Below are 144,179 nucleotides of genomic sequence, written 5' to 3' on the forward strand. Positions count from 1 at the left end.
ACATCTGAAGCTGATGGCGACACTTAAGCAGAAGGTAACTGTAATTTACCCTTCTTTTTAAATTCAATCCTGCATTAGATTGCTATTATAATTGGTAAATCTAAAGACCAGGTTTTAGTAGTAAGCCACCACTTCCTTATAAAATTGATAGTCGTCAAAGAATTGAACCAAGCCCATTTAACTTGGAATGAATTTGTGGGAAACATTGAACCTCCATCACAAATTGGAACACTTACTATGGAACCTGAGTGACAAACGAAAAATGAAGAAGCTAATATGGTAAGGGAATAGACTATGCAGGAACAAGCCTAGACATTAGTTTCACAAAATCTGACGGCGGCTAAAAAGAGAATAACTTCCCTTATAGTCTCTCTACTTGCTAAACGTAGAAGGTTGTCTAAACTGATTAAAACAAGAAATCCCACAAATTCTAGTGAGTAGCTGGTAGAGGAAAATGTATCTCAGAAGTCTCCTGATGTTTAGGAAACTCATTGAGAAAGTTCACCTCAAATGCATGAGGAAGAAATAACTCAAGTATTGGAGAGGTTGGGAACCTTTTTTCAATTCTGAAAATTTTGACGAAGATGCAGGTTGTTCGGAAATTTTACCCCAACGAATCCCGACACCGACTCTCCTAATTCGAATGCTACTGTTATGTTGCGATATTCAAAAGACCCTGGGGATACTTCTCTCCAAGAACATTAAGGAGATTCTATTGCAACTGTTATGGAACCCTATTCGACTGTTATGGAACCCTGTTCCCCTCCTGAAGGAACAATTTTACAATCCCTTTAGTGTCAAAAGACTAATGATGACCTTACTAACATGCTTCAGTTTGATGAGGGCCCTACAAAACCTATAATCATTACCACAACCGAAGAAGTTGTAATTGAGGCACCTGAGACTGTTGCTGTTATCCCTTCTACTTCAATTGTTTAGACCGAAAAACTTGTTGGAAACAGAAGAAGAAAAATCAACAATGAAATGGAGTTGCTTAAGAAAGAAAATCGAAAATTACAAAGGGAAGTAAGGCAACTCAATAACTGGTTACAAAATAATAAGAGGAACTATAAAAAAAGGCAAGAAACTCGAATGTCTGAAGTCCAAACTGAGAGTTTTGTTGCCTCTGTAGAAACTCATATAGAAGAAACCCTTGCTGTTGCTATAGGAACACAGACTGATTTGAGTATCAGTGTGATGATTGTCGAAGCGACTATTCAAACATAATTGTTTCATTGACAGGACTACTCAGACAAAGCTTGTACCTCCTTACACCCCCTTGATCATGGATGCTACCATTCAGGTGTTAAATAAAAAATTAGAGGAACAACAAGAGACCCTGAGATGATACCATGGATAAGTGGTGCCCTTAAAGGAGCATTAAGAATTGCTACAAAGTTTAAATCATTGTCCATCACCGAGGATGCAACTTATGCTAAATTAAAGGCAGATGAGAAAATGCTAAAAATAGTACAAGGCCAACTTGAGAAATCCCTGCACAAACGAAGGAGGTCTGCTTCATCTATTTTGATGCTTTGTCCTGCAGATGCCCAACCAAGAATTATGCTTTATTTTTATTAGAGCGATACCTTATGCTCAAGGTCAAAGCCATTCGGTCTGGTCAATCTTCAGAATTTAATAATGTTTCTGAGTTTATCAAGTCTTTTCAGCAACAGGATGATCATGCAAAATATTTTCTATGTGAATTATATATGCATAATTTCTTCTTGGAGGAGTAGAGGGATGAAAACCCCAGTCCTTTCATTGGTGATGTACAATTCTAGGCATTCATTTCTTTTGTCGGGAATCAGATAAGATGGTCAAAATATCATGATACATTTAAACAAAAGGGAGAATGGCCTTGACCTCTGGGTCAGGGGGGAACCAACGAGCCCTATACGTACACTCATCAAGCATAAAAAGTTTATGGAACAACCTGGCGTTATCACTGCCCTCGCACCTATTCATAATGATGTTCTCTAGGTTGGACGAAGTATTTTGGAGAAATCAAAGTAGAAGTCCTCCGTGCTGCTAAACAGAGGTGGAAGATGTCCACCAATGAAGTTAAAAACAGGGAACCTTTTAATTTCATATTTTTTCAAGCAGTAACAAGCAGAATGCAAGATTATTCTCATTTGGTTCTGGCAGAAGGTCCTAATTGGCTTGGATGTAGGTATAAATGTCTCATTTTAGACCTCAAGATTGCTCTAATGGATCTCTCTTCCTTTGTCTATGGGTGTGTCCCCTAGCTATATGGCGCTTATGAGTGAGTGCCTTCATACATCTTAGGTTTCTAACTCCCAGAGTTGCCTCATAAAATCCAATGTAACAAATTCCCGTCTCGATGCTTAACACTAATACATTTATAAGGAGCCTTTGCTTCGGCCTCCGATGTGCAGTTTATAAATACATACAGGGGTATATGCAAGCCCCTCCAACTATCCCTCCCGAGTTTACTAGGAACTCAACCCGACCTGTGAATACGTAGTTGGTTAGACACACACACACTCACACACACACATATAGCCAGATGTTATTCCTCCCAATCTTTCAACAAGGCTCAGTCCATCCCATGCAATATATATATATATATATATATAGATATATATCTTAGAGAGAGAGAGAGAGAGCGAGAGATCTCAAGTTGTTCCTCATAAGCTTAGGAATATTTAAAACAAAGCGCAACAACCAATTATTTCCAATTTCATAACTCATACACACAAATCTACTCATTCATTTTTGTTGTGGCCCATTAGACAAAATTGAAGCTCATAACAATCCAAAAAGCTACAAGCCTCTCAGGCCAACAACAAGAAAAAAACAACCTACAGATACATGCAATAATTCCCTTTCATTTACTCAAGAAATATACAGGGAATCAACCTTCCTTAAGCAGACAAAAAATCACACTTCATGACGTATCACATGCATTGAACCCACACATTGAAACCATATAAATACAAGCCTTAGGCCAACATGAAGACTTAAACCATTCCATATCCATGCCTTTAAAACAACAATGTTCGGTCAACCTTAGGAATACCTCATTCCTCAACATTGCAAGCCATGATAAATCAATACATTAAACAATCATAAAACATTCAAAACACAAGAGTCATAAGAAAACACTTATCTTTAAAAGAGATTTCATAATACATACATTGCATATTTAAAGATTTATGCTATATGCTTCATGTAATCTGGCCAGAGTTTATGGGTTTTCGTTATATGTACTCTGTATTTCAATTGTGTATATTTTCAACGTAGACTTCCTCTCTATTTCCTGTTGTGCACCTTGTCATGATGCTAATTCTAAGAGGGAAAGAGAATTAGAATTAGACTTCTGCTCTATTTCGTGTGCTGCACTTATGCATTTAAAACAACTTTTACAATTTATTTTCAGGTTACCTTTTTATTAAAAAATTTATACTAATTTTTACAATTTAATCTTTGAAAAATTATAAAATAATCCAAATTTATTGATTAGTATATAAATAAATAATAAAAATAATGACATATTAACCACATTTACTAATATAATTTGTGTTAATGTACTCTCCACACCGGTATAAAACACCTAAACACTTGCCTACTCTTACCAAATATAAAACACTTGACTACTCTTAGTAAAATAAATCCACATAGAAATATAAAACAGTTCACCATTCTTAGTAAAATAAATCACTCAAGACGGGAATGAAAAGTCACAAAGATGTTTTACCGGAAGGAAATACTGTGAACGAAACGCAAAAGCAAACTTTGTAATTTCGACGATGCCTTCAGTAAGGTAGCGAACTTCACTTCAACCGGAAAGGAAAGGAAAGGAAAGGAAAGGACAGAAGAATTCAGACCATCGTGGAGCACCACGACAATATTCCATTCGGGGTAGTAGAAACGGGGCAGTCTAGGGTTCAGGGTTTTATCTGAGATATAGGAATTTTGAGCAGGCGGAAAAAATGAGCAGAAGTTTGGGGATTCCTGTGAAGCTGCTTCACGAGGCAGCAGGGCATGTGGTGACGGTTGAGTTGAAGAGTGGTGAGCTGTACAGAGGCAATATGATTGAATGCGAAGATAACTGGAATTGCCAGCTTGAGGGCATCACCTACACTGCCAAGGTATATAACTAATAAAATTCCCATTTAAACTCGTTTAGCAGTTTCGATTTTATAAGAGCAGATGTTTAGGGTTTAGGAGCGTTTTTTCTTATTTATATTTTCATGGTTCAAGGGTTTTCTTGTAAAGAAAAAATGCAATATGTGAGAGGTACATTTCTTTTGAATGCACCTTTCATATAATAACTGAAATTGACACTCTTCAGATTTGAAGCAATTGGTGGTAGAAGGCACTCTCAACAGATTTCTAAGCAAAAACTTAGAATTGTCGAAGCCTGTTGCATTTTTTCGTTAACTTTGAAATAGTTTTGATGAACTTGTGCTTTCAGTTGAATCAGTGCATTGTTTAAAGTCTTCTTGCGCATGTTGTTACGCTCTAGATGCTTACTGGTTTATTCTTTTATTATATCAATCTAGTCCATCATTTTGCTGACTTATGATCGAGATTCAAGACGTTGAAATCTTATAATATCTTAATTTGTGAATTTCCTTAAGGAAGCGATTTGGGTTCCGCAAAGTTTCGTTTTGTTTTAATCCTGCTTCGAGAGAGAGGGATATAGAGAGTCATATTTTTAACTTTCCTTTTCCGCGGATATTTTAAACTTTCCTTTTCCGCGGATATTTTAAACTTTCCTACTCTTCAGTTTGAGAGAATTTGTTACTCGCTGCTATTTGTTGTCAGTTATACTTTACTGTCGCATAAACTGTTATAATCCATCAGCAGGGAATAACATGCCATTTAGATGGAAATACTAGATTTTGAGAGATTGTCTAATGCTGCAGATTGGCATTTTTTTATAATCAACAGGCGCACTATTATTGAATGAACGGAAAATTTCTTTAATGTCTCCGTAGATTGATTGGTGAGTGAAGAGAATCTGAAAACTTGGGGTTTGGCTGAAGATTGTTCGTCATGGAAGCTAACGATGCTATGACCTCAGGTGTCGTGTGTCCTAATTCTGTATAAAATCTTTGCAGGGATTATTAGAGAAGGCTTCAATGACAGATCGGATTGTAAACATTGTAGTCCAAAAAATTGGAGCTTATCATTTGAGAATCTTATTTGCATACTTGGCATTGCTGCATCTAATGAGAACATGTATCAGAGGCATCATGTCAAACAGTTATTCCATGACCTTCAATCACAACATCAAGCTTCTTTGATATGTTTCCTTTTACCTTTTATTCTATCTGCAGTTTAGAATAATATTTAAAAAACTGGAACCAGATTCTGGAGTCTGAACTGGTTGAGGGTCTGACCAGACTGGAAGGCTGGTGAACTGATTTACTAAAAAATACATAAAATATGATTTTATTTTAAAGATAAATACGTACATGTCCATGCACGTTAATGTAAATCAAACCGTTAGACACCAAATATGCAACATTTCCAAACCAATGGATACCAAATATCCAACGTTTGCTCATGTCAACAATCTGGTCACAAACTGCTCCAAGCTTTTAGATGAGATGTCATTTGCAGGGGCGTTGTTTTAGGGTTTGCGTGGGTGGGTTTCTTTTTTTCCTCTGATTTTTTGTTTTTTGCTGCGGTGGGCCCTAACTGTTTCAGGTTAAAACCGGTTGAACTGGCTGGTCTGACTGGTTCCGATCCCCAAGCCGGTTCATCCACTGGTTCTTTGGAAATTAAGGTCAAACCACTGGTTTAAGTTCTGGTTCTGCTGGATTTTAAAACACTGCTTTAGAGGCAGCCTCATTTTCCGAGTATTGTTACTGACTTACTAATCTTACAAGTATAAACCCACGTGTGAACCTTGAATTGTCTTAACTGGATTTCAAGGAACTGTTTCTGTGTCTGAAGTCTTGTTTTTCAATCTAAGATTGATACACACAATTGAGCTTCTTTAGTAATGTCAATTCTCAGTCATCTGAATTAGACAAGCTTCTACTGGACTTCAAGGACTGTTAGTACTTCTTGTCCTTTTGACTTGCTAAAGAAGAATTCCATAAGGATGAAGAACAGATATATTAGAGCTTGGCCTGATTCTGAAATCAATCAATTCTCTTCTATAACAGCTTGAATTTACAAAGATTATCATTGATTCATTTTGTTTTGAACTTCCTAAACTGGAATGTTGAAGATGGGTAAGATCTTGTTTTGAATTTAACTCTGAATCAGTTCTATCCAATGGCTGATTGGTTTATTCATTTACAAATGGACCTTCAAATCCACTCAGGATCCTGGTAATCCTTCCCTAAATTTGGGCAAACTGATTTGCAGGAATGGGACCATCTGTTGTCCATTTGTAAGTCTATTGGTCCGACACTTGTCAACCAGTTTTCCAATCATAAAAACATTTTTTCTCCAAAATCTTTATTCCATCTGAAGATGGCTAAATTGTTCATACTGGGCGTACAGGAATGACAACCCCTTTTTCTAAATTGTCTGCTAATGGAATCTATTTTGTCTTCTTAGAGAATATATTGTACTAAGCATGCAAATGTGGTGCCTTGCTTGCAAAACCTCAAGATCTTGGGATACAATGGTTGGGGATATCTTTTTGGACAAATATTCATTGAAATCTGTCCTTGCAAGTTGAGGAGCACCAACATTACTGTTATGATCTGTGATGTAAAAATGTGCTTGGAAATCAGATCCTCCATTAAATGATGCAACCAGAGATATCACAAAACTCCATGAGGCATAATAATGGAACATCAAAACAATTGTATTATTCACCTTTTTTGAGATAGGGGGCCTATCAGTGTTATCAGGATGGGAACCAAGGCTGGAATCAGAACTGGCCAAAGACCTGTCGACTAAACAGTACATAAAATATGCGATTTTAGTAAAAAGAATATTTGTGTACATCAATGTAGATCCAAACCATTAGACAGCAAATATGCAAAGTTTGTTCATGTATATAACATGTAAAAATTAATATGGCAAATGGCATGGAGTGTGATGCATGTCTGAATCAAAATATATAAATATTGAGGTTCTAAATGGTCTCTAGAGTCCTAAAAATATCTTACTACAACAAATAACTACATATCATCAAAATCATCCCTTATACTCTATCTCATCATCATTCTCAGCCTTGACACTTCTTTCTTTGTTTCTTTTTGATTTGTTTTTTTGGTTTTTGGGGCATGATGTTGTTAGTTTTTGTAGCATCAAAAGTGCTCTCTAGTCTCGAAACTTTGTGGCGAGGTTAAAAATAGGAGTTTTCCATAACTCAAAAATCATTTCTAGAAATTCCACCTAGAAGTGTCTCAATTAGATTATTAGCTTACTTAGAAAAAAGGGTTAATTAATCAATATCAATTGAAAAAGGTGTGAATCATCTAGAAACTCACACGGATCGATTCAAATATGATCTCAGCCATTGTTTATGTTTTATTCATGGCCGTTGGAGATTATAAAAGGAGGTCGATGGGTAGATGGAAAACACACACTAGAGATCAATTTCCTTGGGCAGTTTGATTTTTCAGAGAGCAGCAGCAGTGATTGAAAGAGTTTGAGCCAGAGAAGGGAAGCAGTGACAAAGAGGGGTAGGGACAGTGAGTCCAGAGGAAGAGATTCCAGTTCCGGAGAGTAGTTTGCTGAGAGGCAAAAATAGCTACAGAGAAGCTGATGCAGGAGCTGCATGGAAGCCTCTAGAGGCAATTCAATTTTGCTAGAGAGAAGCTGAGTTTCAGTTCCAGAGGCCGGAAAGATTTTTGAGAGTGTCGGAGAGACAGTTTCTCAGTCAGCAGCAGATAGGACGACTTGAGGAGCAGCTGTTTCAGGTGGAGCGTGGAAGGGACTGCGCTAGGGTGACGCAGGCCTGCGTAGAAGTTGTTTGGACGACTCACTTGGACTTGGCAGTCAGAGCCTGGATTGCTTGTGGGGTGAGGAAAATTCATTACTAGATTTTTGCCAGTATTTTTCTCAGTAGGTTTGCTAGATTTCGGCATCCAGTTCTACTGAAAATTTATCACTGTTGCTTAATAATTACAATTCTCAACTGTTGCACCGGTTTCCCCAAGTTGGGTTTTTGTGGGGACTTTTGTCCAAAAATAACTGTGTTACATTTATTGTGTGTGTGTGCCAGTGTTTTCTTAGTTTCCAGTTTATCTTCTGCAAAATTTAATTTGGTGAAAATTGCAGTTGTGAATTATTCGTTGTTTTCCATAACAAATAAATTGATAATTAATTTACAGTTAGAAAAATAATTTGCAGTTGCTGCAATAGTTGAAATTTTCACAAATGGTGCTTTGGTGGGTCTTAGTTTTTAAGGGTGGATTTATATTGGAAATGGTTGGTTCAGCCCTGAATTGACTAATTCAAGATCCAAGCTGGCTGATTTGTTGGAATTGGTCTTGATTTTGGTTTACCAGCCAATTGTCAAATCATTTGGTGAATTGATCTGGACCAGTCAGTTCCAACTTGGTTTGATTTTAATATTTATGATTATACCATGTGCATAAATCCACATGCACAACTACTAGAGGAGAAATGTGGATATGTTGATGTGCGGAGTTTGAAATCTTTGCCTACAACATTTTAGAATCTCACAGGGCTAGGTGAGATAATGGGACTAAAGCCCGGTTGCTTATAGCCCTACCTATTTAAAATAGGTTACAAGATGCAATTATATACACTAAGTAAAATTAACTTTACAAAAAACAAATGTACAAGAATAACACTTTGCAAAATAACTGAAAATAGTTATCATATACACAGCGAAATTAAGAGAATTTAGAGGCAGATTTAAAAATGTACCCTGCTGGCCATATGATCTCGCATGTAAATAGATGACATGCGACAGCCAATAAGCAGGCAACAAGTGTCTTAATATGCTCCGTATTTTATGAAATTATACATGAAAGATAAAGAGATATACACTGAATCACAAGGTGGCCAAAAACACTGATTTATATTAAAAATAAGTGTACATCCAACTGTTTCTTTGAATTTCTGCAAAAATTCTGACCAGAAATAACTTTGCCATACAAGGGCAACTGAATGCCATGGAAGAAGCAAAACAAGAATAAAAATGTGTATCTTGGACCCCTCTGATAAGATTGTTACAGCAATGACATCAACATGATAGTAAAATGCAGATAAAACATAAATGTAAACAACAGAAGACAAACCAAGACAAGAGACACAAGATGTGGCACTAGCGAGGGACAAACCCCAATGTGGGGAGACCCTTTGATCAATTCTTCTATATTCTTCAATAATTCAGCAGAGAAAGAGAGTACAATACCACAAATCTGTGATTTTACAACAACAACATCACAATCATAATCAACAAGGTCAAACAACTCCCAAATGACCTCAAGTCAACCTAGGAGAACTCGGCCTCCAACAACAATAATGAGCAGCCCAAAACAGTCAACAAAATGTAGTCAAACAACAATCAACACTTCAGCAAATCTGTAGTTAACCCTAACCAGTCAACGCTGGTCAAAACTGTGGTCAAACATGCCAACGTTTTTGGCTATCCAGCAATGCGGCTAGCCTAGGAGAGGCTGCCCAACCCAAGAACGCAATCAACTTGCTCTTCGCTGGTCAACACATGCATAATATAGCCCTCTTGCTCCACAGTCAGCCCTAGGTCAACGTTGCCCTAAAACAGAACTGCATCCTTCCTTCTCCACGTGTGAGTGTCTTCCTCCTCCTATGCATACCCAAGAAACTAGGAGAGAGAGGAATGAGATGGTGAGATGAGTGTCCTAATGCCTCAAGGTCTCCTCTTCTTATATGCCACGTTGAGGATAAGCTAGGGCTGTAAAACACTATTTTACTTGCTGTCCGACCTTGAAAAATTGTCAATAAATACAAATAAATTCATATCTCCATGAATACATGTCAGAATCAGATAATCGTTAGATCAATCTTACACCTCTCGATGAGAGGAATTCAAAAAAAATATCAGTGGCCATAAATGAGATGACCCACATGGAGTTTAGCCCTAGTTGCCAATTTTAACACTCCCTCTCAACTAGGGAGAACTCCATCTGCTAATCCATCTGTTTGTTGGTACTATCTCTGCCATCAAATGCATTGCCTTGCACTGCTCTGCTGAACTATGAAGAAGAAGAAATGATCGAGAATGTATGATACCATCCTCTACTGACCCGAAGTCAGTCCCAATGAAGAGAGTGTCTCGTACCACTCGTACTGATTTGAAATCAGTTCCAAAAGAGAGTGAGTTATATCACTCTTACTGACCCGAAGTCAGTTCCAAATAAAGAGTGTCTCATACCACTCTCACTGACCCGAAGTCAGTTCCAATTGATCCTAGATCAATGTCATCCTAGCATAGGGAGTACGGTAGATACACGATGCCTCCATTGGTACTACTATGGTCCCTATTCTCATTTCCCTACTCATTGCCTAGATGAGAGGTACTTCCCATGAGTCCTAGATTGCATGGGTAGGATGTCTCGGCATAATGTTTTAAAACTCCGACTTCGACTCCGACTTGGCCGAGGGTCGACTCCGACTCGGTATTGACTCGGTCGGTTTGATTTCAATGACTCGATCGTTGTAAAAAATACATTAGATATTTTTTTATTATTAAAAAACATAATTTTAAAGATTTTCATTCATGTTTCCAAACACAACATTATAATATAGATAGAAGACAACATATGATCAAAGTAGGTTCATGAATATATCTATTATATCAAAATGGCACCTAGTGCATTGTCTAATACATACATGATGATGATATAGAGATCAAAACAAAAACACATAACCAAGGAGGCTAGAAATGGCCTCTACAACAAAAGTAAACTGTGACCAGTACTATTGGCTAGTGGCTACTGCTAGAGGAGCCAAGATCATCTCGATCAACCACTGGTAGCATATCTACATGCTTCATAGTTTGTAACTCATTTTTAATCTTGTACCCTCATCAATCATCTTAGACCATCTCACCAAGATGGATGTTAATAGATGTATTCATGCGAAGAACTACAAAAGCAATTTGTATGTGACACAGATCAAGATATAGGATCCCTAATGCCAAAACTTTTGCATCCACATCTACATGCAGTCATTACAGACCCATCTACACCCCATAGAATATTTTGTGTCTATTCTCTAGTTTTAGGATCCCTTAGGGCAACTTCAAGTTTGTGCCCATCAACTTTGTAATATGTATAAAGATAAACTGCCATCTTCCAAGAGAGAAATGCACCTATAAACATTCTAACTAGGATCACATGTCTAATCAGCATTTCAATTTCATGTGCACTCTTTGTTACATGGTTCTCAGATAGTATCATTGTTTACTTAGAAATTCACATTGTTCCTTGAGGAATTTTATACAATGAAGGCAACATATGTCTTGCTCCATTCATACAGGAGATTTCATGTTCTTGGCAAAAAGTTCACAACATTAGATCCTATCAAATTGCCAGCGCTAGACTCATCACTTTCTATTTTCAAACACTAAACGATTCATGCCACAGGAAGCTGTGTGAACAAGTAAACAACCTATGAAAACAGTTAGCTAATGTGGAATTCATGTGTCCACCAGCTTTTAACACAAATCTCTTCACCGAAAAGCAAGTAAAAAAAATCGCTAGTTTTTTTTAGTTTTCAGGCCACTGTTACTGAGCCGGCCGAGTAGGCTTAGACTCGGTCGAGCCGGCCGAACCGGTTTGATGGCCGAGTCGACCCGGTGAGCGCTTGACTCGGACCAACTCGGCCGAATCGGTTCCGAGCCGGCCGATTCTTAAAACAATGTCTCAGCAGGAGAAGGATGAACCACTCATCCTGCTTACATGTCGCCACGGGGTATCACAGGGGAAGGCTGAACCATTCACCCTGTACATAGCGCACCATTAGGGGAGGGTGAGTCACCCTATGGTTGCTCGTTGCTCCAAGAAGTACCCCAAGCCCCCCGGAGCTCCCAGAGCTCAATGCATGCATCATACAGGACCCTCATAAGAGGGTCTCTCAACGACTCCTAATCGTTCTCGGAAAGTTAGGAATTTGACCTTTCCTGGGGGCTTTGTCAGAATGTCGGTGACCTACTCATTAGTCCCAATATGATGGAGCCTTATTGCTCCTCGTTGTACCATATCCTGGATAAAGTGGAGCGATCATGAAATTCTCAGATAAATGAATTCCACTCTGGTTGTCGCAGAGGATCACAGTAGTATCCAGCGTATAACCAAACAACTCACTAAAGAGCTTTCGCAACCAGACAACTTCACAGGAGGCCATGCTCGCAGTAATGTACTCGGCCTTAGCGGTGCTCAAAGCCACCGACTTCTGCTTCCTGCTCATCCAGGAAATCGAAGCAAAACCCAAGGAGAAACAACACCCAAAAGTGCTCTTACTACCCACCACACTGCCTGCCCAATCAACATCAGAATAACCAAGCGGCCTCACATCTTCGACAGTGTATCTCAGCCCATGAGTGATTGTGGCCCGAAGATATCTCAGAAGATTCTTGGCACCAATCCAATGTGAGTGATGAGGCTCAACTATATATTGGCTCAATGTGTGGACTGCAAAACATATATTTGGACGGGAGTTCACCAAGAACATCAATGCATTATGAGTTGACGATACTCATAAGCATTTCCCAAAACAGGTCTGGTAGCACTACTGCATAACTTCTTGAAGTTAAGCTCCATCGGGGTAGTCACGGGCTTGCAGTCTACTATACCAAATCTCTCCAATATCTTCACCACATATTTTCCTTGAGATAGGAAAATTTCTCCTGGCTTTTGCCAGACCTCCAGCCCTAGGAAATAGTGCATCAGTCCTAGGTCCTTCATCTCAAATTCGGAAGTCAACTCCCTCTTACATTTGTGAATGAGAGGGTGTGCTCCTGTCAGAAGGAGGTCGTCAATATACAACACCAGTATGAAAGGCTTATCATCTTCAACCTTAAAGTAAAGGTTTGGATCGACTTCACTCCTAGTGAATCCCAACTTCATCAAATAGCTATCGATCCTCTCATACCAAGCTCAAGGTGCCTTCAACTTGCATACGTGAGGTTCCCGATTATGAATCTCAAACCCCTCAGGTTGTTCCACATAGACTTCCTCTTTAATCAAACCGTGCAAGAACGCGGTCTTGACATCCATCTGATGTAGGTTTCATCCTTGCGAAGCAACAAGGGCTATGATCGAGCGAATGGTGGTGTATCGAGCAATAGGTGCAAATATCTCATCATAATCTACACCTTCCTTTTGAGAGAAGCCTTGAGCAACAAAGCGAGCCTTATACCTTTCAACACTCCCATCATCTCCGTGCTTGATTTTGTAAAGCCACTTCAAGGTGACAACTGTTTTGTCTTGGGGTCAGGGAACCACATCCCATGCATCGTTCTTCATGATGGACTCGTATTCTTCATTCATAGCATCCTTCCATACTTGATGCTTCATGGCTTCTTCGAACGATGAAGGCTCATTTTGAATGATGGTGCTCATAATGGTCAAGTATCCCTGATACTTGGTCGGCTTCATACTTTCACGGAAAGTCCCTCTGGTTGCAATATGTCTCTCGGCATCTTCAAGAAGAGGAAGGCTCTTGCAGAGGGGGATCAATAGGATCCATAGGTTCTTCCACATCGGGCATCATCTCATCTTCCTTCTCGAATCTCATCCGACTTCCTGGTGTCAGCTTCTTTATCTGTCCTTAGAATAGGAAGATTGTCAACCTTGCTAAGAGCCATATTTTCATCAAAGGTGACATCATGACTTATCTTGACTTCCCTTTGACCAACCACATAGATTCTATAGCCCTTAGAATTTTCACTATAGCCCACAAAGATTCCCTTCTTACTAGATGCACCCAATTTGCTTCTTTTCTCTTTCGACACATGAAAATATATAGGACTTCCAAAAATTTTAAAATGAGAGATATCAAGTTGCTTACCAGTGAACATTTTTTTGGGAGTCTTGGAATCCAATGCTTGATGAGGGCATCGGTTTTGAACATATATGGCGATATTCGCAGTTTCGACCCATAGAAACTTCAGAAGCCTTTGATCATGGAGCATGGCATGAACGACTTCCACAAACATACGATTCTTCCTTTCTGCCACACCATTCTACTTAGGAGTGTATGGCGTTTTGGTCTCCCTCTTAATGCCAGCTTCTTTGAAAAAGTCATGGAACTCGTTGGATTCATACTCGGTCCCATTATCAGTCCTTAAAATCTTGATCTTCTTCTCGGTTTGATTCTCGATCAAGGCTTTGAAGTGATGGAACCAGGGGAACACTTCATCCTTCTTTTTCAAGAAGTATATCCAAGTCTTGCGAGAATAATCATCTGTAAAAGTGAGATAATATTGATATCCTCCCTAAGAGTTCATGGGCATCATACCAGATATGTCGGAGTGAACCAACTGCAAAATGTCAGAGGTCTTGCTATGGCTTGAGGGGAATGGTCCCCTTTTGATCTTTCCTTCGACACATCCTGGACATACACCTTTATGCTCTATTTTGAACTCGGGCATCGTTGTCACCATCTGTCTCACATCGGGCAGAGCCTTATAATGAAGGTGGGCAAACCTCCGGTGCCATAGTTCAGACTGAAGAGATGTGTCGCAAGACATGACTCCCAACGGACTTCCTCCAACTTGATATAAAGAGTCAACCCGAAACCCAAGAGTAAAAGCATCTTTAAAATTCTTTTTCCATACACGTACCTTGCCATCAATGAAGGCCACCTTGTAGCCTTTGTCTTCCATTGCCGAAATGGACACCGGGTTCTTCTTGAGATCAGGTACATATAAGACTTCTTGCAAATTGATCGTGTTACCTTGATTTAATTGAAGAGTAACATTCCCTACACCCTTTACGGGATAGGTGGAATTGTCTCCAAGAATAATCTCCAAGTTTGTCTCCTTCTCTATCAGATTAGAGAGAGCTTCCTTGTAACCAGTGAAATGCCTTGATGCATCACTATCAATAAGACAATTGCCCAACGAGTCCGGAGGAGAGGTAGTGGAGGGGGCCGATATCAAATAATACTCATCTTGCTTATTGTTAACTACATTTGATTCATACCTGGAGTTCCTTTCTTTCTTGGAGGGTTGACCATTCTTTGATTTCCCACATTCCTCTTTCCTTTGCCATTGAACTTGCCATTCCTTTGATTGTGGTTGGAGTTGCCCCTGGAGTGATTTTGATCATCATCATGAGATGTGTCCTTCCTATTTGGACACTCCCTCACTTAGTGGCCAAATTTATTGCAAGCAAAGCATCTTCCCTTCCTTCCACCCTTCGATCCGGTCTTTCCTTTTAAGTGACCTTTAGACCCAGAATTATTTCTCCTTTTAGCATGAGAGGAGAAAGCTGTGGGGTTGCCTTTGCTTGAAGGCATTTCTTGCTCCTCCATCCTTGTCTTTTCTTTAATGCATCTCGCCATCAATTCTTCAAATCCCGAAATTCGATCATTGTTGAGAAGAGTGGTTTTAAATATATACCATTCGCATGGGAGCCCTCCAAGGGTAGTGATAGTTAGTTCCCTGTCAGAAATGTCTTCTCTAATCGATAGGAGATCATTCTTGATCTCAGTGATCCTTAAGAAGTAGGATTGAATATCCTTGTCCTTGCCCTTCTTAATATCCTTCAGCTTATTTTTGAGGAACAAAACTTGATTTGCATCACTAACTTTAAAGAAGTTTACCAGTCTATCGTATATTTCCTTGGAGGTGTTCAACTCGGAAATGTAGGCCACCAGATGCTTGTCAATAGAGTCTCAGATGATCTTCTTCGCTTTGACTTCTCCCTTAGTGTACTTGTTCCTTGTAGCAACCGATGCATTTGATGGAGGCTCTGTAATTCTACCCCTCACATAGTCCAACACTTCCTGCTCTTCCAATGTCAAATCAAGAGACATCTTCAATCCGTGATAGTCAGAGTTCTCTCGGAGCTTGTCTTTTGCCGGGAAGTGCGATGAGGAACCCATGAGGCCTTTTTGATTTTCCAACTGTCTTTGATGATTGCTCTTTCTCTTGTTTGGGCTTTGTCTTCACCTCAACTCTGATACCATGTTAAAGTATGGTATGTTCTATGCTTAGGAGCAATTTACTTCAAATCTTCTTATTAGCCCAATATCAATTTCCAATATTGCAATCACATCAACATGATATTAAAATGCTGATAGAACATAAATGTAAACAACAGAAGACAAGCTAAGACAAGAGACACAAGATGTGGCACCAGCCAGGGACAAACCCCAATGCGGGGAAACCCTTTGATCAATTCTTCTATATTCTTCAATAATTTAGCAGAGAGAGAGATAGTACAATATCACAAATTTGTGATTTTACAACAACAACAATACAAAGATAATCAACAAGGTCAAAGCTGGTCAAATAGCTTCCAAATGACCTCAAGTCAATCTAGGAAAACTCGGCCTCTAACAACAATAATGAGCAGCCCAAAACAGTCAACAAAATGTAGTCAAACAACAATCAACACTTCAGGAAATTTGGTCAAAACTGTGGTCAAACAAGCCAGCGTTTTGGCTGCCCAACAATGCGGCTAGCCTAGGATAGGCTGCCCAACCCAAGAACGCAGTCAACTTCCTCTTCGCTGGTCAACGCATGCATAATATAGCCCTGCTGCTCCATAGTCAGCCTTAGGTCAACACTACCCTAAAACAGACTTGCGTCCTTCCTTCTCCACGTGTGAGTGTCTTCCTCCTGCGCATACTTAAGAAACTAGGAGAGAGAGGAATGAGATGATGAGATGAGTGTCCTAATGCCTCAAGGTCTCCTCTTCTTATATGCCACGTTGAGGATAAGCTAGGGGTGTAAAACACTATTTTACTTGCTGGCCGACCTTGGCAAATTGTCAAGAAATACGAATAAATTCATATCTCCATGAATACATGTCGGAATCGGATAGATCAATGCTACACCTCTCGATGAGAGGCATCCAAGAAAAATATCAGCTGCCATAAATGAGATGATCCACATGGAGTTTAGCCCTAGTTGCCAATTTTAACATTAAGAGACTGTATCTTGGTGAAAGTAAATTTGGTTTCAGTTTTCAGTGATTCATCTAAGTAGTGCGAAGAGTTTCGAGAAAATTAACAAAGTCAACCAATGTATGAGTGAAGATAGGCTAGGTTCTTTATGAGAACCAAAGACTTGTGCCTTCTTAGCACTCTTGTCTCCTCCCGACAGCTTACAATACAAGTCGAGGAACAAAATTTCCCTTGTTCCTCCATTGTCAGTTCTTGGAGTACCGATCCGAGAATGGGCAAAGGTAGCTTCAGTTGATGAAGGCACAGGTAAGACAGTCATATGCAACTTCCCACTTTTTGTTTGTGCAGGTGAGATTAATGGCTGTTGTACGAGAGAATGCATGGCATGTGATGAAGCAGAAGGATTCTGAGGTACTGCAACAAGTGGTGGATATCATGGTGCTTGAAGGCCAATGAGCAATACCAGAAGCTGGTATCACTGAGTTAGGTTCCCGTCCATCATGAAGTTGTGGTTGTTGTTGAGGAGGCTTAGGAATCTCCATGATGCTTAGATGTGGCTAAGGGGAATTATGTGATACATGTGGGCGGTGTTGATTTTTTGGTAGCTACGATCGATATTCAAATCAACAATTTAAAAAAAATTAATTTATTATTTACAAGTTCATCTAGGCTCCAAACTGTCAGTTCGACCCAACCTTTTAAATGGGTTTGACCCTTGCTCAAAGCCCACATCATTTGGCCACTATACCTAGACCATTCAACCTCCTTTGTTTGGCATCAAATCAGTTCAGATCATTAAGTCAAGAAGTCTTTAGTTCACACGTGCGAAGGAGAGAGAGGAGATTTGAAGTTGACCAATGTTGACCCAAGTCTTATCTGTTTTGTTTGACCAAATCTTTTACTGCTCTATTTGACTAAAATTTTGGAGAATTGACCAAACTTCTTTCTAGTTGTGTTGACTGCAAAGTTGATCAAAATTTTTGAGTTGACTGTAGGCTGTCTGAGGTAGTTTGACCAAACTTTCTAAGGTAGAGTTGATCGCAGTTGATCGAGACTTTCTAAGGTAGAGTTGATCAAGATTTCTGGGCAATGTTTGATCGAAGTTTGGGCAAAGTTGACTAAGAATTTTGGGCAACGCTTTGATTGATTTTTGTGGGCAGTTGGACCAAGTTTGACCTAGCTAGTTTATATGGTCAGATTGACCAAGTTTGATTGAAAAATCAGATTGTACCATTTGTTGAATTGAGCAATAATTTATCCTAGAAAAGATTGTTGAGTTTTCTCCCAAGGTTGGGTTTCCTAGGTGAAATTTTTTTGGTCTTTATTGTTCTATTGTGATCTCTATTGTTCTATTGCATTTATAGTTGAGCTTTCTGAACTGTAATTGCTTAATGATAATGTGGAAAGTGCAAAAATATCATTAGAAGTAATTATCAGTAGCAAAAAATTGTGCTCGTCTTCTTAGCACTAGAAAATCAATGTGGTATCAAAGATCACTTTTGAAGATACCTACTTCTGCAATCTAATCTGTGACCAAATCTTTGACCATGGGTTCATCTACTAAGGCAAATAATAAGTTGGAAGGTGCTACAAATTTTAGGGCATGGAAGATAAGGATTGATCTCATTCTTGAAGAGAATGATGTTATGGATTATGTAAAAGGCAAGGTTAGTGAACCATAGGATATTGAAGGAAAAGCAAGGTACAAGAAGTTTGAAATAACAACGAAGAGGATTCTTGTTGAATCCATTAGAGATCACTTGATTCTATATGTCTTAGGACTGCAAACTTCAAAGCAGATGTATGAGGCCCTAGTAGGATTGTATATCATCAACAACATTGGTCAGAAAATGTGCTTGGGGAACTAATCTTGTGATGTTCATATGACCAAAGATGATATGGTGGCTTCCTACTTCCCGAGGATCTGTCAATTGAGAGATCAACTTCAGGCTATTGGAGAAAGCATTGAAGAAACATAACTTGTGACTACAACTCTCAATTGTCTACCTGATTCATGGGATTCATTTGCATCTAACATTTGTGGTAGAACAAAAATTCCAAAATTGATTAGTTATGGACCTCATGTACTCGATAGGAATCTAGACTAATATCAAAAGGGAAGATTTTGAGACTTCAAGATGGTGAACCTCAGGCATTTGCAATTCATGTAGAGAATGGTTAAGGAAGAAGAAATTTTGGAAGATTTCAGAAAAAGAATATATGTAGAAGACCTGCTCCCAATCATGATTGAAAGGAGAAAGATTTGTTAAATATTCTGTGTTTTTGTTGTCATAAGTTTGGTCACTATAAAGCCAATGTTGCAAGGAAGAATGATAAGAAGAGGAAAGGCAAGCAACATGCTTCAACAACAACCATTGATGATGATGAACATCCAAATCAAAAGAAATTCAAGATTAAAATTGAATAAGTTTTTTTGTTTTTGTTTTTTGCTCTTTCAGGTACTGTTGCAGATCATAGTGACATCTGGTTAGTAGATAGTGGTTTGTCTAGATATATGATAGGTAATCGTGAAAGTCCCACAGAATTGGTAGAGAAGAATTCGACATTGAAAGTGGAACTTGGTGACCATGATAAATATGAAGTCAAGACTCAAAGGTGTTGGATCAACATCTTTCCAGCTAGAGCCAAGAGGAAATGCTTATTTAAATGATGTGTTGTATGTACGAGGTTTGAAAAAGAACCTGATTTCTACTTCATCTTTGGAAGACAAAAGGTATAGAGTTGCTTTTGTTGATGGATAGGTTTTTGTTGTTGGAAACACTGAGAGGGGGGTGAATTAGTATTTCTTTTCAATTGTTATTTTTTCCAGTGAAAACATTTATATTCAGAACACAAGATGAACAACAGGGATAAATGCTTTTATTAATATAATCTTTGCAATAAAAAAGATACAATATATATATATATATATATATATGGTTCCAATCTGTTGCCAAGCACCAACTTGGACTTTTGTGAGGCTCCAACCTCCAGAGCACCAACTCTGTTTTGTCAAGGCACCAACCTTGGACTTAGGAGCACCAACTCCCAGGACACCAATCCTTCCAGTTCTGAGGCACCAACCTCAAGGGCTCCAACCCTCTGCTGTCAAGGCACCAACCTTGGATATAGGAGCACCAACTCCAAGGACACCAATCCTTCCAACTTCTGAGGCACCAACCCCAAGGGCTCCGACCCAATCTTGTCAAGGCATGTTTGATAGTAATGTTCTGCTCCCAAAACTCTTCTTTACTGAATTCTGTCTGTTTACAGCTTCACTGTAGTCTCCATGCTACAACATCAATGGCAACTAGTCTTCATATGAAGAAGTCTTTACAACTCTTCATACTGTCCACACAGAGTCTGCAAAATTTATCTCATGATGATATCAAATAGCCATCATGATCTCCAATAATGTCTCCACACAGCTTCAGTGTGTCTACAATTAATTGCACTAAGCTCTGATTAACCCAGCACTGGTCTGAGCTTTTCAAAGGTGAATCCAATCAACAGAGTTGCTCGTCCTTCGGCTTCCTCCTGTCTTGCTGGACCTTTGGCTTCCTCCTGTCCTGTTGGACCTTCGGCTTCCTCTTTTCCTGCTGGACCTATTGCTTCTTCTTTTCTTCCAGTTCGCCAAATTTAACCACTTTTTTTTCTCTGTTATATAAGCCTGATATGTTGACCTTTGGCTTCCTCCTTGCTCGCTTGAGCTTCGGCTTCCTCAACGCTCGCTCGACCTTCGCTCCTCAACGCTTGCTCGACCTTTTGGCTTCCCTCCTCCGGTCGCTTTAGCTTCCTTTGCGCTTGCTCGTCCATCTACGTTCGCTTGATTCTTCGGCTTCCCGGTCCATGGCTTCCTTTGTCTATTCGAGTGTTCCAGTACTCACAGGACACGTAAATTCAAAAGAGAGGCCGAATTACAAAGAAATGTTGCATATTAAAAAAAATATCAGAGAGGTCCTTTTTTCTTTAATATTTATACAATAGACTCAATCATTATTTACAGAGGATTTCATTGGAGAGGCTGTACCAACAGAGAGGTCCCACATGCCACATCACAATCGCAATCGCAATTGGCGGTTTGACATCCCTTAGAGACTGGCGATACAGCGGATGCGATATTACATTTAGTCATGTTAAATGGTGCATTCGAGTCCGTAATATATATCACAATCGGCAGTCCGGCGGTGTCAATTCTTTTGAACATTGCGATTCAACGGATGCGATATTTCAATAGGTTGTGTTATATTGTTGCAACGTGTCCGCATACATATCGCAATCAGTGGTTCGGGGGTGACAACCCTTTATAACTTGCGCCATGAGAGTTCTGATAGGTGGATGCGATATAACAATAGGGCAGTTTATAATGGTGCAGTGGGTCTGCATATATATCACATCTATATATTATATACTCTTCTGCTCTTTGCTATAACTTGTTCGGGTCCGTGTATTATCACAATCGACACTTTCAATGTGGCAAGGATTTACAAGAGTCTTCTGTTATGGCGGATGCAATAATATATTAAATCATATTGCAATGGTGTAGTCGGGTCCACATACATATCGCTATTGTAGTTTTAATGTGACAAGGCTTTAAACGTTGCGATACATAACTCCCGATATGGCGGACGCGATATACCATTAGGGCGCGATATAATAGGACCATCGGGTCCGCAACTGTATATCGCAGTTGGGGGTTTCAATGTGGTACTTAATAGAACCCGCCGATGTGATTTCTCCGATATATATATATATATATATATATATAACCTTCCCACTCTATAACATTGGTTATATAGAATTTAACCACATGAAATCCTTATATCCGTGCTATTTCTATTATAATGTTTATATAATAGAAATACACAATAATCATGCGTAACTTACCTTTTCCGCCTTTTTACAGCATTTGCACATTTTCCGATGTTTGCCTTTTTCGGATCAATCCTCCATCGTAGATCTTACCATCCCATCCGACGGTTATTACCACCGACCAACAAAGCTGCTCGGTGATCCTGCACTGTAGTTCAAAAACCGCATTTGGTCCAACGCTCGACAACGATATCGGGTGAGCTACTTGCACGAGGATTACCCGCCCGATAAAGTGGTTTCCTCTCTCCTTCCTATTGCCACTTACCGCTTATTCTCAACCCGACAAACCATTTCCGCTTATAAACCCGCCTTTTTCTTTGACTAACGCCCGAGCTATTTAGCGCCTAATGACTGTAGATCTTCTACCATTGACGGCTACGACGGCTCCTCCGATTTCCTCATCCGCTAATACTTAAATTAATCTCTGTCGTTCATTTCTTTGACTTTACGCTGCGCGACTCCGATATATATATATATATATATATATATATATATATATATATATATATATATACTGCTCCGCTCTTATCTGCTCTTGGCTTGTCGCTCCTATGGCTTCCGATACATTGCTCCAATAGCTCTTCTCTGATATTCCTATGATATCTCATGATATGGTTCCTTTGTTAATTGCTCTTCCCCTGGCTTCTCCTCTTGATGCGTGTTTCTCTTTGTTCCTTCTCTTTTGATGACTTCTTCCTCTTTGCGGGACTTCTTGGGCATATAATACATGCGATACTCCCGATATGGCTCCTCTTGCTCTAATAGGTCTTCCTTTGGCTTTGCAATGTCTTTCAATGAACTTCTCTGATACCTTCATACCTTGATGGCTTCTGATATCTTTTCCGATATGCCTCTCTTGCTTTGATATTCTGTAATACTCCTTCGATGTGTTAACTCCTCTGATACTCTGCAATACTCTTAAGCATAAGCGAGAGTTTTGACTCCTTCGTTAACAAACTCTTACTCATGGCTTGGCTTTCTTGATGGCCTTGCTCCTTGGCTTCTTGCTCCTGTTTCTTCATGGATCTTCTCTGCTTCCCTTGGCTTCATATCATCATTTAGTATCCTAAAATATTGCCATATTGACATCAATGACAATCTAGGTCAACACTTGTATGGAAAAAGGGCTCAAGCATAGATTTTGCAGGAGGCTTGTACAAACTCTTGGGACGATCAACTCAAGCATTGGCACACAATGACGCCAATCTATGTGAGTTATGGCATTGTAGATTTGCTCACATTCACTATAAGGCTTTGTCAGTGTTAAGGAATGTGGTTACAAGTCTTCCAAAACTCCAAGTACAACATGAAGGTGTTTGCAAAGGTTTTGCACTCAGTAAGAATGTCAAGGGATCCTTTCCAAGCAGTGACAACAGATCCAAAGGAATCTTGGATCTAATTCATTTAGATGTATGTGGACCAATGGCAACAACTTCTTTGGGTGGTTTCTTGTACTATGTAACATTTATTGATGATTTCTCCCGAAAAACATGGGTCTACTTCATGAAGACAAAAGATGAGGTCTTTAACAAGTTTCAAGAATTCAAGGCTCAGGTAGAGAACTTGACAGGGAAGAAGATCAAGACTCTAAGGTCAGATAATGGAGGAGAATACACTTCCAAGGAACTCATTGCCTTTTGCAAAGAAGTTGGGATTAAGAGGGAGTTGATAGTCCCTTACAACCCTCAACAGAATGGGGTTGCCAAAAGGAAGAATAGGACTATTGTGGAAGCTTCTAAGGCAATGATTCATGATCAAGATTTATCCATGTTCTTATGGGGAGAGGCATCCAAGACAACAATTTATGTTTAAAACAGAAGCCCTCACCAGATTTTGGAATTCAAGACTCCTGGAGAAGTTTTCATAGGTGAGAAACCAGAGGTTGGGCATTTGAGGATCTTTGGTTGTCCTGTCTACATTCATGTACCCAAGGAGAAGAAGATGAAGCTGGAGCCTTCTAGAAAGAAGGGAACATTTGTTGGATACAATGAGTCATCAAAGGCTTACAAAATTTATATTCCAGGACAATGACAAATTGAAGTCAATAAAGATGTTACCTTTGATGAGGATGCAACCTTCAGGAAATCTAAAGATACTGATGATGATGAAGAACATGAAGTTCCCAAGGATGTTGGTTCAAGGCCTTCTAAATGTTGAAATATGTAACTAGGTTCGCTCTTCATAATGACATATGTAATCATGATTTTATGTATTTGATGTAATGAGAAGATAAATTTATTAGTGTTGTTCTTGAGGAATTGGTTTCATGCTCAAGGAAATTTATTTTTAGGTCAAGCTCCTATTGTGAGCTCCTAGGGCTTGTCATTGAGTCTACAAGTCATTAAAGTCATTTTCATGTATGAAAGACCCATTTGGGGCATGTTACATATTGTAAAAGAAAATTATTTGAGTGAAATAGAGTCAAAGGACCCTCCAAGACCAAGTCAAAATGCAAGCAACAAGTCTTCATTCCAAATATGACGAGTCGGCCAAATTTGAAGTGCCTAGAAGCCTATATATATTGCATTCGACCTCATTCAAGGTGACACACTTCACACATAAAAAAGTTCGATGAAATGGTCAAGAAGTAGCATTAAGCCAAGCGAAGAAGAGGAAGTCAAGAAGGAAGAAAGATCGAAGTGATTTTTGGATTTATTTTGGGCTATTCCTATTCACCTGTGCGAGGAGACTAGGGTAGATCCTGTTGCAACAAAACAAAAGTACAGTCATCTTAAGGAGGCCGAAACAAGTCAAGGAAAAGATCTATTTTGCAAGACGAAGTCATAAAGAGACTAGCTCAAGTCAAGCGAAGGAGAAGAAGGTCAAAATTTGCCCTAATCCTATCATACGTGCTAAAGTTGCAGTTAACTACAGGAGGCCGAGAGTTGCAGGAAGAGAGGTCGAAAATTTCAGAATAGTATTCCAGGGCCGAAGGTTAAGGACGAAGGAGAGATTGCAGGAACATCATGAAGAATTTGACTTTGACTTGAGCCAAGATTTTACTTGGTCTTGGAGGAGTTTTTGGTCAAGGGTGTAGGTCTTGGAATTCGTCAATTGAAGATTTTATAAGAAGAAGAATTCTTGTGGGTTTTCCTCTCAGAATTGGAGAGTTTTTGGCCCTGGTTGATCACCTATATTTTGTGTCCTTTGTTTTATTGTTCTTTAAGGTTTGGTAGTTGTTTGATGAAGAAACCACTAATAATAATCAAGAGAAAGAAGAAGCCATTCAATTGAAGTAAAAATGCATCACAAAAAATTATCGAGGAGAGAAATCATTTTATATTGCTACCCCTAGATTTCTCAACATTATATTAGAGCTAAGGTGACAAGGCAAGGAAGGGTAGCTTAAGGAAGGACACCCAAGGGCTGAACCACTAGAAGATCATCAAGAAGGCTCAATCATCAAAAGGGACCTCTCATCTCAAAGGCATCACAAGGACAAGGATTACATCATCATCTTGATGAAGGAAGCTACTAAAGAAGACCTCAAAAACCCTAGTTCGCTCAAAGAAGGACTCTACACATGAAGCATTCTTGGGAACCTTCCTCAACCATCACATCGAGAAGAAGGAGACCTCAAAGACCCTATCGAAGAACTACAATCTGGAGCATCTTGAAGCCTCTCCATCAAAGAAAATCAAGAAGAAAGACATTGTCATCATCATCAAGGATTCAAGGTTAAGTCCCTCTCCTGAGTCAAGGATCATTTTTGAAAGAAGACATCTTCATCAAGAAGACATCTTCCACTTTCAATATAGTCATAATGATCAAGAAGGCAACAGGTTGAATATATTGTCATGAAGGAGTATCTTCACAAGTAAGTACCTGTATGTCCACATTTGAATCTATCAAAATGTCTTTTTGCAAGGAAAGAAACAAGTTGGTTGGGTTATCAAACTTTCTTGAATGGAAGAAGAGGGTTATCAAACTTTCTTGAATGGAAGAAGAGGATAGGTTTGATCCTCATAGAAAATGAAGTCATGGAACATGTTAATGGCTCAATTACTAAACCTCCAAAGGAAGAAGCTCAAGCTCTTGGAAAGTACATGAAAGGGGAAGTAAGGGCTCAAAGGATTCTCATAGAACCCATTAAAGATCCTCTCATACGCTATGTATCAAAGTTGGAGACATCAAAGGAAAGATATTACAAACTTGTAGGATTGTTCTCCGTAAGTACTATAGGAGAAATGATCTCATTAAGACAAGAACTCTACAAGATGAAGATACCGAAAGAAGGAATAACCTCATGCTTTATGAGGGTGTCAAAAATTAGAGACCAACTACAAGAGTTGGGAAATAATGTCTGATAAGGAAATGACCACCATAGTGCTCAATGCACTACCAAAGGAATGAGGCAACTTTACATCAGGCATCTATGGAAAGAAGGAAGCTAACCCATTCAATGAACTTTGGTCATTGTGCAAAACTGAAGAAACCAGGCTAAAGGCAAAAGGTGTTGTAGGATTAAACGAGCAAGCACAAGCATTTGCTGCCATGGCTAAGAGAAAAGGAAAGTTTAGAAAGTTGGAAAGTTTGGTCCTCAGAAAAAAAAGAAGAATAAGTGAAAAATAAAATGCTATCACTGTCATGAATATGGGCACTACAAGTGAGATTGTCTAAAGCTCAAGAAGGACAACAAAAGAGGAAGGGAAGAAGCCCATATCACTGAAGAAGTGGAAGAAGTTGAAAAGAAGAAGTCAAAGATGGAGGAAGCGAAAAATCTCTACTATGATTGAGATAATCTTCTCTACCAAGTTCTTTTCAGTTTTTGTGAAGTATAGCTATCATGATAGGAAACTCTAGAATCATGATAGGATGCATAATTTTAGGAGATGGCATCATAAGAACATATGAAGCAAGAGCACATGACATCATCATAAGAAGCTTGAAAGATCACTGAAGTAGAAGTAGGCAGCTCTTGGTAACCTCATTAATACTTATGGGTAGAAGAAAGTCATCTAGTGTAGAGTTCATCATACATCATTAGAAAGAGCATTTGCAAGATGAGGATAATCAAGATCCTCCATTAGAATCCACACTAGAAGGTTCATTTCTTGGAAGAAATCAGCTATATGTACACTGGAGTTTTGTAAACCCATTCTCCATTTTGTAATGTAAATGATCCTAGTAAGACAAATGTATGTAACAACCTAGGTAAATTTATTTTTCTGATGATGTTTTTTTATCTTAGGAGGTTTTTAGTCTCACCAATTCATGTGTGTTTCTAAACACGGATGATCGACAAAGTTTTTCCCTCTAGCCTCACCCTAAAGCTAGGGTGGATTTTGTCGTTAGGATTTTAAATGAATCTTAGTGTTATTTATTGAGTCTCTGTGAAAGTGATCTGAGAATAATTCTAACTATTTGGTTAGATTATTTTATTACAAGTCACTTAGTCCAGTAGATCATATTTTGTGTTGCAGAAATGGGTAATTATTGAGGGTCTATAACGAACAGGTGTTCCCCCTTCATGGGTTAGAAATGTAATATTTCATGTAAAAAATATTTAGTACATGGTCTCTCATAGTTAGACACCATGGCTAAATATTAGAGGGTTGGAAAAATTAATAATCTTCTCATGACTCAATTAATTAAAATTTTTGGCTAAAATAAATTAAAATGCTAAAGCCAGAAATTTAATTAATGTAGGTCCTAGGAAAAATCAAATTCTCCTGTTGGAAATACTGAGGGGGGGTTGAATCAGTTTTTTTTTTAATTGTTCTTGTTATTACGAAAACACACACACACACACACACACAGATATATCTATCTATCTATATATATATGCAACACATAAATATATAGTTGGAATTAATGTTTTTTTTAACACAAATAGTGCAATAAAATAAATACAATATATGTATATAACTGGTTACAATTAGTTGCCAAGCTCCAACTTGGACTTCAGTGAGGCTCCAACCTCTAGAGCACCAACTCTGTCTTGCAATAGTTCTGCACTTACCAACTCCCAAGGATTTCAATCATGTTCAGTTCTGAGGCTCCAACTTCTTGGGCTTCAACCCAAACCTGGTATAAACTGTTTTGCCGTAGTTCTCTGCTCCTAAGGTTGTTGAGCTTTTGCTTTTCTCTTGTTCTCCTGCTTCTTCGGCCTCTCCTGCCTCTTGCCTGACCTTCGACTTCCACTCTTTCTGATTATCCAATCCATTTCCTTGTTTCTCTTGCTTTTTGTATCCTTGATGCCTCTGACAGTTCGTTTCCGCTTACCACCGCCTCTTTGGCTTCCTCCTCGGTCGCTGTAGTTTCCTCTGCCTCGCTTGATCCTTCGGCTTCCCTCCTTGGTCGCTGTGGCTTCCTCTGCGCTGTGCGAGTTCACCGACTCTCTGGGGACACGTAGATTCATAAGAGAGGTCCAACAATGCACAGAGAAATCATGTTTCACGTTACACTATAACAACACTCATCATTTTTAATCATAATGGACATACACAAGATTTTACAATTTAACAGAGATGTCACATCTCAATCACAGTCTCAATCGCCATGATTCAGCCCACTGAACTATCGTTCAGGCCTTCTGAACTATCGGGTGCGTTTTATATGCATCTTTGGCTGTAAAACCCCGCGTAATGCATAAATTCAAATATACAGGAATATGAGAAAAACAGGCTTAAAACTCTAAAGGGCGGACTTCAAAAAAACATTTTACCCGCATCTATAACTGCTTTGGGTCCGATCTTTATCGCCTCGGGCTTTTCCTTTGTATTTCGGTCTTTACACCGAAACCTGCCAATACATTGAAAAACCTTTATGCGCAGAACGCAAGGTTTACACAGTCAGGTTTATAAAACCCATCGGGTCCGATTATGCAATCACAATTAGCAAACGAGGCTTCCGAGGGTCCTTTATACATCGACCCCATGACATCGCCGATGGCCGACGGGCCGATCCTCTTGCGGATGCAATATAGCATTGAAATGTGTTACAATCAGACCATCGGGTCCGTGACATACATCGCAATCAGCGCTCAGGAGAGTGACATTCCTTTGTGCATTATTGCGATGGGCGGATGTGATATAGCATTAAACCATAGCACAATGTTGCAGCGGGTCCGCATGTATTGCAGTTGTATGATATACATATAGAACAACTGATATACATATAGATATCATAGTCGGGGGTTTTGGGGTGATGGCATGGTAGAACCCGCCGATTTCACTGTCGTCGATATATATATATATATATATATATATATATATATATATGCACCTATATACATAAACTTCTCGACTCCGATAGTGTATTCCACTATAACTAAGTCTTCCGCCTCCACTATAACTAAGTATTCCACTATAACTAAGTGTAAATGCATCCATTGCTCCTCTGATAGCTCCCGATAGTGTAATTGCATGCATATATGTGATTTCTGCTCCCGATGGCTCCCGATAGTGCATTCTGATGGCATGGTAGAACCCGCCGATTTCACTGTCGCCGATATATATATATATATATATATATATATATATATATATATATGTGCCTATATACATAAACTTCTCCACTCCGACAGTGTATTCCACTGTAACTAAGTCTTTCGCCTCCGATAATGTATTTGCCATATAACTAAGTCTTTCTGCCCTCGATAGTGTATATGCAATACAACTAAGTCTTTTTGCCTCCGATAGTGTTAATGCATCCTTTGCTCCTCCGATAGCTCCCGATAGTGTAAATGCATCCATTGCTCCTCCGATAGCTCCCGATAGTGTAATTGCACGCATATATGTGTTTTCTGCTCCCGATGGCTCTTGATAGTGCATTCTGTGGCATATATGTGAATTCAGCTTCGATAGTGTATTCTGATGTATATGTATACTCTGCCTCTGATAGTGTATATTGCGCACATATATATAAACTCTGCCTTTCCACTCTTCTCTATGCTCCGATAGCTCTGTTTGCTCCATTTGCTCCTCTGTTTGCTTCCTTTGGCTCTGTTTGCTTCGTTTGCTCCTCTGTTTGCTCTGTTTGCTTCCTTTGGCTCTGTTTGCTCCCTGTGGCTCCTTGAATATTGCCATATTGACATCAATGACAATTTATGTCAATAGTCTCCCCCTTTGTTATTGATGGCAATATTCTTCTGCTCTCCCCCTTTGACATCAATGGCAAAGGAATGCACACGGACTCCCCCTGTCGAACTGCTCCCCCTGTCCTGCAACCTCTTTATGAATGAACTTGAGTGATGCTAAAGAGATAACCCCCATCTTTTGACGCAGATGTTCAAATGCCTCTCGAGGAAGAGGTTTTGTGAAAATATCAGCTATCTGCTCCTTAGTACTGATATATTCCAAGACGATGTTTTGTTCAGCTACTTGTTCATGAAGGAAATGATACTTGATTGGTCTTTGAGTGCATCACTGGATTTTTGCTGAGACTGATAGCACTTGTGTTGTCACAATAGATGGTAATCGGTTGATCTGTGCCTATGTTGACATCTTTTAGAGCTTTCTTCATCCATAGTATTTGAGTACAACAGTCTGCTGCAGCTATATACTCGGCTTCGGCTGTGGATAATGATATGGATGACTGTTCTTTGCTGAGCCAGGATACTAAATAGTCTCCCAGGAAGAATGCATTTCCACTAGTACTTTTCCGATCATCTACACCTCCGGCCCAATCAACATCGGTGTATGCAGTTACAGTGAGTGTTGAGCTCTTAGTGTACCAAAGACCGAAATCAGAAGTTCCTTTTAGATATCTGAGAATTCGTTTTACAACTAACAAATGGGATTGTTTAGGGGCAGATTGAAACCTTCCCATCATTCCTACTGCCTGCATTATGTCGGGTCTTGTAGCAGTTAAGTACAGAAGGGCTCCAATTATTGACTTGTAATGAGTTGCATCTGCGGGAGGGGAGTCATCGTCTTTGCTCAATTTGTAGTTTGTGGTCATAGGTGTGCTCATGGGTGCACGGTCTTCCATTCCATATCTTTTAAGCATGTCTTTTAGATATTTGGCTTGAGATATACACATTCCTGCTTTGGTTTGAGATACTTGAAGTCCAAGGAAGTGAGATAGCTCTCCTATCATTGACATCTCGAACTCTTTTGACATGTTTTGAGAAAATTCATGGCTCATTTCATCATTATTGCTAGCAAAAATCAGATCATCAACATAAACAAGAGTAACTAGTAACTTACCTTCATCTGTCTTTATGTATAGATTACTTCCAGCCACTCCCTTTTTGAAGCCTTGTTGTTGTAGATAGTGATCCAATCTTGCATACCAAGCTCTAGGAGCTTGTTTCAACCCATATAAAGCCTTCTTCAACTTACAGACTAAGTCCCTTCCTTTTGTTAGACCAAACCCTTCTGGTTGCTCCATGTAGACTTCTTCCTTGAGTTCCCCATTTAGAAATGCTGATTTTACGTCCATTTGATAGATTTTGAATCCTTTTGAGCAAGCAAATGCCAAGAACATCCTGATAGCTTCCATACGAGCTACAGGTGCAAATGTTTCTTCAAAGTCAATTCCTTCAATTTGTGAATAGCCTTTGCAAACAAGCCTTGCCTTGTTTCTGATAACTTGTCCATCTTCATTCATTTTATTTTTGAATACCCACTTGGTTCCTATTATGTTTTTGTCCTTTGGATGAGGTACCAGCTCCCATGTTTCGTTCTTCTCAATTTGGGACATTTCTTCTTCCATGGCCTTTACCCAATGAGGATCCTTACTTGCTTGTGCAAATGTTTCTGGTTCTATCATGGATAGAAGAGCAATAACGTTTCTCTTTGGTGTAATTATCATCCTTCTTCGGGTTTGCATCCCTTCATCTCTATTGCTAATAATCTGCTCTTCTGGATGATATTTCTGGAGAAACTTCATCTTTTAAGGGGTATGAGGTGGTTCTTTTTCCTCTTCTTCTTTTTGATCTATTTCTTCTTCTTTAGGTTCTTCTTCTTCAATGAGAAGATCATCTTCATGTTCTTCAATTTCTTTTTCTGGAAGGTCTTCATCAATCTTTACAGAAATGCTTTCCACTATTTTCTTTAATCGAAAATTGTAGCACTTGTAGGCTTTGCTCCGTGTAGAGTATCCAAGGAATATCCCTTCATCAACCCGAGAATCAAACTTTCCTAGTGAGCCATCATTGATTTTATGAAGCACTTGCTTCCAAAGATCTTGAAGTACTTTACTGAAGCAGGTCTTCCTTTCCATATTTCATAAGGAGTTTTTTCACAATTTGGTCTTAATTGAGTCCGATTCAAGGTATAGATAGCTGTCCCCACTGCTTCTCTCTAGAATTTTGGCTGCAAGTCTGTTGCTAATAAGATTGTTCTTGCCATTTCTTGAACTGTCCGGTTTCTTCTTTCAACTACCCCATTTTGCTGGGGTGTTCTGGCAGCAGAGAATTCCCTTTCTCCTTGGAGTGCCTGACTTCTAGTTGGTCCACACAAATCAGCATGGATGATCTCCAAGGGCTTTGATGTAGAGAGCTCCTTGGTCTTGTGGCTGGTTCTGGTTTGCTTTCCATGTTGACATGGACCACATATTCCTTGATTTGGTTTGAATAGCCTTGGGATGTCTTGTATAGCTCTAACCTTGTTGATATTGATCAGATTTTCAAAGCTTGTATGTCCAAGTTGCTTGTGCTACAACCAACTTTCATCTCTTTGACTCAGATAGCATTTATTTTCTTGAATCTTGTTCAGAATGTAAATGTTGTTTGGTGTTCTAACCCCTTTTGCCAAAAGTTCCCCTGAGGAAGAGTTCCTTATTTCACAGTCTTTGGTGCTGAAGACAACCTTATGTCCTTGATCACAGATTTGGTTGACACTTAGGAGGTTGTGTTTGAGCCCGTCTACTAGCAGAGCATCTTGAGCTTTTCCTTTTCCATTGATAAGAGTAACAGTTCCTTTTCCCGCAATTCTGCCAGATCCATTTCCAAAGGACACATTTCCTTCCTTTTTGCTCAATGAGACAAACTTCCTTTTGTCCCCTGTCATGTGTCTGGAGCACCCACTATCCACAAACCAATGATTTTCATTATTTTGAGCATATAGAGCCAGGCCGCATTTATCCATGTTGGGTTTCTCACTACTCACTTTTCTTCCTTTGAGTGGGCAGTTTTGTTCAAAGTGTCCATTATTGTAGCATAATGAGCAAATCAGATCAAATTTGGTCAAGGGATCAAACAAATTGAAGGTTTTGATTTGTCCCTGCCTTTTGGGGGCATATGGTTTGATTATTTGATCCTTTAGCTTTGGTGTTTCACTTCTGTGAGCCATGCAATGTTTGGCTTGATGACCGAAGTTTTTACAGTGAAAACAATGTCCAAGAAAGATAGTTTTGTACCTGTTGTAGTAGCCACGGTTTGAGTCAATTTCCTTCCTTGGAATTAATTCCACTTCATTCTTTGGATTTGAGTGGGCCTTTGATGGAATAATGGTTTGTATTTGCTGCAGTATCCATGATTCGAATCCACATTCTTCTTTGGTGTTATTCTCTCTTCATTCTTTGGATCTGGGATGTGTCTTTGATGACACACTTTTTCTTCTTTTGGGTTGTTGGAAAGTGCATCGGCATAGCTTTTCACACTGTTCTTAGTGCTTGATGATTCTCCTTTAAAGCCTATTCCAGACTTGTCATGATGAGGTTTTTGACTTTTTAGGATAGTCTCAAGTATTTGAGAGCATTTCCAACCCTTTTTGACTTGCTCCAATTCCTTCCTCAGAGATACTATTTCAACTTCACGTTCTTCGCAAGTCTCTTCTTTTTCTTTTAGCTTTGTTTCCAAGAGATCTTCTCTTCTTCTTGTTTCCTCGTTTTCTACCTTGAGAGAAATGATTTTATTCCGTAATTTCTCATTTTCTTCAATGGCACTTATTAACAGTTCATCTACATTTCCTTCTAGCCCTGAGTCATCTTCATTTGTGAATGCCATGAATAATGTTTCTTGGTTTTCATCATGGTCACTTTCCTCATCTGATTTCCTTTTGATGACTACAAATTCATCCTCATCAGACTCATCTTGCTTAGAGAAGAAGTTCTTCTTATTGAACCCTTTCTTTTTGTGTGCCATTCTTTTAGAATTTCCTTCGTCATCACTATCATGTTTATGAGGACATTTTGCAGTATAATGACCTATTCTTCCACATTTGAAACAGATAAGAGGGTACTTACCTTTTAGCTTAGATCCTCTCTTAAGCTTTCGTACAAATTGAGCCAATTCGGATTCCACATTGGAGTCATCACTACAGTCATTCCTTTCTTTCCCCTTCTTTGATTTTGAAGCCTTGAATGCTGCATCTTTGGAGCTTGGGCCACCTTTCCTCATCTCATAGGCAGTGAGGATTCCATGGAGTTCATCCATCTTGAGAGTATCTAGATCCTTTGCTTCTTCTATGGCGCTTATTTTGGAGTCAAATTTGTTTGGAAGAGATCTTAATACCTTTTGAACAATGGTACTTTCTTCAATCTTTTCGTCCAATCCTTTAAGGGAGTTGACCACTTCAGCTACTTGGAGGAAGTATGATGAAATATCTTCTTCATCTTCCATCTTCAGACTTTCAAATTGCCTTCTATGAGTTTGAAGCTTTGCCTTCTTGACTTTAGAGTCTCCATCGTATAAGCCAACTAGCTTATCCCACATTTCTTTGGCAGAGTTACAATTCATGACTTTTGTGAACTCGGAATCAGTGATTCCACTAGTGATGGAGTTCAAGGCTTTTGCATTTGCAATATAGGCTTTCCTCTCGTCTTGATCTGTTGGAAGAGTGGGAGGAATTTGGTACACATTTTGAACGAAATGCCAGACTTCAGATCCAAGGGACATTAAGTAGTAGGTCATTCTCTTTTTCCAGAAACCAAATTAGTGCCATCAAATAGAGGAGGTCTTCCTGATGCTTCGTGATTTCTCATCATGGCTATGAATCCTTCTTCAGGCTGTTAGGCTAATATGAAGAAGACCGCTCTGATACCAGTTGTTGGAAATACTGAGAGGGGGGTGAATCAATATTTCTTTTTAATTGTTCTTGTTATTACCAAAGCACACACACACACACACACACATATATATAGATATATATGGAACACATAAATATATAGCTGGAATTAATGCTTTTATTAACACAAACAATGCAATAAAATAAATACAATATATGTATATAACTGGTTACAATTAGTTGCCAAGCTCCAACTTGGACTTCAGTGAGGCTCCAACCTCCAGAGCACCAACTTTGTCTTGCAATAGTTTTGCGCTTAGGAGCACCAACTCCCAAGGATTTCCATCCTGTTCAGTTCTGAGGCTCCAAACCAAACCTGGTATAAACTGTTTTGCTGCAGTTCTCTGCTGCCAAGCTTGCTGAGCTTCTTCTTTTCCCTTATTCTCCTGCTTCTCCGGCCTCTCCTGCCTCTTGCCTATCCTTCGGCTTCCACTCTCTCTGATTATCCAATCCATTTCCTTGATTCTCCTGCTTTTTGTATCCTTGATGCCTCTGACAGTTCGTTTCCGCCTTGGTCGGTGTAGTTTCCTTTGCCTCGCTTGATCCTTCGGCTTCCCTCCTCAGTCGCTATGGCTTGCTTTGCACTTTGCGAGTTCATCGACTCTCTGGCGACACGTAGATTCGTAAGAGAGGTCCAACAATGCACAAAGAAATCATGTTTCACGTTACACTGCAACAACACTCATAATTTTTTAATCATAATGGACATACACAGGATTTTACAATTTAATGGAGATGTCACGTCTCAATCGCAGTCTCAATCGCCATGATTCAGCGCATTGAACTATCGTTTAGGGCTTCTGAACTATTGAGTGCATTTTATATGCATCTTTGGCCGTAAAACCCCGCGTAATGCATAAATTCAAATATACAGGAATATGAGAAAAACAGGCTTAAAACTCTAAAGGGCAGACTTCAAAAAAACATTTTATCCGCATCTATAACTGCTTCGGGTCTGGTCTTTATTGCCTTGGGCTTTTCCTTTGTGTTTCGGTCTTTACATCGAAACCCGCCAATACATTGAAAGACCTTTACGCGCGGAACTCAAGGTTTATATAGTCGAGTTTATAAAACCCATCGGGACCGGTTGTGCAATCACAATCGGCAAACGAGGCTTCCAGGGGTCCTTTATACATCGACCCCATGACATTGCTGATGGTCGACGGGCCGATCCTCCTGCGGATGCGATATAGCATTGAATTGTGTTACAATCGGACCATCGGGTGCGTGACATACATCGCAATCGACGCTCGGGACAGTGATAGCCCTTTGTGCATTATTGCGATGGGCGGAGGCGATATAGCATTAAACCATAGCACAATGTTGCAGTGGGTCCGCATGTATTGCAGTTGTATGATATACATATAGATATCGCAGTCGGGGGTTTTGGGGTGATGGCATGGTAGAACCCGTCGATTTCACTGTCGCCGATATATATATATATGCGCTTATATACATAAACATCTCCGCTCCGATAGTGTATTCCCCTATAACTAAGTCTTCTGCCTTCGATAGTGTATTTGCCATATAGCTAAGTCTTTCTACCCCCGATAGTGTATATGCAATACAACTAAGTCTTTCTGCCTCCGATAGTGTTAATGCATCCTTTGCTGCTCAGATAGCTCCTGATAGTGTAAATGCATCCATTGCTCCTCCGATAGCTCCCAATAGTGTAATTGCATGCATATATGTGATTTCTGCTCCCGATGGCTCCTGATAGTGCATTCTGTGGCATATATGTGAATTCAGCCTCCGATAGTGTATTCTTATGTATATGTATACTCTGCCTCTGATAGTGTATATTGCGCACATATACATAAACTCTGCCTTTCCACTCTTCTCTATGCTTCGATAACTCTGTTTGCTTGTTTGCTTCCTTTGCTCCTCTGTTTGCTTCCTTTGGCTCTGTTTGCTCCCTCTGGCTCCTCGAATATTTCCATATTGACATCAATGACAATCTATGTAAACATCTCCAACATTTAAAATTCGTGGGTTTTAAAGTTTTTAATTTTTGGAGGGTCCCCGGCCAAGGGAATATTGAAAATTTCAAGATATTTTGAATCCTTGGGCCATAATAGTTAAGTCAAAGTCAACTTTTTGCGACAATTAACTCAATTTTATTTTTGAGTTAATTAAAATGAAATTAAAAGTGAAATTCGAATTTCCTCAAAAAGGAACTTTATTTCAACGGTGACTATTAAAAGATCATTTGATTTTCATCAATGGTTGAGATTTGCTTTGACAGGGATCAAACCAACTAGTTGTTGGAGAATTTTTCTGTAAATGAGAGGCCTTTCTCCATTATTTGGATAAGATTTATGAATCATGTACTTGCTCTAAGAAAGCTTTTGTAACTTTTTTGGTTAATAAAACGCAAAGACTTTGGGGTTTCAGATCGTGGTGTTCCTCTTTCAAATTTATGTGGTAATATTGTTCTTAGTACTTTGCTGTTTTTATTTGCATTCGCTGGTTAATAGCCTTTGAGGATTGATCTGTGTACATATATCTTGTACAAATTTATAGGTTTTTAGATTATCATTTTGACTTGATAGAAGTAGCAGGTATCTCTATTTCTTGATGATTTTATGATCATTTTTAAATCTCTATTAATCTAACAGTTAGATCTAAGTGTGCAGAAGTTATCATTCAAGATTTGGGCATTTGGGGAAGTCCTCAGCTGGACCAACTAGTTCTCAGTTTGTAGAATCTAAAAGAGCCCACTGTCTTTTTAATTTATGAAGTCATTTTATAGAATATCTTACTTACAAGGTTTTTTTTGGGCTTGTGCCTCTTTAAAATTTCAATTTTATTTCTAAATATTGTGAAAAATTTGTTTAAATCTGTCTAATAGAGGACTTTGATATGCATATTTGCTAGATATATAGAATATTATTGTAGATATGTAAATAGCAAATTTCTAATTCATTGGGGTTCTGGGTATTTCATATTTTTTTATATACATGCTGTGGGGTTTTTTGTCTTTTATTTGTGCAGGGAAAAATATCAAAATTGCAGATGATTTTTGTGGATTCCAGAGATAGATCTAAGGCCCTGGAGGGCATCTCCATTTTGTTTGCAGGTTGAAGAAAAATTGCACGAAGATCATGGGCGAATTTTTTGAGGGCCTTGAGGCCCTGCGCTGGCCATCTCCCACCTCCTTACGACCTCCCATCATTCTCCTTTCAACTTCCCTTTCTTTACCCTCCTTCATCACTAAATTTTCTCCATAAATTGCCCTAAAAAATTTAACAAATTTTAACAAAAAAATTCCGAGTTTGGCATTTGCATTGAAGAATCTTCAAGTGTCTTCAAGCCCCTAGGAGCCGACTGATGCACATCCTTTAAACTCTTACCTCTTTCATTGATCTAATTGAAAGCAAGATTAATACTGGCATAAAATTGTAGTTATTTGAAATTTAGCAGCAAATTAGTTTGCATCTTTCGCTGCATTACATTTAAGAAATATAATTACTTTTAGAAACTTTTGCATGCTATTTTTTGAATATTATTTCACTGTTTTTTTCCAGTGATTTTCAGAGTTTTTAGATCAAATACATCAATAGATCAGAAAGAATTAAACTCCGAAATTTTCTGAATTTAGCAGTAGATTTAATTTACATTTTTATTGTTGTATAATTGCAGAAATAGAAGTCAGCTTCAGTAACTTTTGCAAACAAATTTTTGAAAATTGTTTGACTGTTGTTCAGTAGTTTATTTCTGAGTTTTTTGGATCAAATACATCAATAGATTAGAAAGAATTGAACTCAAAAATTTTCTGAATTGTAGTTATCAATTTGCCATTTAAAATTTTCTGCTGTTATACATAGAAATCTCTAAATATTGCATGGTTACAGGACCGCTGTTTTAGAATATATTGTTGGTTTTAACATTTGATGTAAGAGCAAATTATTACACTGGTATCTCATTAATGTGATATGAGTTTAAAACATTTAGTTTAATTTCTGAAGTTCTTTTGTTTTTTACATGCTTATGCAAGTAGGACTAATCTAATTTTACTTATGCATCTAATGATCTTGATTTAGTATTTCATACAAATGAATTTTTGAATTTAAAGGTCTTTTATTCCAACATTTTACATTTCAGTCCATTGTGCATTTCAGTGATTATTTGTGCAGATTTTACATTTTGCAGCACTGGTATAAGTACTTGCTTTCACATTTAGATCAGCACCATTCTAAGCCTCAAGTTAAGTAACATTTAAGACATATTTCAGAAATAATTTTAGGTCTTTATTTAACTAAAACTAACCAAGTCCCTGCATTTCACATAGTTTTAAATTTTGCATTTGTAGATGAGACAGTTGAGTCTTGTTTTCACATTTAGATCAACACCATTCTAAGCCTCAAGTTAAGTAACATTTAAGACATATTTCAGAAATAATTTTAGGTCCTCATTTAACTAAAATTAACCAAGTCCCTGCATTTCACATAGTTTTAAATTTTGCATTTGTAAATGAGACAGTTGAGTCTTTTTAGCAGTAGTTTCCCATTCTTTACTTGAACCTTATTTTCTTCACAAGATAGTTGACTCCACAAGGCACTGGTATCACTTTCTTCAAATCATTTTGAATCCTTAAAATCTTGCGCAAGCTAAAACAAGTATAGGCACTGGTATCACTTTCTTCAAATCATTTTGAATCCTTAAAATCTTGCGCAAGCTAAAACAAGTATTGGTTGCTTAGTTGTGTCTCCCAGGTTGGTTGGTTTCCAACTATTTATTTTTTTGTTCTTTTGTTCCATAGGGTCTACCCCCCTTAGTCTGCTATTGAGAGATGACTCAAACAAAGTGATTGGGGATCAGTGTGACAACCCCCAATCTGAGCCGTTGTTGCGGTGCCTAGACATTCTGTGCGACAACAAAACCATTCAACCTTGTCCATTTGACATCAAATCAATTCGGATCATCAAGTCAAGAAGTCTTCTGTTCACACGTGTGAGGGAAAGAGAGGAAATCAGACGTTGACCAGTGTTGACCATGTCTTATCTGTTCTGTTTGACCGAACCTTTGACTGCTGTTTGACTGAAATTCTAGAGGGTTGACTAAACTTCTTTCTGGATGAGTTGACTGAATTTATGAGGCATAAAGTTTACTGAAATTTCTGAGTTTGCCACAGGCTGTCTGAGACAGTTTGACCGAACTTTCTAAGGCAAAGTTGATTGCAGTTGACCGAGACTTTCTGAGGTAGAGTTGACTGAGATTTCTGGGTAGTGTTTGACCAAAGTTTGGGCAGATTTGATTGAGAATTTTGGGCAGTAGTTTAATTGCTTTTTGTAGGTAGTTGGACCAAGTTTGACCTAGCTAGTTTATGTGGTCATATTGACCAAGTTTTACTGAAAAATTAAATTGTACCATTTATTGAATTGAACAATTTCTCCTAGAAAATATTGCTGGGTTTTCTCCCAAGGTTGGGTTTCCTAGGAGAAATTTTTCTCGTATCTATTGTTCTACTGTGATCTCTACTGTTCTATTGCATTTATAGTTGAGTTGTTTGAAGTGTCATAGCTTATGATAATCTGGAAAGTGCAAAATATCAATAGAAGTAATTATCAGTAATAGAAAATTGTGCTTGTCTTCTTAGCACTAGAAAATCAATAGGTAGGAGGGTGTCCTCCTAGGTATAAGTGACCAGTCTGAGTCAGCTAAATAAATTCATTGGAATCTCTATCAAAATGAATAGAAAACCCAGTTTTCATGTTTCTATTTTCATGCCAAGTCATATTAGCTCTTCTGCCCTGGCCCTTTTTGTTTCCTCGGGAACCTCTGTTGAAGAAACTCATCTATCCATAAATAACAAATTCAGTCATGACAACATATAGCTTATTTAAATGATAACTAAGTAAATTAAATAGCCACTGGCATAGTTCTTATCTAACACAACATTTTGGGTGCTTGAAATAACGAATAATTAAAAGAAGAGGTAAGAAAGAACAATAAGTCTTGTTCATGCATATGCACTTAGGTTATTGATCGCTGAGTGCACATAAGTGAAGAATATAGCTGTAAGACGATAAGATTTTACAACAAGTGACAACAGATCAACAGTAGCAAAGGTAAGTGGAATTCCAGACCACTATTATAGTTTGCTTCTGAACAATGGACAGGGTGATGGCTATAAGCAGGCTGCTTGGATAAGTATGTTGTTACATTAAGATAAACTTCAGATTTAATATGATATTAGCCAGGGGCATTTTCTTTTTTTCAATTTAAAAATGAGTATATATATAAACATAATACAATATGGCATGATATGGAGTGGGTGTGCACTGTCTATTTTGAGATAGCAAAAAGAAATATAGCCGAGTAAGATGTATTGCAGATAATCTTGATTTTTGAATTAGGAATGAGACATTTTTAGATCCACTTTAAATACTCGATGACTAGTAGCTTGTAGGGAAGTTGTTTTAGGACACATAGTAATGATGCAAGCTGAAGGAAAGTGTTCAATATAAATGGTAGCGTCTTTAAAATCTTTTTAGTCAACTGATGCACTTAAAAAAAAATTGGACGTTTGCTACACACTGGATTTAACAAGGCCTATCAACTTTCTTATCTTTACCAATTTTTTTACCAGCAAATACTTTTTACCCAGGAGCATGGTAACAAGTAGGGCTGAGTGCATAACATCTCACAAGACTAACTTATTGTCGACATAACTTTGTTTCATTCAAGAGAAACCTTGATACAGAGAACACTGAAATGCATGCAAAGGGAAATGTGGCATGAGAGATCCATAAAGCTGTCAACACTGGGTTTGCCAGGTTTTAAATTTGAAATTTGTTAACATAATGTCATGCCTCATAGCTGCGGAGAGATGAAAAACACCGTAACAGAGCTTTTAAAACCATTTATGCTTCAACCCACTAAAAGATTTGGCCATATTAGGCTGGAATCAACTGGTGTTCAATAAGCTTGAACAATGGTGAAAGAATTGATATGTTTGGGCTGCAAACGAAATAGGGGCAAATGTCATCCCAGGCCATACTAATAATCTTTTTACAGTGAGATAATCAGCGGGTGGAGGGAAAAAATGGCATGTAGCAAGAATAGTATGGGCGCTGAGGAGACAAGTCGAGACTCGAAACCTTGTATCCAGCTCAAGCTTGACATTAAAACAAACAAAGTCATGACCATGGACAAGGCTATTACATACACCTTATAAACAAAGAACCATAACAACAAGAACCTATCAACTTCACAGTTTTTTTCTCAAAATAATTTGCAGGGAAAGAAAGCGTGAGCAAGGTGGTCTCAGCTAGTTACAGGGGTGGGACATGGAGGAAAAACAAAGTACAAATGAGGGGATTAACCCATCATGAGATGCAGACAGAGCCATAGTAAGAAACCATCCAACCATTCAACTAAACAGATCAGGAGGAGAGAAAGCAGGTCAGGAAGATCAGAGGCATGGAGTCAGGGGGAGCAGTGATCGCGGGGGGAGTACGTGTGTTGCCATCAATGCCAAAGGGGGAGATTGTTGATATGTGGTTGTCATTGATGTCAAACCAAACAGCACGAGGAGATGCCCTGCCTATGTTGATTAAAATGACATGGTAAATCACGATTCTTCGAGTTTGGATCATCATTGTTAAATTCTCCTCATTGAGCTGATTCCGATGGTATGTGGCACGTCCCGTGAGCCCTCACGGTTTGAGAGATATTCATGTTTGAAGTTGAAGGACCAAATTTATGGACATAAACCCCAAAGGGTGTTGAGGTGGCAACATCTTTTTGGTCAAGGCAACAAGGCTCTTCTCAAAAGATTTAAATAATCTTATTTGTGGCAAAAAGGCATCTTGGAGGGTTTTCAAAATATATCGAAAAAATCTAATATCATTTTTCCTCCCAAGGCAAAATCGTAATTCCCATTAAAATTTAAAATATAAAATGAAAATTACATGTAGTAGATGCATTCATGCATATCCATCGCTATAATATCAAATAACTCTGATTTTCCTGTATGATATCAAAAAGTATCAGTCATACAATATAGTACCTCCTGTAGAGAGTATCACTGTCCCATATAGTATGAGCAAGTTATACATTCAGTTCAAAAATTAAATACATAGTATAAAAAAAGATGAATTATCAGTGTAAGTCACAAGATGATTCTCTATAATCCGCATATAGTCATCTAATTTATCCCATGGTTCTGCAAGCTATTACGTTGACTTTGTAAGATAATCTGTAAATGGACGATGGTAGTACTAATAGTAATCCGCCCCCTTGTGCTCTTTTATCATCCATGTGCCCGAAACCTGCTATGCCCCTTCTTTGGATTGCTGATCAAAAACGATGTTCCTCTCCCTCAAGGTTGCACGAAACGAGGAAACGGGTACGAGTTTCCGAAACGGGAAGCGATATGAAACGCGACCTCACCAAATTTTGGAAACGCGGAAACGCGAATATATATATATATATATATATATATATATATATATATATAGGACATTTAAGAAATATGTGCAATCATAAATCATATATGATACATTCTAATTTATTACATTATGATAAAACTGTCAATTGTCAATGCATAAACTATAAGTATTAAATTTGCATCACATTTACTCATGAATAATCACATAATGAAAATAGAAATATCAAAATCAGCCATGAGAAATTTCTAATTTCTTGTCTCGTGCTTGATTGGGAGTCTCCTCCTACATAGTCGAACGACCTTAATGCTCTTGATTAAATACAAGTTTCATACCCTAGTACCCTACATTCTCTTGATTATTGGGAGTCTCCCCTGCATAGAGGGCTTGGTTCTCTTGATTAAATACAAGTTCCATACCCTAGTACATGATAAAATCCAATGGAAACATTGCAATCCCCCCAATCTTGAAATCCTGAAAAACAGATAAGTCTGCTGGATTTTGAGTGAGATCTAAAATTCTACTTTCTCCATATGAAATCCAATGAGGGCGAAACCACTCTCAAACATCCTGAGTCATTTCATGGCAATGTTAAAAATTTAAGTAAAATGATGAAAATGAAAAATAAAGGAGAATATCACTTTTACTTTAAGAATTTAACATTACCATGAACTGCATATCAACACTAGGGCAAAGGTTCACTTTTATAACTTTAGACAGGCATCTGGAAGCAACTAGAAGTCACTAGGCTAACGTAAGAATAGATTAGAAAACAAATAAAAAAAAAATAAAAAAAATAAAACATAAGTAAATGTTGAAACGTGGGTCGTACGGCCCTGAAATGCATTTCAGGCCGTACTGGCTACGTTTCAGTTTCGTGAAACGTGGTAGTACGGCCTGAAACGCGTTTCAGGGCCGTACAAAATGCGTTTCAGCGTTTCGTACCCGTTTCCGTACGGAAACGCCCATCTGCTCCACGTTTCCTGCAACATAACTCTCCCTGTAAATGTGTGAACATACAATGTCATCAAAATGGCTTCTTATCATTTGTGTCTCCTCCAATAAGTTTTTAAGTGTGTGTGTGTGATAGTGAGTTTTCCAATTGAACCAGCCAATGACAAGTTTTGAGTCTCCAAAAACTTGTAGTTTTGCATAGCCCTTCTCTAGTGCGAACAATATGAGTAATTTCAAACTTAATAACTCAACGAAGTTATTTATACTTGTCCCAAAGCCTATACTCTTTTGAAATAATGATTTTCGCTTCGGTACAGAATGGCTCCTCCTCCATTGCTATTTGCATTTGCAACACCATCGAAGTACGCCCAGGGCTTTGAATGATCAATGTCTTCAACTATTATTGCTCAAGTTGAACCAATGGATGGATCTTCAGGGATAAGATCCATCCAAAAAAATAGGAGTAGGCAAGCTCCTATTTTTTTGGATTGAAAAATTGCTTTTTGAAAATCTTCTTGTTCTTGCCTATCCACGTTGTTTAGCAAATAAGACTTGGCATATTCCATAACTTTTTGGATTTGGGCTCTTAACACCATTCCTGCCATGCTTCATTTATTGATCCTCCTCTCCATCTATACCTGATACCTAGTGATTGATAAACCAAATTCTAGACACACATTGCTATTGGACATGATATGAATAGGTGTGCTACTAAAAAAATAATCTAATATCATAAAAAGGGTTTTTTTTGGAAATTAAAGGGCATTCAGTTTTCAAATTTAAAACCCCTCCAAACATATTTAGATTTTATAAGATCAATTTCTCTCTCTCTAAACCGGGAATTCAAATTTATCATAAGAGCCCTTCCAAAACTATATAAGAGCATTGATCTTTCCTCCAAATTGTATGAACTTAATGATCAATCTTATGTGATATTGCTTTGAAATACCTTTGGCCCCTATCGAGACAACGGAAAAATCAGAAGAGTGGGTTTGGTGACTAGGGTTTGTTTTGGTTTTTAATTGGGCTTGGGGATTCGTTTGGGACTATTTTCTTACAGGTATGATCCGTGCAACAAAGAGTTTAAGGCACCAACTTTGAAGTTCAACAAGTGTTCTGGCTTGTTTTGTATGAACGATGACTTCGACCCTCTTAGGGCGTCAACCCTAACACAATAAATTGTGGAGTGCCAAGTTATGTTGATAACAGGACCAACGAGGAGCTAGAAGATCAAGGCTAAAGGTTCGTTGTTTGTTGCAGAAGCTTGGTCTTGTTAAGGCAACTCTGTTTTGGCATTTCAGATCAACAAAAGGATATGTTGGTATAGGATTTCAGTTTCAAGTTCTGGGTTCAATTCCTGAATATTTGCATATGCTCTTTGATGTCTCTAACCAAGCAAAGGTTTGTGTTTTATTGATGAGTTTGGCTCCTCTCAATTTTGTGAAGGACATCAATTAGAAGACCAAGGTTTGTTGAAGCATCAAACCTTGTATGAATTTGAAGCATTCACTAAAATAACTATTTTGAGGCTCGACTTTACATTTCCTATGGATGTTCAGTTCATTGAATGGGTTTAAACTATTGCGGTTCCATTGGAAGAAAAATTGTTCTTAAGGGATCTTGTGTGGAAGTCTGAATATACATGTCCTTACTTGAAAGAACAACAAAGCAAGTTTTAAGGCCTATTTGAATTTGACTATGTTTGTTTTGATATCTGAGAAGCAGTGTAGACTTGCAAAAGAAACCTTTTAGCGCTCACTTAAATGCATGCAGATCTTTGCTACTAAAGAGGCCAAATATCAAGGAAGACAACGTTTATCACAATTATGGAATGACCGAAGTAGTTTGAGCATAAGACCTGAATAGTGATAATGCAGAGTTAGACATCCATATACTAGTTACTTGCATCTGTCAAAGGAGGTATAACCGACTGTTGACCACTTTGTGTCAACTACCTTAAGCAGTACACATTTTTTCAAAGCATTCCATCATGTTCAAGCAGTTTTACATCTAGATATCATCATCATCTTTCAGCTGTTTGTCAAAATTGTAATCCATATTCTGCAGACATGCATGGCCATTGTAAAAATGATTCTAGTATGTTTATGAAGCCATGTAAAAACATATAGGTAAAACTTTTGATTCTTAGCAAAGAGTTTCACTCCAGGGAGTTTTTTACCCTCCGCCAATTATTCATGTTTTCTAACTCAAATAATTGGAAGAGTTCTCTCCCACACATACCCCAAAGCTAGAGTGGGGCTTGATGGTAAGGTCTTACGTGTAGTCCTAGTGTTATTGAGTCTATTTAAATTCTCATACTAGATCATCTGTCATGTGTTGCAGAATTTGGTTGTGTCTAGAGGTTATATTTTGATTGTAAAATTTCCTCTTACGTATGGGATGCCTATGTAATATTTGATGTAAAAAAGTGTTGTCTAGGAATAGTTTGGGTGGATGATTAATCATAATTAGACATTATTGCCTAAATAATTTTTAGGCCTACTATTGAGGGTGAAAATGTGTTTAATCCCCTCTAGAGTCATTTAATTTATTTTTTGGCAAAAAATGGCAAAATCTTAGCCAGAAAATGGTCAAAAAATTAAAATGAGAGAATAAAATTTCTCTCAAAGTGGAAAAACGAAATTTTGGAGGAGATTGACTTTCTTGAGGAAGATTAAATTTGAATGACTCATTTCCAAGACAGAAAAATCCCACAAAAAATTCCTTGGACTAGAAAAAACTAATTTCTCAAGGAAAATCAAATTTTTGGTCCAAGTGGTTAAATTGAATGAGGGAATTTCGAGAAAAGAAATTGGAAAATATTTTTGAGGCCCTCTATTAAAGGAAAAATATGATTTTTTAAGAAAAATCAAAGTTTGGGACCGTGGTAGTGAATTGAAGGAGGGATTTTTCAAGGAATTTTGTTTGAAATTTTTTTTTTTGGATCAAGATCAAAGCCTTCACGAACAAATTCGAATTTCTTCTTCTAGATTAAGGGATAGGATTTAATCTTGGCATGGATCAAGCATCAACTCGTTGTTATTATCCGAGATCATGTCAAATTTGTGCACTTCCTTGGACCTACCCATTTTCCACTTGGAGGGGGATCTAGATCTCTCATTTTTCTATAAATTGAGCTTTAGGCTCCTTGGTGTAACATATTTGGATGGTGTAATTGGCTTTGGAAGCTCTGTAATACTTGTTCTGATTAATAAACCAAAAGTCTTTGGGGGCAATGCTATGGTGTATTTCTTCATGGTAATTTTGTTCGGATCTGTGCTTAATGTTCTACTAAGATTTTATATTGAGTTTTAGCTGCGTTTGGGATTTATTAGTGTATAATTATTTTGCACTATTGTTTGGGTTGAGGAAACATTGATGATTAGGTAGATCTAGTGGATTTTAGCTGAATCCCTAGACTCACTTTTCCCTGTGCTAATCAACTTCAGTGGATCTAACAAATCTTTCAAGTGTGTGTGTAGAAAATTTTATCTGATCAGATGTCAGGTACCTGGGGAAGTTTTCGCTGAACCAACCAACTACTTAAGCATGAAGGCTAAGAACCTATAGTGGGTTCACTCAAAGGCATGAAGGGGGTTTCTTGCCATTCACTCTAAAAGAGAAAAAAATATTTAAATCAATTTATTCTTTCATCTAATTGTGCAATAAAAGAATAGATATGCTTATTAGAGCTACAAATCATTGTAAATCTTTTGTAGATAAATTGTAAAAATTTCCTATAAACCCTTGTATATATTTTGTGTATATAGCCATTTGGTTTTCATTTTTTGTTTGAATTTGAGTATTTTTTATTTGAAGAGGACGTCTAGCGCTTCTTCTTAAGTTTGTTTTGCAGGTAGATTTGATCGAAGGAAGGAACCGAATCCATGAGGGATCAAGTCGTCACTTAGCTTAGATGGCTAGGGTTTAGGGCTGTCATTTCATTTTTGAGGGCCATCTTCTAATTTAACAATGTTGTAGGAGTTGGAGGCTTTTCTAGGCCTTTCAAAGGTTTTGATTTGCAACCTGGTGGCTTGATTTATCAAACAAAAATTCTCTAAGGAGGCCACAAAGGGTTTGAAGCCATTCTAGGGCATCAAAAGGGGTTGATTTCATCATTTTATGGCTCTATTCCTCAAGTGAATATTTCCCAAGAGAGTTGCTAGCCTTTGAAACTCTAATTTCACTGCATTTTAGAATTTTGGCAAGGGTTTTAGGCATATAGACAAACTTTTCAAGGCTTAGGTCTAATTGCAAGGCTTATTTTCAATTTATGAAGGGTTTCATCTCTAATTTTTGGGCCTCTTTGGAATTTGATCACTTGGAAGGTCATTCTAGACCTAGCCACAAACCTTTTTAGGCCTGTTTCGCTTGGCCGTAGGCCCATTAGGGTCTCTTTGGTTACTTTATGATTTAATGCAAATCCTTTACGTTGTTTTGCAGGCCTAATTCTCATCGTTTACAAGTATTTTGTCACTGGTTAGGGCTTGGGCTTAAGCCATTTTGGATATGATCATTGAGTATTCCTTCTAGAAATAGTCGCAAGGCCTAGAGGTCCAACTTAGGCTAGTCGCAAGGCCTTAAGGGCTTATCTAGCTTAGCCGCAAAGCATTTGAAGGTCTTTTCAATTCTCCATTTGTTTTCAAGGCTAACACTTGTGCTTGCAGGGGTATTGCACCATTAATTTGAAGGAGCCTCTCATTGTTTTTTGGGTTATGGCTTTGCCCTTTTGATTCTGTCTTGGCGTATCAATTTCCAGGGGAAGTTGTTGGCCATTAGAGGCCTTATTCCTCCTAGCTGTGAGCTTTGAGGAGATCAAACGCCTCTATGATTTGAGGCACCATTCTGTGGAGGGTTTTTACGTTAAATTTAAATAACAAGAAGCCCGAAATAATCATAATAAACCACATATAACTCTTAAAAACCTTAACAAAATTTCTAGCCCTCTTTTGCTTTGCTGTAGGCTTTTTTGTGAATGATTTGATTTGGCCGTGGAATTCCTTGAAGTCTGGTGCAAACTGATATCGCTGAAGCATATTTTTCATTGGCTTGAACATTCATTTATGCATTTTGACAGCTTGAGGAGTGGTGCTTGTAGTAGAAGTGATTATCATCTTATGATCTCCTCAAGGTTTTGCAAGGAGCCTCTATCTTCTTCTTCCTCTCATAGTCTAGACACTAACTCTCTTTTCTCTCATTAGAATTGCACTGCATTGGTTAGATCTAGTCTTTAATTGCATCTCTCATTTGTCACTGTTAGCAATCTCATCTCTCATTAGTTATTTGTGTTTCTATCATTCAAATTTCACTTGTTTCTAATTGATGTATTCTGTAAGTGAAGAACACCTAATAAACACTATAACTAAGGCATTTGATATTTTTGTTATCGTTTCATTGTGTAAACTTATTGCTTCATTGGTTCATTATTGGGCTCTTGTAACCTTGTGTTTTAAAGTGGTATTTCATAACCTTTGTTAGAAATGGTTTATATTTATCCAATTGAAGCATATTGCCATTATTATATCTCTTTGAAACTATCTAATATTTTCATCATTTGCATTAGCATTCTAGTTTAGTTTTTGCATTTCTAAAATCTACCTCCAAGCATAAGCTTGGTTGAATAGAAAGATAGAACCACGTTCTTCATCCAATTTGCGAAGCCCGAGCCTTGCTTAACGGTTAAAACAGGTGACTTTGTAGTTCTCTTGTGGGCAATCCCTTGTGGCAACAAAGTCACTTGGGTCATTAAAACTCTTGGGGAGGTATCGTTAATGAGGCCTTAGCCTCCATCCCCAATAGTTCTTTCCATAACCTTGTGTAAGACTTGCTTCAAAACAATTGAGGAGAATGATCACATCTAAACTAGGCATTTAACTAAAAGTAACTAAGATTTTGCATTTCACTTAGATAGGCCTTGCATTCATCATTCATCTTGCACTTTTTTCATTTCTATCATTGGGTTATTGTATCTAGAATTGTGAGCTTGTTCATCTTTCATTCTTGTAATTGTCTACTTTATGCTTTGAATGTCATATTATCATTGATAACCTTAGCTTGAAGTACAAGTCATATTTCTTTGCAAGTTTCTCATCAAGTAATATTGCTCATATTCTAGTTGCTTATAATCTTTTGATTCATTGTACTAACACCTTTCCTTGCAACATTGTTGGTATTGTAACTTGTTACCCTTAAATTGTGCAAGTATCTTAATTTTGGGCATTATATTGAAGGCACTGGTCTCTAAGCATGATCTGAAATGATCACACATTAAACTGAAGTAGAATTGATTAATGCCATCAGTGAACCGAATGCTAACTTAAAGTGCTTTAACCGTGAGAAGTGATCGAAAAGGAATGAATTGATGACAGAATTGAAACATAAGAAATATGTAAACAGAAGTAATAAGTAGCAAAAACACAACAATACCAGACAAAAATATTGATTACGGAGTTCGTCCCTGATGGACTACGTTTTCGGGTCCGCTTTCAAGATGGGCGTCCGCTTTATTAGGATTGAATTCGAGAATGTTGATTACGTAGAAATTTAACCAGACTGATTGTGCATGCAGGCACTTCTGGTCACTGTCACAAGAAAGCTCTCTGAATTAGCTTTCCAACGCCTGTCACGGTTCCCAATTTCAACTCCCGATGCTCCTGTTACACTAAAAACAAAATTACCTATGTCTTCTAGAATCTGCATACAAAACTCTAAAACTACTCTCCCTTCTCTTCAAAGAACCAAACTGCCTTTATAACCCTACAGATGCATTTGAACTCCTTAGTCTGAGTTTAGGAATGCACAAGCTGACTTTTAGGGTTAATTTAGGGTTTTAGTTAATGTCACTTAATGACATTAGGCCTAGGTGTAATTAAATAACAACATTCGAACCAAAAATAACACACAAAACCCACTTTGCACCATAGTTTAGCCCGACACTGTTAGCGGTTAGCTAATCGGGCGGAGGCGTTGGCAGTAGATGTGCACAAATGGAGCTATCCCGCGGTTAGGGCTCCGGCAGTTCCACTGGCTATTTGCCGTGACGGTTGGCGGTTGTGGCTAACCCGATGCTCACATACCACCGTTAACCCTGCCTAACCATGACTGTCCACCAAACGACATAAACAACCTTGACTGCGTGGTGAATACATTGCTATTCACATGTTGACTTTTACTCTGCTGCGGTCAGGGTCCGATTCTAACCCCGACGGTTAACATGGACACTTGCTACCTGAAGGCGCAATCCGTTCACATGATTATGGTCACTGTTGCTGTTCTGAAGCGGTTAGGGAACTGTGAAATGTATTTATAATGCTTTATGTGTTGTAATGTTTATGTATATGTTTTGCAATGACCCGAAAGGGTTTTTGACTTAGGTTTAATGCATTTGATTTTTAGTGCATGGTTTTAGGTTCTAGGTTAATGTGTTAGGGTTTAGGTGTTGTAATGAATGTTTGTCCACCATAGCGTTGTAGTGCTAGGTTTTAGTCATAGGTTTTTAGAATGATGTCTTAGGTCTTAGTCTTTTAGACTTTACATCATTTTGATAAGAAAACCTTTTACAACAAATTGTCACAATGTGACATACAAACCCACATGATGATAACAATGGACCACAATTGACAACCAAACCCCGGCGGAACTGACGACAAACACTGTCACAATCAGGAACCATAAACATCACTGTTGAAGCTGAAGATACTAGACACTGAATGCTGACAATGAAACTGGCGAAGTTGATAAAGCTCAAGACCTCATCGACCATGATCGTTTGAAGACTACTTCGACTTTGAACCACTGAAGACTTCGCTCATGCTAGACTGACAAGATCCTCTTGGATCAATCCTCTCCACTTGAAAGCTTTTGGACCACAAAAGTTTGACTAGACAGATAGCAGGTGAGGGTAGAGCTCCCTCACTCTCCACCTTGCCTCGATGATGTACCAATATATATGATCAACAACCTAAAAGTGATGACCCTGATGATGCTGATCATGGTGCATTTTGAATCTGTGAACTGTTCCATCCATTTGTAGTATGCACAACTTGCGAAGATGGTTAAACAACTTGTTATGAACATGGCAATTGACTTCTTTCCATGAAGTACCATGAATTAGTGATTCATAAACATCTTTGAAAACAGTCTCTACAGGATATTGTTCAATACTATTGACATGTACTAACAATCTATTTTGCGGAATAACAGAAACATTCAAAGACATTCTTGACATCATACCAGCTACTTGACTTGATATACTTTCCTGATTCCTGATTACTAAGTGAACTTGCTGCAATAAACCCATCAAACTGTAATGTGAAAACTGTTGCAACTTAGTTTGATTTTGAAAGTATTGAAGTGGCTGTTGATTTGTTTGAATCACTGTTTCCTCATTCATTAAATGATGTCTCCATTGATTAACACTTTCCCTTAATGCATAAGTTTCCCTTTTATGTACTAGATACTTTGACATTGCTTTAGAAAAGGCTTTGATATGAAAACAAATAGGTTTCCTCTCCACTTGAAAAGAGGCTTCAAAACTATTTGAGACATGAAATGGTGATACAATACAAGAGAAATGTAAAACTGGCTTCCCCCAATACTGACCTGCATCCTTGTAACTTATAACTCCCAAACTTGGACTGAAATGATACATTCTGACATTAGGAAGAGGAGATTTGGACATTAACTGTAACTCATGTTGTATTCCCTGCTTATGAGTAAGATGTTTGGGTTCTTTAAATAGAACTGGAAAAGTTTCTACCTCTTTGACCAAACTATGTTTAAACTGAGACTCACAACCTGAACAAACATCATGTTGATTCTTATGTTGTTCCTTTACACACATGAGTACAAATCTCTTATTTGAACTTATTAATCGCTTCATTTGATTAGCAACAACTAAATTCAAGTGAGTTTTACTTTTATGTGCCTTGACAATAAATTCAACCCCATCTTTCTTAAGGTGATATTTATGCTCTCTCCTATAAAACATTGCATCATGATCATAAAGATAAGGACTTCCTAAGACAACTCCACATATGTCTACTAGAACCACATCTAATTCCACTTCATCAATGTAATTAGCTGTAATGGCAAATTTTAACCGACACTGCTTTGTGACATTTATCTGAGTTGATTTATTCAGCCAACCTAATGGGTATGGTCTTGGATGATTCCGTGTCTCCAAACCCAAGTTCTTAACTAAATATTCAGATATTAAATTTGCTTGTGATCCACTGTCAAACATTGTATCTATCTTTGTGTGCTTAGAAGTTATCCTTATGTGAAATAGTTCAACTCTTTTATCCTCATTTGAAGGATTTATGTTTGATGAAGATGCAGTAGTATTAGAACTTGAACCAGTGTCAGAAGTTTTACCTGTCGAAACTATGGCAGTTATCCTCCTTTCATCACCTGAATCGGAGCCTAGATCTTGTTGGATTGCTGCATTTGCTTTCATTTCATCCTTCTCCTTAAGGAACTTCTTTGGCTTAAGTTCGGGATGAAGTTTCCAACACCTAGATTCATCATGACCGATTCTCTGGCAATGAGAACAAGTAGGTCTTTCCTTCTGAGTTGTCGCTGATTTCTTTCCCTTCGAATTGTTCTTCCTCTTGCTGTCATTGGAATCCTTGATTTCCAACTCTTTGGATGATTGTGGTGAAAACTTGAATGGTCTGCCACCTGATTCAATATGTATGGCTTGAACACACACTTCATCAAAGTCATCAGGATTAAACATCAATAATGTATGCTGCAAATATGAATGTAAACTGCCGATGTACTTTAATAAAGTTTCATGTGTATCCAATGAAATATCAAGTGCCAATGCTTTCTTTCTGAACTCTTGAGTAAACTCCTGAACACTCTGCCCTTTACCTTGCCTCAAGTGCTGCCAATCAATAACAACTTGCTGCATGTATCCTAAAGGATAGAATTGTTTCCTAAGAGCTTTTAAAAACTTAGACCATGAAGAGATGACTTTACCTTTCCACTTTACATCTATTTGAGTTTTACTTTCCCACCAGATTAAAGCTGTTCCCCCCATTCTAAGTGTAGCTAACTGAATTTTCGTTTTATCGTCAGAAATGTTCTGAAACAAAAATACACTTCTAACTGGTTAATCCAATTATCTAGCTTTTTAGGATTCATTTCACCATCATAAATAGGTAACTCAAATTTTACATCAAATTTCAAAAGAGATGTTTTCTTAGGTTTCTTTTCTGTTTCAGAATCTGAACTAGAAGAAGAAGAAAAATATGATGATGGAGATGATGGAGGCAAAGGAGGCTTACCAGCCTTGCCTTTACCCTTGTCCTTTTTTGATGTCTTTGAAGAAGAAGCTGCATCTCTCGCCTTCTTATCTTCGTAGGGTTCTCTCAACATCTGCTGCATGCTCGAGAATGCTCGCTGAAACTGTTTCTCGCTCATCTTAGTTTCAGGGGTTTCACCTGCATCAAATCCTGTCATGGTCGACTTATGAGCGACTCTTTGCTTTCCAATCTCTAGATCAAACTCCTCGAGTGTTCCTTCTCCATGTTGCGACTTTGACCTGGTTAACATTCACTGGGAAAATTCTACAAACACAACCTGCTATGATACCAATTTTTTTTTTTTTTTTTTCTATATTAAGACTAACCTATGTACCCACGGGAGATTTGAACCGGTGACCTATCGCAAGGAGTGCCTTAACAGCGCACCCATTCACCGTCAATCCAAACCCCCGTGGGCTGCTATGATACCAAATTATATGATCAAAAATGATCACACATTAAACTGAAGTAGAATTGATTAATGCCATCAGTGAACCGAATGTTAACTTAAAGTGCTTTAACCGTAAGAGCTAATCGAAAAGGAATGAATTGACGGCAGAATTGAAACATAAGAAATATGTAAACAAAAGTAATAAGCAGCAAAAACACAGCGATACCAGACATAAATATTGATTACGGAGTTCGTCTATGATGGACTACGTATCCGGGTCCGCTTTCAAGATGGGCGTTCGCTTTATTAGGATTGAATCCGAGAAGGTTGATTACACAGAAATTTAACCAGACTGATTATGCATGCAGGCATTTTTGGTCACTGTCACAAGAAAGCTCTTTGAATTAGCTTTCCAACACCTGCCACGGTTCCCAATTCCGACTCCCGATGCTCCTGTTACACTGAAACCAAAACTACCTATGTCCTCCAGAATCTGCATACAAATCTCTAAAACCACTCTCCCTTCTCTTTAAAGAACCAAACTACCTTTATAACCCTCCAGATGCATTCAAACTCCTTAGTATGAGTTTAGGAATGCACAAGCTGACTTTTAGGGTTAATTTAGGGTTTTAGTTAATGTCACTTAATGACATTAGGCCTAGGTGTAATTAAATAACAACATTCGCACCAAAAATAACACACAAAACCCACTTTGCACCATAGTTTAGCCCGAAACTGTTAGCGGTTAGCTAACTGGGTGGAGGCGCTGACAACGGATGTGAACAGATGGAGTTATCCTGTGGTGAGGGCTCCGGCGGTTTCGCTGACTGTTTGCCGTGACGGTTGGCAGTTGCGGCTAAACTGACACTCACATACCACCGTTAAACCTGCCTAACCGTGACTGTCCACCAAACGGCGTAAACAACCTTGACTGTGCGGTGAATACATTGTTGTTCACATGTTGACTTTTACTTCGCTGTGGTCAGGCTCCGATTCTAACCCCGACGGTTAACTCGGACACTTGCTACCCGAAGCTGCGCTCCGTTCACATGATTATGGTCACTGTCGCAGTTCCGATGCGGTTAGGGAACTGTTGAATGCACTTTGTAATGTTTTATGTGTTGTAATGTTTATGTATATGTTTTGCAATGGCTTGAAAGGGTTTTTGACTTAGGTTTAATGCATTTGATTTTTAATGCATGGTTTTAGGTTCTAGGTTAATGTGTTAGGGTTTAGGTGTTGTAATGAATGTTTGTTTGCCATAGTGTTGTGGTGCTAGGTTTTAGTCATAGGTTTTTAGAATGATGTCTTAGGTCTTAGTATTTTAGACTTTACATCATTTTGATAAGAAAACCCTTTTACAACAAATTGTCACAATGTGACATACAAACCCACATGATGGTAACCATGGACCACAATTGACAGCGAAACCCCGACGGAATTGACGACAAACACTGTCACAATCAGGGACCATAAACATCACCGTTGAAGCTGAAGATACTGGACACTGAATGCTGACGATGAAACTGGCGAAGTTGATAAAGCTCAAGACCTCATCGACCATGATCATTTGAAGACCACTTCAACTTTGAACCACTGAAGACTCCGCTCATGCTGGACTGATAAGATCCTCTTGGATCAAAGCACTTTATCTCTCTGAGTGTCATTACAATCTAATCTAATCCATTGTTAGGTCCTTATAATACTAGTGTATTCCCTCATTGTTATTGTCAGTATAGCCCCCTTATTGTTATTGTTGTGCCCATGTAGTCCCCATATTGTTATTATTGTGCCCCATAGAAGCCCACTATGGTTATTGTTGTGCCCTTACATTATTACTGTTATGTCAGCTCTGATTATATTGTGACCCCTTTATAGAAATGAGGTCTTTTCATTTGAATCATCCAAGAATTGTTCATTTATGCAATGTAAAAGAGGTTTCCCCCTTGAAGAGGATAATTTTTAAGTCGTTGATCATCTATTTGTGCATTGGTTGCATAACATTTGGAATCAGAGCTTTGGATTCTAGGGATTCGCTTGTTCAAACAAGTCATCTTGGCATTTTCGCTATAATTTTTTTTCTACAACGCTTCAGACGCTGAAATTTTTTACCACGTGGAGCCGAAATCTCAAAGAACTTCGTGTAAAAATTCCAGATCTTGCTTTGCTATATTTTCAGAGATATGCTCTGAGGAAGTTAGGGTTTTTGCGGGCTCCAAAATTCTGTCTCAAACATGTGACCTAATGAAAATCGTCATAACTTTTGTTTCAGCATCGAATTTGAATTCTGTAAAAAGTTGCTGAAATTGCACGAACTGTAGTTTTTCGTGTAGCAATTTCAGGGCCGAAGCTTGAAACAATGACGCGTGGCATCCCATACAACTTTTCTCTACTAAACTTGTCCATAATTAGGTCATCGTGGGAGAATTGGCATAACTCTTTGTTGAAGAATTCAATCTCAATCAGACTTGTGGGGTTGGAAAGTTGACTCTGAGAGCTACCACAGGAAGAAATTTCAGAACTTAAAGATCCGAAATTATAGAGTTACAATCGTTTCAAGATCGAGCTCCTAAAAGCAAAAATAATGTGTGTATTTTTTTTTTTAATTGCATAACTTTTGTTTGAAGAATAAGTTTGAAGTGATGCAAAGGGCATAGTGAAACATAGATATCATTGTTTGATTTCAAAATGACTTGAAGCAAGAAATGGAAACACCTAGTAAGCACCTAGAGAGCTTCACTATGACACATGAAGAAGAGGAAGAAATGCAACATGATATATCAAAATTACAAGACCAAGTGCAACAAATTTCTCTCTCACAAGGAGTAACAAAAAATGAAATGGAAGCTAAGATATATGGTTCGAGGAATGGTATGGAAGCTAAGATGGATGGTATAGAAGCAAAAATGAAAGGCAACATGGAAAAATTGAAGAATGGTTTAAAAACAAACATGGAAGGCTTGACAAAGTTACTACAAGAAATGCTTCCTAATGGCGAAAGGGTATTAGATGAAACTCATGATGAGAACAAAAGAAATGTTAATCATGATTTCATAGACTAACATTGGATTGAAGACCCACCAAATTCCAAAGATCGATATGAGGAAGTTTGATGGCAAGGATCTGGTAACATGGATTCTACAAATGGAACAATATTTTGATTTTCATAATGTGCAACACACACAAAAGGTACGCATTGCAACTTTATATTTGTGAGGATTTTTGGGGTCGACAGGGTATTTGTTGAGCGATGGAAAATGTATGTATTTGCCATTTATTTCTTTATCTTTTCCTTTGAATCATAACTCCTTTACATTCTAAAATGGTAATATGTTAAAGAATTATGGTAGAATTAAGGAGATTTGTGATTGATACAAAATAACTGATTATTGTCTTTTTCTATATAGAAAATGAAGGAAATGGAAAACCACTATTCGGGAGACACAACGGAAGCAACTGCTGTCTCTTTCCCAGGAAGCTGTATCCAGACAAGGAGATCAAGATCAGAGCGCATAGTCCAGGAGAAGAAAGGGAAAGCACGACATTAGTGCAAGAAGACAAAACGATAAATTGGAAATCAAAGATAGAGTGAATCCCTCAGGATCCTTTGATCCTGAGGGATTGCCGCTTCAAAACTTATCTGTACTCTTGATATATCCGCCTGGCCATTATAAAAAAGGACAACGCTTGTAGCCCGGGGGGAAAAGAATTATCATTTTGTAGAATTTACTGTTGTAATTGCTACTTTGATCATCAACTCTCGTTAATCAAAACAGAGTACGATTGCTTGTAAACATTTTCATATGATCAATATATAAGTCGGTCTCTGTTCCATTCCTTCCTACTGAATTAGCCCGACGGTGCTTTGTTGAAATTTGGTGCCGGAGGACAGGTGGTTCCCTAAGGCTTTGATCTTTGGCCTAGGGAAAAGTGTCCAAAAGAATTTAATTTTTCTCTTAAAGTGACTTTGTAATTTTTTTTATAAAGTTAAATCTAATTTAAAAGTGACTTTAAGTGATAAAGTTACTAAGTCTAATTTTAAAGTAACTTTTATAAAGTCAATGAAAAATTAGAAAGGAAAAGTGACTTTAGAAATAAATGACTAAGTGGGTCTTTATTAAAGTGGGGTGAATTAAAAAATAAAAAGTGAGATTTAAATGAGCATTTAATCTCAGCCTTAGATCTCAATCTATTTCAGCCATTGGATTTAGGGATCACCCAAAAGTCACTTGGGGTTAGATTAAAGGAGGAAAATGAGGAAAAGGTCATTCATTCTTTCATGAGCAGATTGAGAGAAGGAGAGCAAGAGAGCAAGAGAGATTTCTAAGCAGGGAGGAGAAGGAGACAGCAGGTTGGCACACATTCCAAGGCAGCAGTTGAGCAGATTTGTATAGCTGGTTCAGCACACAGTGAAAGGCAGATTTTGACACGATTTTCGAGGAGTGGTTTGCATAAAAATTGAGGAGCAGTTTGTTGATTTTTTCTGCACGCAAAACGAGGGCCGTACAACAACATTTAATGTTGAAAGTGGGCACGAAAATCGAGGAGGCTGTACAGCATTTATTGCTGTCCTGTTTGCTGTAATTTCTAGTTTGCTGTGAGGCATGGAAAAAGAGATAAGTTGTAAATATGCTTGCTGATTTTTTTGCTGAATATTTTTCACCGTAAAAAGGCAATTTTCAGAAATAAAGAAGAGCTCTCAAACTGGTTTTCCCCAAGAGTTGTAGGGGGTTTTTCTAGGGTTACATTGACAAAAAATCTCTGTGTTTAAATGTGTTTTAATGGTTGTTTATTACTGCTGATTTTTATTTCTGCAATTTCCAGCATTTTGTAAAATTTCTAGAATTTGTGTTTTCAGCAATATTTATTTTTTCAGCTTGTTAAATGTATGGTTATGGGAAAGGGCATTTAACTACATGGGAGAAATAAGGTGAAACTGAAAACCGGGGTGGGAAATGAGAAATTTCTACATGCTTCACTAGCGGCTAAGGGCCCGACCCTAGTGGATCCACTTGCTACTTGTACCATTATTTTACAGTTCTAGTCGTGTGATGATTTGATTTACTTTTCATTGCTTTGAATCGCATTGCTTCGTTTCGTGCATGAAATCGTAATTGGATTTCGTTGCCATTTTCTTCCACCATAACAAGATTAATATTCATTACAACTTAAATTGTTATGCTGTTCACTCTGGTTATAAAGCTTCGCTATTCACTTTGGACTCTGTCGTTCATTGCAGATTGCTATTCATTTCCATTAAGTTAGCATTGCTATTCATTTCCATTTAGCATTGTTGTTCATCTCTATTAAGTTAGCATCGCTGTTCATTTCCATTTAGCGTTGCTGTTCATTTCTATTAAGTTAGCATTGCTGTTCATTCATACTAGATAGGTGTTATTTCTTTCCTGCAAGTATTTGGTTTTGCTTTTAAGTATTTTGCAGTAAGCGTGTTTACTACATTTCTGTTAGCAGCATTAGTGATCTAACATTTCTAGTTAATTGCTTTAGTGTGGAGTGTAAGATCAACCACTGTAAAGGACATTGGCTATCGCTGTCTAAGTTCTCAGATTGTGGATCTTGTTTATATTTGATTTCATTTATATCAGTGGGCAGAGGAAAGAGTTATCACTACTGCATCCTTGACGGATAAATTGCCGTAGTTTTTTGAGTGAATGATTTAAGTTTCAGAGCATTAAGTTTCTTTTGATTGCAATTAGATTTTATTTCAAGCATCCGTTTACTCTTGTATTTGGCACTGTACTGCAAATAAGAAAACATTACTCTTGAAATAAATTGCCCGCCTCAGACTGAGTACACTCTTGAAATAAAAAATCATACTTGGATTGATAATTAAAGTAGGATAAATAGGAATTCAAAAGACACCTTTTATACCTCAACAATATTATCGCAAGTTTGTTAAGAATTATGGGAGAATATCAACACCTCTAACAACATTACAGAATAAAGATGCATTTTCTTGGACTCCAGAAGCAATTAAGGCCTTTGAACATCTTAAAGAGGCAATGTGCCAAGCACCAGTCTTAACTACGTCAGACTTCACCAAAACCTTTATTGTGGAATGTGATGCCTCAAGAAATGGAATTGGTGTTGTTTTAATGCAAAAAGGAAGACCCATTGCATTTGAAAGTCGTCCAATCAAAAGAAAGTATTTACACAAAGCTATTTATGAGAAGGAAATGTTGGCAATACTACATGCACTTAAGAAATGACGACCTTACCTAATGGGAAGACACTTCAAGGTAAAAATGGATCATGATAGTCTTAAATACTTTTTAGAACAAATATTATCTTCAAAAGAGTAGCAAAAATGGGTCATAAAAATGTTGGGTTATGACTTTGAAATCATCTACAAAAAAGGGAAGCAAAATGTTGTTGCAGATGCACTCTCAAGAAAGGATGAGGATGTGGAAGCATTGTTTTGTGCCATTTCTATTATCCAATTTGATTGGATAACTGAAGCAAGGGATGAATGGAAGAATGACGAAGAAATGTGGGCACTCATTTAAAAGTTGTAGCAAGATCCCAGTATATCTGATACATTTAGCTGGAAAAATGAATCATTATGGTACAAAGATTACTTATACCTTTGTAAAAATTCCCAACTCAAACAAAAGATTCTTCTAGAATTGCACACCTCTCCCTTAGGAGGGCACTCAGGATTTTTAAAAACTTACCACAGGGTTAAGAAGAATTTTTTGGGATGCTCTGAAATCTGATATTCAAAAGTTTGTGGCAGAGTGTTTGGTTTGCCAACAAAATAAAGTTGAGACAATTAAGACCCTGAGTTTGTTACAACCTTTATCCATTTCAAGTCAACGTTGGGAGGAAGTTTCAATGGATTTTATCACAGTTTTACCCAAGTCTGAAGGAAAGAGTGTCCACTGTCATCATGGTGGTAGTTGATAGAATTACCAAGTATGCACACTTTTGTGCATTATCTCATCCATTTAAAGCCAGTGCAATTGTTACTGCGTTTATGGAAACAATTTAAAAGCTACATGGAAACCCAAAGATTATTGTAAGCGACAAAGATCCAATTTTCACTGGAAATTTGTAGACAATATTATTTTCTTGTTTGGGTACTCAATTAGCTCATAGCTCATCTTATCATCCTCAATCTAATGTGCAAACTGAGATAGTAAACAAATGTTTCGAAGGATATCTTCGTTGCTTTGTATCTGATAAACAAACACAATTTTTTGAGTATCAAATTTGACAATGAAGAAACCTTTGGAACATAAGTTGATGTCACAGTTGGGGGCCTCGGATGTGAAGACCCACTAGTGTAAAGCATCAGATTTATGCCAAAACCCATTGAATATGCATATTAAAGCCTTGGATTGGAGTGCAAAAAATAAGTGAGTTTCCCTTTAAGAGATTTACCTCCATGCCTTGTGCTTGATCCATTTGTTCTACTATGTAGGGTTTTGGGTTGTATTGGCGCTGATTTGTTGGTTTGACATTCTTCCCTTGCACTACATCCTTAAAAGAAGAAGATCCACTACGATTTCTGGTGCCCATAGCTCCACCATGTAGCCTCAGATTCATAATAATGGTAGAGTTTCTTGAGATGCCATAGTCCATCATCTGGGTGGAGCCTTGCAACATATTGCTTTTGAATAACAAACATTGAAACATTGCGAAGATTCCCAAATTATTCTTGATGCACTGTTTCAAAAATTCCACCAATTTTGAATCCCTGGTCCAGAATAGGAAAGATTTCTCATTGATATTTTTTATGTAGATATGAAAAATTTCTTTATCTGATTTTGCTTGTCTTTTGTCCAGACCGCAGTTGGGAGAGTGTGGGGGGGTTCCATTGAGAGAACGTATTTCATTTATGCAAAGACCACATCGTTTCAACTAACCCCAAAAATGACGACACATGGCATATGCGAAAACTCATGATAGAAAGAAAACAAAATACTAGCTTCGACCCATTTGGGCATACCCACCACGAGCACCCCAAAATTTTTAGACCCTTGCCATGAGTCCATTCGTAGGAAGAGTCCGAGGGTTTGAGCTTGTGCGTGTCCACTAAGGCCAAAGGCCCTCTACTATAGGGGGTGGTTGTGCCTCAGAAATCCAATCTCGAAGTGAACATCATCCTACATCAAGGTAAGGAATGGGCTCAACGTTTGTGATCCGTGGCCCGCCTTCCCTGTGTATTATGATCCCCTTATCCGTGGCAACGCCTATCACTAGTTTGTAGAAAGAGAAAACCCTAGAGTAGCCCATGAACTCCCTTGTGCTCCTTCCAATTTTAGATGACTATTTTCCTATCAATTAGTTTCTAGATATCATATAACAAAGGAGCTAATTTTATGTGTTTTTGGTTGATCGATTTTTTGGTTCAGTTTTTTTAATGGTTCCAGTCAAGTTCTGATCGATTCTTGGTTTAGCGGGTTTTCCAGTTCGATCATCGGTTCAGTTTCAATAACTATCCTTTAACTAACCAAGGTGGATAAGGTCAACAATACATAAAATAGAGAGTGGTTATGCCACATATGCAAATATCCATAAATGAGATGAATCTCCAAAGCGGGTATCTTACTGAAAAGGTGGATAGAGCCACTGAAAACCTAATATCTCTTTTAGAAGTGTGCCAACAACTATGTCAAGGGAGATACATTGAACTATTGCTAAATATGCCATCGATCCATGTGCCAAGTGATCGATATACTCAATCAACTCTCCAAGGAAGGAGTAACCTCAACAAAAATGTGATAAATTAGTGTCTCATGTGCCAAAGGGCCTCTACATGTGTGTCAAGAGGGTGAGTACACGTGTGTCGAGAGGGTGAGTGCTCCACTAGGATGATGAGTCTTCCCAAATAAACTAGGAAGCAATTGTGAAATCCTTCAAGAAGGCTAGGTGCTCATGGTTGGTCCTCCCATCAATGCAAATGCATAAAAATATGTAGCAAGTGGGGGGGTGGAGGCGTGCAGGGCGCTCCATATGAGTGTATCTCATGATATCTATGTGTCAACCACATGCCAAATAACATTCAAAGGACTAGGGAACCCATCTCCTAAACCAAAATGTGACACATACATAGATCCATGCTTATTACTAAGGGGGGATGTGCTCTAGGTGTATAACCTTTACAATAGCACAAATAGAGATATAGTTAAAAATCTAGGGAAACTCTAAGCCGTGTGTCTGAATAGACCTAACCTAGGACTCTCTTGTGCCCATCTCAACCAAAAAATGGCCCTAATGAGATGGTTAGAATGAGCCATAAGGGAAAAACTCAACTAGCCTTGAAATGGAACCTAGAAGGATGTGACATGACCAACCACAAGGGTTTAGAGAACCACCTAAGTTTAAAAAGCACTTTTACAAAGTCCTATAAGCATGGTCTAGTAAAACAAATGATGTAGCAGATCTATAAATGCATTGTCACAACGTTGGCTCATCATACCACACTAATAAGTCTCTAGAATCATACATGCACAATTGATCATGGATCATTAGGATTTGACATATCCTCAAAAAAAGGACATCCAATTGGATCAACTTTGCCACTAGATTACCCTCATGCAATTTGAGGGGCAAGAATTGGCTCCGAACTAAGGACGTGCTCTATGTGAGAGTGAATGAGAACTTGATAAGCTGAAACAATCTCACAAAATAGGTTTCAAATCCTAGAGAATGATGAAGACACAAGTTCTTCATCCCCTACCCATATAATATAAAATGAAAGCAGGAAAGTGCATGGATGCCAATTGGGCAAAATATGACATGAGTAGAGGGAAATGCACGGAAATGAAAACATAACTGAAATGCATGAAAAACAATTCTACTGCTCATAATCGAGAGTTTATTCATCCTATTCTAATTTACTTGGATGCCTTATGGCATCTAATGTTATCATGGAAGACAACTTTAAAATTTGCTTATTCACGGGCAACTACAACTGGTCTCCATGCAAGTGACTGAGGTAGAAAGTATTGGTACATAAAACACCTTCAATCTTGTAAGGAACCGACCTTAGGTTGTCGAACTTGTCATTCTTTTCTGTCTTTTCTTTTCTTTTATTCCTGTTAGCACTAATTTTGACACTGCTTAAAAATAAGATCTTTAAAAATCAGCAATAGAAAGCAGCGAACAAATAGGAAAATCTACCTTGAGTGTCACTAGTGAATCTCCCTCTATGTTTGGACTGGTGCTTGTGAATGTCAGGGGAGTGTGTCTAGTCTTTGTACCTGCTATTTTAACTTGTAACTCTGCGATATAACATAGAAAAAACATCAAAGTAATGGCTGTTCAGCCAACTAGTTAGTGTCCAAACAAGTTTGCAAATTCTTAACTATTTTAATATGTAGAATAATCTTCCACAAATCAGCCCTTTGTATGGAAAAGAACAGAGTAAATAGAAAGCATATTTGAATGGTAAATTATCAAAATAAATAGCTGAAACAACTCTTACTAAATTTTGTAAAAGCTAGAAGAGAGAAGAAAGAGTACTGATGGAGATAAGAGAGTAGGGTTGCTTGCTTGCTTAAGACAATTCAAGCTGTATGCTTGGGCTTAACCCATTTGTTTACAATGTTTCCCCCCTTTAATTCATACTAGTGAGGAGAGGGGGTAGGATTCTCCATAATTGACTATCAATGCGCATGGTTGAGTTAACTGAGCTCATACTGGAGAAGAAAATCTACTTAAGTTTCCCTTGCTTGAGTTCTGAGTTGTTGTGAGATAAAAATATCCTTGAACACAATTTTAGCTAATTTGATTTAAGTAAAAAACTTCTTGGAGTATTTCAAGTAAATTCTACCATGGTAAAGATATCTTCTAGTAATTTTAGCAAAGGTGGACTTGGATATTATCATCTCCAAGCAATTCCAGTTAGGCTATTTTCCTCAATCAAATTCTAGTGAATTTGACTTGGTATAATTTTAGGAGTTTGAGCTATTAAGGAAAAGCATGCTTTTATGTCAAGGGAAGGTGGAGTGAAATATGGAGGGGAAGTAGGAAGGGGAAAGAGTGAAAGATGGAGGGAAAATAGGAGTGGAAATAAGAGAGAAATGGGAGGGAAATGCACTAGAAGAGAGAATACATGAGAAGAAAATAAAAGTTGCCTATATTTCCATGTTAGTCTCGTGTGCTTTGCCACATCATTGATGACTCATTTGAAATCTTTCCACTTGTCTGTTCCATCTGCTTCCATGACAACCCTTTATACTGCCACATCATCCTTCTATAAATAGACATGCCAAAAGTAGCAGCCCCCTTCAAAAATAGAAAAATTAGAAAATGCCTGGAATAGATGGGGGGACCCTGCCATATATGGTACTTTTGAAAATATAGGCACTGCTAAAAATAGAAAGAGAATTGCATGTCCACAATATTATACTCATTAAACTTATAATCTGATGGGAAACCCAAATATTCTGTCAGCATTGCCATTCCAATACTGATAAAGTCAACACAGAACCTTATTTCTCCATTATTCTCCCTTTCCACGGCTGTATTTGCAACCCAAGTTGCATGTCCTGTGGGGGCAATGATCTTAGCCTCAAGCATCCTTTGAAACTCTTTCTGAATGAGAGGAGCCAACTTAGGATTTATATGCCTTAACTTTTGCCTGAAAGGCTTAGCATCTTCTGTCATTGGGATTGTATCTTGAATGATATGTTCTTGATATACTTTCAAATCATCACAGGACCAGACAAATAATTGTTTATATTCTGTTATCAAATTTTATATCTCTTTTCTGTTTTTGAGAAATGCTTTTGCTAATCGTTCTAAGCTTTGGACTCTCAGGTGATCCTATTTTGATTTCAGTGTAATCATTAAGCATAATTACTTATTTCTTTTGCTTGTATATATCATTCATGTTGAATATTCTTTCGAATGGAAAAGTCTCTTTGGGATCTTGGTTCTTTCGGACACATTCCTTCAGGATACTCATCTCCTTGTCCTTGCCAATACATATCATAATCAACAAATTCTTGTTGTTGTTCATAAATCTTATAATCTGTGGATAATCGTTGAACACCTCCCAATGTTCAAAATTGGGAGAAAAGATCTAAAGATAATTTCCATTTTAGCTCCTGTAAATTCTTCACAAGGCTTGAAAGTTGCAGCTGCTATTGCTAAGGCATATGTCTGCTCATTGAAGACTCCCAAGTCTATCTCTAAAGATGATTGCACTTGCAACTCCAAATGTTGGAGGAAAACTTTCAAATACTAGATTCTCTATTGGGACAGATTGTAGACTGTTTATTTTATTGATAAGATTTATCACGAGAGAGGGATATCTCGTATTCATAAAGAAGAAATACTAAAGCCCTAAATTGCTCATCCACACTTTTGACTTTGCAAGTGATTTTTGTCACCCTTATTTTGAACATTTCAATGCAAAGATGTGAAGTGTTATTTATTTCTTTCTTCCTCCGAGGGTAACATTTGCTCTGATGCTCAAAAGTTACTATCAAAAATTCTGTAAAGCTCCCGACAACCATGTGCAAAACGATGCTCTGATACCAATTTGATCTGAAGAGGGGGCGCACTAGAAGACTTATTATAACAGCAAGATAAGCTGTGACAAGCTCAACTTCATATACACAATCACTAATGGAATTAACTCAGAGAAATGAATTCACACTTTAAACATACATTAGTTTTATAAAAGTGGGGAACAAATTCAACTCCGAGTTTTATTAATTGAACAGAACTGTACAATTAGATATGTACTGCATCTTCACAACAACAAACTATACCCATTTACAACCTTAGGGCTGAGTATGAAATCTAAGTAAATACAAAACACTTCGCTCCCCTTTTGTTATGTTTTGTAGGGTACAAAATGTATAGAGATTTGAGAGAGGAAGAGAGAGAGAAGATGATGACCAGTCCTGACTGTTGGGCTTTGGGACATGATAATTCGCTGAGATGGCCATCTGTGTCAGTATCCTGTCCCAGTATGTATTGTGTATCTGCAGCAATGCTTGCCATGCAACACGCCAAATTAGTGTGATAGTGTACTAGTGCGATTGAAGTTGTCCACTGCATTGTGCATTCCGTATGATAACAACCAGATCTCTGTGTGCATAATTGGCTGCTTAGTGAACTTCTCTTTAGTGGACTCTATCAGAGTCTTGGCTGATCTTTGACTCCATTTGGGATCGATTTTATTACATACGTAATACTAAATAAATTAATAAAATATAGCTTGTTTAAAATTTAAATAAATAATGTTGTTAGCAATTGATGCACAGCGGTACAATACGAATAATGTTAAATGAACCAATGTGTGTTGTTTTGTCTCTGTTTCTTCTTACTCCATATTGTGTATAGTACAGTTTAAATAGGGTTTTTCTAAAGAGATTGTCATTAGATTGTTTAGTTGTTATCTCGGGTCAAATTAACTTGAGCAAGTTCTTGATGGTGTTGGGTAGAAGTGTTCACTGTCCATGGATGGTTTCAACTCATTTTAATCTCTTTTTTTCTGCTGCTGTCGATGATTGAGGGGTTGTATCCTTTGCAGGATGGAAAAGTATCCCAGTTGGAGCATGTTTTTATTCGAGGCAGCAAAGTCAGGTATTAAATTAAGATATAATCTCTATTGTATTTTCTTATAAAAATTGGATTTTCCTTTGTGTTTATTTGGAGGAAATTCACATCCTTCCATTTGTAAAGGTAGCTGATTGTGACCTTGCTGGTGTGCTTCAGAATTCTTTTGATTGAAAGCCTAAATTCACATGTTTTTCTCAGGTTTATGGTTATACCTGATATGCTTAGGAATGCTCCTATGTTCAGGCGTCTAGATGCAAGGATTAAGGTATGTTTGCCAAACTCTGACTGTGAAAGGCCACTTATAAGTTCCTCCGTGCTAAATGAAATTCTGTATCATCTGGATTAAAAGTACCTTGCTAGGGTTCTTTTCTTCTATTTCAAATATTTTCTTTTTTGAAGTTCTTTAGCTTTTGTGAAATGCAATTAAGCTTAGTTTAACATGACTAGTGATTTAAAATAAACATATCTTTTTTTTTTGAAGTGACTGATGGCGGCAAGAGCTACTTGTTATGTATAATTAATTTACATATCGATCTCATTTTAATGAAACCGGTGTACTCATCGTCAGTGATATGTTTCTTTTGTCAAAATTTTAATTTGAAACAGGGTAGAGGTTCATCACTTGGTGTTGGTCGTGGACGTGCAGTGGCAATGCGAGCTAGGGTAAGTGAAGTTGGCTATAGGACGATTTCTTGCAGTCATAAAAAGCCATGATCGAAATAATGATGAATTTAAAGTTATACGGTTGATCTGTTGGAGATGTAGATAGAAATATCATACAAAGTCTTCTAACCCTTTCTTGCTAATAATGCAGGCTCAGGCCGCTGGACGTGGTGCCCCTCCGGCTGGAAGGGCAGGTGCTGCTCCCGTGAGGAGGTAGTCACAATAGAGCTAAAATATATTTCATAAAGCCCTCAACGAAAGATAGCATCTACAACCTGCTTTGGGCCTCTTTGAAAACACTTGTAATGTAGACATGTCACATGTTTTCAATTTGAAAAATTTTGAGTGGATTTGTTCAGATATCGGCAGTTTCTTGCAAATGTCTCCAGGCTGATTTTTTTTGAGTGCCATCAGGTTACGAGTTATACTGTTATTGATCACATGTAGAATATCTTCACGTCAAATGACCATCTTTTTGAACCAAAATCAAGTATGGCAAATAAACCAATTTATGTAGTCACATTTAGTTGAAAACTATAGTATATGTTGCTCATTGTAAGAAACCTCTTTATCTTCATCAATGGACTAATTACAGGGTGTGTAAATGCACTGGGTAACCGTTTCTTATACATTGATAACTTAGCGTTTTCGTTCTCTGCCCTGTGTTTTTCTGTTTGTAAATAAGTGATTTTAAATTGTCCTCTGATTTCCTTATTATAATTTAGGAACGAAGTGTAGATGTCTTTCATAAGAGTTAATAAAGTAGTATACATTAGGCCTATATGCCTTTTGCATGTCCGTTATCCATGAATGTCCAAAAGAAAGCAGAAGAGGCGGAAATTTGTTTGTCTTCAGTGAGTATGTGAGGTCTTCACTAGTCATACTGGTTAGAAATGTATGATAGAAAATTTTCCATAAGTTATAATTCCACTTCATTGAGGGGAACTTTGTCCATGGGGTTGTCAGTTCATTTTAAGAAGACTCAGGTCATCAGAATTTCAAAAAAACAATTGTATAAAATTGGAACTTTACCTTGTCTAAAAATTAGAACTTGCAAAAATAAAGTTGAGTGTGACCTTTTTTTTATTTCACTATATAACAAAGCTGATTTAATTTTTTTTTAAAGCCATCCACTGAGTTGGTTATTTTTTTAATAAAATTTTGCTTCATATTCTCCAGATTAAAAGGTTAAATTAAAACTCTGTATGTCATGAGCAGGGATTAAGAGCTATCATTTCAAAAGATTATTAATCGTAGGACTACGGGAAGCCAATTTCTCCAATTCATTCAAAAGGTTAAGTTAGAACTCTGCATTTTATTGGCAGGGGTAAAAGAGGCTTCCCGTCTCTGAATTTCTCCAATTCATTCAAAAGTTTAAATTAAACTTTTGTGAGCAGGGGTAAAGAGCAATCATTTCAAGAAATGAGTATTCTTAGAATTATAATTACGATTTCCTCTCTTTGAATGGTTGATCAATAATATCCAGACTTCTATATTAAAAGGAAGTTCAAGTTCACCTTATAAAAGTGGAAGGAAATTTCATTTAAAAGTATATTGAATTATTTATGGATTTTTATTTATTTATTATTATTATAGATATTCTTTCCCTGTATGTGAAAAAGGTAACCTGAATGAAGAATATTTTGAATTATTTATAGATATCCTTTTCCTTTATATGAAAAAAGGAAAAGTTGAATAAAAAAAAGAGAAAGTAAGGATTTAGATTCACATTGTAACGAGGAATGAAATTTCCGTTAAAGAATATTTTGAATTTATTTATCTATTTTTATCGATATTTCTTTCCTTACAAGGAAAAGAATGAATTTCTTCATCTTAAATTTATTAAGATAAATTCCTTGGCCTGGTTAGCTTTACATGAATTCATTCATCTTAAAGTTCTTAAGATAAATTCCTTTGCCTTAGCTTTACATGCTTGGAATATATATATTCTATTCAATACTATGATGATTTAATAAGATTATAACTAATCACTTTAGGGTTATTATAAATGTGTATGGGTGGAAGTAATATGTTTAGAATATACCAATTTTACGTTTTATCAAAGTAATATATCTTTTCATTGTGGTTAGAGGGTTTTGGATGTTGTCGGAGGATTTAGAGAGGTACAAAAGATGTTATTACAGAATTAAAAAAGATAAAGTTTACTTATTTATTTGGGAGTTAAATTTATTTGGCAAGGTATGTTTTACTAAGGTAAGTAAAAAGACATTGAAAAGAGAAGATAATTGATGGGCAACACAAACATTTATTGAATATGTGAGAAATGTACCTTCAATTCATTCTATTCGACATTATTTCATGTGGTGTCTCAATTATATTATTTTATGTAATGAAAGTGTGGTGAATACGAACAACACAACAATGTTATGGCAGCCATGTTGTACATTTAATATATAACTTTCATTATACATTTTGTAGTCCCAAAGAACATCTTTAGAACTGGATCCCAAAGATTGTACTTTTCTACCTATAGAACTAGAGTACGTGTAAAAAATGAGTGTTTTTTAATAGATGACCTTTGAGATAGATCCTTGGCAATTGTATTTTTTAAGACCTAAAACCTTAATGATTAGTAAACTTTAGATAGAAATTTACAAGAATGGACATAACATGGTTACATTTTCTAGCTTGTGAGATGCTAGGTAGAGAACCTAAGAATATTGCAAATCCTCGTGAGATATTGTCAGAGATTCAACAACAAAAAATCACAAAAAACCATTAGCTAGCAACTAGAGTGAAATTTCATAATGGTAGTTGAGAGAATAAATTTGGGTTGATTTCCCAATGCCAATGAAAGAAACCATATCAATGATTTGCCAAATGGTTTCTAGAGCACAAATCAAAATTATTTGTGTTGGACATTGGATAAACTAGTGCGCCCCATGTGTTTCGCGACATGTGCTTAACCGCCTCTCGTGGTTTTGTTAATCCTGGTGATGCCTCTGTTTGCTAACACCTGCAGGTTTTGCTGCAACAATAATCGTGACTCCAACAAGTGGGATTAGAGCCAAAGGGCTCGAGTTTGAATCACACCCGACTCACGTTGTTGAGGAGATTGTTGAACATTGGATAAACCAACTCCCTCCGTGTGTTTCACGACGCATGCTTAACCGCCTTTCATGGATCCGTTAACTCCGGCAATGCGTTCGTTTACTAATACCTACGGATTTTGGTGTAACGACAATCGTGACTACAACAATTTGTATAAATTTAATTTTGATAATGAACAAATCACAAAAACCATTTATGAATCACTAGAACCAATTTTTGCAGAAGAGTTTATCTAAATCACAATTTCTGCGGATTTCTTAATGACAATAAAAGAGCCTTCACAATGATTTGACAAATGCCTTTTAGACAACAAATTAGATTCATTTATAGAGACCTAGATTTGAAGAGTAGACATAGATCATGAGAAGGCCTTGTGTTGAGAATTCAATAGGGCAATGTATATGTTAATTCTCTTAACTTGATAACTGCGTGTGTAGTCTTTTTACTTATTAGCTTCGATCTTTCTTATTTCAAGTGCAATACATCAAACAACTACCAAACAATGATAACAATGACACAATATGTAGGCTACAAGCCAGGGCCAGAACCCCTCCTCTTGAGGGGAAAGCCCATAAAATCTCTTCTTATCTTAGATCTTTCAATTGACGAATACCATGACTTAGACTCAGACAAATACCCTCCAAGATCAAGTTTTCCTCGGCCCTATTGAAATATCTTCGACCTCCCAACAACTACTGCTTCTCTAGGAGATTTCAATCTCCCTCTAACTGCTCTTCCCTTAACCTCGCTTGCCTTGATTTGAGTCTTAGGGCTAGTAGGAAATCCTAAGAGACCTTTGCTTGCCTTCTTGCTCTTTTTTGCTTCAAAATCGAACTTTCGACTTGCCCAGTGCAGAAACCCTAACTTCGCATTCCCAGAAGAAAGCAAAGAGACCCAAAACACTTGGACTTTTCTTGTCCTTCTTCTCCACACTTCCTTTTTTGTCGTATTACTGCTTCCTTCTTCGTATGAGAGATGAGTGAGTGAATGATCCAAATGGAGGACGAGTTCCTCTTATATATAGGCTTCCTTCAAGGGTGGGCGTGGCTCGTCATGTAGGTCAACTTGACAACGTATTTTGGCCGACTTGACCTTGGAGGTAATTTGACATTTTCAAGACAAAAATTATTTTCTTTTACAATTTACAATGTGCCCATAGGGTCTTCCATATATGACAATAACTCTTATACTTAGGAAAAACCCTAGAAGCACTCAATGGGTGCTTGACCTATAAAATAAAAGAACTTGAGCATGAAACCCATGCTCCAATAATAATAATAATTTCTTTTTCATTTTATATGTACAAGAATACATTTCATATTAATGAAGACCAAACCTAGTTACACATTTTTCAACACCTTGAACATGGTAATTGTAGTGCTAACCAGCATTGGAGCTTGTTTAAGACATTTTTTTTGTTTTGTACTAGAGTTGCAAAAGATGTGCCCAACATAGTAACACAAAAATGAAGTTGTAGGTGTGTTTGCACCTGAACATGCACCTTGAAAAGTGGTATAAATATAAATCAAATTGATAAATTTTTAGTTGCAAACTTTGGAAGAATTTTTCTTTACACAATAACTACAGATCCTCCTATCGTTTTGGATTGGTGCATGCTAGTTTCAGCTTGTGCCCTTGGATCGCTGTTCCTTGACCTTCATATCTCCAAATTTAAAACCAACAAACCAATGTGAAATATGTTTTGACAACCCCCAAACTACCAAGAAGCAAGTTAAAACTGGATGACATTGATGGAATTTTTTTTCTTTAAAGCATAGTTGATATGTATGTGAGTCGATGGTGAGAGATAAAACACTTGGAAGAGATTAAAGAATCAAAACACAGGGTGGAGAACGATTTTTTCAAATATGCAATTAACATGTTAGAGGCTAACACGATAGAAAAGCTAAAAACCAAGCATAAGAAATCTTTATTTTGTATTAATCAAGGGGTTGGTTGCACTACAAAGACCAAATGCAAAACCAATCTATTGACAAATCCTTGCTAGATGAGAAAACCTGTTAGAAATGAGAGAGAGAGAGAGAGAGATGTTGTAATGTGCTGTTGCTCTGCTAGGAAAATCACTCCCTTGGATAAAACCTTTCCTCCTTTTTATCATTGCCTTGGTAATACATTCTAGGCAAGATTGAGTTGTCTTCATGCAAGTTCTAGAATAACACTGTGAGTGGAGTGGAGTGAATGGGAGAGGGAGAGGTAGTTTGGATAAATGGGTGGAGATTGAACTCAAAGGAGAAGTGAGGTTGAACTAGTTAAGAATGAGTTATCATGAGTGAAGTGGCGAGAAGTGAAGTGATAAGGTGGGTTATGAGCGAGAAGCTTGCATGAGAGGAAAAATGAGTTATCACAAAAGGGAGGGTGAATGAAGTGCACATGCTTTAGTGAACTTGACATGTGACCCAATTCATTGAGAGAATCTTCGTTAGGTTTATCACCAATTGCTACATTGTCTTCCAACTGATGCATGTACTCAAGTTATCTCAATCTTACTACATGCATGCGTCCCAATAACATTGACACTTGTATGCACCTCAAGATGCCAAATGTCATTCCCTAAGGTGGCCATGTGTCACCAAAGGAATGCTTCCACATGTCACAATCTGGAGCTACCACATGTCACTCATGTCTAGCAATTGCTAAAAATAGAAGATCTCTAAATACCCCATGATATTGTATGCATCAGACTCAAATTTTCTTGAGGAATCCAAAGGTGCATTCAAAATTGACATGCAAGTACCTTGCCTCACACTGCTGAAAGAAATCTATCTGTGTAACCTATCTCTAGAATAGGATAGGAACAATTATATGACCTTGTGCCTGGAACTTCATAATAAAAAAAATCCATGACTCATATACCAATGCCTGAAAACCATCACTAGTCACTAACGAGATGACGTAATCTAGTCTTTAACCCTTTAGTTTTCCTATGACGTAAACCTAGTGGTTAACAATGGCAATCCAACTGGATGGTGTCTCAATGGAGACACTGGCAACCTCAACATCTGCAATCATGAACTATCAACAAAAAGGTATGGGGGAGATGTTGCATGTAAATGTTTGTAAACATTTACATGTGGCCTCAATTTAAAAATAATAAAAGGTTAAAAGTAATTGCATGGATAGGCGCTCTCTAGCTCAATATGGTAAGCGTTGTAGTAATGTCATGTAAACATTTTGACTTGGTCAAAAAGAAAAATAAAATAAAATCATTAATAATGATACTTATCAATAATTTTTGTTGACTTGCTCAAATTAATAAAATAAAATAAATATATTTACTAATAAACCAACCTAGATCCATCTTAACTCTAGATCTACCAAGCGTCAAAAGGTATCAAATATCTTGAGATGCAAACCTCTTTTAAACTGAAAATATATTTGATCCCTCTCGACGCTTGGTAGAGATAATCCAATTAAGACCTAATGGTGATCAACCTTGTTGGATGTGAAATGATTGCCAATGAAGTTAACAACCACTACAATCCTCATTCTCTTGAAGCACTCTCAGATAATTTTTCGAGGTTGATGAGGAACAATATGTTAAGAGAGAGACAATAATATAGTTCTTTCCATTAACATGAAGCAAGACATAAGAAGCGTTCAAAAACAATTGACATCATGTCCCTAAATGCTAGATATAAGGTGACTGACTCACAAAGTATGACTCAACAAATCTCAATGAAGAGGAAACCCATATATTAAAATTGGCAACTAGGGCCAAATTCCACCTCGAGACAACTCATTTGATGGAGATGATGATTACATTAGATTCCTCTTTTTGAGAGGACCAAAATTGATGTAAAGATCATTTAATTTGGACAAGCAGAAGTGTGTTTTTGAATTTATGCCCACACATGTGCCAATTGTTAAGGGCGACCAAATCATCATGTGGGCTCATGAAGCCCAAAGGATGTGACTCTTCACCCTCAACGACTTGTATAAATACAAATACCATCTTACCTCATTTGGCATCATCATCACACACATTTCTTCTCTCTCCTTCTCTCATTGGTTCGTACAACTATTGAGTAAATCTTCTCTCTCACACTTGTGGCAGAAGGACGAATTTTCTGGGCAAATTGTAGGGCCAAATTTTTGGATTGTTGCAGGAGTTTGACCAATGTTGACCGAGAACTTTGACTCATCCTTTGACTATGATTTTTGTGGGAAAATTTTGTTTTTGGTAGGTCGTACAATTTGGCACAAGAATTGAGAATTTTTGGGCACTTTGACTCTCAAGGCTGACCAAGTTTGACCGTAGTTTTCAAGGTTGTTTTGGGCTGAATTTGACCACCTTATCAGGTTGAATTTCACTGGGTTTGACCGAGCTTTAAGAGGATTGTTCAACTGCTACGTTGACCATCTTTGACTTTTTGGCTAGGGTTGAGTTTGACTGCATATTTGTTAGGGTTGTTTTGACTTTGATTTGGCAAGTCACTTTTGACTTTTGTACTCTCTCTCTTTGCTGAACATTTGATATAATAATAAGAAGAATTGATCAAAGGGTTTTCCCCACATTGGGGTTCTCCCCTGGCATCCACCAAATCTGTTGTCCTCTCATCTTGGCTTGTCTTCTGCATTTTATTATATGTTCTATCTACAATTACTGTCAATATGATTTATGATTAATGTGATTGCTATTGGAAAACTAAATTGAAATTGTCACTGGGCTCCTAAAGGAACATTGAAGTAATTGTGCTAAGCATAGAACATACCATTGTTAACTAAAATTAACATCGTATCAGAGCCTAGATGAAGACAAAGCCCAAGCAAGAGAGAGAAAAACAACCACTAAGAAAGGTTTATTGGACAAGTTTCAATGGTTTCTTCATCTTACTTCAAGACAGAGGACAAACTCAATGAAAAATCTGATTATCATGCATGGAAAATGACTTTGGACCTGACTTTGAAGGAGCATGAAGTATTGCAATGTGTGCAGGAAAAGTGGTGGAGCCTTCTTCAAATGCATCAATTGCTGCTAAGATGAAGTATAGAAAAGGTGAGGTAAAAGAAAAGAAAATTTTGAATGATTCTGTTCAAAATCATTTGGTTGCCTATATTTCTGATTTGGTAACATCTAAGGAAATACATGATAAGCTGGTTGGAATGTTCAAAGTGAACAATGCAAATCAAATCCTCTTTCTCAAAAACAAGTTGAAGGACATCAAGATGGATAAAGGGGAGTCCATTCAATCTTACTTCATGAGGATCACACAAATCAAGAATGGCCTTTTATCTATTGGAGAAGTTATTGTTGACATGGCACTCACTTTCATTACACTTGGGGGTCTTTTAAGAGCATGGGATGTGTTTAACACCACCATTCTCAACAATGACATGATTCCTAGTTTTGATGAATTATTGGCTAGATGCACTCAAGAGGAGACAAGAATTATGGAGAGAGACAAGCCTTGAAATGGAAATGAACCCACTACTTACTCTTCTCATACAAAGAAGAAAAATAATGTTGGTCCAAGGAGACATGGTCAAAGGTTCAAGTAGGGATTCAAAGAAGGAAGAAAAGGAAGGTGTTTCAATCGTAACCGGTTCGACTGCTATGCTAGAGAGTGTCCTCACAAGAAGAACTCTCCAAGGGATGATGACAACAACAACAACAAAGACAATGGATATCAAAGGAACAATAGGTTCAACAATTAAGGAAAAAGGAATGCTCCCGCTGCTCAATATGGAAATGGCCAACCTCCCAATGATCAAGAAACTCCAGGTATGAGGAAAGTAATGTTGTATAAAAACAAAAGGAACTTTATCTTATTTCCGCTCTATCTACTGCCTCTCCATTGGATACGTTGGATCATTAGATGATTGATAGTGGAGCCTCAAGGTACTTCACTGGGTACAAGGAGGCCCTCTCAAATTTGGTTGAAAAAGACTAACTTGGAGATAATGCCACCTATCTCGTAAAGGAATATGTACTATCAATCTTCACTTAAATCAAGGTTAAACCATTCATCTACAAGAAGTACTATATGTACGCGATTTGAAGAAGAACCTGGTGTTTATTTCTACAATGGAAGATAAAGGCTTCAAGGTAGCATTCATTGACGGAAAGGTATGTATTTGGAAAAGAAACTCTAAAGATGCATTTACACTCGGATTTAGGGTTGAAGGTCTCTATCAAGTTGGAGGAAGTCCTTTGGGAGCCTTGACTTGCGACGCTTCACTTAAATCTGAGGTATGGCACCGAAGGTTCGCCAACTTACATTACAAAGCCTTACCTGGGGTAAGGAAGATGGTCATAGGTATGCCCAATTTCAACATGAATCATGAAGGAGTTTGTCAGGGTTGTGCAGCTGGGAAACTCACAAGGGGACCATTCTCTTCAAGGGAAAGCCAAATTACTGATATTCTTCAATTGGTCCATTCTGACCTTTCTGGTATGTTTCCTGTAACATCATTGGGAGGATACTTATACTATGAAATTTTTTGGGGTGAATTCTCTTGCAAAACATGGATCTATTTCTTGAAGAAGAAGGATGAAGTGTTCAAATGGTTCCGTTCTTTCAAAGCCTTGGTGGAAAATCAAGTAGGGAAGAAGATCAAAATGTTGAGGATCAACACTGGAACCGAATATGAATCAAATGAATTCAATGACTTTTTTAGAGAGGTCGACATTAAGAGGGAGACAATCATTCCATACACTCTTGAGCAAAATGGAGTCACTGAAAGGAAGAATCGAACAATCATGGAAGCCACCCATGGCATGCTTCATGATCAAGTTCTACTAAATTTCTTATGGGAGAAGCTTTCAACACTCTCGTGTATGTTCAAAATATGAACTTGCATCAAGCATTGGATTTCAAGACACTTGAAGAAGTTTTGACTGGTAAGAAATCTGATGTTTCTCATTTTAGAATATTTTGTTACCCCATGTATTTTCATGTGCCTAAAGAGAAAATAAACAGGTTGGAAGCATCTGGAAAGAAATCTATATTTGTGGGCTATAGTGAAAATTCAAAGGCATAAAGAATCTATGTGCTTGGTCAAGAAGTTGAAATAAGCCATGATGTCACCTTCGATGAAGACACTGCACTTGGGAATGCTAGAGATCTTCCCATTCCAAGGAAGGATAATGATGATGCTGTAGAAAAGTTGGATGAACCTCCGACATATGAGCTTATGCCCAATGTTGAAGGCTCGATGGATCCCATTGATCCACCTCCTAGTGACCCCTCTACCTCAAGGAAAAGACCTTTGTGGCTCAAAGATACTCTCGAAGATGCTGAATGACATATTGCTCCAAGAGGGATATTTCGTGAAAGCAAACATGTATCAAGGGTACCTAGTTGCTATGAGTACTATTGTTCAATTGAAGTGATGTACGTTTGTAGGAGCCGTAAAGCACCAAGTCTGGAAGGATGTGATGAATGAGGAATATGAATCTATCATGAAAAGTGATGTCTGAGATGTGGTGCCTAGACTGAAGGACAAGTCCATAGTCACCTCAAAATGGATATACAAAATTAAACATGGAGCTGATGGGAGCGATGATAAATACAAGACCAGGTTCGTTGCTTGAGGATTCTCTCAAAAGGAAGGAGTGGACTATGATTAGATATTTGCACGGGTTGTTCGATATGCCACTATTCGATCGACTATTTCTCTCGCTGCCTCTCAAGGCTGGAGCCTACATCAAATCGACATTAAGATTGCTTTCTTGCATGGCTCGCTTAAGGAAGAATTCTACTTGGAACAACCTCAAGGGTTCGAAGTACAAGATCAAAGGACACACGTATGTAGGTTGAAGAAAGCCCTCTATGGGTTGAAGCAAGCCCCTAGGGCTTGGTATGAGAGGATTGATAGCTATCTTATGAAGCTGGGATTTTTGAGGAGCGATGCTGATACTAATCTATACTACAAGGTTCAAAATGACATACCTCTCCTATTGGTCCTTTATGTAGATGACCTCTTTCTAATAGGTGCAAACCATCTCATTTATCAATGCAAGAGGGAGTTGGATTCTGAGTTCAAGATGAAGAACCTAGGACTGATGCATTACTTTCTAGGCTTAGAGGTCTGGAAAAAGCCAAGTGAGATTTTCCTTTCTCAAGGAAAGTACATTGTGAAGTTGTTCGAGGGATGTGGGATGGTGGAGTGCAAGTTTGTTTCTAGTATGATGAAACTCAACTTCAAGAAGCTATGTGGAAGTACTGCTGGGCCTGAATTGTAAAACCCTTATGAATATAGAAAACTTGTGGGGGCCCTGATGTTCTTGGTAAACTCCCATTCGAACATATGCTTCACTGTGAATAAATTGAGTCAATTTATGGTAAAGCCTCATCACACACATTGGATTGCTGCTAAGAATCTCTTGAGATATCTCTGCGGCACAATCAACTATGGATTGAGATACGCTGCCGAAAATTTGAGGCTACATGGATATACTGATGTTGGCTGGGCTCACAGTGTCGTGGATCAAAAGAGCGCATCAGGATGTTGCTTCTCATTAGGACCTGCTTCAATTTCATGGATGAGCAGGAAGCAAAAATCGGTTGCCTTAAGCACTATCGAGGCCGAATACATTGCATCTAGTGTGGCATATTGTGAATCTATTTGGTTGAGGAAGCTATTCAGTGAGATATTTGAGCACGTGATGGATACCACCATGATATTCTGCGACAAACAGAGTGGGATTCACCTTTCAGAGAATCCCGTGTTCCACGACCCCTCCAAGCACATTGATATCAGGTACCACTTTATCTGGGATATGGTACAACGGGGAGAAATAAGGCTCCAACACATCAGGACTGATGAGTAGGTCAAATACTTCCTCACGAAGCGCTTAGGGAAGGTCAAATTATTAGCCTTTCGAGAGAGACTTGGAGTCGTGGAAAGACCCTTCCATGAGGGTCTCGCTTGAGTTGGACATTGATCTCTGGGAGCTCCTGGGGGGCTTGGGGTACTTCTTGGAGTTATGAGCGACCGTAGGGTGAGTGGTTCACCTTCCCCTATTGTTGGGATATGTACAGGGTAAGTGGTTCACCTTCCCCTGTGATACCCCATGACGGTTGACATGTGTGTAGGGTGAGTTGTTTACCTTCTCGTACGATTGACATATGCATAGGATGATTGGTTCACCTTCTCTTATGGAATATGAGCAGGATGAGTGGTTCACCTTCCCCTGTGATACCCCATGACGGTTGACATCTGTGTAGGGTGAGTGGTTTACCTTCTCGTATGATTGACATATGCATAGGATGAGTGGTTCACCTTCCCGAATGGAATATGAGAAGGATGAGTGGTTCACCTTCTCCTGTTGATACCCAAACATACATCCTACCCATGTAGTCCGGGAATCATGGGAATTACCTCTCATCTGGCCAATGAGTTTGGAAAAGTGGTTAGGGACTATAGCACTACTGATGGACGCATCGTGTATTGCCATACTCCATATGACTAGGATGCATGGTGTTCAACAACTTGATTTGGGATCAAGTCTGATTTAGGTTCTACCTCTAGACTGACTTTTGTCAATGGAGAGTGGTAAGGTCTTGTGACTCACTCTCGATCGATTCTTCTTCGTTATTCATATCAATGTTCAATAGAGTAGAGATGAGATACAATTCAGAGATGGTGCCTAATGACAGGGTGGCATGATGATTGATGGATTGGTAGAGGGAGTGCTAAATTGGCAACTAGGGCCAAATTCCACCTTGGGACAACTCATTTGATGGAGATGATGATTGCATTAAATTCCTCTTTTCGAGAGGACCAAAATTGAGATAAAGATCATCTAATTAGGACAAGCATAAGTGGGTTTTTGAATGCCCACATATGTGCAAATTGTTTAGGTCAACCACATCATCATGTAGTCTCATGAAGCCCAATGGACGTGATTCTTCACCCTCAACGACTTGTATAAATACAAGTGCCCTCTCACCTCATTTGAAATCATCATCACACTCATTTCTTCTCTCTCCTTCTCTCATTGGTTTGTACAATTATTGGGTAGATCTTCTCTCTTTCACGCATTTGGCAGAAGGAAGACTTTTATGGGCAAATTACAGGGCCAAATTTCATGATTGTTGTAAGAGTTTGACCAACATTGACGGAGCACTTTGACTCATCCTTTGACTGCGATTTTTGTGGGAAAATTTCGTTTTTGGCAGGCCGTATAGTTTGACATAGGAATTGAGAATTTTTGGGCACTTTGACCGCAGGGCTGACTATTGGGTTGACTATAGACCTGACAACAGAGTTGACCAAGTTTGATCACAATTTTAGGACTGTTTTGGTTGAATTTGATTGGGTTTGACTGAGCTTCAAGCTGATTGTTTGACTGTTGTGTTGAACATCTTTGACTTTCTGGTTAGGGCTAAGTTTGACTACAGTTGACTATAGATTTGTTAGGTTTGTTTTGACTTTGATTTGGAAATTCAATTTTGACTTTTGTACTCTCTCACTTTGCTGAACATTTGATATAATAAGAAGGAGAATTGATCAAAGGGTTTTCCTCACATTGGGGTTTTCCTTTGCAACCGCCAAATCTAGTGTCCTCTCGTCTTAGCTTGTCTTCTGCATCTTAATTTATGTTCTATCTACAGTCACTGTCAATATGATTGCTATTGAAAAACTAAATTGAAATTGTCATTGGCTTGCTAAAGGAATATTGAAGTAATTGTGCTAAGAATAGAACATACCATTATTAACTAAAATTAACACCATAAGATGACTCATTAGGACTCCTAAAGCCTCTTCAAACTGCCCATCCTAGTAGATTCAATCAATCATCGACAATGATTATGACTAGATCGTCCATTCAGACTTGACTAGAAAAACGCACCATGACCAAAGTGCAACAACTAGACCTTTTAAAAGGTTTTATTTTATGCAATTAGACTCAAAGTGAACTAACTACAAAAACTCTATTGTAAGGGATCCATGGTAAGAAAGGCTTCTCAAACATAAGTGAACATTTTGCAAAATCACATCTACTATTGATTGTAAATGCAAAAGTGGAAAAATGAGACCACTTAAATTGACGAACAATGCCCAAAAACCTCATTATTGAAATTTCATTCTCTTTATTTATTTATTTATTTCGCTCAAAATAACACTCCATTGTTTCACATTTATGGGCAATATTTCCATCCAAATCAACCAACTAAAAAGGTTTTAGTCCTATCACAACCTTGATGTGATATAGACCCAACCAAAGACTATCAAGCTTGCCATGCTTTTTGGGCCCTTCGTTCCTTTTGTCCCATTGCAATACTAGATCACCAACTTTGAATGTTTTCCCTTTAGCTTTTATTTTTAATGTATCCCTAATACTCTGATAAATGAACATATGCTGCATGCCTCTCTTAATCCAATTGTACTAAATGGTCAATATATCGTTGTAATGCCTCTTTGTTACTGGTGGATTGCTCCAACATCCTATAGACTGGCAACCTCTAGTTTAAGGGCAAGACTACATTCAAACCCTAAACAAGCTCAAAGAGACTCTTACGGGTGGCATGTTTTTTAGTAATACGGTTAACCCAAAGTGGGTACTTCAAACAATTAGCCCAATCTTGTTTGTTATCTCACACAATCTTCCTTATTATTTCGATCAACGTCTTATTGCTGGAATTTGCTAGGTCATTCCCTTGTAGGTAATAATTAGTTGAATGGGACTAAGTAATTCTATATTGAGAGCAAGAGAAAAATGATACCAATTCAATTGATTTAGTGACACGAGTATTATTTGTTATAAATTTCTGGGAACTCCAATCCTTGTGAGTATGTGATCTTCGAAAAATTGACAATATGTGAAGTGGATGAAGATCTCAATGGGACTGCCTCTACCCATCTTGTGAAGTAATCCGTAGCAACCATTATCCCACTTTAACCATTGCTAGATTTCTCCCAGAAATTCCCAATAAAATCCTGTCCCCACTACTGAAATGGGGTCTGTACATTAACTTGCTAAAGAGGTAAAGTAGGTAACCTCTGCTTTCCCTCAAATTTCTGGAAAGCTTTGCAAAATCTCATAAAATTATGTGAGTCCTGGTAGAGAATTGACCGTAATAGTTGGCTTACATGATTTTGTGCGCTTTGGTACATGTAGGGAAGTGACCGCCACACACCTCTGCATGTATTTAAATTAGCAACTATTTAGACTCATATGAGTCCACATGCTTGAGAATTATATCGCCGTAATTCCTCCATCCAAGGCCACCCTGCACTAAAAAATACTTAGCAACTTTCAACTGCAAAGATAACATCTATATCATGTTGAGGTTAGTCGGGAAAACTAAGTTATTCAAATAAAATATAATGTTTGAATACCACTCATGATGAACCAATGATAATGCATTTACTTGATTACTTACCTCTAGGTCTCGTAGGCTGTTCAAGTTACTTTTAGCCATAATCATTGCCAAACCTTGGCCTCAGATCAATTTGGTGGGATTGATTTCGATGTAATAATCTTGGATTTTGGTGATCCATTTGCCTCTAGTTTCAATGAATTCCTTTTGAAAACAGATGTTGTTAACCATAGGATGGATGACATATTCTCAAAACCTTAAAAGGCTATACTCATAAAGGAAATAGTTTGCTCTTTTCCTTCACTGTTTTTCTGTAATAAACAACCATGATAGTAGGATCAAAACCAAATGAAAAAAAACCATGAGGTGTAGACCAATTGGTTATGGGGTTTAGTCCCCACCAAGTCACAAGTTCAAATCTCATGAGGAGGGGTTGAGGATGGGGGCCACCTTTGGGGGAATTAAATTATCCCAAGGGGCATGCAAGTTTGATCGAGCTTTGTACAATCCTGGTGATAGCATCCCATTAGTGGACAGATTGTTCTTCCATCCAATATTGGGGTTGGCCTTGGCCTAGTCTCAGCCTAGTTTGTAAAAAAGAAAAAAAAAGAAAAAAAAAGAAGAAAAAAAGAACGAAAAAAAGCAAATGAAAAAACTGAAAATCCTTACCATAATCTAGGCTAACCAATATAGGCACTTGACACAATGACCGCTCGATATCCTCAAATTCCCCTTTTTCTTCACCATTCCACTTCATGTCATGCTCCTTTTCAAGCATGTCTCAGATGTGTCTTACAATTTGTGCAAAATTGGGAATGAAATGCCACAAAAAGTCAATTTTACCAAAAAATGATTTTATTGCCTTTTTGTTTCTAAAGAGTGGGATCTCCAAAATTCCCTTTATATGATCTGAATCTATTTTCACTCCTTCATTGGAGAACACTTGTCCCAACATTTTTCCTTAAAATTCCCCAAATATATCTTAAGTGAGTAACATGATCTTCCTGGTTTCTTGAAAATTCAATTATGTCATCCTGATATACTATTATAAATTTAAATAAATAATCTGAAAATGAATAATCCATAGCATGCTGAAATGTTGCTGCAACATTTACTAGACCAAATGGCATGTGCCTATATGAAAATGTTCCCCAAAGGATGGTAAAAACAATCTTTTACTTGTCCTCTTTAGCAACTGGTACAATACCTGCTTGTAACTTGAAAAACTATCCAACATGGACATCATACCTGCACTTGGAGAACACGCTCCATGTTAGGTAAAGGATACTTATCTTTAAATGAAGCTAGATTCAAATTATGAAAATCAACACATATGTGAATCTCATTGACGTTTTTCTTACCAGAACTACATTCATTGCCTAGTTGGAATAATGAATGGGAACGATGATTTGTGCCTCCACCAACTTTTGTATTTCCTTTTGAATGATAGGAGCAACCTTTGGGTTCATGTATAATTGTCTCTATATGAAAGGTTTAGCATCATATTTCAAAGGGATTGCATGCTTTATGATATTTGGGTCATATATCCTCAATTCATCATAGGACCAAGCCAAAACATCCTTGTACTCACGCACTAATGTTTCAAGTTTCCTTTTCTCCTATGATCCACACTCTTGGTTAATTTTAATCATGTGTGGAGATTCATTTTAGCCAATATTTATTTCTATCACTTTCTATTCTACACAAGGTTTATTACTTCTCTTATAGGTATAATATCTATCAAACATTTTTTTCTAGAGGAACCAATCCCTTGGAAATCTTGTTTTCTCTCAAAGTAATGTAAGGTATTGTTTCATCTTCCTGCACTTCATTTATTACATGAAAAACAAATTCATTGGAACAACTTAAAAAATTGAAAATCTAATGTTCGTCCTAGAAAACATGCCATGGTCTAATTTATCTAGAATTGCATGTCGGAGAATTACCTCTACTTATACCTAGTGTGTGGTGTTGGTATGCATGGCCTAAAAGTCGCACCAAAGGAAGCCATATGCTTTGCCATTGTGTTCAATTTCTTTGGCAAATAAATGATATTAAATGCATTAAAACATTCGATCTCATCCCACATTGCATTTCTATACTGCTTCAATCTTGGATTCTTATTGCCATATTGATCTCTTACCTAGTTTACCATTAACTCAGAATCCCAAAAATCTTTCAAAAATATGATTCCCCTTTTCGTTGCTTCTTCCAATCCCAATATCAAAGACTTGTAATTTGCAACCTTGATTGTGGAATTAAATTCAAGAAGAAATGAAAAATGAGATTCAATACTTGAAAGAGAGATGGAATACACCCCTACTCTGACACCCTCATTGGTTCAGGCTCCATCAAAATACATGGTACACAAACCTTTTGTAAGCTTTGAATATGTTGATACTATTTGTTCCTGATCATCCATGACCACATAGGTACCCAAATATTCCTTTGAAACTATATAATGGCTCACAATCTAATCGTTTAATCTTCCAAATGGTATAATATCTTCTGCTCAAAAAAAACTTTTTCCATGACTCTAGGAAATATGGGAATATTGGCGTATGACTAGTACATGTGTATACTTCCTATAGGATTTGCAGTTCATTTTTTGGACAACATGCTCTAGTTAACTGGGAATTAATTATTACAACCATCGTTATAATTCTTTTCGGGCATACTTCTAAGTACACTTCCAAATTTTTGATCACCCCATCCTCTTACACTTCATGTGAGTCCATTTATTGCATGTTCATGGAAGGTTTTAGTTATTTTTAGACACAATCCATTCATATCAACTAATGTCATGATATTAGTTGATGCCCCAGAATCAAGGATACAACTATGAAAAATTAAGCTATTACCATTAATGAAATATAAAAAGGTGTGGAATACTCATTTGCCTTAACGATACCCAAATATTCGTGAGGATATTCCTCAATTATTTTAGCAATGTCACCCAAATTTATAAAGCTATTAAATGCTTTCCTTTGACTTGGCATGTGAATTCAAATCTCATTGTGGGACTGAGATTTTTATCTTTTCCAACTCACCCTCTAATGGGAATCTCATGTGATCATGACAAATGGGGTAAGCATTTGCTGAGTCTCTCTATTCATAATTAGCCTTTTCCTGTAATGTTTCCTCTTCCGTGGAACATCTTTGTTATCTTTTCCACCATGCATGCAACTTTAGCCTCAACTTCCTCTTATCTAGCAACACTCATTTTATTCTAATGAGAATCTCATGTGATCATGACAAATGGGGGCAAGCTTTTGCTGAGTCTCTCTATTCATAATTAGCCTTTTCCTGTAAGGCTTCCTCTTCTATGGTACATCTTTGTTATCAATTCCACCATGCATGCAACTTTAGCCTCAAGTTCCTTTTATCTAGCAACACTTATTTGATTTTTAGAAATTGCCTTGCTAGTTGGATTCATGTTTGATCTAGAAGCACCAAATTTATTAACATCTAATTGAAATACACCATTTGGAATTACCCCTTTAATTTCTGCAACTTGGAAAACTTGTTGGCTACCTTCTTGTATCTATGATAACATATTTAATGAATATTCTTGTTACCCTAAAGTTTCTACTTGTTCCGAGGCAAACATGTAAGTCTTTTTGGTAAAGCTACAAACCCCTCCTCATTGTGAGGAATATTATATGCTATGGAATAATGGGTAGACATAGGGTAATCTACAAAATTGTTTTCACTGGAAATTGGTACATGAGCTTTCCATGTGTCTATATTTTATTGATATTGAAATGGCTTCTTATTTTGGTACTACCTTTGATTCACATGTATATCCCATTGAATATGTTGACTCTGCATCCCTTTCTCAAGATTTACCATTTTGTTATGAAAATTATTCATCGGAGCAATAGTTTTTGCCAATACCTTTTCCCTTGTAGGCCTTTTCTTCTCTGAGTCAGAGAGTCTGTTTAGGGTGTCGTTCTTGATTTCTTCACAACTGACGATAAAAAAGGCATGATAAATGGGTTGGGGCATGTAAGCAACATCTAAATTATGTTGCTCCTTTTCCTTGAGTAAGAAACCAAGTGATCCAACACCATTGAATGCCATAAGAAAATAAACCAAGGCAATATCAACAGGCCTCATGCATGTTGAAATTCTATAGTAATTTTTAGAAAATTTATTATTAAATTAGATACTGTTTCATTTTCATATTTACAAAGGGAAACAAATGCATGAAGTTGATAATAATAATCATATTTTTGAGTCCAATTTTCAATGAATTGCCTCTGGAAATATTCCCGTCCATCAACAGAATGGGATAGAAGGGCCTTGTACCAGGTTTGTGCATCTCCTTCCAAAGTTTGCACAAACATTTTTATAGTAACGTATTCGTGTTCTATTTCAAAATCATCGATGAATTTGTGGAACATGTTGAGATGATCCTCGATAGTCACAATATTGCTCCTTGTAAACTTGGGAAACATTTCCTCGTAATCTGATGTAGGAAATGCATGTGGTTTCCTTGGATCTTCTTAAAATCTAAAGGAGCATACATTGTTAATGTGAAACAGACAACTCGACCAACAACCGCCATATTATTACTATAATTAGAAATTAATGGAATTGAAAATGTAGGAAAAGGAGGAATTTATTGACTTAAATGAATCAATCAAGCATGGACTTACCATAATATTGTTTTTGGAAATAGGAAATGGCACTTGTGAACTGGATACTATAACAATACCAACAATGAATGTTGATGGGATCACAAGCATGGGTTTTTCTCTACCTTGTTATAAAATCTTTGGATTATGGAGACCTTCAAATGTAATTTGCGCTCGTTTTTAATAGGTTTTCTCATCAAGCAAGGAGTTGTTAGCAGATTGGTTTTGTGTTTAGTCTATATAGTGCAACCAAACCCTTGATTGTTGTTTCATGGGTATCTTTGGAAACATATATATTTAAGATAATTGTAGTAAGACTTTACTTAACATGGAAACATATATTTTATTAGTCACATTTATGAAATAAGAACTCACCCTCTTAAAACAAAACAAAAGTAAAGTCTACAAAGGTTGAATAGTATTGGTCACAATTAATTGTGGTTTATGATTTATGAAACAAAGGCGATTAACTCAATTTAGAATCTTTCCTTTGAGTTGTTGTTGAGACGCTTGAGGAAATGGCATACAAATTGGAACGTTCAATTTCAAGGTGAATCTAATTCAACTCTACTTAAAAAAAAGGTTGAGGCTTGAGGAAAGGGCACCAAAGATGGAATGTTAAACTCAATAAATTTCCAAGATGAATATAATTTAAATCCACATTAAAGAGAAATATGTTCATGCCAATCTTATAGAATTGTGATATTGGGTAGAGGACTTCTAGACTTATGCCTTAAAACGAAGATTACAATCCTCTATTAGATAATTGGAGAAGAAACACAAATATGTGATGAATAAAATCTATAAATATAACACATAATGAGTGTACCATTATATATAACTAATGAGAATTGCAATTGGATATCTATCTGTCTGTCTCACTGGATGATTGTAGGCTCATTATAGTGTTCAATAATTATATAGTGACCTTCAATTACTTTGTAGAGTCTTAAAATTTTGAACTTTTGTGTTGAAGTGGGAAGAAAAAATGATAATATGTAGAACATGGGAGGTAAAGATGAAATACATATTGTTTTTTTTTTGTGACTAGCGGAATCGGCAACGGTGGTGGTATTGTACTTGCGTTACGCGGGGTCGAATCCCACTGGCTGCCACTATAACCTCTAGGAGGAACCACCCAGCCCACAAGCACGACCCTTGGTTAAGACGATACTCGAACTCGTGACATGCACAGTGGCACAGACGGCTTAGCAGATCGTCTGCTGGTGATCCGAATTGGATCCATAAAGACTGTCAAAGGAACCATGACTGTATCAAGTCGGACAAACATCAAAGAATTCCAAAACAGTGATCAGAAACACCCTAAACCAGTGGCAATGGCAGCCAGCGTGGAACGACGAGGACCATGATCGAGGCCCATGGAGACTGCGCGGGAGGTCGAATTAGCCCCTGGGAGGCCCAGATCGGGAAATGGAGGTGATTTTAGATGCGCGATTAATCGTGCATCGTTGGGCGAAAAAGGCCGAAATGGGGAAGCCCCGAGCGCATGGTTGCATGGGGAGCTGGAGAACCGCAGGATGAAAAGTGAAAAAGCGCTAAAGGACAAGGCGGGACCCACGCTCCGAGAAACCGACGACATTGATCGGGGGCTTTGTTATGAAACCAACTCAAGAAAAGATAGAAAAGATAGATCAACGCCTTAGAATTCAGCCTCTTCGAGGGGGCAACCTCCTTTACATTACATAAATGAACAATTCTTGGATGATTCAAATGACAAAACCTCCTTTCTATATATAGGAGTCTAAGGAGTCACAATATAATCCAGCCGACCTAACAATAATAATATAAAGCCACAAAAATAACAATAGAGGGATTCTATGGGGCACAGTAATAACAATATGGGGGCAATAGGGGCACAACAATATTAATAAGGGGTATAACTACAATAGTAATGGGGTAATCACTAGTATTATAGGGACCCAACATGCCCCTCTCCTTCAAAAAAGTGTTGTCCTCAACGCTTGAGTAGTTCTGGATACTTCTGCATAAAATTCTCATCCTCCCATGTGGAATCTTTAGCGGATAAGTTCTTCCACTTGATAAGATACTCTGAAATTGATCGATTTCGTAGCTGTCGAGTTCTTGTTTCTGTGACTGCTTCCGGTTCCAATATAATTTTTCCTTCCTCGTCAAGTTCTGGCAATATTGTTTGAACTGGGAGCTTGTCGCCTATAACCTTCTTTAAACATGAAACATGGAAAACTGGGTGCAATCGAGAAGCTGCAAGAAGCTCCAATTTGTATACCATAGTACCAATATTTTGCAACACCTTGTACGGACCATAATACTTTGGTGATAATTTATTATCCTTCTTAGCTTGCTTGAGGGACATTTGCTTATATGGTTGTAGCCGTAGGAATACCCAATCACCTACATCAAAAATTCTTTCACTGCGATGTTGATCTGCCTGTTGTTTCATTCTATTCTGTGCCAACACGAGGTTATCCTTTAAGAGTTGGAGGACTTGTTGTTGATGTTCGATGTGATGTTCCACTGCCTGAACCTTAGAATTTTCTCTTAAATATGATGTGATGGATGGTGGTTGATACCCATAAAGTGCCATAAATGGGGTCATTTTTGTTGCTGTATGGAAGGAAGTGCTATACCACCATTTAGTCAGAGGCAACCATTTGACCCATTGTGTCTGTTTATCAAATACAAAGCAACGAAGATATCCTTCCAAACATTTGTTTACTATCTCAGTTTGCCCATCAGATTGAGGATGATAAGATGAGCTATGAGCTAACTGAGTACCAAGACAAGAAAATAATTCTGTCCAAAAATTTCCCGTGAAAATGGGATCTCTGTCACTTACAATAATCTTTGGTTTTCCATGTAGCTTTTGAATTGTTTCCATAAATGCAGTAGAAACTGTATTGGCTTTAAATGGATGTGATAATGCACAAAAGTGTGCATACTTGGTAAGTCTGTCAACTAGCACCATGATGACACTCTTTCCCTCAGACTTGGGTAAACCTGTGATAAAATCCATTGAAACCTCCTCCCAACATTGGCTTGGAATGGATAAAGGTTGTAATAGACCCGGTGTCTTAATTGTTTCAACTTTATTTTGTTGGCAAACCAAACATTCTGCCACAAACTTTTGAATATATGATTTAAGGCCATCCCAAAAAAATTCCTTCTTAACCCTGTGGTAAGTTTTTAAAAATCCTGAGTGCCCTCCTAAGGGAGAAGTGTGCAATTCCATAAGAATCTTTTGTTTTAGCTGGGAATTCTTACAGAGGTATAAGCGATCTTTGTACCATAACGAATCATTTTGCCAGCTAAATGTATAAGACGTACTGGAATCTTGTTGTAACTTTCGAATAAGTGCCCACACTTCTTCGTCATTCTTCCATTCCTCCCTTGCTTCGTTTATCCAATCTGGTTGGATAATAGAAATGGCGCACAACAATGCTTCCACATCCTCATCCTTTATTGAGAGTGCATCTGCCACCACATTTTGCTTCCCTTTCTTGTAGATGATTTCAAAGTCATAACCCAACATCTTTGTGACCCACATTTGTTGCTCTTCAGAGGATAATCTTTCTTCTAAAAAGTATTTAAGGCTATCATGATCCGTTTTTACCTTGAAGTGTCTTCCCATTAGGTAGGGTCGCCATTTCTTAAGTGCATGGAGTATTGCCAACATTTCCTTCTCATAAATAGCTTTGCTTAAAAACTTTCCCTTGATTGGACGACTTTCAAAAGCAATGGGTCTTTCATCTTGCATTGGAACAACACCAATTCCATTTCCTGAAGCATCACATTCCACAATAAAGGTTTTTGTGAAGTCCGGTGTAGCTAAGACTGGTGCTTGGCACATTGCCTCTTTAAGATGTTCAAAGGCCTTTGTTGCTTCCGGAGTCCATGAAAATGCATCTTTCTTCAATAATGTTGTTAGAGGTGCTGCTATTCTCCCATAATTCTTAACAAACTTGCGATAATACCCTGTCAACTCGAGAAATCCTCGCAGATGCTTTATGGATGTGGGGATTTTCCATTCCTTAATGGCTTTAACTTTTCTAGGGTCTACCTTAACTCCTTCATGAGATACAATATGACCTAGATATTCCACCTCCTGGACTCCAAAGAAACATTTGGATCTTTTTGCATATAACTGTTTCTCCTCCAATAGTTGTAGCACCCTGCCAAAATGTTCAACATGATCCTTCCAAGACTTGCTGTAGATTAGTATATCATCAAAAAATACTAACACAAATTTTCTAAGGAATGGTTTGAAAACTGAATTCATCAAACCTTGAAATGTTGAAGGTGCATTGGTAAGGCTAAAAGGCATGACCAAAAATTCATAATGACCCTCATGAGTTCTAAATGCTGTTTTCGGAATGTCTTCAGTCTTCATTCTGATTTGATGATATCCTGAACGAAGATCCAACTTGGTGAATTAAATTGATCCATGCAATTCATCTAGTAATTCATCAATGACAGGAATGGGGAACTTATCTTTAATAGTGAGCTTGTTGAGCTCCCTATAATCCGGACACATGCGCCATGATCCATCCTTCTTGTGCACCAATACTACTGGAGCAGAGAAAGAACTTTGACTCAGTTGAACTATACCAGCCTCTAGCATTTCTGCAACCATACGTTGAATTTCACTCTTTTGGACATAGGAATATCTGTACGGCCTGATGTTTGGAGGAACACTTCCTGGAATCAGATGAATAGCATGATCATGATCACGCATAGGTGGGAGACCTTTGGGAGTCTCAAATACCTTGGAATGATTGTCCAGGAATTTTTGGAGATCTGGAGAAATAGATGATTCTGATGTGGAAACATCTAGCGAACATAATTGTGCAATTACACCTCTTTGCTCCTTTTTTTAGAATCTTTGTCATACCATTAGAGCTGATTATCTTTCCTGGTTTCCCTGCAATACCCCTTAATTCAACTTCCTTTCCTTCCGTAAGAAAATTTGATGAAAATTTCTTGAAGATTAAAAGCTATTGTACCCAAGGATTGTAGCCATTGGACTTCTAGTACAACATCAGCACCTCCCATTGGAATGGAAAGCATTGGGCTAGTCAATACATATTCTCCCATGGATAGCTTGATATTATGGCACTTTCCAGAGCAATTTATTGTTCCTCCATTTGCAATCATCACTTGACACTCTGGTGCTGGATATAGGAAGCAATTCAATTCTTTTGCTACCTTACAATGAATAAAATTGTGGGTGCTTCCTGAATCAATCAACACTATTACCTTTTTCTTCTTGATTTGTCCTTCTATCTTGATGGTTTGAGGAGTGGTAATTCCCGCCAATGCATTACAAGATATGGTTGTATTTATTTTTTCTTCATCTAGGCTTTGTTCCTGGAGTATATCCTCTTCTTTTGACCTTTCTTGCTCCTTTTCTTCTTCCTATTCACAATCTATGTAGAATAATTTCTTCTCAGCACACTTATGACCTTTAGTGTATTTTCTATCACAATTTTAACAAAGCCCTTTTGCTATTTTTTCTTCCAATTGTTGTGGTGTCAACCTTATAGGTTGTGGAAGACTAGGGGCAACAACACTTCCATCTTTATAGTTGTGAGTGGTATGCTTCCTAGTTGCCATAATTTTTCTTTCCATTTTTCTTGCTAACCTGAATGCCTTCTCTAATGAATTAGGTTCCCAAAGGCGAACACCATGTTGGATATTATCCTTTAAAGACCCTATGAAAACATCAATCCTATGCTCCTCTGTAATATCTTTTACCCTTATGTTCAATTTTTGGAATTCCTCAATGTGCTCCATTATTGAACCCTTTTGTTTGAGACTTATCAATTATCTAAAAAAAGTGTTGCTTTTTGTATGCTCATAATGTGCTATCAATTTTTTCGTAAAAATTGCCCAAGTGATAAATTGTTTACGAGAGCAAAGCCATTGATACCATACAAAATGATTTGGTTCCAAATATAAAGTTGCCATACGTACCTTTTGTGAGTTTTGCACATTATTGAGATCGAAGAATTGCTCCATCTGTAATATCCATGTGGCGGGATCCTTGCCATCAAACTTCCTCATATCGATTTTTGGAATATGGTGGGTCTTCGATCCAACATTAAAGTCTGTGGAATCATGATTAACATTTCTTTTGTTCACATCATGAGTTTCCTTGACAACCTTTTCACCATTAGTAAGTATTTCTTGTAGAAAATTTGTCAAATCTGTCTTCAAATCTGCCATGTCTGTTTTCAAATCTGCCATGTCTCTCTTCAAATCTGTCTTTGAATCATCCATATTAGCTTCCGTGCCCTTTATATTAGATTCCATACCATTTATCTTAGATTCCACGCCATTTATCTTAGCTTCTGTTAGCTTTTGTGAGCGTGACATTTGTTGCACTTGTTCTTGTAATTTTGATATATCATGTAGCATTTCTTCCTCTTCTTCATGAGTCATGCTAGAGCTTTCAGGTTCCTTACTAGGTGTTTGCATTTTCTTTCCTCGGGGTGTCAGTTACCAATAATAATGCTTTACTATGCCCTTTGAATTCCTTCAACCAAGCTTACGCAAAAGTTTAAAGAAAAACTACACACCTTTTTTCACTTTGTAGAAGCCTGATATTGAATATGATGTATCTCTGTAAATTCAGATCCTCCAGTTCTGAAATTGCAACCTGCAGTAGCCCTCTGTGTCCTCTTTCCAATGCCACAAGTCTGACCCAAATTGGATTCTCCAAGGAAGAGTTATGTGAAATCGCCCACAGTGACTTGATTATAGACTAGTTCAGTAGAGCGAACTTGCACGACGTGCCACGAGTCACTGTTTCGACCTTTGGATCTGAAAAATGCATACAAGAAACTAAAGTCCGTCCTCTTTCTGTACCTTCTTATGAAATTTCAATCCGATCCCCAGAGAGAAAGTTATGACGATTTTCCCAGGTCACCTGTTTGGAATGTAATTCAGGAGTCTGCAAAAAGACCAACTTCCTCAGATCATATCTCCGTAAATATAGCGCGAAAAGCTAGGTATATCGAAAATGCCACGATGACCTGTTTGGAGCAGTGAAACCCTAGAATCCAAAGCTCTGATACCAAATGTTATGAAACCAGCGCAAGAAAAGATAGAAAAGATAGATCAACGCCTTAGAATTCAACCTCTTCGAGGGGGCAACCTCCTTTACATTACATAAATGAACAATTTTTGGATGACTCAAATGACAAAACCTCCTTTCTATATATAGGAGTCTAAGGAGTCACAATATAATCCAGCCGACCTAACAATAATAAAATAAAGCCACAAAAATAACAATAGAGGGATTATATGGGGCACAATAATAACAATATGGGGGCAATAGGGGCACAAAAATATTAATAAGGAGTATAACTACAATAGTAATGGGGTAATCACTAGTATTATAGGGACCCAACAGGCTCCTCAAACGGTAAGCAGTTTTGGATGGAAGCGGAGTGATCCCACTCAATGATTGACGCATGGCAAGTGGAGGAGAGCGAAAACAACCGTTGATCGCATGCTAATGGTCGAGCAAGTCAACCGCACGAAATGTGCGTATGGCGTCAGATCTGGAGGCCCCAGATCTAACGGCTGAGATCACGCCCGATGGGGGAAGCAGAATTGACGAAGGATTAAGCCGCGTTTGTAAAGATTTAAGGTCCGTTTGATCGCCACGGTGGAGAAAGACCTCATCCACGACGTAACTAAAGGAATGAACCGACGAAGTACGCTCACGCGAGTTAAAGGAGGACATGTGGCCACTCCCTGAGTGTTGATGATGACGCCGAACAGGGAACTCCAAGTGTAGCTATAGAAGGCAAATTGACAGAGGCGGAAGAGGAACCGAACAGGCATGGGAACGAATGGCTTCAAAGCCATGAACAAAGACAGAATACATGGAGAAGTCAGAGAGAATCCCGAGAGGAGGACGAGAGACAGAGGAACCAGAATCCCTAGAGGAGGACAAAACACAGAGAACAGTGAAGCAAAAGTAGAAGACGGAAGACAGAGGGCCAAGCTGACCAGAGGCGACATCGAGCACTAGAGAGCTTGAGAGATTCAAGCCATCCCAAAGAGGATCTATTCGGACTGAGAACCACATTGGGCTCTCTCCATTGTAGACTAGAAGGTCACAGAGCTGGTAGGCAAAAGAAGTCTGTGTACTCAAGTGGCTTGGGGAATCCAAGAACCACCCTGCTAAGCAAATTTCTGTCTCAGGAGACTTATATTTAGTCCCTGCATTGTAATTCACTGCTTAAGACATAATAAAACAAGGCCACCACTGGGAGCTGGACCAGAGATGTAGCCCTGGAGAATAGGGCGAACTTCTTATTAATTGCTTGTGTTCTTGTATTGCTTACTATATTTCTCTGCTGTATTTCCATTTTAAATATCTGTGTATTGGCAATCTGATCGATCCGTTGCTTAAATAACACAAAACACACACCAACACATGAGTCTGTAATACCTTTATTCAAAAAATATTTAACTGAGGTTAATCATAGGGTGATTATCAGATCAAGTGGTATCAGAGCTCTAGGCTGTAAGGTTAGACAAGCTTGTGTTGGTTTAGCTGTTGAATGCTTACTAGATCAAAGCTCAAATTAGGAGAAGGAGAGTTGGTGGAAACTAATCCTGAAATTGGGAGAGTCTATCCTTGGAAGACAATGTCAGAGGAAGGTTCTGTGGGGCCAGACCCTCAATTCATGAAAGTTTGCTAGCTATAAAGTCTATGGTAGAAGAAATGTATAGGGACTTTAGAAAGCATAAGATTGAAGATTCATCAGGGTCTAAATAAGAGAAAGAAGAAGATGAGTCTCACTTCCATGACCACTCCAAAGGAAAAGGGAAAGAGGAAAGCTTTCTCACACCTCCTAATAGCCCTGTGCATATTAATAAGAAAGCATATTTGATCAAGTTAGATGTTAAATTTGATTTGCCTATATATGATGGAGAGATAAATGCTGAAAAGTTGGACAATTGGATTAGACAAATTGATGTGTATTGCAGGGTACAGAACATAGACTCAGACAAGAGTAAGATTCAGCTAGCAAGCCTACGCCTAGGAGGCACTGCCTTGGTTTGGTGGGAAGGTAGAACCAAAACTGATATGAAAAGACATGGTAAGACTATCTCTGTCTGGAGTGAATTTGTTTATGCAATAAAAAATCAGTTCTATCCATTGGCTGTTATAGACATTTTTGTGCCTCATAGCATGGAGCATGAAATGTCAATAATTACGAGGATCCTCAGTCCCTAAACATGTTGTTCTTACCCCTAGAGGAACAAGGTCAGCAAACCACAACACTTCCTATCAGTTCTCCACCTGAAAACACTCAAAAACAGGCTATTTTTGGATCATGTCAGCTGCTCCACTGAGCATCTGCGCTGAATGTCAACTGCTCCTCCTTGTACCTGCGCTGAAAGTCAAAACCAATGAAGGCTACCTGCGCTGGGCGAGATTGGCCAAGTGGCACAGTCATTCTGCAAGGTGTCAACTGCCCAGGAAGCTTCCAAACTGACACTTGGTTCAAGGAATTCGCCCTATGATGAGTAAGAGGTACTTGATCTCCATGTGGAAGCAAGGATCTCCAAGTGGACTCAAGAACTGAAGTTTAACTGAAGAGGGAGAGGACACAAGGCAGCTTTATGTCAGTCTCAAGCTGACTCATCCTTTCTCCTTCTACCCTATATATAGAACTCTCTCATGAGGTCTAGGGGGGCTGGAATTTTGTGCAAAGTAAGGAAGTGCTGTTGGTTTACAGTTAGAGTTATTGGGTGATTGATTTTATAGAGGAGAAGAGGAGATTTCTTGCTGCTGGGGAGGTGCTGCTGGATTGGAGCCATTTATGGTTGTAACCTTCTCAGAACCTTTATCTTCTATCAATAAAGCTTGTGATGTTCTCCTATATACTTGTATTGCAATGATGTATTGTTTTTATCTGTATATTTGATCCATTCTAATCCATGCATCAGTTATGAGTACATGTTTCTTGTAGTTTCCCTCTCTTGTTTTTGCAGGATCTTTGTGTAGCTGGGCCGGCAAAAGGAGCAAGGAGCTGGGAACAAGAGGCAAAGAGAGAAGACAGGATCGACAAAAGCGAAAGACATCGGTTGGTCAATCTTTTCTTCCTTCTCTGTACTTTCATAAAGGAAAAATATCAAAGCTTTACTTTCAGTTGTTGCTAAGGAACTATCACCCTTAGAGTAGGGATAGGGTCATTCCGAGTCGGATACTTTTCCCCACAACATTGGCCTACATGCAACAAGCCATGATGAGTTGGCAAACTCTTTGATAATTGAAAGGGAAAAGTGTGCAAGGGTATACTCAAGAATTCAGAACGAGAGCATTGATGCTGGTATCCAATTACACTCACCAGAGACTCTTTTGAAGTACATTGGGGGTCTACACAGCTACATGAGGCATACCATCCTCATGTTTAATCCCAATAGTATAGATGAGGTATCTGTACAAGCTACTTATCTAGAAGCTAGAGGAGAGAATGGAAATCCAGAAGTTGGGGGACCATCCCAACCCACTGCAAGCAAGAGCAAGGAGAAAAGAAAGTAGAAGTGGAAAGCAAGGAAGGCTAACACTACACAGAAAAGCAAAGCTTCATGCACTCACTGTAAAAAAGATGGGCATGATGATTAGCATTATTGGATTATGTATCCAGAGCTGAGACCTAAGAATTCTAAGGGCAAGAAGAAGACTGCTGCAGCTATTCAGAAAGATTTGGGGTCGACTCAGGAGATGAAACAACTATTGCAGCCACAGGTATAAAAGGTAAGAATTTTGAAGCATCTACTAGTAATTCTGCTCAATCTGTGATTGATGAAGAAAATGAGAGAAAAAGACATGAGATTTTCCATATTCGAGTTATTTCCAAAAATCAAAAGATTGATACTTTGTTTGATAGTGGCTCACAAGTAAATCTAATTTCTGAAGCAATTGTAAGGAAATCGGGATTAGCAACTACACCTGACAAGAAACCATACCCATTAGGATGGTTGAATGATAAAGCACAGCTACAAGTGACTAGACAGTGCAAACTCAAGTTTTCTTTTGGGTCAGCATTTGTAGATGAGGTTGAGTTTGACATAATTCCTTTGGATATATGTGGAATTGTTTTAGGAAGCCCTTACTTGTATGATAGAAAGGCTATTTTCTATAGAGCTGAGAACAAGTATCTACTTGTTAAAGTGGAATCGAATACTTTGTAAGAGCTCACAAGCTCAAGAATAATTATACTCTCATAAACTCAGGACAGATGAAAAGAATGATAAATTCATGCAAACAATTCTTACTGATGGTTGTAAAGGAAAATAAACCTGATAAAACCAATGTATTTGAGGGCTGTAATGCTGAACAACAAGTTGATATAGAAAAGGTTGTTTCAGAGTATGATGTCTTATTTCAAGAACCTAAAGGCCTGCCACCCAAAAAGGGAATAGTACATGATATTATTTTGCAGCAAGATGTTCCATTGCCTAACATTGGAATGTACAGGTTTTCTACTTTAGAGAATGCTGAAATCAAGAAGCAGGTGCATGAGTTGCTCGAGAAAGGATTCATCAGGCCTAGCACATCACCATGTGGGTCACCAATCATTTTGGTGAGAAAGAAAGATGGCTCGTGGAGAATGTGCATTGACTACCGAGCACTGAATAAGATAACAATAAAAAATCGTTATCCCCTTCCTCGCATAGATGATCTTTTAGATCAATTGAAGGACGCTGTTTATTTCACCAAGTTGGATTTGCACAGTGGATACCATCAGGTCAGGGTTGCAGAGCAAGATGCATGGAAGACTGCTTTCAAAACAAAGCAGGGATTGTATGAATGGCTGGTTATGCCTTTTGGCTTGACTAATGCTCTTGCTACTTTCATGAGATTAATGAATGATGTACTCAGACCTTTTCTTGATGATTTTGTTATTGTGTACCTGGATGACATTCTGATTTTTAGTAAAATGTGGGAAGAACATTTAAAGCATGTTAAGCAGACACTAGATGTTTTTAAAAGAGAAAAACTTTATGTTAAACTCTCAAAATGTGAATTTGGCAAAACATCTCTAAACTACTTGGGTCACATAGTAGGGGGAGGTGAATTGGAAATAGATCCCTCTAAAGTGGTAGTCATTGTGAACTGGCCTAAACCCAGGTCTGCTACAAAAGTGAGAAGATTCTTAGGAGCAACACAATATTGGAGGAAGTTCATTTCTAACTTTTACTCAATTGCAACTCCCTTACATGCTTTAACAGGATTGAATAAGGTGTTTCAGTGGGGAGGAAAACATCAGAAAGCCTTTGACACCTCAAAAGAAAATATTAGTACAACACCTGCACTAGCACTGCCAGATCTACAAAGACCATTTGAGATCCAAACTGATGCCAGTGACTATGCCATGGGAGCAGTGTTGACATAGCACGGTAAACCCATATGTTATCATTTCAAGACTTTTAATCCTGCAGTAGTTAACTATCCTACATATGATAAAGAATTGTATGCATTAGTTCAGAGTGTGAAAAAGTGGAAACATTACTTAATGGGAAAAGAGATAGTAATACATACTGATCATCAACCACTTCAATATCTACACTCCCAAACTAAGTTGCAACAATCAAGACACTACAGATGGATGGGTTTTCTACAACAGTTTCATTTAGTCACCAGATATAAAAAGGGCATACACAACAAAGTTGTAGACATGTTATCTAAACCCATTATAAATGCATCTACCATACTCAAGCATAATTTTGTGCTACATGAAGGCTACATTGAACAATATGCTCAGGATATGGACATTAAAGATATATATGCAACTTTGAGTCAAGGAAAAAGAGTAGAAGAATTGGATTATCATGTGAAGGACCGAATATTATATCATTGTGGGAAATTCTGCATTCCACAAACTTAGAGAGTAAAGATAATTAGGGAAGCACACACTTCTCTGATATTAGGTCACTTTGGGGTAAGTAAAATAGTTGCATAGCTGCAAAGATTTTGTTATTGGCCAAAAATGAATGAGAAAGTTTCTAGATATGTAAGAGGGTGTGCTATGTGTGCTAAAAGCAAGCCTAGCAATAGAAAACTAGGCTTGTACACTCCATTGCCAGTTCCTTCTCACCCTTGGGAAAGTGTTTCCATGGATTTTGTTGGAGGACTACCTAAATCTAGGAAAGGTCACGATTATCTATATGTTGTTGTGGATAGGTTCAACAAAATGTGTATCTTAATACCTCGTAATAAACAAATTACAGCTGAACAGACTGCAAAATTATTCTTTGAACATGTATGGGTTCATTTTGGATTACCCACTTCTATTGTATCTCATCGAGACACCCGATTTGTGGGGAAGTTTTGGTAGAGTCTGTGGGAGCTGATGGACACCAAACTAAAGAAAAACACAACTTTTCATCCACAAACAGATGGACAGACAGAAGTAGTAAACAGGACAGTGATCCAGTTGCTGAGAGGATATTGCAGCAAACATCCTAAGCTTTGGGATGAACACTTGTGTTATGTGGAGCATGCTTACAACAGAGCAAAGAACTCTTCTACACAGAGATCTCCTTTTGAGACCTGTTTTGGTTTCACACCAAGGTCTCCTTTGGATTTTGTCTTTGGTAAAGATACCATGGTTGATGGACATAATGATGTGGACAAGGCAACCAGGTTCATTGAACAGATCCAGGAGATCCACCGGGCAGTACAGTAACAACTGGAAAAGAGCCAAGCCAAATACAAGGCTAGGCATGATAAGCATTAGATGGAGCATAGTTTTCAAGTTGGTGACCAAGTCTGGCTGTATATCAGCAATGAAAGAATGCAAGGTGAAGGTAAAAAGCTAAAGCCTATCAGGTATGGACCCTTTAGGATACTTGAGAAGATTGGTGAAAATGCTTTTCGCCTTGATTTACCTGCTTACATGCACATCTACTTAGTCGTAAATGCAGATTGCTTGAGATTGTTTGAACCTTCAATGATTGAGGACCCTGAAGAGAAAAGTCAATTGCCTTCTATTGATGACCTGCTACTTGAATATCTTAATGAATTGTAGGAAGACACAGTGCTGGACAGGAAGGTGAGGACAACGCGCAGGGGAGACATTGAGTACCTCAGGATTGGGCTAAATGGTTCCAAGCCAAGTAGTGTGAAGTGGATTGAGATTGGACAAGTAAGAAAGCAATACCATCACTTATTCAATGCTTGAAAACCAACTTTTGGTGGTCCAAAAGCTTTTTTAGTGGGAAGGTCGTGATCCGAATTGATCCATAAGGACTGTCAAAGGAACCATCACTATATCAGGTCGGATAAACATCAAAGAATTCCTAAACAACGATCAGAAACACCCTGAACCAGTGGCAATGGAAACCAACATGGAACGACGAGGACCTCGTTCAAAGCACACTGACTGAGGCCCACGGAGACTGCGCGAGAGGTCGAATTAGGCACTAGGAGGCCCAGATCGGGAAATGGAGGTGATTTTTGATGAGTGATTAGCACCTAGCGCTAATTGCGCATCGGTGGGCGAAAAAGGCCGAAATGGGGAAGCCTCGAGTGCATGGTCGTGTGGGGAGCTAGAGAACCGTAGGACTAAAAGCAAAAAAGCGCTAAAGGACAAGGCGGGACCCGTGCTCCGAGAAACCGGCGGTATTGATTGGGGGCTCCTCAAAGGTAAGCAATTTTAGATGGAAGCGGAGCGATCCCACTCCACGATAGATGCGTGGCAAGTGGAGGAGAGAGAAAACCGCTGTTGATCGCGCGCTAACGGTCGAGCAAGTAAACCACGCGAAACATGCGTATGGCGTCAGATCTAGAGGCCCCAGATCTAATGGCTGAGATCACACCCGATGGGGGAAGCGGAATTGACGAAGGATTAAGCCGTGTTTTATAAAGATTTAAGGTCTGTTTGACCACCACTGTGGAGAAAGACCTCATCCATGACGTAACTGAAGGAATTAACTGATGAAGCAGGTTGGCGCGAGTTAAAGGAGGACATGTGGCCACTCCCTGAGCGCTGATGATGACGCTGAACAAGGAACTCCAAGTGCAGCTGCAAAAGGCGAATCGACAAAGGCAGAAGAGGAATCGAACAGGCATGGGAACGAATGGCTTAAAAGCCATGAACAGAGACAAAATACAGGGAGAAGTCAGAGAGAATCTCGAGAGGAGGATGAGAGATAGAGGAACCACAATCCCTAGAGGAGGAAGGAACACAGAGAACAAGGAAGCAAAAGCAGAAGACGGAAGACAGAGGGCCAAGCTGACAAGAGGCAACATCGAGCACGAGAGAGCTTGAGAGATTCAAGCCATCCCAAAGAGGATCTGTCCGGACTGAGCACCACATTGGGCTCTCTCCATTGTAGACCAGAGGGTCACAGAGCTGGTAGGCAAAAGAAGTCTGTGTACTCAAGTGGCTTGGGGAATCCAAGAACCACCCTGCCAAGCAAATTTCCGTCTCAGGAGACTTATATTTAGTCCCTGCATTGTAATTCTATGCTTAAGACACAATAAAACAAGGCCACCACTGAGAGCTGGACCGAAGATGTAGCCCTGGAGAATAGGGTGAACTCCTTATTAATTGCTTGTGTTCTTGTATTGCTTACTGTATTTCTTTGCTGTCTTTCCATTTTAAATGTCTGTGTATTGGCAATCTGATCGATCCGTTGCTTAAATAACACAGAACACACACCAGCACATGAGTCTGTAATACCTTTATTCAAAAAATCTTTAACTGAGGTCACTCATAGGGTGATTATCAGATCAACTGGTCATGAGACCAAACCTCATGGGGCTATGAAATACATATTGTTACTTATGTTAAATCACAAAATTTCTCATAGTTTTATAAATAATTTCCCTTCTATATATAACATATTTTATTTTTTAATAAATATTGATAATATTACTATATATTTAAATTAAATTGTTATTTCTTATTACATCTTAAATATAATTAATTATGTTGTACTTTATCATATGGTGCTCTTCCATTTACAAAGTGTGAGGTATGTTCGTTTTTTTTTTTTGGAGAAATATAGTTCCTTAGTAGCTTATGTATTAAGTGTTCCAAGTGAGGACATTGGTAACATGCTAACGATATGTTTTTCCCTCTGCCTCTTTCTCTCTCTCTCTTTTTTTTTTTCTTCTTCCCGTTTTTTGTTTTTTGTTTTTTTTATCTTGTACTTTATCAAGTGGTTCTCTTCCATTTAGAAGGTGCAAGATATGCTCATTATTCTTTTTGTAGAATTACAGTTCCTCACTTCCCCATGTATCATGTGCTCCAAGTGAGGACACTACTACCATGCCAACTCTGCCAATTTCCCTCCTCTTTCCTACTTTTTGGATGAAGGATAATAGTAACCCACGGTGGAAAGGCCAATTATTAACCCAAAATGAATCAAAGACTCCAACTAGCACTACAATTGGTTATATAGACACCTCATTGGATGGGGTAGACCCATTATATCATTCAATAATTTTAATCACCTTACACTATGTAAAATTATCAAGTTGTAAAATTTGAAACTTTTGTATAGATTGGGGAAGTAAACCTAAGAATATGTAGCATGAGGGAGGGTAAGATGAACTACATGGTTTCAATTGCAACATCACAATTTTTTCATATTCTTATAAATAAATTACCCTTTATTTCTATATAAAATGTTTTTAATTTTAATAAATATTGGTAATATTATAATATGTTTTAATTGAAATCCTCAAATTTACCTTTTATTTATATATTAAATATTTTTAATTTTAATAAATATTGGTAATATTATAATATATTAGATATCATTTTGGGATTCAACTCCGTTAAGTAAATCATTCACGTATGACCATTTCCATGAGAGGTAGTCGTAACTGACTAATTTCTCATGATTTTTGAATAGTTCACTTAGCACTCATTGCATCGGGTGATGCTCACAGGGGTGAAGAAATGGGATTGAAACTAGTGAAATGAATCACATAGCGTCAATCATCACTTCCGGGGCTTGCACCCAGTAACCAGGACTTCCCGGGAGGTCACCCATCCCAGATCGCCTCTGGCTCAAGCACGCTTAACTGTGGAGTTTTCCCCACAATCAAGCCCACTTAGCTTGCTACCCCATTTGCAAAACCTTAGCAAGTATTGTGCCTCATGAATGATTCATGTAGAGATCCCTTCACTCTTTTTGAATTTAAGTATGGGGGTTCTACGCAGTGCATTATATTAGATATCATTTTGGGATTCAACTGCGTTAAGTAAGTCATTCACGTATGACCATTTCCATGAGAGGTAGTCGTAACTGACTAATTTCTCATGATTTTTGAATAGTTCACTTAGCACTCATTGCATCGGGTGATGCTCACAGGGGTGAAGAAATGGGATTGATACTAGTGAAATGAATCACATAGCGTCAATCATCACTTCCGGGGCTTGCACCCGGTAACCAGGACTTCCCGGGAGGTCACCCATCCCAGATCGCCTCTGGCTCAAGCGCGCTTAACTGTGGAGTTTTCCCCACAATCAAGCCCACTTAGCTTGCTACCCCATTTGCAAAACCTTAGCAAGTATTGTGTCTCATGAACCATTCATTAGAGATCCCTTCACTCTTTTTGAGTTTAAGTATGGGGGTTTTACGCAGTGCATTATATTAGATATCATTTTGGGATTCAACTGCGTTAAGTAAGTCATTCACGTATGACCATTTCCATGAGAGGTAGTCGTAACTGACTAATTTCTCATGATTTTTGAATAGTTCACTTAGCACTCATTGCATCGGGTGATGCTCACAGGGGTGAAGAAATGGGATTGAAACTAGTGAAATGAATCACATAGCGTCAATCATCACTTCCGGGGCTTGCACCCGGTAACCAGGACTTCCCGGGAGGTCACCCATCCAAGATCGCCTCTGGCTCAAGCGCGCTTAACTGTGGAGTTTTCCCCACAATCAAGCCCACTTAGCTTGCTACCCCATTTGCAAAACCTTAGCAAGTATTGTGCCTCATGAACCATTCATGTAGAGATCCCTTCACTCTTTTTGAATTTAAGTATGGGGGTTTTACGGAGTGCATTATATTAGATATCATTTTGGGATTCAACTGCGTTAAGTAAGTCATTCACGTATGACCATTTCCATGAGAGGTAGTCATAACTGACTAATTTCTCATGATTTTTGAATAGTTCACTTAGCACTCATTGCATCGGGTGATGCTCACAGGGGTGAAGAAATGGGATAGAAACTAGTGGAATGAATCACATAGCGTCAATCATCACTTCTGGGGCTTGCACCCGGTAACCAGGACTTCCCGGGAGGTCACCCATCCCAGATCGCCTCTGGCTCAAGTGCGCTTAACTGTGGAGTTTTCACCACAATCAAGCCCACTTAGCTTGCTACCCCATTTGCAAAACCTTAGCAAGTATTGTGCCTCATGAATCATTCATGTAGAGATCCCTTCAATCTTTTTGAATTTAAGTATGGGGGTTTTACGCAGTGCATTGTATTAGATATCATTTTGGGATTCAACTGCGTTAAGTAAGTCTTTCACATATGACCATTTCCATGAGAGGTAGTCGTAACTGACTAATTTCTCATGATTTTTGAATAGTTCACTTAGCACTCATTGCATCTCACGTATGACCATTTCCATGAGAGGTAGTCATAACTGACTAATTTCTCATGATTTTTGAATAGTTCACTTAGCACTCATTGCATCGAGTGATGCTCACAGGGGTGAAGAAATGGGATTGAAACTAGTGAAATGAATCACATAGCGTCAATCATCACTTCTGGGGCTTGCACCCGGTAACCAGGACTTCCCGGGAGGTCACCCATCCCAGATCGCCTTTGGCTCAAGCGCGCTTAACTGTGGAGTTTTCCCCACAATCAAGCCCACTTAGCTTGCTACCCCATTTGCAAAACCTTAGCAAGTATTGTGCCTCATGAACCATTCATGTAGAGATCCCTTCACTCTTTTTGAATTTAAGTATGGGGGTTTTACGCAGTGCATTATATTAGATATCATTTTGGGATTCAACTGCGTTAAGTAAGTCATTCACGTATGACCATTTCCATGAGAGGTAGTCGTAACTGACTAATTTCTCATGATTTTTGAATAGTTCACTTAGCACTCATTGCATCGGGTGATGCTCACAGGGGTGAAGAAATGGGATTGAAACTAGTGAAATGAATCACATAGCGTCAATCATCACTTCCGGGGCTTGCACCCGATAACCAGGACTTCCCGGGAGGTCACCCATCCCAGATCGCCTCTGGCTCAAGCACGCTTAACTGTGCTGTTTTCCCCACAATTAAGCCCACTTAGCTTGCTACCCCATTTGCAAAACCTTAGCAAGTATTGTGCCTCATGAACCATTCATGTAGAGATCCCTTCAATCTTTTTGAATTTAAGTATGGGGGTTTTACGTAGTGCATTATATTAGATATCATTTTGGGATTTAACTGCGTTAAATAAGTCATTCACGTATGACCATTTCCATGAGATGTAGTCGTAACTGACTAATTTCTCATGATTTTTGAATAGTTCACTTAGCACTCATTGCATCGGGTGATGCTCACAGGGGTGAAGAAATGGGATTGAAACTAGTGAAATGAATCACATAGCGTCAATCATCACTTCCGGGGCTTGCACCCGGTAACCAGGACTTCCTGGGAGGTCACCCATCCCAGATCGCCTCTGGCTCAAGTGCGCTTAACTGTGGAGTTTTCCCCACAATCAAGCCCACTTAGCTTGCTACCCCATTTGCAAAACCTTAGCAAGTATTGTGCCTCATGAACCATTCATGTAGAGATCCCTTCACTCTTTTTGAATTTAAGTATGGGGGTTTAACGCAATGCATTATATTAGATATCATTTTGGGATTCAACTGCGTTAAGTAAGTCTTTCATGTATGACCATTTCCATGAGAGGTAGTCATAACTGACTAATTTCTCATGATTTTTCAATAGTTCACTTAGCACTCATTGCATCGGGTGATGCTCACAGGGATGAAGAAATGGGATTGAAACTAGTGAAATGAATCACATAGCGTCAATCATCACTTCCGGGGCTTGCACCCGGTAACCGGGACTTCCTGGGAGGTCACCCATCCCAGATCGCCTCTGGCTCAAGCGCGCTTAACTGTGGAGTTTTCCCCACAATCAAACCCACTTAGCTTGCTACCCCATTTGCAAAACCTTCGCAAGTATTGTGCCTCATGAACCATTCATATAGAGATCCCTTCACTCTTTTTGAATTTAAGTATGGGGGTTTAACGCAGTGCATTATATTAGATATCATTTTGGGATTCAACTGCGTTAAGTAAGTCATTCACGTATGACCATTTCCATGAGAGGTAGTCGTAACTGACTAATCTCTCATGATCTTTGAATAGTTCACTTAACACTCATTGCATCGGGTGATGCTCACAGGGGTGGAGAAATGGGATTGAAACTAGTGAAATGAATCATATAGCGTCAATCATCACTTCCGGGGCTTGCACCCGGTAACCAGGACATCCCGGGAGGTCACCCATCCCAGATCGCCTATGGCTCAAGCGTGCTTAACTGTGGAGTTTTCCCCACAATCAAGCCCACTTAGCTTGCTACCCCATTTGCAAAACCTTAGCAAGTATTGTGCCTCATGAACCATTCATGTAGAGATCCCTTCACTCTTTTTAAATTTAAGTATGGGGGTTTTTCGAAGTGCATTATATTAGATATCATTTTGGGATTCAACTGCGTTAAGTAAGTCATTCACGTATGACCATTTCCATGAGAGGTAGTCGTAACTGACTAATTTCTCATGATTTTTGAATAGTTCACTTAGCTCGTTGCATCGGGTGATGCTCACAGGGGTCAAGAAATGGGATTGAAACTAGTGAAATGAATCACATAGCGTCAATCATCACTTCCGGGGCTTGCATCCGGTAACCAGGACTTCCCGGGAGGTCACCCATCCCAGATCGCCTCTGGCTCAAGCGCGTTTAACTGTGGAGTTTTCCCCAGAATCAAGCCCACTTATCTTGCTACCCTATTTGCAAAACCTTAGCAAGTATTGTGCCTCATGAACCATTCATGTAGAGATCCCTTCACTCTTTTTGAATTTAAGTATGGGGGTTTTACGCAGTGCATTATATTAGATATCATTTTGGGATTCAACTGCGTTAAGTAAGTCATTCACGTATGACCATTTCCATGAGAGGTAGTCGTAACTGACTAATTTCTCATGATTTTTGAATAGTTCACTTAACACTCATTGCATCGGGTGATGCTCACAGGGGTGAAGAAATGGGATTGAAACTAGTGAAATGAATCACATAGCGTCAATCATCACTTCTGGGGCTTGCACCCGGTAACCAAGACTTCCCAGGAGGTCACCCATCACAGATCGCCTCTGGCTCAAGCGCGCTTAACTGTGGAGTTTTCCCCACAATCAAGCCCACTTAGCTTGCTACCCCATTTGCAAAACCTTAGCAAGTATTGTGCCTCATGAACCATTCATGTAGAGATCCCTTCACTCTTTTTGAATTTAAGTATGGGGGTTTTACGCAGTGCATTATATTAGATATCATTTTGGGATTCAACTGCGTAAAGTAAGTCATTCACGTATGACCATTTCCATGAGATGTAGTCGTAACTGACTAATTTCTCATGATTTTTGAATAGTTCACTTAGCACTCATTGCATCGGGTGATGCTCACAGGGGTGAAGAAATGGGATTGAAACTAGTGAAATGAATCACATAGCGTCAATCATCACTTCCGGGGCTTGCACCCGGTAACCAGGACTTCCCGGGAGGTCACCCATCCCAGATCGCCTCTGGCTCAAGCGTGCTTAACTGTGGAGTTTTCCCCACAATCAAGCCCACTTAACTTGCTACCCCATTTGCAAAACCTTAGCAAGTATTGTGCCTCATGAACCATTCATGTAGAGATCCCTTCACTCTTTTTGAATTTAATAATGGGGGTTTAACGCAATGCATTATATTAGATATCATTTTGGGATTCAACTGCGTTAAGTAAGTCTTTCATGTATGACCATTTCCATGAGAGGTAGTCGTAACGGACTAATTTCTCATGATTTTTGAATAGTTCACTTATCACTCATTGCATCGGGTGATGCTCATAGGGGTGAAGAAATGGGATTGAAACTAGTGAAATGAATCACATAGCGTCAATCATCACTTCCGGGGCTTGCACCCGGTAACCAGGACTTCCCGGGAGGTCACCCATCCCAGATCGCCTCTGGCTCAAGCGCGCTTAACTGTGGAGTTTTCCCCACAATCAAGCCCACTTAGCTTGCTACCCCATTTGCAAAACCTTAGCAAGTATTGTGCCTCATGAACCATTCATGTAGAGATCCCTTCACTCTTTTTGAATTTAAGTATGGGGGTTTAACGCAGTGCATTATATTAGATATTATTTTGGGATTCAACTACGTTAAGTAAGTCATTCACGTATGACCATTTCCATGAGAGGTAGTCGTAACTGACTAATTTCTCATGATTTTTGAATAGTTCACTTAGCACTCTTTGCATCGGGTGATGCTCACAGGGGTGAAGAAATGGGATTGAAACTAGTGAAATGAATCACATAGCGTCAATCATCATTTCCGGGGCTTGCACCCGGTAACCAGGACTTCCCGGGAGGTCACCCATCACAGATCGCCTCTGGCTCAAGCGCGCTTAACTATGGAGTATTCCCCACAATAAAGCCCACTTAGCTTGCTACCCCATTTGCAAAACCTTAGCAAGTATTGTGCCTCATGAACCATTCATGTAGAGATCCCTTCACTCTTTTTGAATTTAAGTATGGGGGTTTTACGTAGTGCATTATATTAGATATCATTTTGGGATTCAACTGCGTTAAGTAAGTCATTCACGTATGACCATTTCCATTAGAGGTAGTCGTAACTGACTAATTTCTCATGATTTTTGAATAGTTCACTTAGCACTCATTGCATCGGGTGATGCTCACAGGGGTGAAGAAATGGGATTGAAACTAGTGAAATGAATCACATAGCGTCAATCATCACTTTCGGGGCTTGCACTCGGTAACCAGGACTTCCCGGGAGGTCACCCATCCCAGATCGCCTCTGGCTCAAGTGTGCTTAACTGTGGAGTTTTCCCCACAATCAAGCCCACTTAGCTTGCTACCCCATTTGCAAAACCTTAGCAAGTATTGTGCCTCATGAACCATTCATGTAGAGATCGCTTCACTCTTTTTGAATTTAAGTATGGGGGTTTAACGCAGTGCATTATATTAGATATCATTTTGGGATTCAACTGCGTTAAGTAATTCATTCACGTATGACCATTTCCATGAGAGGTAGTCGTAACTGACTAATTTCTCATGATTTTTGAATAGTTCACTTAGCACTCATTGCATCGGGTGATGCTCACAGGGGTGAAGAAATGAGATTGAAACTAGTGAAATGAATCACATAGCGTCAATCATCACTTCCGGGGCTTGCACCCGGTAACCAGGACTTCCCAGGAGGTCACCCATCCTAGATCGCCTCTGGCTCAAGCGCGCTTAACTGTGGAGTTTTCCCTAGTTTCATTCCCATTTCTTCACCCCTGTGAGCATCACCCGATGCAATGAGTGCTAAGTGAACTATTCAAAAATCATGAGAAATTAGTCAGTTACGACTACCTCTCATGGAAATGGTCATACGTGAATGAATTACTTAACGCAGTTGAATCCCAAAATGATATCTAATATAATGCACTGCGTTAAACCCCCATACTTAAATTCAAAAAGAGTGAAGGGATCTCTACATGAATGGTTCATGAGGCACAATACTTGCTAAGGTTTTGTAAATGGTGTAGCAAGCTAAGTGGGCTTGATTGTGGGGAAAACTCCATAGTTAAGCGCACTTGAGCCAGAGGCGATCTGGGATGGGTGACCTCCCGGGAAGTCCTCGTTACCGAGTGCAAGCCCCGGAAGTGATGATTGACGCTATGTGATTCATTTCACTAGTTTCAATCCCATTTCTTCACCCCTGTGAGCATCACCCGATGCAATGAGTGCTAAGTGAACTATTGAAAAATCATGAGAAATTAGTCAGTTACGACTACCTCTCATGGAAATGGTCATATGTGAATGACTTACTTAACGCAGTTGAATCCCAAAATGATATCTAATATAATGCACTGCGTAAAACCCCCATATTTAAATTCAAAAAGAGTGAAGGGATCTCTACATGAATGGTTCATGAGGCACAATACTTGCTAAGGTTTTGCAAATGGGGTAGCAAGCTAAGTGGGCTTGATTGTGGGGAAAACTCCACAGTTAAGCGCGCTTGATCCATAGGCGATCTATGATGGGTGACCTACTGGGAAGTCCTGGTTACCGGGTGCAAGCCCCGGAAATGATGATTGACGCTATGTGATTCATTTCACTAGTTTCAATCCCATTTCTTCACCCCTGTGAGCATCACCCGATGCAATGAGTGCTAAGTGAGCTATTCAAAAATCATGAGAAATTAGTCAGTTACGACTACCTCTCATGGAAATGGTCATACGTGAATGACTTACTTAACGCAGTTGAATCCCAAAATGATATCTAATATAATGCACTGCGTAAAACCCCCATACTTAAATTCAAAAAGAGTGAAGGGATCTCTACATGAATGGTTCATGAGGCACAATACTTGCTAAGGTTTTACAAATGGGGTAGCAAGCTAAATGGGCTTGATTGTGGGGAAAGCTCCACAGTTAAGCGCGCTTGAGCCAGAGGCGATCTGGGATGGGTGACCTCCCGGGAAGTCCCGGTTACCGGGTGCAATCCCCGGAAGTGATGATTGACACTATGTGATTCATTTCACTAGTTTCAATCCCATTTCTTCACCCCTGTGAGCATCACCCGATGCAATGAGTGCTAAGTGAACTATTCAAAAATCATGAGAAATTAGTCAGTTACGACTACCTCTCATGGAAATGGTCATACGTGAATGACTTACTTAACGCAGTTGAATCCCAAAATGATATCTAATATAATGCACTGCGTAAAACCCCCATACTTAAATTCAAAAAGAGTGAAGGGATATCTACATGAATGGTTCATGAGGCACAATACTTGCTAAGGTTTTGCAAATGGGGTAGCAAGCTAAGTGGGCTTGATTGTGGGGAAAACTCCACAGTTAAGCGCGCTTGATCCAGAGGCGATCTGGGATGGGTGACCTCCTGGGAAGTCCTGGTTACCGGGTGCAAGCTCGGGAAGTGATGATTGACGCTATGTGATTCATTTCACTAGTTTCAATCCCATTTCTTCACCCCTGTGAGCATCACCTGATGCAATGAGTGCTAAGTGAACTATTCAAAAATCATGAGAAATTAGTCAGTTACGACTACCTCTCATGGAAATGGTCATACGTGAATGACTTACTTAACGCAGTTGAATCCCAAAATGATATCTAATATAATGCACTGCGTAAAACCCCCATATTTAAATTCAAAAAGAGTGAAGGGATCTCTACATGAATGGTTCATGAGGCACAATACTTGCTAAGGTTTTGCAAATGGGGTAGCAAGCTAAGTGGGCTTGATTGTGGGGAAAACTCCACAGTTAAGCGCGCTTGAGCCAGAGGTGATCTGGGATGGGTGACCTCCTGGGAAGTCTTGGTTACCGGGTGCAAGCTCCGGAAGTGATGATTGACGCTATGTGATTCATTTCACTAGTTTCAATCCCATTTCTTCACCCCTGTGAGCATCACCCGATGCAATGAGTGCTAAGTGAACTATTCAAAAATCATGAGAAATTACTCAGTTACGACTAACTCTCATGGAAATGGTCATACGTAAATGAATTAATTAACGCAGTTGAATCCCAAACTGATATCTAATATAATGCACTGCGTAATTCCCCCATACTTAAAAAAAAAATATTATAATATGTTTTAAATGAAATCATCAGATTTTGTATGTTTTAATTGTATCAAGTGGCACTATTTCATTTAAAAATTGCTAGGCATATTCATTATTATTACTAGTAATTTTTTTTTGTGAGGCAATATAGTCCTTCACTTATGTAGGTTTTAACCTTGCACAATTAATTGCTGCAAACATATTCTTAATAAAATAGAAAATATGTAATGACAAACACACACATAAACTCATATATTTTTATGCTAGAAACCCAAAACTGGAAAACCAACAAGATTATATATATATATATATATATATATATATATATATATATGACACGTAAACTCATATATTTTTATGCTAGAAACCTAAAACTAGAAAACCAACAAGATTATATGTATATGTATATATATATATATATATAGTTATATATAGATATTTATATACACACACACACACACACATATATATATAGATATGATAGTTATATATATGTATAGATACATACACACACACACACACACACACACACACACACACACACACATATATATATATATGTGCTTTTGTACAATGTTATAATACAACATATATATCATGCAGTATCCATGATATGCCAATCCATTTACCTTGTATTTGAATACAACCATAGTTCCCTATTCGAAATTGCAAAAGCATGGGGAAAATCATCTTCCATAAAATTGTTTTTAGCAAAACCATATGTCGAAAAATGCAAAAAATAGATGCAAAAAACTACCCCATATTTTTCTTTTTACTTTTTTCTTTCAGGGTTGTTTCCCTTGAACCCTCGTGCATGTGGAATTCTACTCCCTTACGAACCCTTCGAACAGGGGAGGGATGTGACTTCTTGACATGCATCACACATTTTACAACATGTGGATATATTTGTGTAAAGAATATAACACATACCTAAGATTGTCCCACTTATTTTTTTCCTTACATAGAAGGGGTCGCAGTAGTACATGAGCAACAATCTAGGGAAATAATGCCATTGTTTCTCTACACCGAGATAACTTGTCAGTGCTCATGGATTTTGTTAGTGAATCTACAAAATTCTTCAAAGTGCTTCGAATGATAAGATGGGCCTTTTTATAGAAATACTAACTCTGATTGTCATAATATATCCTTACAACTTGTTGTACTAATCCAATACATGAATACAACCTCTATAACCATACTGATTCATTGCTTGCATGAGTGGCTACTATGTATTCAACTTCTGTAGTTAAGAGTGCTGATACAAATTGTCTTTCGCTCATCAAACTGATTGCTCCTCCAAATAGGTTAAACACATGCCCACTTAGTAAATAGGTTAAACACATACCCACTTAGAGAGCTTCTGAAATCTAGATCTCCAACCTAATCTACATCAACAAAGCCATATATGTCCAACACTCTATCAAATCCTGGTATTCCTTGGTAGTACTCCATAGTCAGTAGTGCCACAAAAATACCCAAAAACCCTCTTTACTATTTTCTAGTCCTCTTTCCCTAGTTTTGACATATACTTGCTCAATACCCCCACTACGTGTGCAATGTACAGTCTAGTACAAAACATTGCATACATCAAGTTTCAAACCGCACTAGCATATGGAATGCAGGACATGCCCTCTTCCTCTTTGTTAGGATATTCCGACACATAGGATATAGTTAAGTTCAACTTGGTCTAGTATAGAGTTAGGTTAGAGTTAGGTAAAGTGTGTTTCTTTACCGTTGTACATTTTGTAACTTACAATCCGACGGTTACGATATGTAGTGATCCGACGGTTCACTCTCACCTCGGTATTACCGACACTTGATCCGTGGCTTGACACCCGATTGGTCCATGAGTTCTATTTAAAGCGCATGGAGGGTCATTGTTCGGGTAATCCGTGCATGAGAGAAGCTTATGTAAATTTTCATTCTTTGATTAATAAATTGCCTGTAGTACCCACGTTGGGACAGGCCGTGGACTGTTTCCCTCCTTGCACTTTGAGGGTTTTAACCACGTCAAAAATACTGGTGTATTGATTTGAGATCTGGTTGTGAGCGGTGTCCTTTTGGTGTTCTTTCTGAGGAACTTACCCTGTAAATTCCTACATGGTATCAGAGCTATTTGAGGGCCGCGTCCGTTGGTGATCCAAATCTGAAGCCAGTAGAACTGCATGCGGCTGTCGTTTCCTAGATCTGCTGTTTCTGACTGCTTTCGGGCCGAGAGGACTGCTCTGTTGCGTTCAGAGCATCTGTTCCAGTGAGGAACCCATTTCGTTTCACGCGAAAAGGTTTCCGGTAGCCCTAGCTGTGTCATTTTTCAGATCGGGAGGTATATAGTGTTTTTTTGCAGTTTACTGTTATTTTCTCTCTGCTTATTTCGCTCTCAGTTTATTTAGCCTTTTTTTTAAACCGGATCTATACCTTTCATTTTTGCGTATGCTCTTTGCCCTGCGACTCTGTGCGATCTGGGCAAATCAGAAACAGAAAGGAAGGATTTTTCTCATGCGTATGCTCTTTTCCCTGCACCTTAGTGTGATCTCGGAAAATCAGAAACATTGAGAAAAATATTTAGTTTTTCGGCTAAAGCTAACTTTGAGATTTTTTTTTTAAAAATTTCTAGTTTTTTGGCTAAAGCTAACTTCGAGCTGCAAGGTTCGTTTTTCTTTGCATATTCGTGTTGGGTTTTGTGTTTTGTGTTTTGTGTTTTGTAGGGAAAAAGAGCTTTCTCAAGGCAAGCACGCAAACCAAGGCCCCCCCCCCCTCTCTCTCTCTCAAATTTTTTGTATAGATCAATTGGTTCAAAGCTATTTTAAGAGAGTAGAGGTCTTGGGTTCAAGTCTCCATTTTGTGGGGGCGATTTTTTTTTTCATTCCCGCACATTCGCGCACTTTGCCGGCAACATCAACATTTTTTTTTTCAAAAAGCCATAACTTCTTCATCCGGAAGCCTTTTTCAGAGCCGTTTTTTTTTAAACCGCCTATTTTTTCGAGATCTATCCATTGGAACACTTACTTTCAGCATCTTCAGCTTCAGTTTTTAAAAAAAAATGGAAAGTCCATGCCAAGTCATTCTTGACAGCACTAACTATTTCCAATGGGTAGCCTACATGGAAGATTTACTTAGAAGTAAAGGTCTCTTCAGAATAGCCACAGACCAAGAGAAGAAACCAAAAGATGAAGACAAGGTTGCAAAATGGGAAAATAGACAAGATCAAGCACGTGGTTTGATAGGGATGTCTATTTCTCCTGATCTTAGATTCCACATTGCAGACCTTGAGACTCCTCATGAAGCATTAGAAAAACTTGCTAAAGTTTTTGGGATTAAAAATGAAATTAGAGCCCATCAACTTGAAAATGAGCTGCTTACTTTGGATCCTAATAATTTTTCTTGCATTGAAGATTTCTTGTCCAAATTCAAGACCCTTAGATATCTGTTGGAAGGTGTTAAAGTTAAGAAAGAAGATGGTAACCTTATTTATTCCATCCTTACTAAGTTGGGACCAGCCTACTCTGTATTTGTTTCCACTTTCCATTCTACAAGGGAAGCTTTCATTTGTCAAGGAAAAGACTACAAGGCCCCTTCCTTTGACTCCTTTTGTGATTCCTTAATAAGAGAACAAGAAAAACTCTTACACCTTGGTCTTCTTAATCTTGGAAACTCTTCCACGAAAGCGTTAGCCACCCAGCAGCAACCAAATTCAAAGAATCCTAAGAAGTCATATCCTCAAAAGAATGGTCCTAAACCATCTCAGCCTCAAAATGAAAGATCATTTCAGCAAAATGATAAGACCAATAAAAACAAATGGAAGAAGACTGATAGACATTGTAACTTTTGTAATCGAGATGGCCACTTAGAATCTAAATGCTTTAAGAAGATGGAAGCCTTGGAAGCCGCAATGAAGAAACATAACATCCATGTGGAGCCTACTTCAACTTCAACTTCCGGAATGGCACTTTCTGCATGTCATTGTCAATCATCTCAGTCTGGTTATGCATTAAATGTATCTTCTTCTTCTTCTCATTCTCATGAGTGGCTCATTGATTCTGGAGCCTCTTGTCACATGGCCAAAAACCAAGCCATGTTTTCTTCTTTAAATGATTGTAACACCAAAAATATATATGTTGGTGATGATAGATCTCTTAATGTTGTAGGGACTGGAACTGTTCATCTAGACAATGGTCAGTTTAATGATGTATTATGTGTTCCAACCTTATCCTGCAACCTTCTATCTGTCTATCAGATAACTCATTCAGGTGAAGGTAAAATTGTTGAATTTTCACCTCATGATGTTGTAATCAAGGATCTAAAAGATCCTAAACAGATTCTAGCTACTGGTCTTGCTGATGATTCCAAAAGGTTGTATAAGTTTCACAACTTTGGGTCATCAAATCTTCCCTCAGTATTTATTGCTCATAATGATGAAGTGAGCAAACTTTGGCATGAGCGATTTGGTCACTTAAACTATCGCTCCCTTCAGCATCTATGTAAAGAAAATATGGTAACAGGTCTTCCTATGATATCTTGCAGAGATGGTGTTTGTTCCGGATGTGTACTCAGAAAACATCATCGTGACAGTTTTGACAAACGTGCCTCTTGGCACGCCTCAGCCCCTTTACAGCTTGTGCACAGTGATTTATGTGGTCCTCTTCCTGTTGCTTCATTCTCTGGCTGCAAGTACTTCTTAACTTTCATTGATGATTTCTCCAGACGCACTTGGGTATACTTCTTAAAACTCAAGAGCGAAGTATTTAACACTTTTTTGGCCTTCAAAGCCTTTGTTGAAAAACAATCTGGACATCAAATTCTTAAGCTAAGAACTGATAATGGTGGAGAATATGTTAAAAACACATTCATCAACTTTTGCACCGAAAATGGAATTCAAATGCAACATACTGTTCCATACACTCCACAACAAAATGGTGTAGCTGAAAGGAAAAATCGCACCTTAAAGGAAATGGCTAATTGTATGCTGCAATCTAAAGGACTCAGTCTTAGTTTTTGGGCAGAAGCAATTAATTGTGCAAATTATATAATCACTCGCACTCCTACTAAGGTTCTAGAGAATATCACTCCAGAAGAAGCTTGGAGTTCCATTAAACCAGATGTAAGTCACTTTCGTGTGTTTGGAAGTGAAGCATGGGCCCATATTCCAGATGAAAAGCATAAAGCTTTAGAACCTAAGAGTGAGAAATGTACTTTTGTTGGATATTCTGAAGATGTAAAAGGTTATAGAATTATTCCATTTAAGTCCAAAAATGTTATCATTAGAAGAGATGTAAAGTTTGATGAAAATAAATCGGCCTGCGAGCCTAGTCCGGCGGATGTGCCACCTCTTCCTATCTCTTCTACTTTTGAAAACATTTCTTCTTCAGATGATGAAAGCGAGGATGATAATCCTCCCCCACCTTCTCAGGATCCTCAACTTCCACGATGGGTCCGTGCTACTCGGGATGCAGCAGGTGATCTTGCCGGTGATCCTACAGATCAGCGACGTACACGTTCTCAGTTTGAAAGAGCCTCTTCTTTACTGGCTCAAGCTCCAGTAAATCATGATCCTGACACTTTTGCAGAAGCTTCAGGCCATCCACATTGGGAAGCAGCTATGAATGAAGAATATCATTCATTGATGACAAATGATACATGGGATCTTGTTCCTCTACCAAAGGGACGCAAACTTGTTAGATGTAAATGGGTTTACAGAACCAAGTATGGACCAGATGGGAAAGTTGATAAACATAAAGCTCGTCTCGTTGCTAAGGGCTTTTCACAGGTTGAAGGCATTGACTACACTGAAACCTTCTCCCCTGTTGCCAAAATGAACTCTATCCGCCTTGTTCTTTCCCTTGCTGCCTCTTTAAAATGGGAAGTCCATCAGATGGATGTTAAATCTGCCTTCTTGCATGGGGACTTGCAGGAAGAAATCTATATGGAACAACCCATTGGCTTCATACAAACAGACTCCAGCCTTGTTTTTCGACTTAAGAAATCCCTTTATGGCCTCAAGCAAGCTCCTCGGGCTTGGTATGCCAAAATGGATAGCTTTCTTTTAGAATCTGGCTTTTCTAGGTGTCATTCTGACAATACTGTCTACACCAAGAAAGTGGGCAACTCTCTTATCATCCTTGTTCTTTATGTTGATGATCTTATTCTTATTGGTAGTGATCCCAACCTTATAAACCATGTGAAGTCCAGCCTTAAAAAGAAATTTGAAATGACAGACTCAGGACACTTACACTATTTTCTCGGTATTCAAGTCTTGCAATCCCAGGAGGGTATTTTCCTTTCCCAGTCCAAGTATGCTTGTGATATTCTTCGTAATTTTCACATGGAAGACTGTAAGCCAGCCCCTTCTCCCTTTCAGTCTGGAGTCAAACTTTCAGTCTCTTGTACTTCTCCTGAAGTTGATGCTACCTTATACCGTCAACTTGTCGTAAAACTCTTGTATTTAACCCATACTCGTCCTGATCTTTCCTTTGCTGTTGGCCTTGTTGCTCGTTTTATGCAAAACCCCCGTGAAAGTCATTGGAAAGCAGCTAAAAGAATACTTCGTTATGTTCGAGGTACAATACAGTTTGGGATTCATTACAGTGCCAAAGCAGCTCCTCTGTTAGTTGGTTTCACTGATTCTAATTGGGCTGGTGACCCTGATGATCGGAAGTCTACTGCCGGTTATGTCTTCACTCTTGGTTCAGGACCTATTACACGGGCTTGTAAGAAACAGGCTGCCATTTCTCTTTCGTCAGCAGAAGCAGAGTATCGTGGTGCCGTGGAAGCTAGTAAGGAAGCCTTGTGGCTTCGTCAGATCCTATCAGAGTTTGGCTTTGAGCAGCAGCATCCAACCACACTTTGGTGTGATAATCAAAGTGCCATTCAGCTATGCAAAGATCCAGTCCAGCATCAGCGCAGCAAACACATTGAACTACACATGCACTTCATCAGAAAGCTCATTCATGACCATGTTCTTGAAGTGCAATATTGTCCAACAGATGATCAGGTTGCAGACATCTTCACAAAGGCTCTCACAGAGGCGAAGTTCACTAAACTTCGATATATGCTTGGAGTTCAGGAAGTTGTCACTAAGGGGGGATAGGCTCTAGTGCCTCCTTCCTTCTCCTATTGTGTCGTATTTGTAAATCCTTCAATCCTATCCCAAGTTGTTCTTAAGGGGGGATGTTAGGATATTCCGACACATAGGATATAGTTAAGTTCAACTTGGTCTAGTATAGAGTTAGGTAAAGTGTGTTTCTTTACCGTTGTACATTTTGTAACTTACAATCCGACGGTCACGATATGTAGTGATCCGACGGTTCACTCTCACCTCGGTATTACCGACACTTGATCCGTGGCTTGACACCCGATTGGTCCATGAGTTCTATTTAAAGCGCATGGAGGGTCATTGTTCGGGTAATCCGTGCATGAGAGAAGCTTATGTAAATTTTCATTCTTTGATTAATAAATTGCCTGTAGTACCCACGTTGGGACAGGCCGTGGACTGTTTCCCTCCTTGCACTTTGAGGGTTTTAACCACGTCAAAAATACTGGTGTATTGATTTGAGATCTGGTTGTGAGCGGTGTCCTTTTGGTGTTCTTTCTGAGGAACTTACCCTGTAAATTCCTACACTCTTCATGTGTCTTTGGACATTGATATGCAACTAACTTTACACCTATAGGAATAGGCACCTTCAATGTTTTGCATGCCTGCATACTAAACCTATACAATATTGTCTCAACACACTTCCTCTGACTTAAGTATAGCTTCTTGTTTTCTTGATCTCTTTTAATTTCCATCCATGAGATAAAATTTGCAGCATCGAGATCCTTCATGTCAAAAGAGGATCACTGAGTTTTCACTTCTTTGGTGATTTCCTTATCATTTCCAATTAGCAACATATCATCCATATACAAGACCATATAAATAACATAATCATCAACTGGTTTGAAATACACAGAGTGATTTTCTTTGCTCCTTGGAAAAGCAAAGATTCAATATATAAGTATCAAATTTTTGAGACCACATACATGGTGATTTCTTTAACCCATACAAGGACTTTTTTAGCCTACATACTAGCTCTTTCTTGCCTTTCATAACAAATCATTTCAATTGCTTCATGTAGATTTCTTCTTCTAGATCCCAATATAGGAATGCTATCTTCACACCCATATATTATGCTTCAAGATAAAAAGTAGTATCAACAGATAAAAGAAATCTAATAGAAGTTAACTTGGAAATAGGAGGAAAAATATCATCGACTCAATTCCAACTACCTAGGAATACACCTTTTTTACTAATTGAGCTTTGTGTTTCACCACTTTACCTTTTGCATTCAACTTCTTCTTAAACACCCATTTTATACCAATGGGGTTTCCCAAGCCTCATTCTTGTCCAAGGCTACCATCTCTTAAACCTTGGCCATTTTATAGAGTTTTCCATCCTTTGAATCCACTACTTCCCTGACAGTTCTAGGATCATCATCAATAATAAACAAAGAAAAATTTGAACAAATTTCGAGTGGAGTATACCTTTCTAGCTTCCTTCTTTCTTGAAATGATCTCCTCAATGCCAGGGTCTATGGTTCCTCTTCCTCTGATTCCTATTCTTATATAAAGTCTGATTCACCATCCTTCATATCAAACTCTATATTTTTTGGTTCATTCTCCCTTTGTAGGACTTCATGTTTTACAACATTTTTGACTTCTCTAAACACCACATCTCATTTATTCACAACCTTCCTATTTTTTGGCTTCCAAATATTATAACCTTTCAAACCATCTTTATATCCAATAAAGATACACTTTTCAACTTTATTATCCAAATTACTCCTATTATTGTTTAGAATGTGTACATAATCTTCACAATCAAATACCCTAAGATGTTTAAGAGAATGATTCTTACCAGTCTGTGCCACATGTGGAATCTTTTCACCCAACGCTATTAAGGGTGATCTATTTACCGGACAACACATAATGTCCACTCTCTCTGCCTAGAGTTCCTGTATTAACTCAACATCATTGAGCATGCTGCTTTCTCCATCAACATTCTATTCATCCTTTTTGCAACTCCATTATGTTGAGGTGTGTATGGAGTAGTCTTTTTCCTTGATATAATACATTTCTTATAGGATTCTTTGAATTCAGTCCTACAAAATTCTCCACCATTATTTATCATTAACACCTTAATTTTCTTTTATGTTTGATTTTTTGCAAGAGAATTAAACTCCTTGAACTCGTTAAAGACTCTAGATTTATTACTAAGGAAATAAATCCATGTATTCCTTGAAAATTCATCTATCAATGAGAAATAATATACAAATTTACCTAGTGATGGAACTAACATAGGTCCAAACACAACACTGTGCCCCCACTAGTAGAAATGTGGCAAATATCTGATGGCTATTACTAGGATATGTGACTTATTGGCGTCGACTATTTGACACATTGATGCTCATCAAATTGTCATTGTAATTCTATCGAATAGTTGATAGTTTAGTAACCACCAGATATTTGATAATACAAATGTTGATTATCTGACACAAAAAAAGTTCGAAATGTTCATTAAAAAACTGATACTTTGAAGTCAGTTTTGAGATGCTACGAAGCGTCGGATATCTGACACACAAAACGTTGAATATACAAAATGTCTCTCGTCAGTTTGCTATCGGATATTCGATACATAGTTAGTTTTGTTTGATGGGAAAAACTGACATTTAGGCATCAGGTAATCGACGGTATACATAAGTTTTGCAACACGAATGTTATCGCTCTAATGCTCCCTTCCGTCGGTCTTGAGCAACTCGTTCAATGTATTGCATCAAATAATCAAATTCAAGTTGAATTAGTTTGATGGGAGTTTTGAATATCAGAAATGTCATTCCGTCGGTCATGGCATCGATTATTCGAAGAGTATGCTGACCGATAGGTGTCGAATATTTGATGAAAGTTTGCATTTAAAAACAAATATCATTTTCACCTACTTTGATTCCTCTGCTTGTTTTGGATTTGTGATGGAGGTTTGCATATAGTATTGGCATCAATTATTTATATAGTTCATAAGGTATGTCTTCTAAATACATATGACCTCAATATAAAGTTTGTTTTAACTCTATAATGGAAGTTTGCATACAATCTTGGAATCAATTATTTATACAGTTCGTATGGTATGTCTTCTCTGAAAATTATGGATTCTATATCAAATACATATGATCTCAATATAAAGTTTATTTTTGCTTTGTGATGGAAGTTTACATACAGTCCTGGAATCGATTATTTATACAATTCTTATAGTATGTCTTCTTTGAGAATTATGGCTTCTATACCAAATACATATGACCTCATTATAAAGTTTGTTTGGTATGGCATGATCTGAAAAAATGTCCGACTGTAATTGTATTTGAGTCATAAGAAAACTACATCTTGTGAGCCTACATCTTGTCTTCTTGTCTCTATGGTTTCTTATTTACAAGAAAAAATATGATACTTATATTTTAATCAAAGGATATCTAAGAACTTTCTACATACAAACAATTTTATACCAATTTGTATGCATCTAGTGCAATTTCCATCTCCAAGTTGGCCTATGAGACCACTATGGAAAAGGAATCAAGCTAAAGTATCATAGCTTAATTAACCCAACCCAATTGCTCTCAAGCTCAACAAATCTTCTCACAACATGGATATTGAAGGAACTCATCAATCCATCAAGCAATGCTGGCATTCTCATCCTCTAGCCTACACAACACAAGCAATATCCTTCCTTTTTTTTTGCTCAATAGCCCCTCAAGAATACTCTTCCCTTCCCATGTTGTTAGTGTAGGAAAGGGGAATTCATTATGATGATTACAATTGGTGGTTGTGGTTAATTTAGTAGTGCAATGTCTCAATTCTAAATTATCTAATGAGAAAATGGATAATTTAGTGGGGAAATGGGAGGGTTCCTAAACAACACAACATCAACGCTCCTCTACAACCATCCATCTCTTATCTGAGGTCCATGAATCTTTCTTCCATTTTTGATTTGGTCATTTTAATTTTTTTTATTTGTTTGTTTATATTTATGACAATCCAAATAGGAGGAATGCAATGTTCAAAAATTGGGTAGTGGTTGAACATGAGAATCGTGAATGTGAGGAATGGAATGATTGAAAATAGGAGAGTATTCATGTTTCTATCACACACAAAAATAATTGTGCATATCTTATAACCCCTATGAGGTATAATTTCTTTTATCCTTCAACATCTTGGACTACTTGAACAACCATCCATCTTGAGTGGAACCTACACTTGATCCCTTCTAACTCTGGAGATACAATTTCTTTAGACAAAGAAATAAATTCACTAGATTCCAAGACTTTTCACTTCACCGTGACCTTTTTTACCTTTGATTTTGGAGATTCATCATCATTTATTTCACAAAGGATAATGATAATATTGCAATAATTAATATAATATTTTCTACCAAAACTAATATAACTACTTTATTTTTTATGGAAATAAAAGTTCATCCACATTTTCTCACATCCAAGACTAGATTTGGGAAACTTCCCGAGTTTTTCAATATCCTTTGCAAGGATGATTCCCATTCCAATGTGAATATGAGGTTCATATGGTAGTGAATAACTCATGCTATTGGATGGTCAACAATTGGAATTCTGAATGAAAAAACATCTTCAAAACTTCCCGACCTCACCCTTTAGAGCATGAAAAAGTATCTACAAGGCAATCCATGCTTTCCCTCAAAATCGAGTTATTGCAATATCTTAATCATAATTAAAATAGGCCAGAATATGTATATGTTGGAAATAGAGAAGGATATCTATCCTATTTATAACTGACATGTGCATAATTTGTAGAACATTTGGCTATAAGACACCCTCTTCTGCTTAATTGTGCACACACAACATGATAGAAATTGAAAAAATAAACATTTTTTTCCCATTTTGTGCATAGTCTATGTCACCAGAAACATGGATGTGAATCTCATATTCCTATTGAAACTTTCCTCTTCATTTATGAAGAAATATAAATCAAGGCTATGTGACATTTCTATTAACTGAAAATCATTCATCACAATTGGACCTGTTTCAATTGTTAACATATGTCCTAACTAGTATTTAAAAGCGACATCGATATCATCCAAACAAGTTTCCTCCTCCATAAACTTATACAACTCATAGGATTGGGATCAAGTAATTGTTTGATCAATTTGCGAGTGCTAGTAGAGAACTACTTTCAATTCTTGAAATCACTTTTGAAAATCGTTTGGAACAATATTGTAAGATTTCTATTGGCAAAAAGCAGGAAACCTGTCAAAAGAATAATGAGAATGACCTTGCAAGACCAAACATTCGAATCCATGTCATCATAGTCCATGTGAGCACCACTTGTTCACTCCACGTCATGCTCGCCTATTGTCATCAAGAGCCTCATCATCATGGGTGGTTTTTCTTTTTAACCAATATGTTTCATCCTATTAATTGTTAAACGAGGCATTTTATTTTGAAATCATTGATTTTATCTTCTTGTTTCTGTTTGTGAAAAAATATCTATGCCAAAATGTCTTGTGGAACATGACCTAGTTGGGTATGTGTGCTTTCTTTGTATTCACACTAGTACAAATGACATGATTAGAAAAACTGTCCTAGTGTAATTGTATTTGAGTCATATGAAAGAATACAACTTGTGCGCCTACATAATGTGTTCTTGTCTTTGTGATATTCATGTTGGAATTTATCTAATGAAAGGAACACTAACGTAATCAACATATAATTTCACAAGTAAATTTCAAGATAAGAGAAATAAAATTGAAGAACCTAACTCACATAATGCCCTAGATTTCTCAACATGATATCAGAGCTAGAGCTTTGCACAAAGGGTAAAGGTCAGAAAGAAGATTGTTTTGGCATCATTTCATCTAAAGGAAATGGACTAATCTAGACCTAATTTGTGAGGCCAAAGGCTCAATTATCTTGGGCACATACACTAACACAAATATCAGAGATATTTTTTGTTCTAGATGACTCAAAGGGTAATTTGGTAACCTAAGGTAGAACAACAAAGGTCCTAGTCTAATATCCATTAGAAGAATCCGAATAGGTGGAAAAGTAGCTCTCTCTAGACTAAACTTCATGGGCTATAGATCAAAGTTATGAGCACATTTGACATGCTCTAAAACCACTCCAAAAGATCTGAATTATGTGTTGTTTCAGAAATTCAAGTTTGTGTTGTTTCAAGAGGAAAAAAAACCCATTCTGTGCATAAAAGAAACTCAAGGTCAAATCATCTAAATTGATCTATCACTCTCCTTCATGTCATCATCTTAGAGCAAGTATTCCGCTGATATTACAGTAGTATGTCACATTAAATTTGGTGGTAAAGACCCTTTGTTCTAGGCATATATATACACAATATTATTTTGAAGACTATAAGAAGTGACACCAGTCACCATAATACCACCTTCTAAGCATAAGTACATTAAAAGGATTCAACCATAGGAACTAATATTTCCCACATTATTTCTGAGCATAAAGGAGACCAAGAGCGAGGGCTCATGAGGCTTATCATCTAGCTACAATCACCTTAGAAGATAAAATTTGTGGTATAAGTTCTATGCAGAGTTACAATGTCAATATTGGTATATATGTATACACATCTTAAGCCTATACACGTTAGTGATCCAAGAAAATCTACAAGTGTCTCTCTTGAAGATCTCTACAAATAAGTTTCGATGAAAGCAATCAATATCTTGAAATGTACACCGCATAACCAAATAGGAAGGATGCCTACAATTAGAACTATTTACATGACATTAATAAAAGTCACTATACCCCTTGAAGACAATTTTTTTGATCATGAAATGTAGGAGCAGTCCAAACAACAGTCTCCATGATCATAAAATAAAAAGATACAATCTCTGAGAAGGAACTATCTCCTTTATTCGGTGATGGGAAACTTCAAGTTATGTAGTAGTAAATATATGCTGACAAAGAATACCTCTTACAATAACCTTCATGAAGTCCAATTCTAATCAATAGTGAATAAAACATGCGTATTTATATAAATAAGAAGAATTCACCATGGAAAAAACAATTAGAAGGATCAAATTTTACATGCAAGCGATGTAGATTATGAAAACATTATGAGGAATTCTCTCTAGCACCCTTGGCACCAAGACCTCATCTTTCTTAGTTTAGTACTGCCTTTGTCTTTTATGTTATGGTTATCCAACAACTTCTCTTCGGTTTGCAAAGGGAAACATTGCTTACAAGTTGGGTAGAATTGAATACATACTGCCCCCATAATAGAAATATCTGTATTTATTCTATTCAAATTGTAATAAATTAGCAACTCTTCCCCTGCAACTATTTATTTAATGGAACATGCAAATACACAGTTTCATTCATGTCCCTCGAATATGAAATTGGGTTTCTTATTTGTGGTGATGGGCAGTGTACTATTTATAAACCCTGCAATATTACCTACTACTTTTGGCCTTCCATCAATATACATAGTTGTACCTTTATTTTTATCATTGTCTTTTAGTTGTATATAATTTGTGACCACTCCATATCTTTACATACTTTTGATATATTGGACTAACCGTACCCAATCATTGTAGTTGTAATAGGGTCCAATATACTCCATCAATTCATTTAATCCTTCATAACATACCTTTATTCCATCCATAGAAAACAACCTCAAACCATGTAATGATGATGGGGCAATGCAGTATATCCTTTCATTGATAGAAAAAACAATGTTTATTTCAGGAAGATACCTGAGTGCCCATTGTTTCACTAGATGTTTGTACCTCAAGGACACCTTGATGTCACCTATGCTATCATTATCATAAGAACATGACCCCCCTTTAGCAAGAAAAATTTCCATGCAATTATGGAATTTTATTCTAATATTTTCACCTCTAGTTGATCTTAGCCTGCTAGATGACATAAAAAATATTTGGTCAATTTATTCTATCCTACTTAAACTTCCGTCACTTGACGAATATAGATCTGACAAATACCTATTTGGTTAAACGTCCTATAACACTCTATCCAGTGAGAGAAACAGTTAGCGAGCGTCATAAGGGATGTTGAGAAACATCTTGATGAAAGAACAAGAACATTATAATAGTACAAGTGAGTTACAAGGAAGTTCTTTGTGTTTAAAATATTCAAGTAATATTTAAAATCTTGAGAACTTATGAACGTATTCATCCTAACCAATGTACTCACTCGATAACTTGAGAACTCAACATAATCTGATAGAATTTAATCTTCCATTACAAAAAATTACCCACATACTTCTATATGTTGAAGAATGTAACTAGTTTCGGTCTTCATAATTGTAATTTGACTCATGTCATGAGGTAATTCTTATGTATCTATTAAAAGAAGAAATAAAATAATTTTTGTAGAGCATGGATTTCATGCCAAAGTCACTTTGTCATTAGGTCAAGTATCCAATGAATTCTCCTAGGGTTTGTCATGAGTCAAGAGTCCTTGTCGTATTGTAAAAGACCCTTTCAAGAATTTGTATCAAGGAAAGAAAAAATATTTTGAAATTAGAAAATGGCTAGAAGGCTCCCAAGACCAAATCAACTAGCCAAGGAAAAGTCGTCCTAGAGAGGGATAATGGAGCTTCTTGGAAAGGATATATAAATATGGATCTTCGACTTATTGAGAGACACATCAAGATTTCAAAAGTTTGTAATTTGTCTTCTAATTATTTTCACATGTATGAATTCCCTATGGTTTCTAGGGTTTCCTCAGGTCCAAAATTGCAGGAGGTGTTGTAGGTTTCCTTAGTGGGAACAAAAGGCTAGAAGAGCCATCATCTTGAAGAGATCTTTTTTTGTTTCCCTTGGATATATTGTTTCACTACACTTGGAGGACGAGACAATCTCATGATGCAAGATATATCATGAACCATAATTCTCTCACTGTCATCATGTATCAAATGAAACTTTGTCCCAAATTGAGCGAGAAACTCAAAATGGAAACATAATTGGTGTTTCTCCTATGGCTTAGTTGAATCAACATGCTCCTGTCTGTTGGGAAATGTAACTAGTTTTAGTCTTCATAATTGTCATTTGTCTCATGTCATGATGTAATTATTATATATTGATCAAAAGAAGAAATAAAATTGTAAAAAGAAAATTTTATAAAGCATGGGTTTCATGCTTGAGTCTTTGGTCAATATGTCAGGCATCCATTTGCTATCTTTAAAATTAATAACACATAAAACATGATCAAATTATGTCCAAATTTGCATTAGAATTATTGTTTTTGATTGCCACAATTTGAATGTCTATGTGATGCTAGAAATCAATTCTCATTTTGCTTGTGCATGTGTACCTAATACTGAGATAGAATAGGTGAGGAGAATTGATAGTCATATTAAAATTAAATCTATTATATGTTCTCTTACTTATGGATACTTTTCCTTTTGGTTACAGAGAAAATTCCTAGTAGCCTAAGCTTTTTGTGGGCATGACCCTCATACTATTTTTTCAGAGTTGCTTTCCCTATATGATTTGATTGTGGGAATTATTTTATGATCCCGAGCTAGTTGGTCAACAGATGAATGATACACGTTTATAATTGAAATTTTTTGGCTTTCTAGATTTGAAGTTTGTAACAAATACAAACCCATTGTGTGCCCTAGGGTTTTGACAAGGTCTAGGTCAAGGTCATGATGTAAAGTCCCTTGGAGGGCTCTAGGATCAATGTAAAAGAAATTATTTTTGAATGTAAAAAGGATAAGAAACCACCAAGTGATGGGTTGGCCAACCCACCAAGTTGATCTCACAAGAAGACAGTTGCACCACACTAAGAGGATATATATAAAAGATTGATTCGACCTACAAACACACTAACAAAATTCACATCTCTTGAGATGTATGAGATAAATCAAAGCAAAGAAGAGGAGAAAAACAACGAGGAAGAAGAGAAGGATTCTTATTTTGTTTTGGGAATATTTTCTTATTTTGGCAAGCTCACACATGTGAGAAGGGAAGCTACTTTGGTTCATATTTTGGCCTAGAAAAGAGGAGAATTTTGAGTTGAAGAGGAGCAGTGGATGGCCTATCACTTGGTGAGTTGTTTAGATCAAAGGTCTGGAAGTATTCCTTGAGAATCTATAAGAAGATAATTTTTTGGGTTTTCCCCTATGGAGTGGTTCTTCCTTGACGAAGAGCCTATTTATGGTGTCCCTATTTGCATTGTGATATTCTTTAATTGGCATTGTCTTGATGATAACAAACACAATATAATAATACTGATACTAGGCTAATAATATCACTTCATCACTGCATAGTCCATCACACATCTTTGTTCACTACATTTTGACTCATGTGCTTACAACTTAATTCCATGACACATGACCCACATAAGAAGTGATCGACATATATATTACGAAAAAAAGTCCATCTAATTTCTTAGGGCCAAAGAGGTGGCCTTGAGAAAGACTATTTATTTTAAAAGAAGAACAAGCATTGGTAAGGACCAATGATTGGAAATTCTTTCTTATTAAATGGTTAGTTAATTCCCAAAGGATTCAGGGCCTTCATTGGTATGGAGGGATTTAAAGGCATAATAATCACTTTACTCTAAGCTATTATTAATTATTGATCAATGATTTTGTTTAGACATTATGTGTGAAAGTGACCATTATTTATTATGATATTGTTGACTTGTAATTTATAATGGATATTGTTTATATATTGTTTAAGGAGAATTGGTTATAGAATGGGGAATAAATAAGGATGTATGTCACACCTCTACTTTTATAATAATGATTAATGTTTCATGTTAATTATGTGAAAGTAATTGTAGTTTATTTTGATATTTTTTACCTATCATATAGAATGGATATTGTTTACATATTCATTATTAATATGGAATTGATCATAAAATGTGGAATAAATTAATATGCATATCAATGAGTCATGAATGAAAACATCACTAAAAAGTGAAATGCGATATTATAACTCACGAATAAAACAAATAATGATAAAAATGATATTTCAATGAGATCTATGTTCGATGCATAGATCTTAATGATTTATATTGGATAATTATTGGCATATATTTGTATGTGTGTGTTACGAGAATGAGACTTCTAATATCGATCAAACTAAGAAAATAAATAATATGAATAACCTATAGGATCCCATACCTATGAAAAAATGTTTGCAATATCTTCTGAATATGGATTGAGGACAATAGAGTACCTTCATTAAACCTATACTAATTAACCTATACTTAGTGTACCACTTGAAGCTAGAGATTTGTGGAAATAGTGGAAGGATACAAGCCTTATAAATTGCCAAAATTTGAATAGAAACTCAGAGAACCACATGACATTCAATGATTATTGGGACAAAGCATGAAATGAGTTGATACACCATCCCATGAAGCATCAATATTAGTCTCAATATAGAGACTTATGCCATGGTGAGTGAGGTCCTGACAAACCATGAAGGGGAAAAATAGGGCTTGTGACTGAACAAAGGTAGATTGATTATTTGAGCACCAGGAAGGGGGGAATTGTGCCACAGATGAATAAATATCAAAGGAAAAAAATGATGATGTATAGGTATTGTTTATTAATAGACATTTTTTCACAATCATCTTGTATTGCACATGTTTCCATCAATAAATAAATGGTTAATCTCAATTTTCATGCATTATATAGGAATTGGTGTCAAATTGATACATCAAGATCCCTGTTGCAATGAGGTCACTATCATAAGGATAAGTACATTTCTATTATAATCATGTAGAGACATAGGTGTGCCAAGTCATCGATGTACACATGGATTACTACATTAAAGACCATACTGCATGCATAAGATTGACTGTCTATGTCACTTTCTTGATGATAATGACATAGACTGATTTCTCATTGTCTTGATGATCACTATAATATGTCAATAATATCGTCATCTTCCAACCCTAATATTACTGATATAGGGTTTCTTAGGGTCACTATTCATATGTCCTTTAGAGCTGCCATCATTTCATATGAGCCATATAAGAGGCTTGTCAAGGAGATCTTTGTCATTTGAATATCTGAAATAAGATTCCAAGCCTCCTTAAGGTTTCAATTTAGGGTTGATGATAACAATATATCAACATATATATATTAGAAAGAATGAGATATTGAGAAAATACAAGGTTTCGATGCCATTAACCAAATCATAAATTAAAGAATTCCATACTGTAAGTCGATGCCATGCCAAACAAACTTTATAATGAGGTCACATGTATTTGGCATAGAAGCATTCTCAGAGAAGACATACCATATGAACTGTATAAATAATCTATGTCGACTGTATGAAAACTTAAATTACAGAGCTAAAACAAAATTTATATTTAGGTAATATGTATTTGGTATAGAAGCCATAATTCTCAGAGAAAACATACCATATGAACTGTATAAATAACCAATGCCAAGAATATATGCAAACTTCAATCACAAAGCCAAAACGAACTTTATATTGAGGTCATATGTATTTCATATAGAAGGCATAATTCTCAGAGAAGACATACCATACGAACTGTATAAATAATCGATACCAAGACTCTATGCAAACTTCCATCACAAAGCCAAAATAAACTTTATATTGAGGTCATATGTATTTAGTATAGAAGACATAATTCTTAGAGAAGACATACCATGCGAACTATATAAATAATCAATGCCAATAATGTATGAAAACTTCCATCATAGAGCCAAAACAAAATTTATATTGTGGTCATATGTATTTGGTATAGAAGCCATATTTCTCAGAGAAGACATAGCATACAAACTATATAGATAATCAATGCCAAGACTGTATGCAAACTTCCATGACATAAGCATACATACTATAGTAGGATAATGCAACTGTGCATATGGATTGTGCCATCTGAATTGTATGAGAATACCAAACAACAGTGCCATCTGAACTGTATAATAATACCATACAAAAGTGCCATTTGAACTACATAAGAATACCATACAAAAGTGCCATCCAAACTTACAGTCATGGGTAAGGGTTTCGAGCTTACAATCATGGGTAAGGGTTCACACCATTGCAGGTAAGACGAATAAGGGTTTCAAGCTTACTTACGAAATAACCTTGCTTACTTCCTTACCTTAAACTCCTTCCTAACCTCATTCTCATAAGGCTCAAACCAGGAATCAATGGGTTCTTTGTTACTCCAATTCCAAACATGTGAGCTAATGGGAATAATATCTATGGGGGTAGCCAACTCAATGGGTACGGGGTGGGAGGGAGTGGGAGCATATAATTCATAACTATAAATATTGGAGGATAAGTGCCAGAGGCATAAGAATGAGATGGAGCATAACTGTTTGATGAACGTGAGGGTAAGGGTTTCGAGCTTACAATCATGGGTAAGGGTTCACCCCGTTGTAGGTAAGAAAAATAAATTCCATCGGTGGAAATAGGTGGGTGACTTCAAGGAAGGTAAAGGGTTGAGAGTGAGAAGAGAGCTGGGGTCGAGATTATAGTAAAATAGAAAACATAGGAACCCAGTTTCGAGCTTACTGCCATATCTCCAACGCTACCTTGCTCGAATGCCCTCGTGGCCTTGTCGAATTCCCTATTTCCCCCCTATGGAATGGCCTCATGATCGTTCTCCTATCGCCTTGTGGAATTCCCTCATGCTCTCTCTCCTCCCAACCTATGGAATGCCCTATGGTCGCTCTGTGAATCGCCTTGCTCGCTCTGCTGTGAACCCAAAACCACACTTTGATATATGATTATATATATATATATATATATATATATATATATTTCCTCTGATTATTTCAATAAACAAAAGTAGGTTTGTCCATTTTCACTTAACTAGTGGATGGAATTTAGATTGATTCCATGCTTTCTCACATTGAGTACTAAGCCAGGGGAATTGGGCGACTGAAAAACCAACATGACTACATAGTAAAAGCAACATGCTGGTGCATGATTATTTAGTAAGTATGAATGTACCCATGTAGATATGAGACTCAAAGGAAGTGGGCAACCAGTCCAACAATCATTCATTATTTAGGGGTTATCCTTGCTTCATCCGCCTAGTTTCCCACCAGATTGAAAGAGGTTTAGGGGAGGAAAGAAATGAAGATTCCAACATCAGGATCATGGTGATAAATAAAAATATAAATTTATTTCAAAAATGATCCTAGATGAAACTATGTCACACTTGCGTATGTGAGAGCATAATTTTCCACAAAAACACATGAAAAAATCCTCATATCCATTCGTAAAAAAAGTAATAAATTTATAGAGTGTGGTTCACATGATTAATCTTAATTAATACTAATGAATTATCTCTAAATTGATTAATAGTGGTAAAGAAAACTTAGATGACTGGGCCAAAAAAAATATAGATGACTTTTGTGGGGAGTGAGCAATAGAAGAAAGGCATCCCTGATGATGTTAAAATATGATTTTATGAAAACTTGTATGACTAGTTCCTCTACATAGTACCTACTTTAATTCACAAATTCTTGATTGGACAAGGAATTTGGAACACTATTTATCCCCAGTGATCTCTACTAACAAGAATAACTAGTACCTAATAGAAAAAATGACAATCTAGGTGGGAATATTTTTTGAATGCTAGTTAAAAAATTGCTCAAGAAGCTTAGGAATACTTATAGAAATGAATGGCTAATTGTGGTACCTTTCTCAACTAGTAAAAGTAATTTTGGCTTTGTGCTGGGGTGTGACAATTTGTAAGAATTCCTAAAATGGGATAACCTTAGTTGATACACATTGAAGAGTAATTATGCCGAGGAAAATGAGGAAGTCAACTACAAGAGAGTGAGAGTATGCATTAGATGAAGAAAAAAAGAAAAGTATGCTCAAAAGAATGAAATCATACAAGACAACGATTAATATTCAAAAGGTTGCAAGGGAAAAAAGCCAAAACAAAAGCATAGTGATGCATGATGTTGCAAACCATCATCAATCCCAAAGAAAAAATCCTCAATGGTGGGAAGTTATTGGAGTGCTAAATCGGTTTGATGATTATATAGGTGTCACATGGGAAGAATCATTGACAATTACTGATTTGAATGAAGATATAAAGTTGGTATAGGTATGAATTGCCACCCTTTGATTGGTAGAGAATGTTGAAAGCATAGAGGTTGAGAGTTAAAACATATGATACACAATAATCCAAATCCTTATGTAAAAATTCGTTTATGTTCAATAATTCCTTGTGTTCAAGAATTATTTTGGAAACATTTACAAGTATATTCTTAACACTTCATAGTATTATCAACTAGAGAACCATGTAAATGTGAGAGATATTTTGTTCCTTGGAATACCCCAGAAAAAGTGAAATTGGTTAAGTATTGAAGTAGATAATAACATACTACTCCACATAAAAGATATTAGAATTGTACTTCTTATATGGCTATTTAGGGAGGATACCTAAGTTTTTTTCAAACATTGCAAGGAAGTGATGCAACCACAAACAAGACATTTTACATACTATAAAGATCAAAATTGTTAGATTGATGAAATAAACCTTCTAGTAAAATCAACCAAAGTTGATCAATTAAACACTAAGAAACCATTGACTATCCTATGACTAGCTCCACCTACTACAATATAGTAAAAAAATCCTCCTCCTTAAACAAATGTTGCACCACCATCTACCCCTCTACGATGGTGATGAAGATATTAAAAATCATTGGTTCATATGTGAGAAAAAATGGGTTGTGATGGATATACCACACATAAAGCAAAGAAAATTATAAAGTTTGTTGGAACATTAAAGAAAATAATGTTAACATGATTTATGAATTTTAAGGAGAATTAAACAAAAACAAAAACAAAAATGGAAGTGAAGGACAATTTTTTATCATTCTTTAAAACTATGTGTGTATTTAGAGAACTCCAAACAAGTTTTAGAGGACAAGTTTGTTCAAGGAATTTGATTACTGCAAGTAATAATGAGAAGTAAGTCACCTTTAAAGACTTTTAATGAAACACTGAATAAATATTCTACATGATCAATAGAGTGAACACTAGAATAATATATAATAGGATAATACTAATAAATTTATACAATGTTTCATACCATTTTTTTTTTTATTATTATGGGAAATTGTTTATCAAGTCTTGATTTTTAAATCTTTATTAAACCGCGTCTCCCTGACCGTCGTGTCTCCTGGTTCACCTGTCGCCCAACTCGCCCAACACAAAGATGATGGTGACGATGATGATGATAAAGATGACGATGAAGGGTAAGAAGTTTTCTCAAATGGAAGGGTAAGGAGTTTTCTCAACCTCAGGAATATGAAGTACATTATAAGCCTGCAACTGGTAAATAATAATAAATAATTTCATCTCCTTAACATTTATATATGTTATAATTTTATCATTTGATTGTAAAATTATTTCTTCGAGTCATATTTGAGTCTCAAAACCCTCCCATATCGTCAATTCATGCATCTAATATAACCATGTCAAATTTCAATGCATATGAGCACAAACTAAAAAAGTTTAACGTTGGCCCCATTCTCAAGTCATGGGTAGTCATGCATGTATGGGCCGACATTACTCATTTTGTGAGGGTGCCCCTTGCCAAGTCAGGTTGACCCACCAACTCATCGTATGGGCACCCTTGCCGGGCGGGCATCTTGGCGTGCCCAACACACGGCACCCCTATGAGCGCCTCGACGACTCGCCTTCATGCGAGCATGGGCGTTCACCCTGCTGTGCAAATCAGTGAACACAAATCATTAGCTTATAAATGACAACAAAATATTATCATTTTCTGACTTAGTTACCGGAGAATCCATGGCTGTTTGGAAAGCGCCTCAATTGTCGCAAGGGAAGAACAATATCATAGACGAAAGATTAGAGAAGCTCTTGAAATTATGAAACATCCACATAAACTCAATAGAGACAATGGTATGGAGATTAGTGGAAGCTGGCTTCCCCTAATCAGAGAAATTAAGGTCAACGATACATCTTAGGCATAGCATTTAATGGTAAATTTCCCTCTCCCTTTCTATTTTTTAGTAGTTAGTAGCATTACTATAATAATTTAATTATGACAATAATAATAATAACTAGTACTTAATTACAATATTTACATTAGTAATTATGATAATAGCTCAAAATTAGCCGTTAGCATTATAGCTGTTGGAGTCTCTGCACACTCTATTTAATCAAGCTAAACCGGATTGGTTCTTCAACTTGTCCTGACGATGAACCACACTGGTTGGTTTGAAACGCGTCGACAAAAGATTGGTTATGTGATTTTGCCGAAGATTATCTAAACAATGATAATAGCTATTACCTTATCATTAACTATTATTATAAATCATTATTATGATGTATTAATTAAAAGCTATTAATTAGTTATACTATTCATGAAAATAAATATATTAATTAGTTAAACTATTTATTAATAATTAAAAATTAAACACCTGACATGAATTATCAATTATTATTATTTATTAATTAATTATCAATTATCAATTATTAATTATTAATTATTATGATTACTATTTTAATTATTAATATTAATTAGTAGGTCTTGACATGAATTATCAATTATCCATTCTTATTATTAATTAGTTATTAATTATCAACTATTAATTATTAATATTAATTTCTAATATTATTAATATTAATTAATTCTAATATAATAATTATTATTTTAAGTTATTTTAATATACAATACACTAATATTACTATTCATTAAATACCAATATATATTATTAAATATTATATAGATTTTACATACTATTTTATAATAAATATTATACTAACATATATTATATATATTGAATATTAAATATTAATACAATTTACTAAAGATTACTATTCATTAAATATTCACATTCTATTTTATAATTAATAATATTATATTATACTAACATATATTAAAATCAAATACTTATATGTAGTATTAATATAATAATCATTAAATATTTATAATAAAGATTATTATATTACATTGTATAAATAAAAATAATTTATTAAACTTAATTATAATAATAATTAACATTATAATAATTTATAATAAAATAATAATTTATAATAAAATAAAATCAATTAATTAACTCATCAATAATTAATCAAAAATTAATATTATTGAAACATGGCTGACATTCATCTCATCCCAAAACCAAATCTCCTCATTACTATTTAATCCCTCAATTGAGCTCTTCTTCTATCAAGCATTCATGAAGTCCTGATGATGGATCCTAGTTGGGATTTGAAACATTGACGAAAAATGGTTTTTACTGTGGATTCTCCGGTAACTAAGTCAGAATATATAAACCACATATGTCTTAAATCCAAAATATTATCATTTGTTATTTCCATGTTGCATGATCATTCAATTCTAAAAAAAGTTTTAACACCCAAACATTAATTTAGTCAATTTTCTAAAAATAATGATGAGACCCCCTTGTGGGAACTCTGTTCATGGGAAGTCATGGGCCGAAATTACTTCTTTTGTGTGGGCACCCTTTTCTAAGTTGGGCCGACCCACTAACTTGTCGCATGGGTGCCCCTATCAAGCGGGCGCCCTAGCGCGCCAAGCACACGACACACCCATGGGCGCACACAATCTCCGCCTTCGTGTGGGCATTCCCAGGGCTTGGGAATTCGCCTTGCTATGCAAATCAATGAACACAAATAATTATCTTATCAATGAAAACAAATTATTATCATTTGTTAGTATGCCCATGCTGCATAATCATTCAATTATAAACCGAAGTTTAACACCTAAACATTATTGAGAAGATTTTTCAGCGAAATCACATCATGATATATTTGTCGACGCGTTTCGAACCAACAAGTGTGGTTCATCGTCAGGACAAGTTGAAAAACCAGACCAAGGAAACAGATTAAATAGAGAGAGCAGATCATCCAACGGCTAGATTGGATCAAGAACGACTATATTTGACCAGGAAACGACTAAGTTTGACCAGGAAACTGTACTTGGACCGAGGGATAGGGATAGGGAAATTCAAAAGTTAGTTTGGTTAATTTTATTATTAAATTTAATTGTTTATGAGAGTAAAATAATAATGGTTAAATAGAAGAATATAAATTAATATTATTAAATAAATCAAGAATGTTTATTAAAGGTTCACTTAATTGGTTAGTTAGAGTAAAAATTATTAGATCCTAGATTACCGTTCTTTGATTTTTTTCCTCTATTAAGTCGAAGCCTATTTAATTGTTACATTATATTACTAATTAACTAAATCTTAATTTTAACTTAATATAATTAAGGAGTATAAAATAATATATTTATTATTAATGTTAAAGCTATATAAATATAAATTAATATTATTAATATTAAAGGAAATAATAAGAAAGATTAAAAAGTTAACCTAATAAGGGTCTAACTAAGATGAAAAGAGGCAATATCTTAAAAAATATATTATTTTAAGGTTATTAGGGTTATATTCGATTAAATTTTTAATTGTTAATATTTAATGAGAGTAAACTAAATATTATTACAGTTATATATTAATTAAATCAAGATTGTTTATTAAGGGCTCACTCTACTAAAAACAAGGGTCTAACAAAATTGAAAAGGGGCAATATCATAATTAAACAATTATTATTATTTTAAGGTTATTAAGGGACTAAAGAGAAATTCTAAATAGTTAAATGAATATTCATTAATAAAGCTTAACATCCTTTAAAAATCGTTTAATAAGGTAAAAAATAACATGTTAATAATGCTAATTAACTAAGGCTTAAAAAGATTCTTACTATCCTTATAGATAATTATCTTATTATAATAAGAGAACAAGTAAAAGGGTTAAATAATATTAAAATCCAAGAGCAGAGACAGGATGAGGGATAATCCAAGGTCAAAAGACAAGAGAAGATCACAGAATAAGGGGCGGGGGCAGGGCAGGAGCGGAGGGAGGGCAAGGGTGGCTAAGATGAAAGGGAAGGGATCCAACATCTACTAATCTTCCACCCGTCATCTCACACCTACTTTCTTCAGCTTCGAAGGTGAATTCTATGAACAGACCTGCGGGGTGGCCATGGGCTCACCCTTGTCACCGGTTGTTGCTAATATTTTTATGGAAGACTTTGAATCCAGGGCCTTGGCCTCGACACGACTCTTGCCCAAGCTTTGGAAAAGATTTGTTGACGACACTGATGTTATCTGGTCTCATGGCTAGGAGGAGTTGGATCTCTTTTTCTAACATCTCAACAATCAATCCCCCTCTATTAAGTTCACCATGGAGCAAGAAGTTGATGGTTGTTTGCCTTTCCTGGATGTTCTCATTTCAAAAAATGATGACGGTTCTTTCTCCCACCAAGTGTTTAGGAAGAAAACTCATACTGAGCAGTATCTTCATGCCAGTTCCCATCATTTCCCTGCTCAAAAGTTGGGTGTTCTCAACACGCTAGCGACTCGTGCACTGAGAATTTCAGATGGGAAGAACCTTGAGAAGGAGAAAGCCCACCTCCTTAATGTTTTTGTTGATAATGGTTATAGTAGACACCAAGGTCTGGTAGCTTTCCTTAAAGCCAGCCAATGTCCCAAGGTCAAGAAAGACCCTAAGGATAGGGTCCCACGGGTTCATCTCTCGTTCATCCAACGGAATACTAATAAAATTGCAAGGATCCTTAGGAGACATAAACTTTCCTCTTTGTTTAGACCCCTTAACACCATCCGTAGCTCTCTTAGATCTGTTAAAGACCCCATCGACCCCAAGGAGATGAAAGGTGTTTATGTTATTCCCTGTTCCTGTGGGACCCCCTACATTGGTGAGACTAGACACTCTATTAATCAAAGGATTCATGAACACTCAGTCGACATTAAACATGGGAGGACCTGGTCTTCCGCCCTGGCAGAACATGCAGAAAAAACTAAACATCACATATGCATTGAAGAGGCCCGTGTTATTGCCAAGATTGCCCCCTTTCATCACCGAAAGTTTAGGGAGGCCATAGAAATTGAAAAAAGGCCTAGAAATCTCAATAGAGATGACAGATGGAAGATTAGCAGATGTTGGATCCCTGCCCTTTCATCCTAGCAATCCCGCCCTCCCTGTTTCCGGGAAAACTAGTTTCTCTTCGATCTGCTAGTCCCACTAGGATTGGTAACTATCCTAGAAACAAAAAACAAAATCAAATTTTGATTTCCTTTATGTATGATAGATAAGAGAGAAGCAAAGGGACCAAGCTGGATCTTCTGCTTAACTCCTTGCTTGATTTCTCTCTCCCTTGATAGAGCTTGCACCACTTCTCCTACTTATCTTGCTCAATGAATACCTGTAGAGACAAAGTAACAAAACACCATCAAAGCATATTGATCTATTATATCATAAACAATGCAGAATCAGAAATACATTGATCATACAATGGCATTCACAAATAACAACATTCACAAATACATGATTGTATGGAGGAAAAATCAAAGAACTTTATTAATAGTAGAAGGGAGAATTACAACCCAGCTGTCTGATCCAGCATCAAAGCCCTCTTCACCTCATGAAAAGCAAGATCACCCAACAATACAATGTCTTTTCTCAAAGATAAACTATCAGCACTTCCTTACAAATTACAAAATTCTAGCCTCTAGATCTCTCAGATGAGGGATCCATTTATAGATGTCTGCAAGGGTGTCAGTCATCTCTGGGTTTTTGATTAGTTTCATTCCACTTGTTGTTCTTGGTTCCACTTGGATATTTCTTGGATCTCTTACTCATCCCTGGGCGAATTCAGAGAGGCAAGTGTCATAGGAGAAGTTTCTGGAAGATTCCATGAGCATCCATTTAGCAAACTATCTCGGACATTTGTCCATCCTCGCTCATCGCACCCTACAGAAGGCCTCTTCAGTATGCATCACACCTGGCTAGTGTAGAAGTCAGTATGCATCACACCTTGACAGTGGGACAATCAGTATGGTCCAGTTTTGGCCAGTTTTGAGTGGTTTTTCAGGTGGAACTTTTGGGGAATGATGTAATAAGTTGACCATGATCTTTTAGGGTATGAAGCAACAATTTTAGGGGTTAAAGAGCCCTTGGTTTATCGACATATAAGATTGGGGTTGCAGTGCCCAAATATGTCTATAACAGTTGCCCCCTAAAGCATGAAGTCGTAAATATTTTGATGTCAGGTGAAATGCTTTATCATGAGGATACGAGGTATTCGAACTAGAAGGTGACCTATATAAGATATAATACAATACATCATCATCATA

The 144,179-nt window shown here is 37.6% G+C and overlaps 1 protein-coding gene across 1 annotated transcript; it reads left to right on the plus strand.

Moving 5' to 3' along the window:
* Positions 1–3,719: 3,719 nt before the first annotated feature.
* On the plus strand, positions 3,720–69,747 carry LOC149163132 (small nuclear ribonucleoprotein SmD3b-like). Its single transcript, XM_089437546.1, has 5 exons — positions 3,720–4,115; positions 68,427–68,479; positions 68,654–68,720; positions 69,062–69,118; positions 69,270–69,747. The coding sequence occupies exons 1-5, from the start codon at positions 3,957–3,959 to the stop codon at positions 69,333–69,335; spliced, it is 402 nt and encodes a 133-aa protein (XP_089293672.1). The 5' UTR covers positions 3,720–3,956; the 3' UTR covers positions 69,336–69,747.
* Positions 69,748–144,179: the final 74,432 nt, after the last annotated feature.

The sequence above is a fragment of the Pinus tabuliformis genome, chromosome 5_2 (assembly GCF_031772625.1).
Source record: "Pinus tabuliformis cultivar Carrire ecotype Pingquan chromosome 5_2, CPIR1, whole genome shotgun sequence".
Taxonomy (NCBI): domain Eukaryota; kingdom Viridiplantae; phylum Streptophyta; class Pinopsida; order Pinales; family Pinaceae; genus Pinus; species Pinus tabuliformis.

Excerpts from the sequence above, each read along its gene's own strand:
- LOC149163132 (XM_089437546.1), top strand. The coding sequence starts at position 3,957 with ATGAGCAGAAGTTTGGGGATTCCTGTGAAGCTGCTTCACGAGGCAGCA. Across the intron at positions 4,116-68,426 it reads GCATCACCTACACTGCCAAG|GATGGAAAAGTATCCCAGTT; the intron begins GTATATAACTAA and ends TATCCTTTGCAG. Across the intron at positions 69,119-69,269 it reads CAGTGGCAATGCGAGCTAGG|GCTCAGGCCGCTGGACGTGG; the intron begins GTAAGTGAAGTT and ends CTAATAATGCAG.